The sequence below is a fragment of the Sphaeramia orbicularis genome, chromosome 22 (genome assembly GCF_902148855.1).
Source record: "Sphaeramia orbicularis chromosome 22, fSphaOr1.1, whole genome shotgun sequence".
Classification (NCBI taxonomy): Eukaryota; Metazoa; Chordata; class Actinopteri; order Kurtiformes; family Apogonidae; genus Sphaeramia; species Sphaeramia orbicularis.
In genome coordinates, this window is record NC_043978.1 from 19970018 (window position 1) to 20110112 (window position 140095).

The 140095-nt window shown below is 37.9% G+C and overlaps 8 protein-coding genes across 11 annotated transcripts in view; 4 read left to right on the forward strand and 4 right to left on the reverse strand.

The window, feature by feature from the left end:
• Positions 1-5398, forward strand: part of reep1 (receptor accessory protein 1) — a 14702-nt gene extending 9304 nt beyond the window's left edge. The window contains exons 7-8 of the mRNA XM_030126981.1: positions 844-1145; positions 3838-5398. Coding sequence (XP_029982841.1) covers positions 844-1145; positions 3838-3909 — 374 coding nt within the window. The 3' untranslated portion in view covers positions 3910-5398. The remainder of the gene's footprint in view (positions 1-843; positions 1146-3837) is intronic.
• A 638-nt stretch (positions 5399-6036) lies between these two features.
• Positions 6037-11595, reverse strand: mrpl35 (mitochondrial ribosomal protein L35). Its single transcript, XM_030126980.1, has 4 exons — positions 11502-11595; positions 11156-11321; positions 8661-8805; positions 6037-6300 (listed from the first exon to the last, which is right to left on the reverse strand). The coding sequence occupies exons 1-4, from the start codon at positions 11530-11532 to the stop codon at positions 6112-6114; spliced, it is 531 nt and encodes a 176-aa protein (XP_029982840.1). The 5' UTR covers positions 11533-11595; the 3' UTR covers positions 6037-6111.
• Positions 11596-14252: 2657 nt separating this feature from the next.
• On the reverse strand, positions 14253-25224 carry LOC115414289 (tumor necrosis factor receptor superfamily member 9). The gene is made up of 9 exons (XM_030127576.1): positions 25027-25224; positions 22465-22638; positions 20762-20900; positions 20534-20622; positions 20262-20325; positions 18594-18682; positions 18360-18472; positions 18121-18277; positions 14253-15371 (listed from the first exon to the last, which is right to left on the reverse strand). The coding sequence occupies exons 1-9, from the start codon at positions 25082-25084 to the stop codon at positions 15214-15216; spliced, it is 1041 nt and encodes a 346-aa protein (XP_029983436.1). The 5' UTR covers positions 25085-25224; the 3' UTR covers positions 14253-15213.
• A 4122-nt stretch (positions 25225-29346) lies between these two features.
• cfap99 (cilia and flagella associated protein 99) lies at positions 29347-40982 on the reverse strand. The gene is made up of 15 exons (XM_030126033.1): positions 40476-40982; positions 36816-36960; positions 36633-36727; positions 36435-36541; positions 36180-36357; positions 35073-35153; positions 33187-33255; positions 32979-33068; positions 32798-32883; positions 31380-31584; positions 31050-31191; positions 30828-30979; positions 30541-30746; positions 30252-30435; positions 29347-30107 (listed from the first exon to the last, which is right to left on the reverse strand). Exons 1-15 carry the CDS (start codon positions 40587-40589, stop codon positions 30000-30002), a joined length of 1962 nt encoding a protein of 653 aa, XP_029981893.1. The 5' UTR covers positions 40590-40982; the 3' UTR covers positions 29347-29999.
• Positions 40983-43105: 2123 nt separating this feature from the next.
• Positions 43106-67243, forward strand: zfyve28 (zinc finger, FYVE domain containing 28). Of its 3 annotated transcripts, XM_030127097.1 has the most exons (14): positions 43106-43487; positions 57828-57968; positions 60325-60462; positions 60672-60874; positions 60980-61069; positions 61175-61264; positions 61351-61452; positions 61544-63076; positions 64142-64237; positions 64753-64916; positions 65018-65134; positions 65500-65601; positions 65730-65833; positions 66898-67243. In XM_030127097.1, the coding sequence occupies exons 1-14, from the start codon at positions 43452-43454 to the stop codon at positions 67027-67029; spliced, it is 3048 nt and encodes a 1015-aa protein (XP_029982957.1). In that variant the 5' UTR covers positions 43106-43451; the 3' UTR covers positions 67030-67243. The 3 variants fall into 3 exon arrangements, with proteins under 3 accessions (XP_029982957.1, XP_029982958.1, XP_029982959.1); XM_030127098.1 differs by lacking the exon at positions 64142-64237; XM_030127099.1 differs by lacking the exons at positions 43106-43487; positions 57828-57968 and adding an exon at positions 59683-59976.
• A 5587-nt stretch (positions 67244-72830) lies between these two features.
• On the forward strand, positions 72831-106048 carry LOC115414354 (fibroblast growth factor receptor-like 1). Its single transcript, XM_030127671.1, has 7 exons — positions 72831-73122; positions 74658-74753; positions 93130-93402; positions 100739-100825; positions 100945-101229; positions 101975-102328; positions 104615-106048. Exons 2-7 carry the CDS (start codon positions 74669-74671, stop codon positions 105058-105060), a joined length of 1530 nt encoding a protein of 509 aa, XP_029983531.1. The 5' UTR covers positions 72831-73122; positions 74658-74668; the 3' UTR covers positions 105061-106048.
• Positions 106049-111983: 5935 nt separating this feature from the next.
• On the reverse strand, positions 111984-121349 carry tacc3 (transforming, acidic coiled-coil containing protein 3). The gene is given in 17 exon segments (XM_030127381.1): positions 111984-112187; positions 113162-113282; positions 113370-113476; positions 113565-113725; positions 113817-113860; positions 113959-114005; positions 115187-115324; positions 115471-115558; positions 115668-115798; positions 115879-115937; positions 116723-116843; positions 116940-118106; positions 118108-118439; positions 118529-118575; positions 118655-118782; positions 119022-119187; positions 121182-121349. Coding segments are annotated over 16 exon segments (2922 nt in total). The 5' UTR covers position 119187; positions 121182-121349; the 3' UTR covers positions 111984-112121.
• A 2316-nt stretch (positions 121350-123665) lies between these two features.
• On the forward strand, positions 123666-138055 carry kif15 (kinesin family member 15). Of its 2 annotated transcripts, none has more exons than XM_030127379.1 (35): positions 123666-123793; positions 124121-124151; positions 124941-125127; positions 125252-125328; positions 125458-125495; positions 125581-125678; positions 125791-125970; positions 126154-126363; positions 126450-126575; positions 126813-126935; positions 127051-127198; positions 127394-127485; positions 127571-127780; positions 128083-128260; positions 128348-128480; positions 128865-129006; positions 129194-129361; positions 129449-129577; positions 130490-130595; positions 130812-130977; positions 131065-131215; positions 131295-131380; positions 131483-131561; positions 131684-131770; positions 131854-131958; positions 132056-132178; positions 134911-135057; positions 135141-135221; positions 135311-135475; positions 135744-135847; positions 135943-136009; positions 136106-136143; positions 136237-136369; positions 136864-136995; positions 137089-138055. In XM_030127379.1, exons 1-35 carry the CDS (start codon positions 123775-123777, stop codon positions 137161-137163), a joined length of 4134 nt encoding a protein of 1377 aa, XP_029983239.1. In that variant the 5' UTR covers positions 123666-123774; the 3' UTR covers positions 137164-138055. The 2 variants fall into 2 exon arrangements, with proteins under 2 accessions (XP_029983239.1, XP_029983240.1); XM_030127380.1 differs by having other exon boundaries at positions 124944-125127.
• Positions 138056-140095: the final 2040 nt, after the last annotated feature.

Below are 140095 nucleotides of genomic sequence, written 5' to 3' on the forward strand. Positions count from 1 at the left end.
TATGTTCAGGGTTAGGGTTAGCAGTTATGGATGTGTAAAACAAGGGATCTTGGCGTAAATTGACATGTGATCAAATGGTGTTGAATAACACATGAAAGGATGAAAATGCGTACGTATAGCACGCCAAATGCCATAAGAACTGGCGTGACATACAACGCGATTTCATGAGATCAGTCTGAACACAGAGCTCCACATTAGAAGAAGCTTGTTAAACTTCGTGTTGCAGGAAAGATGTATTATATTGATTTTCTGCCTATTATAACTCCCCATGTGACCTCTGGTTTGTGGTCTGCAAAGTGATAATGCATTATAAACTTTCCTAATCCTTACAACCAGTGAAACAGTTGCAACTCCACAGCAGTTACACATAACATCTTTGGCCTTTAACCCTTTATAGTTCACTCAGTGAAATACTCTGAAATTGAAAATTTCAACCTTAGCGTGTCATTGGAAAACATCATCTACCTCCTCATCGGTTGCCGTGACAACAGTCTCCTTCCTCTTGCCACAAAACATCTGAGCAGCACTTGCTAAAAAGTAAACACATGTAATAAAACAATTGTTATAAGGTCATAAACTGACAAAAATCACTCATATTCACTATTTACAGCTTCAAAATGTCTATCAAATCTGTCTGAATCACTGTATAGTTCTAAAAAAAACAACATGCTTCTTGACCTCACTGAGGCAAGGGATTGGCCCCATATTTAATGTTTGTGGACATGACCAAAAATAGTCACTTGCCCGATGAAGGGTTAAGTCAATAGCCCAGATATTGTTTTTTTTTTTTAAACATACGCGCCTGTTGTTCATCCCTGCCTCCGACTTTTCTCCACGGTGCAGGACCGGACTTTGACATGACAGAGTTTGAGGTGTTGGGGTTGGACCAATGGGACTCCAAGGACTCACTGTCCCAAACCATTTCAGCCTCTGAGTCTCCCCAGTCCTCCCCACCCTCTACACCTTCTCCACCTCCCACTCCTCCTCCTCCTCTTCCTCTTCCTCCCACCTCTCTACCTCTACCTCCACCTCCATCTCCACCTCCCTCCCCTCCTGCCTCGGAGCAACCTGAGGAGGTGGTGAAAGGGGTGCAGGAGTCGTCGGGCTCTCCACAGCTCAGGCTGGTTAAGAGGAAGGCTCCTGAGGTACTGCCTCGGCCACGTGGCTGCTCAGCTGCTGCCTGATCCTAACAGCCCCTCGAGAGTGGACATTTACTCACTGATTCACCGATTTGTACTGCTGTGTGGCTAAATGAATCATCACGGTTCAGTGCATCTGCAACTGTGGAGAGTTTGGCTGCTGATTGGATTTCTGCACTGACAGAATTGAATTATGTAATTTGTTTTATTGTTTAGCGCACATTAATGTGTCATCTTGACTTTGTACATTTGTGACGGGTCATCTGTGGGAAAAGGCCTGAGTCACTCCAGATATTGATGTGTTTTGCATCCCGTTGTCCACTTGTGATCATAACCTTTACTTTTCATGCCATGCTCATGTTCAGACAGGTGGCACCTTAAAGGAAAACCTAATTACTGACCGAATGCATGTTATTATTTTAATATTTGTCATGAGTAAGTGTCATGCACTTTTTAACTTGGGTGACCACATGACAGCTCATGAGTTACAGTTCCTCAAACGCCAAACAAAGTTCCACCAAAACAATGTGAATGTACCTTTTACATATCTGTGAACTCTAATGTTAGTAATGGAAGAATTATTCGAATCCATTACCTCAATAAAAGTACCAATAGCACACTGTTAAAAGAGTCCACTACAAGTAAAAGTACTGCACACAGAAACACGCAAAGTATTTGCATGTGATTTATAGTCGTATTACTGCTGCTTTAATGTGTATGTTGCATTTTAATGGGACAGATGTTTAAAGTAAAGAGAAGCTGAAAGACTCATGAAAATTATCAATAATATTGAGGGTCAAAGTCCAAACATGTAAACAATGGAAAAAAAAAAAAAACAACTTAGTAATAAAAATCTGTGGAAGTGGAAGAAGTTGCAGGAAGAAAAGAAAAGAAAAGAAAAGAAAAGAAAAGAAAAGAAAAGAAAAGAAAAGAAAAGAAAAAGAAAAAAAGAGAAATAGTTATTAAAAAAAAAACGCAATAAGAAAAAATGGAGAGAACAGAAAAAAAATAAAAACTTCAAAACAAAGAGCAATAAAGCAAATGATAACATTAAAATATATTTAAAACATATATGAATGTAATAAGTATAATTACAAGTATATGAAAAATGTAAAAAGAAAACTTGAGAAATGATAATAAACCTCAAACTATCATATTTCTAGCATCACTATCCTGTGAGAAACATGTACCTCTAAAACATTACCTTGTAATATGCTCAGAAAAGTTTTATGGACAACTGCAATAATGTCCAGGAGACAATATTATATTTAGATTTTACCTTTATTTATTAATTTGACATGGACGTAACGGTGGCATTGGAACTGCAACATACAGTATGATATGATAAGTATCAGATGCACTGTATTAAATTCACATCCTATATGTAGATGCAAATATAATACATGTAATAAAAGCACTACAATCTATTAAAAAAATATTGATTTTCACTGGACAAAAAGGGGAAGGAAAATGTGATTTAGGGTTAGGGGTAGGGTTAGGGTTACATTTAGGGGAAGGAAAATGTGATGTAAAAAGCTCTCAGACAAATGAAAGTGGCACAAACATCAGTCTTCCAAAACCTGCACCTACACTGCAAACAAAAAATTAAGGATATTTCTTTTTTTGTCTTTTTTTGGTCATTTTTGCCATTTGTAAATAAAACTATGTCTGGTCATTAAAAAAATGTGTTTCAATTCAATTCACACACAAAAAAGTAAAAAGCGCTGTGCAAAAATCCCAACTGAAAAAAATAGGCCAAAAATTAAAAATATCCTTAACTTTTTGTTTGTAGTTTATTTTCATTTGTACATCAGTCTAGAACACAGGTGTCAAACATGCGGCCCGAGGGCCAAATCCGGCCCGCCAAAGGGTCCAATCTGGCCCCTGAGATGAATTTGTGAAATGCAAAAATTACACTGAAGATATTAACAATCAAGGACATTAAAATCATTTTAGGTCAATTCAATCTAAAGTGGGTCAGACCAGTAAAATACTACCAGAATAACCTATAAATAATGAAAAACGCAAATTTCCCTCGTTGGTTTAGTGTAAAAAAAAAAAAAAAGGAAAATTACACAAAAATGTTTACATTTACAGACTAGCCTTTTACAAAAAATGTGAATAACCTGAATAAATATGAACAACCTGAAATGTCTTAAGACAAGTATGTGGAATTTTACCAATATTCTGTCTGTTATTAAATGTTTTGTGTATTTGTAGATCCTCTGTGATCTGTAAGTTGTGATGCACATCTATAAATGATAAACTGAGGCGTAATATTGTTAAAATTGTCTTTATTTTTCTTAAGAATTTTCAGGTTCATATTTGCTCATGTTACGTTCAAGTACAGTTTGTAGATATAAATCTTTTCATTATGGAATTGTTTTATTTATATATATATATATATATATATATATATATATATATATATATATATATATATATATATATATATATCTCACATCATTTTTCATACTTTCATGTCTATCTGGATTGGGTATTATTATCCTGAATGAGGCTACGCCCATTGTTTTTCCTTTAATTTGTCACCCATCTGTGAGATCAGTCATGGACATGAACCCAACATTTAATATGAGTTTGTTTGGCATGATGCACTGTTTGAGCTCCATGGAAACCAATGGTGACAAGCTTCTGATTAAATTCCATCTTCTCCCTTTATTTTTATCCTCATCTACAGCCTCCTCTTAGAGTCCTGAGGCCTCTCACGAGATCCAGGAGCGCTCTTTCCTCGAACAATGAAGCCATGTGAAACAGTCCTCAAGACTCCTCCAGCTGCCTTCGCTGCAAGAAGTAAAAATACTGAATGGCCAAAAGCTACATGACTGAAGCAGCCTTTGCTTTGGAATAAGGTATTACCAAAGTGACCTACGATGATCCCTCGATATATAATATATAGCTTGTGGCTCATGATCAAAAAATTTAGTGTGAGACACAGAGATAGGACAAATGAGTGAATGGGCTCCATGCTGATAAACATTTTCAGTTTGTGGGTTATTGAATGAATATGTGTATTTATGTACAGTTTGTGTGTATTTCATCCTTCTGAGTTGATTGTTTTTATATATCAGGTTCGGGTTGGCAATCGCATGTGTGTCTTCCCAGTCATTAGTCCATTAAACAGAATGTACTGTCACTGAAAACCACAGCTGGCATTGGGAGTGACACTGTTGCTGTTCCAGAATGTGTTAAAAACGCCAAGGATCCAACGAGGAGGTGCCGCTGTTTTTCCCCTCAGTCTTTCTGTTCTGAAGAAACATTTTTTAGCAGCTGAATTCTGCACTGATGAACTTCCAGTGAGAAGAAACAGCTGACTATCCAATTACCTTAAAATCACTAAAAGTGGAAAACGATATTCTGTTATTTACCTCTTTTATAAAGCCTTAAAAACAAAAACGCAGAGACGTGAAAATATAAAATGTCTCGTGGCGAAAAGTATTTAAAACGACTTTTTTTCTCTTTAAACAATCATTTTTGCACTATGTTTAAACTAATTTACTGCCCTTGCTCTGAAATGACCATAAAGATAAATTTAACAGTGATCATAACACTTTATTTAGAAACAGAGGAATAAATAAAAGTACATAGAAATCCCTCCTGCCAGAGGTTTCCTCAGTGGAGCAGACTGTTTATGACAATCTACTGTTGGGTTTTTCAGCACGTTACGTCATATATTTGACAATTTATTGAGCAAATCAAAGGGTCACTTTCAGCTGTAGCAAAAAAATGGAATAGAATTTAATTAAATGTGCTAAATATATAAACTTGGATGTTTTCCAATGGTTAAAACCACTGTGTAAAATTTAGCAGTTAACTGAGCAACACTAAACACACTATCTTCTACTAGCTTCTTGTTTTTTTTTTTTTTTTAGGAACTCATGCGAGTGACTGTATCGGTTTGGAGGTTTACAACATTTTAATATCATCAGGTGGTGATACACTTGTGTCATTGTATGTTTTCATCCTGTACTTTATTCACTGAGCCTGAGCTGTGAAAAGGTTTTACACAAAGCATCACTGTGGGTGGATTTCCACAGCAGAGTTTTCATCGTCGTACGTTTCTCATTTGGGATGGTTTGAAGTTTGAAACAAATGCTTCTCAGGTACAACCGTTCTGTTTACACGTCACTCACTCTGATGTTGTAGATACACTTGTTATGCACATGAAATGTCCTTTTAATGGATACATGGTTAAAAAAAAAAAGAAAAAAAAAAGTCAAACAGATCAAATCAGATTCTGTGTTTCAGCATTTGTAGTACCAGTGTTAGTGTTGGAGGTGAGTTCCTTCTATTAAAATCCATGCAAAGTAAAACTGACAAAAAAACATGTTGCTAAGTAGCAGATTTGTACACTTGTGCGTAGACTGATTAACTCATCATTGCATGATGTTTGTTAATAATTTGTATGAAAATTGGATTTCTTAAGTGATTGTGTGTGTGAAGCTGTTGACCTCTTCAGGCGATTTGCTGGTAAACACTGAGATATGTTTAGTCATTTTAGTTGCTTTGTTATGATTACCACTTGGCTATACATACATATGAATACCATGTCTTATTTCCTGATAAACTCGCCACTTTGATTTTACTGTTTGAGAAGACACCACTTTAATAAGTTATCTTAAATTTTTCTGGCAGGCCAGAATGTCAAAAATACTTAACCTTCAACATGCGTATGAATTACAAAACTAAAACCAGTGATGTGATGACATGATGGTTTATGGCTATCGACTTATTGTTCCACTAAGTAAACATTTCTGTTAAATCGGTTTCTAGCCATTAAATATGAATATGAAAACCTTGTGTCTTTTTTTTATGTATATATATATATATATATATATATATATATATATATATATACCGTCGTCTCAAAAAGCAACAATTATTTGACATATACAACTTTTATTATGTGTAGTATATCATTACATAAGTATTCACATTTACACAAAATAACAAATTAAACTTTGAGGTTGACTCGGTCATGGTACTTCAGGTATGGATCGTCGACGTACCAGTTCCTCCTTTTCCAAAAAGATGTTGTCATTTTATCCAAAAGCTTGCTCTGTGTTTTGTTACAAAATACATGCTCCCTCAGGCGATTTCGTCTTGCAGGTGTCTTCTTCCACAGCTTCTTCTTGTATCCAGCCTGTTTTCGTGCAAGAAAAGGTCACATGGTCAACACTGAATTCTCAGCAGTAAGACTACAAATTGGCATGACAGTATTTTTAAAGATATTGGCAGTTTCTTGTTGTAAAACCTGACCAGTAGGTAACTTGGGCATCTTCAGAATTTTGTCGGAACATGCACTGTGGGAAGCGGAGCTCCAGCCGTTTCCGTGTCGTGTTTGTTGCAGCCATATGATATCATATGGTTGCACTGCTGCTGCCAGGCAGCAGCGCGAGCCTCCGCTTCCCACAACGCATGTCGCAACAAAATTCTGAAGATACCCGAGTTACCTACCGGCTCTATTTTCAAACAAATGGTTTGTTTATGGTGGAGTACACTTTGAAATTGTTTACCGTGAGGGAAGAGATTCAGGTGAGTAATCACAGAAAGACTAATAAATTCGTGATACTTAGGCTATGACTGGGGTTTTACAGATTTGATGAAAAATTGGTGATGAAAGTCTCCCACAGCTTTAATTTGATATTTACTTTTGTGGTCCATCTGTGACGCTGTCATTTGTCAAAACTCTTGCTATTTAGGTATGATACAATATTTATTTCCTCTAACCAATTAGGTTGTAAAATAGAGGGTTTAAGGTATACACTGAATATATTTTAGGATGGAAATGTCAGAGGAACTTCACTTTTGAGAACTTTGTAATTCTTGCAAAAAATAGACGTTAATTTTTTGTCCATCTGTGACCCAGTAGTTTTTGCTATTTTTCATTTAAAAATATCTGAAAGTAAATTTTGCCCTTTGAGTATGTTTAAGATGGCATTTAGACTTTTCCAATTATGTGTAATATTTGTCTTCAACTGGTCTGGTTCAAAAGTTATGAATCAAAAAGTAGTGGGCTGTCCATCCATGATGCCCTTGACCTCACCCAGAGACAGAATGTGACAACCTCACAAATTCAACTTGTTATTGATTCCTGACAGAACATGCTGGTGGAATACAGGGACATTGGCCCTGTTTTTTCAATACATGAAGAGTAATGGTTAAAAAAACAAACTGATCAGAGTTTCATAGTTAATGTCAAACCACCCAAAGCTAATGTTTTAGGCACTTGTGGCAGCAATTTCAGATCTTTTTACCTCTTTCACTTGCTCTACAACTTGTGCCAATTATTTCTGTGAAACCTCAATAAAGATATGTAAGAGCACCACTAAATTTTCCACATACTGTCTTTTCAACCACAGCATACCGACTAAAAACTCAGTGGTTCTGGTGCTGCAACTCTTTGGTTTGTACACTGGAATCTCAGTGCAGATCTGGGCTAAAGGTTTCTAACAGACGGGTGTGGTTACTTAACTTTGGGGCCACACCAAACAAATCTGCATCCGGAAACAGACAATCCAAGGGTGTGAGAGCCTTTTCCACACTGGGCTTAAATCTGCAATGAGGTTCCAACATTTTTCTTTCCAGTATGTAAGTGTGCCATGTCATAGTGCCAGAAATCTGGATGGAACTTTACTGCAAACTTAGAGTATTTGGTCTGTATGTTTTAGATGAATAGACTGCACAAAGCAAATCATAAAACTCTGGGCACTGTGTGTTTGACGAGACAGAATTAATCTCTAAACTCTGATGGATATTCTCATTTTAGATTCATTTTCGTATGTTGTAAGAAATGGCCTTATTCTGAGATGGTCAGTTTCCACCAGTGGGCTGTCTTATAAATTCATTATTTAGTAAGATAAATTTTTAGTTTTTAAATCTTACTAAGGGATTTATTTTTCACTACTTAAATTCTATTTTTTTACAAAAATTCTTAATTTGCAATACTTTATTTTTTAATGTAAATAACTGTGCCCTTTTACTGATATTTGTTGTTTGTCTTGTAAATTCTTACACTGAACCTGAGAGCTTTACGTCAATTTCATTGTACTTGGTACAATGACAATAAAGAGATTCTGATTTTTCACTACCCATTGTTCATCTGGGAGCTGATGCTGACATTAGGCAAGCACTAAAAGTGAAAGCAAAGAACTTAAATTGCTGAGAACTAAAAGTCAATATATTTCACTGAAAACAGGGTATTTTCCACTGTTATGGGTGGATAGGTTTCTAAAGGTGTTTTCCTCTGTTAATATTAACATTATCTCTTAAACTAGCATTAAGAGGGACCTTAAAGATATTACTTAACACATTCTTACACCTACATAGTAAAACCAGTGGGCTCTAAACAAAAAAACTGCGGTCAACTAAGCCATTACAGCTGTTGTTTCAGCAATGTTTGCTGATATATGAGAAAGTTCCTCTAGTACAATCAATGCTGAATTTTTGGGTGTACAGTAAACAATTTGCTGACATTGGCAATAAACAGTAAAATACCCGTACCTTGCGTCTGAGCCACAGGCCACAATGCAACCTCATGAACCTCTCTGGCACAGACTTCACAGTCTTCCTTTTGCCCTTCTTCACACTGTAGTACGTCAGACTTCTGCCTGGTTGTTGAGTAAAGGTGGGAAGAAGTGGCAACACCCTGTAACAACACAGAAGCAGAGCAGAGAGAATGTACTTTAACAAATACGTATAGAATATTTTACTTTATTGCAACATAGTGCCTCCCTTATCACTAATGAGTACATCTACCTAAAGGGACAGTTCAGCCTTTATTCAGTCAGGGGCCAGACCGAGCAGTGACATGGGGACACATTTCCTGTTCAACAAGCTCTGTGAAAACTAAATAACTTATCTCCATGTTTAATACATGTATGAATAGGTCTAATTAAGTACTTTCACAAGATGCATGTTACAATTTACATAAATAAAATTTTGGGGTAAAAATATTCAAATTACTGCTGCGTGACAGGGAGACTAAAACTTAACACCATTTTTTTTCACTTTACACAAATGTACAAAACATGCTGTTCTCATACGAAATTGATACTAAATGAAACATAGGGCTCAAGCTATGATGTTAAACTACAATTGTGATCAATATTGGATAAAAATGTTTACATGATAAGTTTTTATGAACACAAATATGTTGTGACACAGGGACAGCAGTTTGTCACTTTGTTCAGTATCAGATAAAAGACTTTACTAGAACTAAAACACTACAAATATGCTAATAAACTTTTATTTAACAAACATATTACAGCTGAAGTGATATATACAGCTAACAGCGGAGCATATTTGAAAAATTATTGGATTATACATAACCTTTCTGTATTCTTATACTGTTGAATAATTAGTTCCTACAGATTCAGACTTAAAATATAACTTATACAAGCAAGAAAAAATATTATTAAATGTAATAGTACATTTACATACAGGGTGGGGAAGCAAAATTTACAATGAACATTTAGTTGTTTTTTCTCAGCAGATACAACATCAATTGTTTTGAAACCAAACATATATTGATGTCATAATCATACCTAACACTATTATCCATACCTTTTCAGAAACTTTTGCCCATACGAGTAATCAGGAAAGCAAACGTCAAAGAGTGTGTGATTTGCTGAATGCACTCGTCACACCAAAGGAGATTTCAAAAATAGTCGGAGTGTCCATAAAGACTGTTTATAATGTAAAGGAGAGAATGACTATGAGCAAAACTATTACGAGAAAGTCTGGAAGATACTATTAAAGAAGAATGGGAGAAGTTGTCACCCGAATATTTGAGGAACACTTGTGCAAGTTTCAGGAAGTGTGTGAAGGCAGTTATTGAGAAAGAAGGAGGACACATAGAATAAAAACATTTTCTATTATGTCAGTTTTCTTGTGGCAAATAAATTCTCATGACTTTCAATAAACTAATTGGTCATACACTGTCTTTCAATCCCTGCCTCAAAATATTGTAAATTTTGCTTCCCCACCCTGTATATGTCAGGAATATAACTTTACATAATCAGTTATATCTTTTGTTCTACAAGTGATACGGAAATTTTGTACACAGTTCCATAAAATAGATTACTTGAGCTAAAAAAAAAAAAAGAGCCTATTTGAGAAATGATAGGTGAAACTTCAATTTTTGACACTGATGTTCACTTTCGCTTGATCTGGCCCTCAGGTTTTACAAGCCACCCTCAAGATGTCTGACTCCACCACAAATGCATTTCTGAAGACAAGTCTTTAGTTTGTGGTGAAGCAAACCGCCATTTCTCCTCAACTGTTGAAATCTGAAGAATATTGTTGCGTCTATTTTATCACAATTTTAAAAAATGTAGGTGTTTACATTTTCAGTTGATGGATCATATATAGAAGTGGAAGACCTTTTCTGTCTTTAAAACCTTCATGGAACAAAAATATTCACAATATTATAAGGAAAATATACTTCAGTAAGGAAAAGTTAAAGCAGTCACTGGGGAAAGCAGTGTTTTACAATGACACGTGACGTTTTGTGCTAATATTACAGCTTCATTGATGTGAGTTCTATTTTACCACTGTACACATTTCAGGTCGAGCTCCTTTTTTCATTACATTGCATACTGTTGACAGTTTATTCTAAGGTAATCCACTGTCCTCTAAAAAGACAAAAGCTTAGGAAAAGTTGTTTGTTTTCTGCTTTGGGACACTGCATTTTCAAGTGAATGCAGAAGTGTATTTAGATTAAAGAGGAGTCTTTTGTGAAGGAACATTTTATCACTAACATTCAAACATCCTTCAGGAGATCCATGGTTTTCAAGACAATGAGATAAAAATGAAAACTAAATCCCTCAAAGGTTGAATAAAAACATGTGCTTCTAATATGGGGATGCACTGATAGAATATAAATAGAAAGATGTAACTAAGTACAACACTAGAGGGATACTTGTTTCATTGCAGTACTTCACATATATGTCTGAGTGGGTTATGCATCAGCAGTAGTTGTTCCAAACGGCCTTTACCTTTGTAGGATGTTGTATCGGGGAGTGAGGCTCCCTGCAGCCCGAAGAGGAGCACTAACACCGGCTACAGCAGAGCCGCAGAGTGGGGAAGACTTTATAAAACTGGAGAAATGACAGACTTGTGTTGTCCTGCCATTCACACATGCAGACAGAGGTTTCAGAAGGCCTGTGGAAAACACAAGGACATCATGAAAACACCAGAGAGCAGTCACCGCCAGCGTTTTACGGTTAGCTACAAAACAAACCTGCTAAATAAGCTAACAGCAGAACTACTTACTTCAGGTAAATATAAGTAAATTACCTAAGGACAAAATGAATATATAAGACTGTCAATGTATATACTCACCGCATATTCTCCTCGCTACGGCGGCCGCCATATTTGTCCCTGAATGGCGGAAGTATGGGTCTTCTTCTTTATTTTTTTTAATGGCGGCTGCAAACCTGAATTGTGCATTTCCGCCACCCTCCGGAAATGAATGATTTCTCATGGCTTAAAGGCAATAATAATACATATTAAAATGTTGGGAAAAAAAAACGTATTTACCTTCTTATATTCTATTGCTAATTTTTGTTGTTTTTAAATTTCCTGTTGGGTCAAACGTCACATTGTGACAAATATGACAGCGCGTTACTGCCATCTAGCGGCTAGCACAGTGTTTTATTATTCATACAGTGTACAGTGAATGTGTGAAATTTGTCATTAAATGATGGTAAAAAAAATAATAATAATAAAACTCTACTTGATAAAAGACAGCTACATAAAGACCAAATCTGTGACAATATTGAAAAATCTCTTAATAATTATGACCTCAAGTACATTTCTTCTGTTTTCCTCTTAAATTGAAAATATTAAGGCTGCACCAAACACCAAACTGAGACTATTGTCTGAAAATTGCCCTATTTTAAATGTATTTTTTCTTATGTAGGATTGATAGAATTCAGTGTGTTTTTTTCTTTTCTTTTTCCTGTGTGTTGTTTATTTCTGGGGAGGTATTCACATAAGCCTTTTTTTTTTTTGGCTTCTATCCTCTTCTGCACGATGATGTTACTTGTTTGAATGTTGTTGTTTTCTTTCTCTTGCTGTTTATGATGTGCTAATAAATAAAAAATACTAATAATTTACAAAAAAAAAAAAAAAAAAAAGAAGATCTAGGGTTTTGAATAAAGATACATTGACCATATTACACCTAAAAGAATCATGGGAATTTGTTTGTGCCTTTAGAAATAGGCTGCATATAATTGATAAAGCCCACTCAGAAAGAGTACTCGTGAAGGATCAATTCGCTGATATGTAACTTAATTTTTAACCTGTTTCACAACAGACATTATGACGTGATTAGACAGAAAACACAAGGCTGTGGTTGTTATCATTAAAATAAGCCTGCATTATGTTTAGGATAATCAGTTTCAGGTCTAGGTATTGTGCATTGTGAGCTTTTATCAGTAACACCTGTGCTTCGTCTACTTTTGAAGCCAGGATGTCTGCTGTAAAGAAAGCCCATCTACAGTGTGAAAAAGTAAAGCATGTCTAAGAAAATTAGTGAAAAGGTGAATATAAAGTTGCATACAATCCCATGCAGACCTCTTCGGCCACCTTTAGCTTTGCTGTTTTTTCAGGGTTGAAATGATCATATGTATTTGTCATTCTCTTTTCTTCAAACACAAGAAAAGAGTGGAAAGGAAATATGTGCACAACCTTACAACACACACAAAAAAACTGACCTAAATGGGTTCTAAAGGTTAAAGTCTCTATTTAGTGTGAACCCTGACCCCATGACAAGAAGCAGCACAAATAGTTACAAATATCTGAGTTGTGTTGAATGAAACGTGGTATGAAACAGCAGAAAATGAATGCAATAAATCTTAAAGACATATTAAGCACAAAAGGAGGTCACACTAAATACAACCACTTTGGTTTATAGAAGCAGAAACTTTTTTTTACTGCTGTACATACTTCATATATATCCAGACTGGATCTAAATACAGAGACTGAGAAAGGCATATGTGTAGCCATTTACTATAAACAAACCTAATGCTGGTCTAGGTCAGTGTTTTTCAACCTTGGGGTTGGGACTCCACGTGGGGTCACCTGAAATTTCTAGTCATTGATAAAAAAAAAAATAATAATAATAATACTGATAAAAAAATGTATGGTGAGTTGACAGAGACAATCCCAATCCATAAAAGACATGACAAACTGTGAAGCTGAAACTGAAGCACTGTGGTACTGTTTATCTTTCAAATGTTCACTGTGGTCGGTTTCAGATGCTGCAGCTCTTTCATAATTCATAGTTTGAGTTATTGTTTGTTCAGTATTAATTGTCAGCCTTGTAAATCCAAGCTGGACTGACTGTATATATCCTGACCAAGGAAAATAAAATTCTCACTTTGTGCAGTAATCGACACCTGGCTTTTCTGCCTCTGTCCATAATAATATACATTATATAGACTAAATGTCATCTAAAATTAACGTTTACTTGCAACATATTATAGCAAACTATTACATGATCAAAAACAAATTCTAGCAAGGAAAAAAAAAAAAGTCTCTGTTTGGAATGTCTGGGGTTGCCAGAAATTAGGGTTGTTAAAATGGGGTCACGAGCCAAAAAAGGTTGGGAACCGCTGGTCTATGTCTTTTGCACAGGACTGTATGAGTCATTCACAGACCCACCACGGACTTATGATAGAACATGCCCATAGATTCATGCTGGTGTGGAACAGCCTGAATTACTGAAAGAAGGGCTTCATGTTGTGTTCAGGGGTTCCTCCAGAGGTAGAAATTAAATGAAATCATATCAGACCACTTCACATCAGATAATGGTTGAGTTTTGCTCAGCAGGATCCAGTCCAAGTGGAAATAATCTTAAATGGAAGTGTCAAACTGATCTGCAGGAGAAACTGAAACACTGAGTATGTTTACATGCACACCGATATTCCACTGTTACACTTAGTACGACAATGCTCTGAATTAGACAGGTATTCTGCTTGGATATTGTGAATTATGACTCATTCTGAATGGAACATTTTACAACTAAATACATCAGAATATTCTGATTTCATGAGGATTCTGTGGAAATGTATACATTCAAAATGTGTGGCATTTGCTTGTTTTATCACAGGTTTGCAGGTAATTGGAGCAGACATCTATAGTAGAAACACATTTCTGGTTAAAAGGAGAAACACACCCACTGTTAAACACTATGAAAAAGGATATAAACAGATATTTGGATATGTGTAAATGTTACAGAGCCCACCTTTTTCAGAAAGCATCTAAAGAAAAGAAATGAGAGATGTGTTTACAAACTGGAACATCTGCCACTAGTGAAAAACCTTGAAAATACACTATTTTTATTTAGGGACTAAAGTTGCATGTAAACAGTTGTATTATTGGAATATTTTTCAGGATGAGGGATGAAACTATTACTTCATGCATGTAGACTTAGATGGGGAAATGTGTCTGTTTCCCAAATAAGTAATAAATTCTCTATAACTTAATCCTTTTTTTTTTTTATTATTTTCCTTTAAAACTTTCAAATAAAATCTTTAAAAAAGCAGATGAAAAACATTAAGCAAAAGGTATCTGGAACTACAAACATGATGTACTGCAATCAAGCACACAAAACCACACAAGTACCACTAGTTTACACCTCTTTATAAGTGAGGAACTACAAGAGTTAAAGCACGAACACGAGTCCGACTTAAATCAATTACCTCGGTAAAAAAATGCTTTTCATAAGAGGCAGAGGTTCCCACTGAGTTGACGCTCACATCTTATTATCTCCGTTCCAGCATACCTCTCATAATTCAATAACCAAGACCTTACAAAAGGAAAGGGTTTACCCCTAAGTAGAACAGTGTCAACCTACAAGATTTTTACAAAAGAGTCAGGGTCTCTTTCTTAATAATATATTTAAATACACATGAAAAAGTTGCTGAATTGTAAGGAAGTGTCAAGGCACCACAACACCCAGTGCATGATATCAGCTCTTGTTTTCTTAAGCTGAGAAATGTATGAAGGCTTCAGTTTGTTTTGTCTGTTAAAGCTGAGGTCCATTTTTTCACCATCCGGCGTAAACAGGCTCTGCATCACAAGGAATCCCATAGTATCGGCCCTGAGGTCGCTCTTTACGTAACAGTGGAGCCCGAGCTACAGACAGTTCTCCGTCGGTGTCTCTCCGTCGCCGAAGCACCATTAAAATGACGAAGAGTAGGGCCACTGGAAAAAGAATAAAGACACCAAAGGATGTTACAGGAAATAATCATCACCAGCATGGCTTTTGTTTTGCCCACAATTCTTATATTTTGTTATGTCCTGGTGTTGCATCATGTTGTCACAGCACAAAAGAGAAAAAGAAAATACACAAAATATTCTATATTTTTTCTAACATTAAATAACTGAAAAGAACAGAAAAGTCAGATATGCACATACAGTAGTGGAAAACAAAGTTTTCAGGCAGTCTTTATATTTCACACAATCACATGAAATATTTGCAGAATAATATTTTTTCTGTTTCAAAAGGTGTGGCTGTATCAGACAGACACAAACAAATGCAACTTTTGTATTTATTGCTAACAAGAAAAAATAAAACAAAACTAAATTCTTGACAGTTCCAACATGTCATGTCCTGGATGCGTTACATTATCTTGTTGAAACAGTTTTGACCTCGATGGAACAGAGCACGTGCAGAAGGGAGCATGTGGATTTGGAGAACGGAACAATACTGAGCAGAGTTCAGTGACTTAAGAGTGAGTCTTACTGCAACATATCACAAATGCATGGGGTGTTCAGAAACTTTTTTCCACCACTGCGTCTATATTTCATCTCCTCTCTGTTCATTTCTTTTTACAAGCAAAAAACACAAGTCCTATTAAGTTGCACATGTGCATCTCTAGCCATCTAAATAAAGCTCTGAACTGTAATAATATCAAACCAAAACTATCACATGTAAATATTTAACATGCGATTGAATTATACACTCCCTAGCCTAAAAACAAAACTCGAAGGTGCAATATTTGACTGCACCACCTTTGGTTTTGATTCTAGGAGAAATTCACTGTCACATCTTTTTTTGCCACATAATGCTTATGTAACGTCACAATAAGGTTCATAATATTTTTTCCATCCATAGTTGCATTAATTTTTAATTATTGATGATGGAGTATCACACCACTGCAACAAGTCTTCACGACATCCTAAATTAGCGTGTGGACTTTATGGAGGATAATCCGTGTGTGAAAATGTCGTCTCATTCTCTCTGAACCACTCTGTCACAAGCCTGATGATCCTGATCAAACCTGGCATTGTCCAATCTGTTTGACATTAGAGACATGAGAGGACACTTACTGCAGTTAGAGTTCAATAACCTGTTACAGCTGAAACATTATTAACCCCTGCAATAATTACCAATGGAAAGACCTGAACTATTTGCTTTGTTAAATTCAGTGAATTTCTCCCGTAATCAAAACCAAAGGTGGTGCAGTGAAATACTGCATGTGGGACTTTTTTTTTTTTTTTTGGCTGGGCAGTGTATAAATGAGGGGCATTGTAGCTTCTCAGCTTTGGAAAAAAAGAGCTGTAAAAGAAGGGCCTTTAACATATTAACCCATAAAGACCCAAACAGCCACCATTGACCAAAACCATCTACTGATCTAAACTGTTTAATAACTTCTGATCCACTAATTCTATCAATCCATGTCAATAATTGGTGTAAAATACAGTTACCGTGGAAACACCATCATCTTCTACAACATTGATTCACCGGAATCAATGACAGTGGATGGACACACTGGATTTATGTTAATGAAAGATTGGACTGAAAATGTGGCTCTTTCATCAGTTTTCTCTGTTTCTGATACAATAACACTCAAGTTTAATTTGTGCTTTTATGAACATCTACATGATCAGTGAATTAAAGGAAAATACCTGATTTTCACTGAAAAAAAACGCAGAGGATTGTCATAATAAATTGTTATAAATCACTTAAAGGGGTCATATTTTGCTAAACCCACTTTTATTAGTCTTTGGTATATTTATTTGTGTATTTGGACCCTAATAGTTCATAAAGTTTGAATTTGAACCCACCAGGTGCTGCAAAGCTATCTTTATAGTAATTTTGGCAAAAATCGAGTGAATTTCTACAACCTGTTTTAATTCCTTCTTAATTTGTTACGTTTTATAACTAGTTACTGTATGTCACAGCATTTGCACATATAAGGTCAAGACTTCCAACTAACATTTCTCCGAGTACGACATAATTGTTTGTCAGCAGCAGCAGTTGTAGTAAAAACTAAAAATGTGTCCAAACTTCAAGCTGATTACCTAAAATGGAATCGGGGGGTAGGACTGGATAAGCAGTGGCTTCTTCCTACTCCCTTTCAGGCACAACAGTTGTTCTTTTTTTTCTATTATTTGATTTTTTGTGTATTGTTTATCATTATTATTATTATTTTTCTATTGTTTGATTTTTTATTTGTGTATTGTTTATTATTATTATTATTATTTTTGTTCCATATGTTTTGTATTATGTCTGTGTCTGAAATAAACTAACCCTAAACTCTAATGTTCAGTTGTTGGTTATATTAACGAACACAAGTGGCTGAACAGGACAGAGCAGCACAGTCAACAACCTGGAGGGGGTGGGGTGTGAATTGGCTGATTTATATTTAAAGGGCCTGCGCTCAAAACGACCTTTCTGGTGTCATTACTCAGAAATATTGGAGAAGATGGACCTGTGGAGTCGAATTAATGAAGGATTCAGACCCAAGCATAGCATTTACAGTTTATGTAGACCACAGGGAAATGTTTGAAAACACATAAATCCATTTAAAAAAGCCAAATATCACTCCTTTAAGAAAAGTTAAAAATAGAGAAAAAAAATATTTCGCAACTGCCACAAAAGTAACACTGGGTCTTTATGGGTTAATAAAGACAACACGCTGCAGCTGAGGTGGTATTGTATACTTACCTCCTCCTCCTATGACTAATAGAGCGATAGTGACAGGAGCCAGTTCACATGTGTCTCCTGCTTTTCGGAAAAAGGTTTCCATGCAGTATCCTGGAGCCAAGCTGCCGGCTGGACAAAAGGCATCGCTGGGACACTGAATGGGGTTCACATCTGGACTCTGACAGAACAGCACCACGTCACCGAACATGAGCAGGGTGTCTTTAAAAAGGTGCACAGATCCACGTTTACATCGTACTCACAGGACAGTAGTGATTCTCCGGGCAGATGTCACATTTCTCCTGACCCCAGCGGATTTGGTAGAATCCACTGCCACAGATTTGACACATGGTCTGATGGGCTGGCTTGTGCATGCCTGTTCAGAAACACAAAACTTGAAAGTGTATCTGTGTTTCTCTTTTTACCTAAACTACTTTATCTCATAAAAATAACCACTTACAACCCTGTAGTTTCAAATTTGCATGAATGTGAGTTACCTGGTCGACATGGTGTGCAGTCTTTTGCAGCCGATTCCAGAGCTTCTCTTCCTGCTGGACATGTCTGGCACTGAGTGCAACCAGAGGAACTGAGGGAATAAAGGATAAAGTCCATCTTTGCAAAAGGACTAAGTATTATGCATTTTATAACTGCCTTATTTAGAAGTATTTTGACATTGACAATGTACAGATATTGCTGAAGGTTTGTTTATGGGGCTGCAGTGTCCAAAAATTAGTATAATGTCTATGGTTGAAAATTGTTGACGAAATTCACAAAATGGAGAAATTAATATTTATGATGAGGCTGCAAGATGAACTTTACATGATAAGGTGGGGCAAATGGATTAGTTTTTTTTTTTTTACAGACAATTAATGCGTGGTTTGTCTCATAATCCTGTGAAGTGTTGTGTGAACTGCTGCTCTAAAAATTTGAATGTGTAACTTGATTGCAGTTTCATAACTGTAGCCTGAATTATCCTTGCTTTGGATTAGGATTATTGTCTATTGCTGATTGTTGTTTGTTACGTTCTGTATAACAAAATGATCAATAACTACTAATAACTAAGTGTAAAAAAAAATGAGTATAATGTCTAAAAAAAAATGCATTACAAATAGGCCTGGGCAATAATTGTTTTATTTTTTGTTTTGTGAATGACCCCCAAAAATCACATCACCGTGGTTGAATTTCATTACAAAATTACCATTAATTTTACAGCACCATCTGAAACAAATATATTATTAATCTGCTATGAAGACATCCCCTTCCTGTGGCACAGAACAAGTTTTTCATAATCACCCAAAAGACACCAACATTAATGTATATTTTATATTACTGGGCAGTAAAACAAAAATATTCACTTTCAATTTCACCAAATCACCAAATAGAAAAGAACAGTGGCATCAAATCTGCTCATGTTAATATTCCTGAATGTAAATGTGCATAAGGGCCTAAATTTACTATGCAGAGTGTTCCAGTTATTCTTTATGAAACAGTAAATTCATCATTTTATTTTATACCCTGAATTGACTTTGAATTGACATTTTTTAATACATGAGAAATATATTGCACCTGATTTTCTGATCATTCAATTAAAGTAAGAATTTCAACGCATTACTGCAGGGATGACTGTAAGAAAGTACCCACTTTGCTTCTAGGGCTTAATGTTCACTTGCAGCCTAATATATCCCACACACTGACAGGTCCCATTGTAGAAAGATAATCACAATTAATACCACTTTGCCTGTCAGTGTCAGAATGTTATGGCTGATCGGTGTATCTAATCACTGGAGATTTGTAGCACTTCACTTGCCTAGAGTTACAGTTACTGTTATATAAAAACGGAAGAATTAATAATGGTCATGGCGCTGCTGGATCTACCAGTCGAAGCTTATTAGTCACTGAGGCATGATCAAACAGTACATGCTACTTAAAATATTAGTCATCTGCTGATTAATGAAAGCAGTGACTGTTTGTGGTGTCTATCTGTGGGTGTATCTGCACCAACAAACAGACCCATGAGATGGAAGCATGTGATGCTCCAAACAGTTGTTAGATTTTTTTCCTAAACACAGAGATAGTTATGAAATTTCCACACAGATATCTGAATCCTGGTAACAAAAACAAGTGAAACAAAAATAGAATCCCAGTGACGTCAAAGTCCAACTTACTTGCAGAAACGTCCAACTGAGCATGGTGAGCACGAGGTGGAGCTCTGCATAGATGCAAAAAAACCTGAAAGCAGCATGCACAAAGACACGCAAACCATGTGACACTGAACCCATGTGGTTCAAAAAACTATACATTTACATCACTCATGATTATTTAATGCAGTCTGCTCTGTTTATGTTAATGGAGAGAAGAAATATAAAAATACTCAATGACAACCCATGTTACCTTAATGCTTAGTTATCACTTGCTTTTTATCAACAGTTAAACACACCTGGAGAACAACTTGTGCAACTGCTTTGTCCAGTGTTATTGTTGAAGCTTCCGGGAAGGCACGCATGACATAATGGACTTCCAGTGAAACTTCATATTTGACAAAAAACACACAAACAATAGACAAGTAGAAGAAGAAGTACACTTGAGCAGTGAATAATGAATGATTGTGGACAAGTAAATCTATTAACTAGTATACATTTTTGTCTACAAACAGCTTTGCTCTTACTTTGTGTAAAAGCCTCGGTTGCAGGGCAGACACTGCTGCTGTCCAGCCAGAGGCTGATAAAAGCCGGTTGGACACAGCAGGCATGCTCCAGGAAATAGACACAGCCCAGGCTCAGTGCAGCATGCACACAGCAGCGTGTCTGAGTCGGAATAGACATACATTTCAATTTCATCTTACAGACACACAATCTTCCATTAGGTCCATACTGTTCTAAGCAGCTGTTTGTCATCTATTTACTTACATTCTGTATAAATATGTACACTTGTTAAATGTTTGCTGTGCAGGTGTCATTGGAGGCCTGAGGATTTGCTCCTCCTGCTTTCACTGCCGGCATTTCAAAATTGTTTTTATATTTTGTCCTGATGTGATTGGATAATTTTCGCTGCATTGCCGACTCACATTTTCAAGACAACGGAGTGAACCTAAAGCAGATATTATCCTGTTCCAGGTATCACAGGTAACAATGTTTAGTCTTGTTCATCCTGTTGTATCTGCTTTTGGTGACCATAGACAGTGTATTTTTAGGGGACAGAGGAACCATAGCTGTCACCCATCGGTTTCTGAACTGCTGTTTTCAAGTCAGTAGTTTGTGATTTAGTTGATGTCACATTGGCTCTCTAGAGCTGGAAGTGACCACATTTGGACAAAAGGGCCAGAACTACAGGAGCCCAAGGGGTCAGCGCTATCTGCAAGGGGTCACGGGTAAACTAATGCTAAATGCTAGCTTACTGACTTGGTAATATAGTAATTTCATAGACCTGTTGATGGAACTTATCAATCATAACTAAAGTGGAGATGTCCATCAAGAAAAAATGTGTTTCATTAAATGAACAAAAATTCAGAAAGACCAACTCAACACTTGAGTGAGCTGTCATACAGAGCTGTCAATCAAAGTCCGATATAACACAGCCCTTTAATTTGACTAATATTTTTAGATAAAAAGTTGACTTTAGGTTCGCGTGAATCAGGTTTTTTTTTGTTTTGTTTTGTTCTTTGGAGCCATTACAACTTTAAAATACATCCACATTGGTTTCATTTTGGAGCTGAGGTCCTTGCCCTTTTTACGCCTACCTACAGCACAATGTGTTTCATTAGAGATAATATGGGGCATTACTTGAACAACTGAAATGTTGGAATGATTTGTTACAAAGCATGAGGCACATGAACTGTCCTGTTTTGATTATATTTATTTATCATTTTCTTTTTTCAGACACAGAAAGCACTAACATTGTTGGATTTCGGTCAACTAAAATTAGACGCTTATGTCATCATACACACAAAATCAGCTGACTTTGGTTTTGCAAACAAAACCACCCACGCTTTTGTTAATATTCCATTGCATTCTCCATTATTTAACACAATGCCACTGATCCTAAGCATAGACTGAATATAAAGGTGGATGATGCAACATTGTCTCATGTAGCTGTAAACAACCTGTTTTTATGTCCCCTTCTGCTGGAAAACAGAGCCAGTAGGAGCTGGAGAGTTAATATCCCCCCCAGATGCACATGCTCAAAGCCTAATATGCAGCTTTTTGGCCAGTGACACATGAAAATACTGCCTACAAAAAGATTTACCCACATATTTGCATCTTAAATCTTTACAAGATGCTACTGTTATTGTCTTTTTAGTCAACACAGGCGAGACAAATATCTGCTATTCATGAATATATGGAAAATATCATCACACTTTCAGAGACTCACTGTTGTCATATTGCGATCCGGGTGCACACGGCTCACAAGTAGAGGTGTTGAATGCAGAGCAGCCTGGGGTCGTGCTACTGAGAATCACGGGAGTTACAGTCAGACCGGTCACATTCTCAACAAAAGTAGTGCTCATCACAGCAGGAGTAAGTGTCGTCTGGCTCAATGCAATGCCTGCAACACAACGACACTGGATTATCTCAATGAAATGCTTCATAGCGGACTGCAACAGAGCTGCAGCGCAAACACAATTTGTTTTCACATGAATAAAATGTAATGGTTTAATGATGTGAAGGAAAGCGAGTTACTGAGTCGACCCACGGCTGACCCGCTGACAAAATGGAGGAAGTCTGGGTGTTTCTGGAGTGTTTTCTAATCCCAAATGTTTAATACAAACAGAGCTAGAACAAAGGTTCAATTTTACAAAGGATTATCAGAGCTGGCCTCCTGCTTATGGAGAGGCTAAAGGTGGGTTCATGCTTTAAAAGACTGCCTTTCTAACATGTCTTGAACTTCATAACCAGGGATACAAGTTAAAAAACAAATACCTCAATATAATTTTTTGCCATTTTTTGATCAGTGGCACACATTAAACTGTGCAGTGTGATAAGACATGTTAGAATAACTGGCAAGTTTAGTCTTTCATAGTCTTTTATGAAGCTAATACAATACAAAATAATGAAAAATATACAAATGTTATCATCTAAATATCAACAACAATAAGATTAGTAAAACAGTAGGCCCTCAGCTGGGGCACTGTTTAATCCAATGGGCATTTTAGGCACAGGCACAGGAGTCCGTGCACATGAAATTTCAGTTGGAGACCCAATAAATATCAAAAATTCAACCCAAAAAAAAAATGTTATTTTCATCGTAACAGCATACATACTTGAAATACAGTCCCTGTCATATTTGATGCAATTACCCTCAACAATCCAAGCAGGGAAAACAGGTACCTGTGATCATTTTTAAGCTGTTTTACTGCAGTGTTTTCAATAATTAAATACAATAATCAAACCGATATGCATATATTTTGTTAGCAAGTGTGCATTTTACTTAGTCCCCTTGGCCGGTGGGTCAAAAAGTCCATTCCAGGCATTAATAATAAAGCAATTTAGGAATAAAAAATTTAACACATTTTTAAATTTATTGAAAAGTGTGGCTCCACAAGAGTCTTTTGAGAAAAATGACGTCCTTCAGAAAAATATAACTGCTTATCCTTGCTTTATTTCAAGTCATAACTTAGACTAGAGCTGCACAAATCATACCGCAATTATTATGGGTAATATTGTGATTTATGGGTTTGTTTTGAGTCTGCGTGGTTGTCAAAGAAACGGCACAGATAATGGATTTAGGAATGGCAAGTCAAACCTAGAAACTTAAACAAGCATAAAAAATTACCAAAAAAATGTGTGACTTTACAGTTTTACACGGTTTTATCTGCTCAGAGTCACTAAATCCAAGGTTCTGTTTACTTTCTTGCAGTTCTGCATTTAGAAGACGCTTCATCCTCCTGAATCTTGACCTTTTAAGTGCAGCCTTTTACCAGTGTGTAATTGTACAGGCTGACACTGCAATTCAATTAACTGCACAGCTCTAATTAGAACTATCCAAGTGTGGCCTCTTTGCTATGAATCCAGACCACAAAACCAGGTTGTGATGTGATGATTCAAGCCTGGTCCTCAGTGAATTCACCTACCACAATCCAACTTTAGGAACATACAAAGTTATGAAAATAAATAAATAAATAAATAAATACAAATACTGGTGGTTGGAGCTTGTGTCAAACATAAACCTGTGCAGCCTATTGCTCATTCAACAAAACTCCAACCATTCAACACAATTTACCCATTCAGAGACTGGAAGCCACAGTTATATCACCCAAACAGTGTCCATATTGTGGCCATAATCACATTAGCCATGTGCCCTTGAATGTGAGCCATCCTCCTCATGCAATGCAATTATTCAGAAAAGGGGTCATGAGTTTTGTGTGGGTCAGTCTCTTCTGCAGGACTGGCAAAATTTCTCTCAAACTAAACAGTTAGTTAGACATAAAGATCTGCTGTTAAAATTATCTGATTAAAAAATACTACACTAGATAGGGCGTAAATCTACATATTATTTAGGATATAACTGAGGATTTTTAAATTAATGCATAACGTTAGCCTCATACCATAGTTGCCCATGTCATATTTACTGTGATATCTGCAAAACTTTACTCTTTTAACACTGCTGATTCATTTTGCATCATTGGCTATGACATGAAAAACATATGACTTTTACAAGCAATTATGGCATAAGGTTAATGATTTCCAAATTAAAGTGTAAAGTTAAGAAACTTTTTATCAAAATCTAGATGTAATGTAATTTAATTAAAAATAAAGCCAAAAAAAAAAAAAAAAAGTAGCTTTCTGATTCTGCACAAAAACACCCAATAATGCTATTTTATCCTATTTCTTGGCTGCAAAATTCCCATTAACATTGCCACAAACCCATCCCCATCATAAACCCACCGTCGCTGTTGATATTTTTGCTGATAATAAGAATGTGTGTGGGTCTTACCTAGTAGACAGGCGGCGGCCACAGCAGCCAGAAGTCCCCGACAATCCATCCTCCTCATATTATCGACTACAACCTCCAAACAATGTCAGTCTACAGCATCTCATCCCTGACAAGTGTCCGAGCTGCCTTTGTTTTCACGGAGGACGTCAGTGGAGTTGGCCTGCACAGTGGGATCAGTCCTCTCATCAGTGTCATATGACAAAATACACATCATGTGATTTTGCTTTAGAGGGGAAAAAGTGAGCAAAATAGGCTGGATGAGGGCTGATCTGTTGTAGTTACACAGGTTAGGCACTAGGGGCGCTATTAGCTCTTCTTACAGCAGGGCAAATCACAGAATAGGCTTGTGACAATTATTTATAAGAGAAAAAAAAAAGAAAAAAAAAAGAGGGGAAAAAAGTGTGATATGTAAGTTGTTGTCTTTGTGTGAGCTGTATATGTTCTTTTATGGGCATTTCCAAGCAGATGATGTTGGTACATCACTATGATCCTGTGAGTAATAGGGGTTTTCTGTACAGTAACCATAAACATAGAGTCATTTTGGAGAAGGGAAATTTACTCATGAGTTACAAGCTAAATGTCCAGTTCCCTTTTTCATGATTCAGACAGGTAGTTGGAATCAGTAGTGGACAGAAATGAAACTTTTTTTTTTTTTTTTTTTTATAGATTTGTGGCCTTGATCAGAGATGGGAAAAAAATATTAATAAAGTTGCACGAGTTCTTCATCAGTTAACCCTTTCATGCATGAATTATGAGAACCTTAATTGAGATTTTCTTTCCTGAGTGTTTTTATTCTTCTTTAGGCATGAAAAAAAATAATGCGACTGAAATTGTTTTTTATGAACCTATTTTTCATGGAGTTACAAAAATGTCTACTCAGCTGGACACCATGTGTTTAATTTTTGAAGCAAAGAAACATGTATTTACTGATACACCGTGTGAAAACTATGAAATAATTTCTTAAATGTTGTTAATTTGATGTTTTGTCACATTTTAACATACTCACTTTATGGAGATTATTTGCAAAAAAAAAAATTAATGTTAATGACAGTCTAACAACAATAACAACCGCCTGATTTACACTTTAACATGTTACTGCAGATCAGGTTTATCAAGAACAGCAAAGTTAAAGTAATGGTATGAATTGCAGTGTATGAGATGATGCATAAGCTTCCACTGTGTTGGCTGATATGGAACTAAAACAATAAAATCCTTGAAAATACCATAAGAGAACAGCTGTATGATAGCTGTCCACTGTAGTGACCACTACGCATGAAAGGGTTAAAGTCCTGAATTCAGAATGTAAAAGTGTATAATTCAGTAAAGATTAGACATTATGGCTCCCCAGAGTGTTGTATTAGTTTTTTTGTTTTGTTTTGTTTTGTTTTTGTTTGTTTTTTTTTATCTTATAGAGTATTTTGATGTCATATTGTCAAGTTAGAGCCAATATTAGTTGCTTTGTGTAAATGGGGTAGATGAGAAGTGAAGTACTGCAAATCACATGAGCATATCATAATTTTTTCTTTAAAGATAAATGTGATGGATATTTTCATCCATCAAGATGTAGTAGAATAGAAGTAGAAATATGTTTGATAGAGTTTAAGAACAACTTTGTCATCTGCAACTTGTTCTAAATACAGATAAAACTAAATGTATGCTCTTTACCACTTCAAACAGTGTGAAACCAGCACTGTCTGAGAACATTTCACCCAAAAAATGTTCAACAAATTGAGTTTGAATGTGAAATATCAAGGAGTTTTACGTGATGACCACTTCAGCATGCAAACAATGAAACTCTTCTTAGGATTTTACTGTAGAAATAAAACTTGCTTTTCTTGTTGTGTGCTTTTGGAGATGTGTTGTAATAATTATAATTAAATAAATACATTTTATTTAAAGGTGTCTTTTGAAGCACACAAGGATGCCTTACAGGAAGAAATATCTATCAATACTGATCAATATTAATGTCAATATCAATAAAAAAACAGATAAACATAATACAATGGTAAAATATGTTTAAAAAGTGATATGAAACTAATGTGAAAGTATTTAGGTTTTCAGCACCTATTGTTTGGAAAAAATTACAATCTGAACTTCAACTTCAAACCCTTATTACATTAAATGAGTTTGAAGCTGTGGTAAAGTCATTATAATCTGTGTACAAGTGTTTTATGAGTAAGTATGAATGTTGTTAATTTACTTTGATTTGATTGTTTTTAACCCATAAAGACCCAAACATCCACCATCTACGAAAACCATCTACTGATATAAACTGTTTAATTCCTGTTAATCCACTAAACCAGTTCTCTCTCGACCCAACACGGAGATGCTGATGTATGCTTTTATTTCCAGTAGAATCGACTACTGTAATGCCCTGCTTTCTGAAAGATAAAATTTCACAACTCCAACTTCTTCAGAATTCAGCCACTCAAGTGCTGACGATGACCAGTTTTAAAATGTTTCAGGATTGATTTTAAGGTCCTTTTAATAGTTTTTAAATGTCTTAGTGGTCTTGCTCCTTCCTATCTTTTAGATTTGCTTTTATCATATGAACCCTCGTGGACCCTGAGGTCTTCTGGCACTGGCCTTTTACTTGTTCCAAAAGCTAACACATAAACTCATGGTGAGGCAGCTTTTCAGCATTATGCTCCTCGCCTATGGAACAGCCTGCCAGGGAACCTCAGGGCTGCAGAGAATGTAGAAATTCTTAAAACCAGGCAGAAGACCCACCTCTTTAACCCTTTCATGCATGAATTATAAGAACCTTAGTCAAGATTTTTTTCCTTAGTGTTTTTATTCCTCGTTAGGCATGAAAAAAACAACGCGATTTAAATTTTTTTATTACCCTATTTATCATGGAGTTACAAAAATGTCCACTCAGCTGGACACCATGCATTTAATGTCTGAAGCAAAGAAACATGTATTTAAAACCAATTATCAGAAAGTGATAAACTGTGTGAAAACTATGAAATAAAAACATTTTTCATGCAGTTAATCTGATGTTTTCTCATATTTCATCATACTCGAAAACTGGTTACTACTCACTTCATGGAGATAATGTAAAAAAATAAATAAAAAAATTGACAAAGAAAACTATTAATTACAGTCTAATAATTAGCAATTGATTTACACTAAAACAGATCAGGTTGACCAAGAGCAGCCAAGTTACAGAAATGGTATGAATGTGAGTGTATGGGATGGTGCATAAGTGTCCACTGTGTTGGCTGATATGGAACTAAAACAACAAAACCCATGAATATACAAGAGAACAGCTGTAGAAATGCTGTCTACTGTAGTGACCACTATGCATGAAAGGGTTAATTTGGCTTTTAACTAATGCCTCTGTTTTATCCATTTGATGCTTTGTAGTTATGTCATATTTTTATATATATGTCTTATATTTAGATTCTTTTAACCAATGCCTCTGTTTTATCATTTTAATGTTTAATATTTATATTTTATTTATATATATATGTCTTACATTTAGATTCTTTTAATCAATGCTTTTTTTTTTTTTTTTTAAATCTTTTTAATGTTTTTTATCTATATTCTCTAGTGTTTTATTAGAGGGGGCCTTCTGTGCGGGGGGGCAGCTGTGGACTCCAGTGGTTGTAGCGCCTTCCTTCACTGGGGTCTGCTCCTTTCTGGTGGGTGGGGGTCGCTACCGCCACGATGTGGTGGCAGTGGGCTCTCTCTCAGTGGTCGGGATGCAGCACAGTGTTGCTGGAGCCTGGTTGCCGGGGTCGGTGGCTGCCTCCTGGTGCAGATGGGTCCCTGAGACAATGCCTCTTCTTTTACTTCTGGTCCTCTGGTGCTCAGTCAGTCTTTTTAAGTATATGTGTGCTTGGGGGTGGGTGATGTATGATGTATGAAAATGTATGAAAAGTGCTGTATAAATAAAGACTGATTGATTGATCAATCGATCAGTCGACTGATTAATTGAGTGAGTGAGTGAGTGAAATAATCGGTGTAAAATGTGTCTTTTCGTGGTCATCAGATATGACCCATTTGGACATTCAGAGTCTCCGTAGTTACCGTGGAAACACTGTGGAGTTGGATCAATGACAGTGGATGGAGACACTTGGTTTATGTTCAGTTAATGATAGATTTTGCTAAAAAAAAAAAAAGTCACTTTTTCTTCAGTTTTCTGTATTTTTGATATAATAATCCTCAACTTTACTTTGAGCTGTTGTGAACATCTACATGATTAGTAAATTAAATGTTGGAAAATACCTGATTTCCAATGAAAAAAACAATATGCAGAGGATAATATATAAATGGTGATAAACTACTTAAGGATGGTCAAATATAGAGAAAAAAATCAAGTGACATAAAGGTACCTCAGAATTATTGGTTATATTCAACTTTGGAAATAATTATTAGACCATCTCCAATTGTTTGTTGAAATACTACACAGTATAATATTACTTTAATGTGACATTCTATTAATGGCCCGATAGTTGTTAATAAATTGCTTTTTGATGTCAGATGCTCTAAATTATTCTGTTACTTGTTATTCAGAAAATTGAGTTTTATTGTCATTAAACTGAATAGATTTTATTTCTTTATTAAATTTGTTGAACACATGACTCGTGTGTATTCTGCTAGATGTTTGCCACAAGACAGCCCCGATGGCTTTAACTTAAATTCATGACAAAAATTGACTTCATTTCTTTGTCACAAGAATTTTCTACAAAACAGTCTGTACAGTTCTTGAGTAGATGTTTTAGATACATTACACCAACACAAATCACAACTATGTTTGAGACTTAAGTATAAAATGTTTTACAGCCAATGGAAACACATGCAAATTTAACAGAAAACTCATGAATTTCATGCAAATCAATTCTATTTAAGAATGTAACAGATCTATAAAGAAGACACACAATTTGTTAAAGGTATGTCTGATGTATGATCTAAAATGTTCACAGGCACACTGGGTATGTTGCTCCTTTATTTTTAAAGTAATCTATTTATGTCTTTAGTGTTTCCCTCTGAGAAACCACATATGCAGCATCCTTCTGGATATGACGCTCTAAACTCCGTTCCAGGTCCTTCCAGCTTTCCTCCTCCGAGCTTTTCTGGTAAAATAAAAACATAAAGAGACACACATAGATATTATTTACTGCCGAGAGAACGAGAACTCCTAACAGTAACAAAACCAGACCTTACAAATCGCCTTCTGTGAGAACTCACTCTGTATTTGTTATGCATTCCATACTCACTTTGCTGTGTGTCCTACTTTCAACAGTGTGTGTCTGTTCAGACGTTGTGGCCTTGTTATTTCTGATTTGCTTCAGTCTTTGGCGTTCTTGCTGTTTCTCTTCGAGTTTCTTCTGCAGAGCCAATACTGTCTCATCCTGAGTCACCGTTTGCAGTGAAGCCAGCTTGGCTTTCCTCTCCTCTTTCCTGCAAAATCAGAAAACAATCATGGATCCATGCGTGTGATGTTTGTGTGTTTTTTCAGTGTTTTGCATGTACAAAGTCCAAATGAGTATAAAACATTGTCCTGACCTGCTGGCAGCGGCCTGCGCCAGTGCTTTCCTGTGGAGGTTGATGGTGTCCAGCTGCTGTAAAAGTAGTTGTTCCTTGTTGTGCTTCTCCTCCTGGATGTGCTCCCATTTCTCCTGCTGCTCCATTTGTTGTGCTTCCTTCAAGAGCCCCAGACGCTCTCTCAGCTCAGCCAGCGACATCTCCCCCAGCAGCTCATGGCCTGCAGTCTGAAACATGGACAATAGATTCACAAGGACACAGGGATCCATGAAAATATGTGAAAAACGAGACACGTCTTCTTCATTTACCTCTGTGTCATCAAAATACTTGTGTCTGATGTGAGGAACAGATTCAAGAGCGTGGATTTCACGGATAATTTCAAATCTTCTGCTGAGCTCTGCCTGTGCTTCCTCTAATGCTTGGCGAAGGAGTTCTTGACTTTGCTCTGAGACTTCTTTCACTGAAAAGAATAAAGAAGCATTAGCTCACATAAGACAATTTGGATTTCATCACAAATTAAATACACTTACCTATACTTCGCTTCAATGCTTGTATCTTCTCTTTTGCAAATTTGGAATTCTTATGACCTTCTGCCACTTGTTGTACCAAATCTCTCATCTCTTTTTCTTCTTTCAGCCTCTTCTCAGCATATCGTCGCATTATTTCAGCTGTCTGTAACGGACAGAGAGCAAGCATGAAAATACATTTTTCACACAAACACATAAATTCCATCTTTGAAGGATGTCTGTGGAGAACAGACATGCTTTTGTCACTGCAGGCTTCTGGTTTCATGCTTTGAGATGCTGTGAAATCTTCTGAAAATGCCTTTTCTTATCAGTTGTTAGATGATCTTCACGCACCTCTTCTTTCTTGAGCTTTGCAGCCTTCTGGTTGCATTCCATGATTCGCGTTCGCGCCATAGCTGCCTCCTCGTAGCTGATGCGTCCCTCCAGACGCCTGCGCTCAATCTTCGCCAATTCTTCCAGTTTGTCCTTCTCACGCATTTCCTTTTGCCACTGTAGGAAAGAGGAGGGCTCTTGTGCCCCCTGTACAAGACACTCCACTCTTTGTCACACACAAAACACACTGAAATTACTATTATATTAGTGTATATAGTGTTGCATGCAAAAACTTTGGAACCGCTTGAAAAAGAGCAATAATTTTTCAATCGAAAATATATAACCACAGACTCTGGAGGATAAATTACAATATTTCAACAATGTTAATACATGTTATTTTTGATTTCATTAATTTAACAAAAATGTACAAATTATAAATAAATATATAATTGTGTTGCATGTAACGGTTTAGGCACCGTAAGTGTGGATTAATTTTTTTTAGGTTATTACGAGCTCAGATCTTTACCAGTTCATTATGTGTGTCATCATTGTCATTAAGAAGTGTCAGCTGGTGCCAGTTTCAAAGCTTTTGCAGTTTCCACAGTGTGAAAGAGGTGTCACTGGCATTTGGGGGGGAACTATGGAGGTTAATATGAGATCAGAAAGACCAAGAAAACTCTCAGAAACAGTCTGTGGGAGAAAAATATACTGCATCCTCATCATAAGTATGTAATGGAACATCTGATGAAGCTGAGTAGAAAAGAGAAAAAAAGGAGCAGGGTTTCATGCCATCTTTGGGGTTATACTGCAGCCAGTGGCACAGGAAACACTGCACAGGCAGAGGAAAGACTGGATTCCACTCAATATCTAATATCTCTTAAAAAAAAAAAAAAAAAAAAAAAAAAAAAAAAAAAGTTGAAGCTTGAAAGATGACAGATTCTAAAACAGGATACTGATGTGAAACATATTTTTAAGTCCACCTGAATTTTTTTTATTTTATTTAATTTGTTTGTGCAATTTATGAAATGAAAACTATGTATTAATGTTGATGGTGGTGTTGTGAATATTCCTCATATCCTGAAAGCACTGTATTTGTAATTTTTTCAACTTTTCAGTTGTTATTATTGTTATTTCTTGCATTGTTTCGTTTCTTGTGAACTCTGTCTTGTGTTGTTGTTAGCTGTCAGTTTTGGAAAAACTATGTTTTTTTGGTAACTTGTTAAATTACCTGTTTGAGTTACAATAAATTTTACTTTACACAACCATCCAATTTTCCACCTTGGTTTATTTTTTTGTTACCCCCTCACTCGCTCTAACCCCTAGTGGAGCTGGGACGTAACATTAATTAAAAAGAAATTTTAAAAATTGTATTTTTTTCAAGGGGTGTCCAAAGTTCTGCAGCTGAACAGTGCATAAAGTACATTAATGCTGTCCTGTACCTCTGCAGCTCCTCCTCCACCTGACGGTCAAATATCGCCCCCTGTCGCAGGATGGCTGCACTGTTGAGCTTGACAGGCCATGTGGACTAACAGAATCAGAAACATATGAGAACATATATCATTGACACAAAGTCATACTTGAAACTAATAAGCTGAGGTGGGGGTGATGTGCAGCTCTCACCTTTTTAGTGCTGGAAGGGAGTCTAGAAGAGAGGAAAGAGTTGAACTTGAGCTTCGATTCAAAGTCTTCCTCAATCTGAGAAGTCACTTTCTGTGGGACAGGTTCAGCAGAAATGCAACTGATAAGATGAGATAAGATACTCAAATATGAGGAGAACATTTTGTACAGACATTAGATGGAAGATCATGTTCAGTACAGAAACATATACCTTGAAGTTTTCTGACTTTTGAGAGTTCATACATCTGAACTGCTTCATATTTGCCTCATAAAGAAGTTCCTGCAATGAAAGTAAGGATGCATTACATCAGTGGTTCCAAACCTTTTTTGCCTTGTGACCCCATTTTAACATCATAAATTTCTGGTGACCCCAGACATCCAAAACAGAGACTTTTTTTTTTTTTTTTGCTAAAATTAATTATATTATATCATGTAATAGTTTGCTATACTATGTTGCAAATAAACATTAATTTTAGATGACATTTAGTCTATATAATGTATATTATTATGGACGGAGGCAGAAAAGCCAGGTGTAGATTACTGCACAAAGTGAGAATTTGATTTTCCTTGGTCAGGATATGTACAGTCAGTCCAGCTTGGATTTACAAGGCTGACAATTAATACTGAACAAACAATAACTCAAACTATGAATTATGAAAGAGCTGCAGCATCTTGAACACTTGACAGATAAACAGTACCACAGTGCTTCGGTTTCAGCTTCACAGTTTGTCATGTGTTTTATGTATTGTGATTGTCTCTCTCAACTCACAATATCTTTTTTTCATTAGTAATTGAAAAAAAAGATTTATTAATTACTAGAAATTTCAGATGACCCCATTTGAATTACAGGTGACCCCACGTGGGGTCCCGACCTCAAGGTTGAAAAACACTGGATTAAATATTTACAGTTCTGTGCAAAAGTTCCAGGCCAACATTAGGTTTGAGGTTTAGTAAAGTTCTAATGACCACACATATGCAATTCTCAGTCTCTTTATTAAGATCCAATCTGGATATATGTGAAGTATGAACAGTATTAAAAATAAAAGCTTTAGGGAAAAACCAGCTTCTATAAACCAAAGTGGTCATATTTAGTGTGACTCCCCTTTGCACTTAACATGTCTTTAAACCTTTTATTCAGAAAATATGAGATTTATTACATTCATTTTCTGATGCTTTATACCAGGTTTCATCCAACACGTCAGATGTTTCTAACTGTGCTCTTTCAGGGGGTCAGGGGTCACACTAAATCGAGACTTTAACCTTTACAACACATTTAGTTCAGTTTTTATGTGTCTTTTAAGGCTATGCACATATCTCCTGTAAGGGAATAACAAATAAACATGTATGCTCATTTCAACCCTGCAAAAAACAAAAAAAAAACTAAAGGTGGCCCTAAGGCTTTTGCACAACAGAGTATATTTTTAACCCATAAAGACCCAGCGCTACTTTTCTGTCAGTTCCCAAATGAGTTTTTCCTCTCTATTTAACCTTTCTTACGTTATTCATCACTATCTATTGTAATATTGTCCTCTGTATTTTGCTTTTTTTTCAATGACAGTTAGGTATTTTCCCATATTTAATTCACTGATCATGTAGATGTTCATAAAAGCTCAGATTAAAGTTGATTGTCATATCAGAAACAGAGAAAAAGGAAGAAAACGTGACTTTTTCAACAAAATACATCATTAACTGAGCATAAACTATGTGTCTCCATCCACTGTCATTGATCCAACTCCACGGGTTTTACTGGTGAATCAGTGTTGTAGAAGATGACAGTATTTCCACGGTAACTATGGAGCCTCTGAACATCCAAATGGGTCATATCTGATGACCGTGAAAAGATGACAAAGTGTATTTTTCTGCAAATATTTACTTGTATTGATAGGATTAGTGGATGAACGGGTAATAAATATTTTAGTTCAGGCTCTTTGGGTCTTTATGGGTTAAATATCTTGGCAATTGATTCCCAACTTCTACATAAATCCATTACACTTGTTTTCTTTCTGTACTATTACATGTACTATATTACACATTATATTTAGCTTTTTAGATATAATTTTTCCTGGTGTCAAAGGCAAAAACAAGGCTTTGCAATACCTCGGCCTTGTGATGGTTCTTTTGTTTGTTTTCTGCTATGATCTGCATGTCTTTGGGGTTCTTGTAGGTGCTATTTGGTACCTGTAAAATAAAAGCTTATGAGTAATACCTCAATAATACATGTATTGACCTTATCTCTGCGAGGACATCTGATGAAAAAAAGAAAATATGTTAAAGTATAGTTTTGATAGTGTATACAGGGTGGGGAAGCAAAATTTACAATGAACATTTAGTTGTTTTTTCTCAGCAGGCACTACGTCAATTGTTTTGAAACCAAACATATATTGATGTCATAATCATACCTAACACTATTATCCATACCTTTTCAGAAACTTTTGCCCATATGAGTAATCAGGAAAGCAAACGTCAGAGAGTGTGTGATTTGCTGAATGCACTCGTCACACCAAAGGAGATTTCAAAAATAGTTGGAGTGTCCATAAAGACTGTTTATAATGTAAAGAAGAGAATGACTATGAGCAAAACTATTACGAGAAAGTCTGGAAGTGGAGGAAGCGACAAAAAACGTACCAAAGCTTTTATCAAAGCTCTCAAATCCAAAATCCTAAAGGATCCAACCAAATCCATGAGAAAAATGGCAATTGAACTTGAGGTAGACAACAAGACCATTAGAAATGCAGTAAAATATGATTTGAAGTTAAAATCTTACACAAGAACACCAAAACACTTGTTGACAACAGCAACAAATCCAACTTTAGCAATTTTTGGGAATCATGTTTATGGCCGCCTTCTAGCCCAGATCTAAACCCTCTGGATTATGCTATTTGGGGCGTTTTAGAACATGCTACCAATAGAACATCACACAGCAATGTCGACTTTCTTAAAGATACTATTAAAGAAGAAAGGGAGAAGTTGTCACCCGAATATTTGAGGAACACTTGCGCAAGTTTCAGGAAGCGTGTGAAGGCAGTTATAGAGAAAGAAGGAGGACACATAGAATAAAAACATTTTCTATTATGTCAATTTTCTTGTGGCAAATAAATTCTCATGACTTTCAATAAACTAACTGGTCATACACTGTCTTTCAATCCTTGCCTCAAAATATTGTAAATTTTGCTTCCCCACCCTGTAACTGTAAATAAGACTGACTGGTTTGTGTTTTTCCTGCTGTGGAATGGGTTCAGGCATCGGCAGGGGTCGAGGTTTTGGTTTGGTGAGAGCAAATTCCTGAGGCTCTGTGGTCTTCATGGGCGCTTTCTTCACGTGATGCCTGTGAGATACTTTAGCAGCAAGTTGATCCATGACGAGATCAACCTCAGGGCGCCATCTGAAGGACAAAAAAACTCGCACCTTTATTTCTTTATTTTCGTATACGTCTCCTAAAATGAGATTTTATTTCTTTACCTTAGCAGAGGAATAATCAAGTGTTTCTTTACATAGGCAGCATCATACATAGTATTCCACTTCTCTTGTATATATGTGATGAGATTTGTAAAGAAGAAATTCAGGAACTACAGCCAAACACAAAGCAGACAGTACATATAAATGCAAAATTCTTACTGTTTCACTGCAGATTGTTTCTCTGGAAGTTAAGTTACTTACTGTGTGCACTTTCTTGAGGCCCAGAGATTTGACAATGACGCCAAAACACGTAAGTCCGAGGTCCTCAAGGACAAATGTGATGAGGTAGCAGACGACTGAAAAGACATATTAAAAATGACTGGTCATTTATTTGATCCATATAAAAAATATATATATATATTTTACCAGTAGAAAATCCCTTACCGACATACAGGCTGTGATCACCTCTGGATAGGCCCTTTCCATGGTGCTCATAGAAAAGGTCAATAACAACATCTAGCAGCTTCTTATGCTCAATACACCCAGAAACAACATCAAGAATAAAGTTCTTGTGCTCATCATCTATGCTCTGCAACAAATAAGAGTTCATTTAATGTTATGGCAGCAGCTTCATGTCACTAACAGCAAAGAAATAATTTTCAACGACTCAAACTGTTAAATAATTAGAGGTATTTTATTACTCCACTATATCTCAGAGGTACTACATATTTATCAGCTTCAGTTAAAACCACAATGAACTACTGTCACGAACTATTATTTATTATAAAATTCTCTTCCTTCACAAACTAAATAAACTATTCTAAAACCCTAGATTCACTGGAAAATGCTTAATCACTAAGAGCTGTATGAAAATTTGACTTAGTGTAGTATAGTGTAATAGCCACCAAAAGCGCAATTTGTGTTGTTCTTAAAATAATATCAACTTACAAATATTTTCCTTTATTTTCTCTGAGTGCAACAACAACAAAAGAACTAAGCTGTGAATCCTCTGTTCTCTCTAAAAACACCTAATGTATAAATATTGCAATGATATTGACACAGAAATATGATAAAAATGCAAAGTTTATTGCTGGAAAACAACAAATTTTCTTCAGAGTGGACTCCGACCCAATAACCTGGCCTTCCAGAATCCCTAAAGGAAAATCCTGACATGGCTCAAAAGGCCAGACTTCACAGCCAAAACCAATAACAATAAATAACATTTTGCAAGTGTGAAGGATTTTTCACATTTTTTTCTGTGCGTGTTATGAACTTCAGCTATATGACAATAAGTTATTTGTGTTTTAATGTCATATAGTCACAAAGTTTCAAACCTGATGTGGAGTCAAGCTAAAATAGATGATAATATATATATATATATATATATATATATATATATATATATATATATATATATATATATATATATATATATATATATATATATAAATTGCACTGATAGTGAAAATTATATATACTGCCTGGACAAAAATAAAATTCTACACACAATTCTTTACTGGACCTCCTTTAGCTTTGACTAAAGGAAATATTCACAGTGACATCATTTATTCCATGTGATGCTCAAGCAATGTCACTATAAATATCACAACATATTTCCGTCTAGACTTGTACAGAAGAGGATTAGGGCCACTGGGGAAAAAAATACAATCAAGATCCATTCTTAAAAAAAAAATTGTTATTCTCAAAAAAAAAAAAAAGATCAGAATTCTACAGAAGAGGATTAGGGCCACTGGGAAAAAATAAATAAAAGTCCAATATTTTTAAAAAAATTATTATTATTATGAGAAAAAAGTCAGAATTCTGAGAAAAAAGTTAGAATTCTGAGATTAAAGTCAGAATTCTGACTTTTTCTCATAATTATAATTTGAAAAAAATACATTGGACATTCATTTTTATTTTTATTTTTTTTCCAGTGGCCCTAATCCTCTTCTGTAAGACTTGTAATCATTTAAGCATTGTCCAGTCTTAATGCTTTCTAACAAATGGATGTTTAAGAAATGAAAAGCCACTGACTGCATGAGTTAGTGTTACAGAACTTGTTAGTGCTGATATATATTAATCAGTGTCTTAATTTTCCGAATAAAAGGCCATTTTTTGCTTAGGCGTGGTCTTTTTATACCTTTAATTGACTTTAGATTGAAGCTAAATTTACATTACTCATCGAGAAACACACAGCCCAAGTCACCTCCCTGGCACTGTTACTTTCACTCTTTAAAAAATCACAGTGTGTAATTGTTTCACTGCAGCTCTGCATAAAATGGATATATTTTTGTCTATAATGTGTGACTTTTAAATGAGCAAAATGTGAATATTTTGAAATAGACATAATTAAAACCTAAATTTGAAGCCTGGCAGGAATTTGATGGCTTTAACTTCAGTGCTTGTTGTAATTACGACTTGTTTATTTACATAGATCTTAATTTATTTTCATAATTGTAAGCACAGTTTTATAACTGCAGTAAATGCAGGGGGAAATCTACCTGGAAGAGCATGAAACTGGTCTCAGATTCAGATTCTGATTCAGAAAACTTTATTTATGCCATACGGGCAATTCATTTTCAGCTTACCACAGACATCAGCCCACATCCAAAGTGCAATGTGACAAATATAAATAAATCAGTGTACAAATACAAGATCATTGGAAGGAACTACGAATAAATGCATTTAAATTATCAACAATAAATAATCAATAAATACCAATGCAGAGTAAAAGACTAAAAGACCCTATTGGTTCTGCTGACACAAAAAAAAGAAAAACAAAATCATATAAAATGACTAAAATGGCTGCTGTCAGAGTTTAAAAGTGTGATAGTTGAAGGAATAAAAGATTTTGAATATCTGTTGGTCTGTCTGGCTCCACCTGAGACCTTAAAGAAAATAGATAAAGAGATAGGATGATGTAATTTAGTGACACATGGCACCAATCATATAAATGGTTGGAATGTTCTTTTTGGTGAAAGGCCACATCATCAGGTATTATGATGCTTGTAACAGAACTACGACCACTGATTCTTGGTTTATTTATAGTTCAGAGAATTATTTATAAGCTCAGAATTCTGAAGATGTTGCTGTGTCATTCTCTTCTCATTGTTACTTGATTAAAAAACATATTTACAGCTTTGTAATGATTTCAGTGCATATTAGTTGACTATTAATGCATATCATAACATATATATATATATATATAAATATATATAAATATATATAAATATATATATATATATATGTATATATATATATATATATATATATATATATATATATATATATATATATATATATATATATATATATATATATGTATATCACCTGGTATTCACTCACATTATTAACCCCCAAAGATCTAAACAACTAAAAGCAGCAATTGATTTGATATTCAATAGCTTTTCAACTACTGATCCTATCAATGCATTGAAATAATTCCGGTAAAATGCAGTTTGTCATTTTTTCATGGTCATCACAATTGACCCATTTGGACATTTAGAGTCATAGTGAATGTGGTCTTATTCTGCAACATTGATTCATTGCCAAACCCATGCAGTTTGGCACATGGCAGTGGTTGTAGATGTGTTTTTTGTTCAGTTGACATTGTGAAAAAAGTATATTTTTCTAAGTTTTTGCTCTTTTATATAATGACCTCTGACTTAACTCTGAGCTTTTATGAACATCTACACAATCAATAAATTAAATATAGGAAAATACTGGATTTTCACTGAAAAATGGAAAATGCAGAGAATATATTGTGACAAATTATAAAAGAAAATTTACAAAGGGAAAGTTTATTGTAAATCACCACACAAGCAGTTCTGGATCTTTAAGGGTTAATACACCTCTGCGTGTTCTTTAACCACCTCATTTAAAAAAAAAAAAAAATCTGGAACCGCCACTGTAGCTGCATTGCACGGATAAAACCCTTCAAATAAACCTTAAATATCTAAAGCTATAAAACGCAACGTAGATATTAATGGAGAAGTAAAATGTATTTTAAAAACATCACATTGCTTAACAAATTTTGCTGATAATACGCACTGTTAAATAAAGATGAGTGCTGAATATTTATTGTCATGAACTATTTCCACTTACCTGCAGACTTTTAGAAGCGTCTTCCACCAAGTCATCTAAACACAATCTGCTTGCAGTAAATTTATCGAGCAGAACCATGGCCTCCTTTACCAGTGATCCATAACTTGAAGCCATTTTTATCGATCTATAGGAAGCTTTGGTCGTAGAAAACAATAGTTCTATAGCCTTATGAATACATCTGCATGGATTAGATTAGATTTGATGTGATGCTACACAAAAAAAGCCGTCCATTCATAGAAAAAAGGCTAAATTAAAGTGCAGTAAAGTTCATCTCATGTCATTTTCCTGCTTGTTTACAGCTCGAACCGTTGCCGGGTTCAGTGGTTGCTTAGCAACGCACTGGCGTAAACATGTGTCCCAACCCACGGTCCCAGTCCGCACACCTGACCACTGTGGCAAACAAAATAGAAGAATTAACAATTAAAACGTGCGTGTTTATGTTTTCGACGTTTTTGTTTATCACATGTATTATTCGTGATTTTAATCCGTCGGATGCAGATTAACAGTGACATCCTGATCCTTTGTTGGCTGCCATAACAATAACGACGTCGACTATTGTGACGTAGGGCAATCCTTACGATGCCTTCATGTGCTGTGGGAAATTTTGAGATTTGTTCATGTGGACCCATTAACGTGATCAATCATGCCTGAGGGAAACAGAAGAAGCATGGTCATATTTATAACATGATTAATACCATTAATTAGAAGCAGAATGTTTCAGATGTAACTGCCAAAAGGTGACTAACTTCACTCCAGTGTTCTGAGAGGTTAGCACAGAAAAAGCTGATTACTAACTAAATCACATGCAAACAGGGGTTTTAGTATTCTCACAATGCATCTGATTTTCTGACTTAATCTGATTAATATAATCTGATATTTGTGGGCATGTGAACAAATGCATTGTTTTGCATTGTGCAGCTATAGATTCTGACTGAAAATATTGTTTTCAATAGGAAATACAGATGATTTTAATTATCAAACTTAGAAATCTTCTCTTAAACAATGATCTGTCTACTAGAAATCTTCATGTGAAAGTCTAATAATCTACAATTCCAGGACAAACTTTGTTAACTCTCTGAGGATGAAAAACAAACAGGTTTTGGTTGAAATGGCTTAACTGACAGCAAGACTACTCCACTTTATCCATTTTAGTCATTATAATAAGAGTACAAAATTCTGTTTATTTGTATTGCCCACCCATAGCCTTTCAGCATTTCATTAGTTGAGATTTAAAAAATTCAGCTATTTCACTTTGTCTTCGGATAAATCATCAGACATAATCTTTACATCATTTGTTGTACCTCACACACCTTTTCATTCTTTTCATTTCAGTGGAAGGTGACAGGAGACATCACCCTCAATATTTGTAATATTTATATCCCTCCTAATAAAATTACTAAAAATACAGAAAACAAATGTAATATCAAAATACGACCCAACCATGTTTAAAAGCACTACTGCATGATATTCTATAATATTTTGAATTTTAACATTTTCATTTTCATTTTAAGACATTTTCACCATAGGCAACTGCAGACAATTGCACTAAAGACTGGGCTTATTATCACACTGAGGTAAGAATGGAGCTGACCTGGGAGCAGGTGGGGTGTGTAATCAAGAGTTTGATGCCCAAAATTTCAAAGAAAAAATATGTTAATTGTGATAAGACTTACCCACATTTTCCCCTGAGATTGCTTTTATTGCCATTTTCATATTTTTCCGCAAAATTTAAAATTACATTACATTTTATCAAACTTCTGTAAGGCTGCAATTAGACCACTACCACATGTAGTCTGGCATTGTCTGGTATTTAGAGCTTTTTTGGGTGATATTCAGTATAGAACTGATTTTTTTTTAAAGAATATGGAATTTATTCAACAAGATTGTTTACCAAGGGCTTTTTCTTCCTGTCAAAAGCAGGCTCTATAATAATAATAATGATAATGATAATGATAATGATAATGATAATAATAATAATAATAATAATAATAATAATAATTATTATTATTATTATTATTATTATTATTATTATTATTAATAGTAGTAGTAGTAGTAGTATTAGTATTAGTATTATTATTGCTGTGTGTAATAAGTTGGGGTTTTAGAATTTTAGAAGATAGTTTAATTTAATTAGATGCTTTCTATTGCTGTGATGGACCCCTGTTTTTGTTTGTTTGTTTGTTTGTTTGTTTGTTTTTCAAATGTAACTTATAAAACCTTTACTTTAAAGTGTGGAAACCATTCATGACATTGTTAATGAGACTGTCTATAATCTGTGTGTCTTTAGTTTTGCCGGTATGTCGTATTGACTTATATATTTGTGTCCACTTCTGTATTATTTTGATTGATATTTTGTTCCTCTGATAATCCCCTGTCTATGCGTATATGTGTATGAATTATGTTATGTACTATTTATTGCTATAAACTAACAATAAAATATATTGCAAGTCTCTGTGGGTGGACTATCCGGTTCAAGTGTTACCCAGAATTCTTAAAGTGAGCTGTCTCGCTGCTATTCCCGGTCATGACTGTGGGATGCACGGTATTTGTGAGCAGCCCATGAAGGCATCACTTCCTGGGAAAGTGGGAGGTGAATGTTGTCAACGTGACTGTCATCGAGTAGCGTTAGAGGGGCAGAGAGCAGCAGCAGAGCCGTCACTGCTCCGCTTGTCTGTATCGTCGGGACTTACAAAGTGGCCGGGCGGGGGAGACAGCCAGCGAGCCAGTCAGCCAGCACACCTCGGGATCGGGGGAAGATGGAAATAAGTCGTCGCTGTCGAATACCTCCTTTGTGCGTTATCACACCCGCGTCGTAGCATCCAGGACAACTTAGCGCGCGCTGTGTTTTGTTCGTTTTCCGTTTTGGAAGCCACCGCTGTTAGCTTAGCTTTAGCACCCAGCCGCTGGTACTGTCAGACACACAGGTACGGGCGAGGAGAGGAGGTGTTGGTGACAAAGGAAGGTGGCGAGGTAACGATGAACCGCTTTCGAAAGTGGCTGTACAAGCCCAAGGTAAGTTATATTCAATTCACGCCTTGTGTCAGTGATTTTTAACCACAGCTAGCAGTCTTGGTCGCTAGCTATTACTTCATAGCCTGGCATACATCTGCTAACGTTAGCCTCGTTCCTGATGTTTCACTGTATTAACCAGCATCTGCCCCTTTGTTGTTGTTGATGCTTTTGTTTTCAAGCACTAGTCTGGGATAATAATGTCAGAGCCTGGCAATAAATCCTTATTTTATGGACTAACTTGGAGCTGTCCTCAGTTGACATTGTCATTAAAATTAGTTAGATGGTTTCCTTATTTTTATATGTTATCAGCAACTAATGCTGATACAGCAACAGCAGCAATATCAATGTTTTTAATGAAGTCAGAACGTCTATGGTGATTTAAAAAAAATCATAATAAAAGCACTTAAAGCATTCTAAACAAAATATTGATGTATAGCTTATACTACTAAATGTGCCTTTAATTTAATTTTTTTTTTTAAAGAATGGCGATGGATCTGAACATTTGTTTACATAAAATATTACCACAGACAATACGGGTCTATTAAAAGTAGGTATACACCAATTATATTCTCAGCCACTAGTCACTTCCAGTACTGATATAATTTTCAGTGAGTTTATTTTGGTTTTGTCTCTACTTTTCCCCCATTTTGTATCAGAGCTCAAAGACAACTTCATCGTAAAAATAACAAAACAAACAAAACTGTTGAGTTTTTAAGTCCTTCATCACACCATCATTGAATGAGAATAATGATAGTGTGATGAATCAATCATACAATAAATCATGAACACAGCACGTAAATATCAACCGTTGACATTCGGTGAAGTGATATCTTGTTTCAGTCACCAAGGCTAATATCAGCCAATGTATCTGTGCATTTCTAATTAAAAGGCTGAATTTCATCTGCTTCTTGGCCCAAAACACACTGTTTGTAGGTAAAATCATGACTTTGTAAGTGAGCGGGTAATAGATGTGCTGTGATTCTTAAATCAAGCTCCATGTGGCTGACACAGCAGAGGATATATTGAAAGCTTGGTTGCCTTGTTAAATGAACAGTTTAATATATGCCAACTGCAGCACTTTTCAGGCGAACTGAATGTGAATATTCCTCTGTGGAAGGGGACATTTTTGTTAACCTTTAGGCTATATGTAGAGAAATTATAAACCATCCAATGCAGGTGATTGCATTGTTACAAATCCTTAGTAATCTGAGGCAGTTTACCAATCATGGTGTGTGTTTTATGTACCATGGGTAATCGATATATCTTAAAGTTTCACAAGAGAGCCAGAGATTGTGTGAAGGACCAGTTTGGACTGAGAAAACCCACCTGGTCTGCAGCTGGAGAGTAACTCTAAGGTTTAGATGTTGTAATATTTAACACAGGTTTACTGCCTATACATACTCTTCTGCCTTTATAACTCATAGGCTCTTATTGAAAGTTTTCTATTCATGGTGAAAACTGCTTTTGCACACCACTTGTACTACTACATAGATTCTAATGTGGTGTTGTTTGTCAGCATGGATGCTTAAAAAAGAAATCCATTCTGTGATTAAAAGTCAGACTTTTATTTTAAAAGTGTTGAATTCTTTACTCCAATCCAAATGGTACAAAGTACAGAACAGAGCAGGGCTAAATAACACATTAGTGTGCTTTAATGTAGTGTTTCCTCAGTAATTTGGCTGTGTTGTAACTGCTGTAAATGTTTAATCTTCCTTTTCATGGCAGAAAATAAACAGAAAACATCTTAAACAAGTTATTATTTTGGTGTAGTGCGGTGTTTCTTGTACATTTAAGTTTTGCTTCTAAAAGTGACATCAGACACTTACAAGTCAGGGTTTCAGAGACACTTTATTCTGATTGAAAGTATAAGTTTTATTTTAAAAAAAAAGAACACACATTAGACTGTGTTAATACAGTGTTTTCTTTGAGTTCTTTGGCTGACCTTGTGTTGTAACTGCTGTAAAGGTTTGATCTTTAGAAAGTAGCTTTTTGTTCTCATGGTGGAAAATATACATGTTAAACATATCTTGAAATCTATATATTTTAAACACGCCTTTGCTGTTTCTTTGAACTACGTTTAAGTTTTGCTAATAAATGTAACTGACATTAGACAATGGTGATTCAGAGCTGTTACAGAGGATGTTGAAGATGTTGAATCCAAGAGCTTGGCTGTTCGCAACAGTAATTGGGGTTATTGCAACAGTAATGTCATTCAGAGCCAAAATAAAATACCTCTAATGATATATTATCCTCCTACTCTTCACCACATACACACACCTGCGTCATTCCTCTTTCCTCTGTTGACCACGTTTGCTGTCACAGCATTCTGCGGCCCATTGTTGGGGTTAGGCCTAAGTGTCGGGGTTCACCAGCGTATTGTCACATTCATGAATGAGTACTGCCTCTGAAGTGCTGAGCTATTACATCACGGCTTTTTCTGCTAAATCATGGCCTTGGTAGGAATTAACAGAATTACACATAAGTCTGTGTGTTTCGGATGACGAATTCCGATTTCAAGGAGCAGACAGAAAAGTTAAAACCTGTGGTGATTATGCCAATCGGTATGTTAAGACGACTTTTGTAAAGGAAGTTTTAGATCATTTTATGTTTCTGCGGCTGAACAGCAGCTATGTTGACAAATTCTTTTCTGCTCACAGAGAGAATATTTCTCTGTCCATTAAATCTGTGCCCTCTCTGGCATTTATTGTTGAATACTGTGTAGCATTGTTATTTTGCATCAACAGTAAGCTGTTTATTATTGAACTATGTTCTCCTGGAGATAGAAAAGTGTTGAATCAGCATGTTCCCTTGACTGAAGCAGAGCTATTGATATTTCCAGAGCGGCTCTTTACCTCCCTAGATAAGTCCCGCTGAGGAGGACTTTCTTCTGCCCCTGCTACACAATCCCTTTTCCCGGTGCGTTAGAGAGTGGTGTGCAGCTCTGTGCGGCACATAATGTACCTGTCTATTCTGCCTGACTGTCATCAAAGAGCCGACTTCTGGAGAAAGACGAATGTTTAAGACTGGAGTTTCGCCTGTAAGGGAAAAGTTATAGTAGTTAACTAACCCAAAGTATGGGTGCAGCGCAGTGAGCTGAGAGCTTTTTGCATTCCTTCTAGCCCCTTAAACTGGTCTAGCAGGTTTTGCATGAATGGTTAACTGTTAGTAATGAACATATCCCAGCAGATTCCATACTTCTTTGACTTGCTCATGAGTTGCCTTAGGGCTGGACAGCAGGGATAAAAAATAAATCAATACTTTTTCATTGTCATGAAATTAGTGGATGGTGTAGATTGATTTTTTTTTTTTTTTTGCTTCATTAACACAAGACAAAACATATTTCACATGCCATATTTGTGCAGCACGAATTGTAGGATTTTAATGAATGAAGCCTGACGCTCCATCAACTCCCTCTGAGAATCTCCAAGCTGTGAAAAATAAGAGGAATCCACAACAGTAGAATAATTGCTTTGTGTTTTGTTTACTGAACTCAAATGTCATTCATGAAACATTGAGAAAAAACAAGCAGAGTGACTATAACTAAATAAACAAGCCAAACAAGACAGAGAAAGGTCAAAAACCCTTCTGTGGCTCCATGCTCCTACTTCCCACTCTGCCCGCCTACGTTACTGACTATAGAGCATCCAAAAGAAAATAAACAATATACCATCACCAAGAACATTGTAATAACTCATTCCCAAATACACAAATAAAATGTAAAAATTTACAACATACTCTACACAAATTGTAAATAATTCTGCAATTTATACCAATCAATAAACTATCAATAAACAACAATAACAAAAAAGCAGCACTTGTGATCATATCTGTGTGCATTATTTGCTGCAAAATAAAGTTAATATAAAGTAAAATAAGACACCAGTGGTAGGAAGTGAGAGATATATTGATACAAACACACTGCATTTTGAAATTTGTTGAATAAAAATTGAGATTCTGATCTAGATGTTGAGATATAAGCATTTTTGTAATTTTTTTGGCAGCAAAAGCTTGATTTCATGGAATTAATTTGATGTAAGTTATAGCCCAGTCCTAAGTTGACTTTTGACTCTCGACTGCTGGGGAAAGCTTTTAGCATATATGTATTTATAAAAAAAAAAATAGAGATTGACTGATAGTGGAGTTTTTTTCTGAAATTAAATATCTTTTCCTGTATTAGTCTCTGGATAACCTTTGAGCTGAAACCCCTAAGTCAAAGAAATCCATCTGTAAATTAGTAGCCTACATTTAATCAATAAATCTGAAACATCAGTGTAACCACAAAGAAGTGTACATGGCAGTGATTTTTATCTACTGAACTAATTTTCCCTTGTATACCAGTTTATTGGCCTTATATCAGCTATCAGCCCCTATTGGCACCAACTTCTTAAATTACCAATAGTTATAAAACGCCCCATCAGTGATGATTAATAATTCCTCCATGTTTGTTGACAACCTGCTTGACATCACTAGTCACAGACAAAGCTGAGGCTTGGCTCTGGTTTTTCATATAACACAGTGGTCAGAGTCTCCCTTTACCTCATATTTATCAACAGCAAAATTGGCTCATGATTGATGCTGAGAGAGAGATGTCAGGAGGCTAAAGCAGTGCATTTGGTCGTATCCAATGTTCCTCTGTTCCTGTCTCACTTGTTATTCCATCAGGCATTCAGGAGCTGACCTTCAGCTCTACACAACCTCATCTGTCAGTGTGACGGGCTCACAACTCGCAACAGGCCGGCTGTACTCACCTTCATCTGCTGGATGCTACTAATTTGGCTTTGTTTCCCCTCTTCCTCCATCAGATAGTTTACTGCGTGGGGAGCTGATACTTTCTGTAGTTCCCCTTATCTAAATGTCAAGTAGATATCAGTTTGTAACAGTGTAGCCCATTAGCAAGTATACAGTATGTAACACCAACACTCGATTACTTTGATAAGAGCTTTCAACACCTCATAGTTCACTGATTCCAGATCTGGGACAAATATTGATGAAATACAGTGATGCATAAGGATAAGAAATGGGTTGAACATAAAGTTGTCTGTGTTTTTTATTTCCACATTCTGAGGGAAGGGGTTTATCTTTTGCCTGGAACCCTTTTCTTTTTACATTCAGTGTGTCCACATAAAAACAGGTCATACTGAGTCTGAATTATTAAAATGGCAAAATGTAGCTTTACCTTTATTGTACAGACATAAAAGACCATTAGTGTAACAAACTGCAATAAATGGGTTTTTCCATAGAAGTCCTAATTCAGTTGTATGCATAAGTAATTCTGCAGAAAAAAGCATGTGTAGAGCATTTAATCCACACTGGGAGCTGAACCTGTAAAATATCTAATGCATTAAAGATGTATTCAGACAAGATATACTGTACATAGTCTGCACTATATACAAACCAGCTGCAAATTATTCTTCATATTTTTAATAATTAAAGGTCATAGTGGATTCATTGTGTGTGTCTGTTTGTCATGTGGTACAATGTTGTGAAATCACAAGCGCACAAGTTAATGAAAAATGACATGGCACGTTAAGTATTTACCACAGTTATAAATCATTTTCTGGCCACCATAAAAGATGCTTTAGTGAGGCGTGTGTTCACTGTCAGAAAGATTACCAGACACATTGACAGCTGATGGATTCGACAAAGCAACACATATTTACTTATCATTCACTCAGTATTTTCACTGCTGCCAGCTGTGTGGGCCCTGTTTAAGATGCGTAAGTAGTTGAATTTGATTTCTAAGAGAAGTCTTTGCAGAGGTGGTGATGACATAGTTAAAACATCAGAAATATCTTTGTTATTCTTATAAGTAAGTCTTTGTAGAATGTATGTGGAAATGGGGGATGCAGCATCAAATCCCTTTCTTCTTCATGATTCCCCATCTCTTTCTATTGTTTCTGAACAAAAAAAATGCTAAACATGCAATACGGTATTATATAGAGCACTGGTTTTCACATTTTGAAACTGCAAAAGATCTGATAGATCCAGAGACATATTCTTTTTTGAAGTATGTACCACCCTGTTTGAGTCTGTGTTTTGCTGGATGCTGTTCTTTTGCTGATATTGGCAAACTCCATTTCTCTGAACACAGTATCTAGTGTTACATGATGCAACTGTAGAGGAGCAGAAGAGAGGCATTTAGGTGCTTAGGAGCTAATGTAAGGATTTTCACAGAAAAGCAGCCCTGAACCTACACATTGAAATCTGTGTACAGACTGTTATTACATCTGCCAAGGAGGTTATGTTTTTGCCGACGTTAGTCTGTCTGTCTGTGTGCAAGGTAACTCAAAAACTTATGGATGGATTTGGATGAAAATTTCAGGAAATGTTGATACTAGCACAAAGAACAAATGATTAAATTTTGGTGGTGATCGGGGGGGGGGGGGGGGGACTGATCTGCCTTGGCGGAGGTCTGCGCTCTCAGAGTGCTTTTCTAGTTATTTATGTTGACAAATGAGACAGAGATAGTCAGGTAAAGTGCTCTTTTTTTCTGAAATGGCTGTAAAAGTAATTAATACAAGTAAACTTCTTTACTTGTTACAAATTGCTGGAGGTGTGATATGGCCAAAAAAAATGCAATCTTTTTTTTTTTCTTAATGTAATGGACAATTTTAATGGCTCATTTTCTAACTTTATGAACTGAGGACAAAACATGATTGAAAAATATTGTTTCATAACAAAAACTATATCCTATATATGTCTGCAGAGGCACATTCACAATATGTTAAAAGAAGCAAACAGGTTACATTTGAAAAATTTGTTGAGCATTGAAGGTCTTAAGAGGTGGTTTTGAAATGTAGTCATTCTTCACGATTTTCAGAGAGCAAGAGTTTGATTAATCAAATTAATTGTATATATAATACAGTTCTACGGATTGCACTTTGGGAATCTGAATTTTCTCCCTTCTTTTGTCAGGAGAAAGAGAGGAGAGAGATGACAGGAAACAAAGATAAAATGATGGGGAAGACATGCATCAACGATTCCTGAACTAAGGACATTGCATATCATGATCAGTATACTTATCCACTCTGTTTCTGACCCAAAGTTTGAAAATAAAAATCCCCATTTGACACATAGTATGAAGCTGAATTCTTTAAAATCCAATTTAAAGCTTTATTTTGAGTCGTTAATTCGCCATGTGAAAAATGTTTCACTTAATTCTTAGCCCAGAAATCTATGTGTGAAGCTAAGATTCAGTTTTCCCGAGATTATCCTTCTTTGTTGGAATATTTTGTCATGGATCATGAGAAGCATTGAATCACATAAGAAGCACTGAATCACAGCTGATGCTTTCCTTTGTAAAGATTCATCTTCTTTGGCAGAGTATGACCGTCTCAGCTATAGGCTAGTACTGTCTGCCGCTGTTTACATTTACCTCACCTGCTCTTTCCCTTCATTTGTCATTTATCACCATGCTGTTTGTTTGTGAGTATTGCTAACATGCAAGTGGGAGTACTGAGAACAGGCAAAGCAATTAGGGGCGTTTTTTTTTTTTTTTCCACAGAGTGGGTTCTGCACAGTTGGCATGGAGTCAGTGGAAGAGAGAATGACAACAAACTGCTGAGCAGTGACCAGCCTTGCTTCATATTTAGTCCTGTTTCTGGAGTTCTATGTGGATGTCCCGTTTTGCTTACCCACAAGCCATGTGGTAATTGATTTGATGTCAGCTGCTGGATTTAGAGAGCTGACCCCAGTGCAGATCTCGACAGGCCAAGCGATTGAAGGCCTTTTTTAAATTCATTGCAGGATGAGGGAATCAGGACCCACCGTCGTAGGTGTGGGGAAGCAATGATTGAAGAAAAGTAGCTGTGAAAGAAGACGGAGATTTAAAGGTACCACAGATCGGTTAGTTCTGATATATCGACTGAGAGGTTACGCTCATTTTCTACACAGTTTCCCCTCTCTGACCAAATGTTTTTAAAATTCCACGCTTCATTTGTCACCAATGATAAACATGGAAGTGTGAACTCAAGGTGTCCTTTATCTATATTGTTATGAGTGTGACTGTGCTGGAAAAGCTAGCAAATGCAACGCCACCCCTCCTGCTCTAGGATCTGTCTTACCAGCAGGGGAGAGCGGCAGGGAAATGAAGAGAGGAGGAGAACAGTAGGCTTGTATTTTTGGGATTAGATTTTGGCCTTGCTTACAGTTGGCACGAGATAAGATGAGATGATGTCGCTCTTTAGCAGCTCTCATATGCTAGTGTTTCTTCATAACTGTATCAGAACGTTGGGATGGTAAAAATAATAAATAATTGTCAAAATGGAAAGAAAAAAAAGCAAAACCAAGCTGATGAAGATGAATGGAAATGTGTACTGGAGGTATGATGTAGATAATATGAGTACCTGTTTTCAAACAGAAGTCTTTTACAGAAACTTCAGCTGTGGTCTCTCTATGCTAAATAGAGCCCTGTAGAAAGGACAGATTTGTATGGACACAAACACACAACGCTATGTACACACTGTGGACGTCTCAGTCCATGTCTGTCATTGCATGTACATGAGGACGGCCTGGGCAGCGTCTGTCCTCAGTCACTCTTGAATGGTATGTAGACAGAATTAGACTGAATGAGTCATGCACTTGTTCAACAGTGCAGAGGGGATATGTGGGCCACAGCCAAAGATAGAGATTATGAATGTACACAGGTGGGTTTGTTTGGTAAAATATTTTAGTATACTATAGTTTCTGTTGGCAGCATTGTGTCTTTTGTGTTGCATTAAATGTTCAGATTATTGTCAAGTGAGGTTACATGAGGTAGTTATTCATCATCGGTGTAATAAATAGAGTAGGTCATGGTCAGAAGTCCGTTTTGGAGAAACGCGTAGAAGTACCAGCATAGACGATATGCATAACACTTGTGGCCATGGCAGCAGCTACATTTGTTTTAACCACCTAGTAAAGTCCTTTGGAAAAAATAATATCAATGTAAATGCCATATAATTCAGAATATTTTCACCACATAACCTTGCCACTAGACAGCCCTTTGTGATTGGGACAGCTTTGGACTCCTTTGACTAAAACCTTGAATGGTTTGTGAGATACATTGATTGAGGCACCAACACCAGGTGAAATTACTGTTTTTGTCAAAGGATTCTGATGGAGTTGAATTATGTTTCTAATTTTCAGCTCTTTGTATGAAATGGCTTTCAGATGCCAGGGTGAAAGTTTCTGAATATAGTATAGACTTTAACTGAGATAAATGTATCAGCTGGGCTGTTTTTACATGGCACTGTGCTGAATGCAATTTACTTTAAAAAGCAAAAAATCTGAACAAGACCTTCAAGATGGGTATCTACATAAATCTTTTCAACTTTTTAGGACTCAAAACTTTCATGCTGTTAATTTTGTGAACCTAAAATATACCTCTCTGTAAAGCTACAGTTTAACATCATGTCCATGATTGAATAACCAGATTATTTCTTGCATAAATCATATTGAAGAGTGGAGTCCCTGCATGCCAGCACCACGCTATCATCAGGGGATCCTGGACACACCTGGTGGTCATTTAAATCCTCTGCTCCCCCCTGTGTCACCTCAGCCGGTCCTGTTAAACCATGTGCTCGGCACATGCACAGGTCATCACACAGTCCTGAATGCCAGATTAGGGCAGCCCTTGGAGTAGAGATAGGCACACAGATTATTCCATCAGTCCAGATGGGCAGACCACTCTTAATACACTGAGTCATGAACAGAGTTAAATCTGTAGTCTGCTGTGGTTTCATATCAACTTCCAGCTGGTTAGAATACATTTGATCTGCAGAAATATTTTTGATCCAGGCCATTTATTTCATTGTGCTTTTATTTAATAGAAAATTCTCTTAAAATGTGACCAGAATGATGACAATGGAGTGTACGCTTGGAAGGGCACATCTATAACTCAGCAGCCACAGAAAATAACCCAGAGGTGAGAAAAACAAAGTCCTGATGTAAGCTGAACATGAAAGGAATGACTCGACACAAATGCTTCAGCATAACACAGCATTCTTAGAAGTATTATACTTTTGATGCTGCCAAACAAAATATAAATAATGGTTGAGGAAGTTTTTGTGTTTTGTTTGTTACCAAAACAATGGCTCGCTCTTGCCAGGGCTTTTATGCTGAGTCCTGAATAATAAATAAGGTGATGAACTGTATCCGGCTGCTTTTTTGCCAGTCTGCCAACTGACTGGATGAAGCCGAGTGAACTGGTTTCCCCTCTACAATATATGCCTCTGATCCTTGGAAAGCAGCCAGAAGGCAGCAAATTGAGCCTGGAATAGAGTATGGAGGGCAGAGGCAGGGTTTCTCATAAGTCCCTTAAGTGGGCTCAGTGTGCATGCCCCGATGCTGTGGACGTTCGTGAAGCATTAAGCTGACAGACTCCACCATCCCTGAATGGAAATGAAGCCCAGAATGAGCAGCTCAAGGAGAAAGATAGCTCAGATGATGATAATACTGATCATTCAATGGCAGGTAACTTTCAGTAACATATTTCAATAAGAATCAAATTGTTACCGCCGCTTTTTGGTTTAATATTAAAGGAGACTTGAAATTTATATTGAGTCAGTGTAAAATGATGCTGGTTGAAAGGGATGAACAGTAATTGTCAGTCTGGATGAACTTAAGGACTTTAATAGTCTGAAATGATGGGTTTGTGACCACTATAGATAGAGTCATCTCAAAGGCAGGGCAAGCAGGACAACTGACAGCAGGAGAGTTGAACGCCACAGGGGACAAGAGCTGAATTTGCTGAATCACTTCCTTACTTACGCAAGGTAGAGCTGTCATCGGTCGTGATGACACAACTCGCAAGTTCAGAGTCAGATCCCCAGATGTTCACAAACTTTCTTTCCTAAAACAATTTAGTCACCCTGTTGGGATGGGATATTTCCTCACTGTCTCTCTCCCCAGTTTGTGTTATTTCAGCATTTTCTGTGTTGTATTCATTTCATAATTGGCCAACTTCTCTTTAATGTAACCTCAATGAGCTTTGGTTTGTTAGTTTTTGTACATGTAAAGTAAATAACCACAGCAGTACTTCAGCTCTCTGCCAATCTAGTTATGTAAGGAGATAAAAACAGGCACTCGTTTCAACAGACAGGCTGCCTTTTTTTGGTTTTTAGAGGAAACCAGTGTTATCAATGACTCATTGTCCATGTAACAAGGTAAAAAATAACATTTGAGGTTTTCAATTTGGATCAAACTAAGTCTCTATTTTAAGGCTACAATGATGTCATCACTCAGCTTTATCAGTGGGGGAATTGTGCTTATTTTTAGCTGAATTGAAGTTTTACATTTTGAGCTGGCTTGGCAGAAAGTTGTCAAAAATTACATGGATTCATATCAAAATTGAGATAGAACGTATACATATCAGTGGGAGTAGGTGTCATTTTTTTCTTTATTTTTAATTTGATAAATGATTATAGTCAGTCAAGCAGCGTAACTATTTATGTCTGTCTAGAAGTAGATCAACGTGTTGTGAACATTGCCAGCCTTTGAGTTTTCCCCCATGATGCAGTGCTGCAGGAATGTTCCCTCTTGTGTGAGGAATGCAGCAGGAGGAGGCTATAGGATGGTGTCTGTCTCAAATGCTTCTTTTCTTCCTCTGTCAGCGATGGCCTATATGAAATCTCAAAATGAATGCTACCACTCTGTGGTGCTGGCAAAAGGTCTTTCACTGTCTCCCACTCCTGTTTCCTGTTTGGTCATCTTGACATTTCTATCACCACTACTGTGGTGTAGTTGGGAAAAATTCAGTTGAATTTAACTTTTGACCACAATTTCACGACAATCGCCACCTTTTTCAACAGTGTTTTCAGTGTTTAGATTAAGACAAACATTTCATTGTTTGGTTTTGTGCATGTTTGTCTGCATCCTTGTATGTAATCAGGATTTCCTTTGGATTTTCCTGTTAACCTACACATTCAGAAAACACAGTTTGCAGTCAATTAGAGTAGATTTATTTGAATGTGTTATTAATAAGTGAGAAAACAAAAGAGGTGTATACTTATATGGTCCTATTACCATTTTCTATAATCAAGTATAATTCAAATAATTCACTCACAATTACCCTATTTACACACATATAATCATCATGCACATCCATACTTTTTATTATAACTCCAGATGCAATGATAAATCTTTTTACACTTTCTTTTCCCCTACATCATGTTGGCCTATTCCCATTTTCACTGAATATATTATCAATCATGTATGTAATACACTTGGGAAATTAGCAAAAACTGGCTATATTTGTCTGCTCTAATAGAGACTCAAGAAGAGTAAAGGAGACATGGCAGGTCATCAAAATTCACAAGCATGAACAGAATGTGTTTTAGTAATATTAATGTTTTTTCTGAGGGATTTTCGCTGTGAAGAAAAAGATCATTTGGAGGTACCTGTGAGCAAGTGAAAACCCCCACTTTCCATTTACAACAGTGAATGCAACTTTGACAGAAGAATAGTCAGAATGTAGCCCTTGCATCAGTTTTACATATTTTGGGATTGAGTCTAGTGCTGGGGCATATCTCAGTCCTGCAGAAAACCTTGAGATGTGCAGAATATTTTTTTTCGCCCTTGCTGTACTAATGCGACTAGTATCCTAGCTGTAGGTTATATCTCTGTGTTTTCTCCTTGCTGTTTGTTTCATTATTAATGAGAGAGAGTGAGGGAACAGCACCATGTATCATATTCAGAGAGAAGCAAAGGCCCACAGGGGGAGCATCACGCAACAGGAAACACTGCAAACTTCAGGGGAAAGGTCCTGCGAGAGATTTCGGTAAATACCACTATTCAGTTTGACTCCATGAAAAAACACTTCCAGACAGTTGCCGCATGGCCGGCAAGCAAGGCTGTTTACCAGCGTAGTGATCCCTTCTAGTCTGCACAGTCATGCTGTCCTTTTAACGGCTGAGCTCCTGGTACCGTCATTGGGTCCTTGTGGTTTGTGATGAGGCACGTCGGCATGTGGTCGCTATTTTCAAAACCATTAACCTTTCGATCTACGTGAGCTCTCCCCAGGATGTGCACGTGTGTGTGTCCACATATCACATTTTCCAATGAAAGATTAAAAAAAATAAATAAAATTATCCAGATTGTTATGTGATATTGTAATTGCATAAATTTTCGTTTCATCAATAAGTCACATTGAGGAAATACTAGGTTTACATATGTTTTTGCATCAGGGCTTCTTGCCTTGCATGTGAGTGCGTCAACAGTGGAGTGAGGGGAGCACGGTGGGAGATAATGACACAAATCCTCCACCAGGGCCAAGCACTCTAATTACACCTCCTGTTCTGAGGAGCTTTCACACTATATTAACCTTTGTTAACTCCTCTTGTCAGGATTAATGATATTTTTATCATTTACTTTTGCGCATGTACATGTAGCATGGTTTATTGGTACAATCCACGTCTGCCCAGGCTTTCCTCATAAATCACCGGAACACCTCGGCAAATGGGAGAGCAGTCTGTTGTCACGCTGGCCTATACAATGCCCTACTTACCTGATTTTATTTTTGTCCCTACAGATTGTCAGTATGTTGCTGTGTTATGCAGTCTGTCATGTTCCTGCTCTACTACTTTGCCCTCTACATCTCTCTGTGTAGTCCTCTCTCTCTTTTATTGGCTTTCCTACCGTACTAGATTTCCATGGGTTTAGTGTTCACATCCTTCAAGCAGAAAATGACAGAGTTACTTCTTAGTGCTTATGAGTAGAGGTCAATCAATGTTGGGTTTTTAAAGGCTGTTATAATAACGATGGTTTAGGACAGGGAAAATCTTATGGCCATTTAATCAGCTGATATTCTCTAATGTAAACCCTTTTGTGTTTACTGAAAACGTAATACACATATGTGCACTTTAACTGGATAACTGTAGAGTTGAACATCTAAGTCAAAGTAGTAACGTCAATGAATGTAGACCTTGCTGTACAATCCCAGATGAGCAATTTTTAAAAAAAAAAAATCTTTTGAGCTATTATTTTAGTGTGTGGGGAAATGGCGACATCTCGAAGTAACAAAGTGTTATGAAAGTCATATGAGATCACTGATAACAGAGATAAGTCTTATGCTGTCTTCATAATGATCTTAAAAAGTCTTTAATTTAACATGTTGAAACCTGCAGAAACCACAAACTAGAAAACGTACTATTGCATGCATTGACCTGCTCAAAACAATTAGAAAGTCACCAAGCACCGACTGTGTATTTTGCTCTTCAGAATAGTCACAAGTCAAACCCAATAAAGTTTTGATTTAGCCTACATTTTTTGCATTGCTTTGTATGTATTGTTTCCCATCAGCAGCTGGATTATACCACCCTGTTAACAGAAAATGAATTTCTTGTTTCTTGTGTTTCTGTGCAGCGGACGGACCCCCAGCTCCTGGCCCAGTTCTACTATGCCGATGAAGAACTGAACCAGGTGGCCACTGAGCTGGACAGCCTCGATGGCAGGAAGGACCCACAGAGATGTACTCTGCTGGTCAACCAGTTCCGCTCCTGTCAGGTCAGCCAGGAAAAGCCAAAACACTCATACAGAAGGGTTTAACGTTAACTTCTCCATCCTTTTCATGTCGTTATTAATGTGAATTGGTGTTAAAAATGATAAAAGAGTAAAATGGAGTTAAATAAATCCCTGGCTTGGATTGGATTCACATAGTCATCCAGTTGGACTTTAGTTAGACCTAGAAAGTAAAAATAGATTGCCATTATCACCGTTTCCAAATACAAGCATGGTGATATGACTATTGCCTTACCAAACATTCTCTGACTGTTTTCTTGTATCAGGCACATTGGCTGATAAGGTGAGATAGGTCTACTTTGTTTGGAAGTAACCAGTAGAAACACTCATCTTACTTTGATGATACACAGTGTGTCATGTGGGTTAGTTAATGATTACAAATGAATCATCTGTTCAAAGGGTTTTTATATCTACACTTTCTACAGACGTTGTATTTGGAACAAGAAGTGGGTTTTGAAATCAGTGCTGATGATTTGCATAATAATTAGGTGAAAGTCAAGCTGCACCCTTAAAGGAGTGATTGTGCAAAACCACTGGTCTGTTCAGTCAGTAGTAGTATCGAGTAAATCCTTTTGTTGAATGAAACAAAGTCAGAATCTTCATATAGAAGTGCACAGGTAAAATAATTGCGCGTGGTGAATGATGCAGTGTTTTTGTGGCCAGAGCTGAGAGGAGCTTAGGGGCTGTGATGCTGTGTATGAGTGATGGCTGCCACGCTACATCATGCTGAGAAAGCTGGAGGTGGTGGAAGGTCGTCATGTGGCCTGTGGTGCCTTAGCCTCCCCTCGCCACCAAGGCACAAGGGAGAATAATAAGGCTTAATAAGGTCATCACTTGATCCCCAACTGTTCAGTCTTTCCTTCCATCCATCCCTCTCAAGCTGTCACCTTGTCTCTTATGTGTTTCTTCATCTTTTGTCTTTTCTCTACATTATTTTTCACTGGCTGGTTTACTGTTTCTGTTTACTGTTGCTGAAAAACACTCAATTTTAGTAAAATCAACAGGTTTTGGATATGAGCAAATATTGCAATGCAGACCTTTTTAAGTAGGGGTTGAAAAAATGAAAGAAAGATTCAGGGTTCACAATTAAGTTATTTAAAGGGCATAACCATAGGCCACATGTAATTGTGGTATTTCACATCAGTCAGAGTATGAGCTACTGCTTGTAATTGCAAATATTAGTGAAACATTTATTCTTATTGGCCATGTAAACAGCTTATTATGAATATTCTCTTTTTCAGATAAAAACTGGAATATTTTATTCATGTAGAAATTGTAAATTAGTCTGGTTTTCTCATCCTGAAAGTTGTAGAGAAAATGTTTAATGTTCAGAGAGGATTCTTTTCAGTGGTTTGCCTCCTTAAAGGTTTCAGAGAATGAATGAAACAGTGTGATACCCCAAAGCCCTGCGGCCCCAAGAATAGAAGGCAAGTGCACTCAAGCCAAAATTTTGCACTTGGACCTACTACTGCTGCTATCAGCTCTTATTTGTGGGCCTCTGTGGGGGTTACTGGCATGCTGCTCATTTAATGTTGGCACAACTGTTCTTACAGTGTGGCCTGCTGGAACAGGCAAGGAAGAGTGTGTGAGATGATGTTTAAGATTGAGTTAGATGGCATACACAGGCGGAGAAGGATCAAAAGAGATAAAAGTAAGAGATAAACTGAAGAAAAGACCGCTGGCCAGTCTTTTGTTGGATATTTTTGCCAGAAACAGGTATCACACTGGAGTCAAAACTCCTGGATGAGATGAACTAACAGTAATGATGGTTATCACTGGTGTCCCCTGCTGAGAGAAGCCCACAGACAGTGTGGCGGTACTTGGCCTGGGCCAAGACACACTCGCAGCACACAACCATAAAAGAATCAGTGGTTAAGCTCTCTCTCTCAAAGCTTTTTAATCTTTTTCCTCAGGGCGAGCAGAGAAAGACGCAATGCTGTGCCTGACAAGATTACAGTGCACAGTGCAGCTGCGGTTGAGTGAAAGGCTCATTGTAAGTCATTGTTATGGCTGTTGTACATGCCAGCGGCACATAAGCTCTTGATTAGCTCTTGCTGTGTGTGACACTGCATTTTCGCTGCTGGAATTATGGGCTTTAGTTTAGTGTTTTTATTGAGGGAGAATGTAGCCGTGAGGGCCATAATGGTTTCATGTACTTGTCAAATTGTTTTCATTCACTTCCTAATCAATGGTCTTTAAACAAAGTAATATAAAAGACCTTCTTGAAGAGGTGACACAATTTTATCATAGATTATTAACCACCATTAGTTTGTTTGGCAAACACACAGAGGATATAAGTTCCTTTTAATTTGCTTATTCTTGTTTTCTGTCTCATCTGCAGGACAATGTGTTGAACATTATCAACCAGATCATGGATGAATGTATCCCTAACGACCGGGCCAACAGAGACTTCTGCGTCAAGTTCCCAGAGGAGATTCGTCATGACAACTTGGCAGGGCAGCTGTGGTTTGGGGCTGAGGTAGTGTATTCCCTCCAGCATATACATACAGTACATTGTAGGAAAACAACCTTTCACATGGCTTGAACACCTGCATTTGGTCATAAATAGATGTGCTCTGAATGAAATTACTGCAACTATACTTTCTCTTTTGATCACATTTTTGCTTCATTCCTCTACAAAAGGCAGGTTAATTTATAATGTGCTTGTACTGTGATGTTCCTCTGCAGTGTTTGGCAGCTGGCTCCATCATCATGAACAGGGAGATAGAGAGTATAGCTATGAGGCCCCTGGCTAAGGACCTTACTCGCAGCCTGGAGGAGGTACGCAACATCACTAGAGACCAGGCCCTGAGAGACCTCAACTTTTACACAGACCGCATGAAGGACGCATTGCGACATTTTGACAGCCTTTTTGCTGAGTTTGAGCTCAGGTAAGCTAGGACAAGATAGCTCAATTGTAGTCACAAGATTAATCCATATTTAGCATCTTCACACTTGGCCCTGACTATCACCATTTCGCTTTCTTTCACTGCCAGTTATGTGTCAGCCATGGTGCCTGTGAAGTCTCCCAAAGAATACTATGTACAACAGGAGGTGATTGTGCTCTTCTGTGAAACTGTAGAGCGGTAAGTTTCCACAGGGACTAACAATCTAAAAAATAACAAAAAAAATGCATAGATAATGTGGTGAAGGTTTTGTGGTTTGTTTTTCCTTCTGTGCTGTTGTTTTAGCGCCCTGAAGCTGGGCTATCTCACACAAGACATGATCGATGACTATGAACCCGCACTGATGTTTACAATTCCCAGACTAGCCATTGTGTGGTAAGTGTTGCCTGTCCACTCCATTCTTCCGCTCACATCTTCCCTACTCCTTCGCTGCCTCATACAGAATTTTAAACATTTTTTAGTGGGCTGGTTGTGTATTCAGACGGACCTCTAGACTTAGACCGAAAATCAGAAGACATGTCTGAGCTGTTCCGGCCCTTTCGCACTTTATTAAAGAAAATAAGGTACCGTCTATGAATCTCAAACACTGCAAATTTTCTTCCTGTGATGCTTTAGAAATCCCATATGTATGACAGTCTTCTGATCATTTTCCAGAGATTTGCTGCAAACCCTGACTGAGGAGGAATTAATGACACTGGAGAGGAACCTCTGCATATCCCAGGATGGGGAGATGTCCACAGGCCAAGGGCTGGCAACCAGCACCACACCAGCACAGGTCCAAGAGAATCACTCATCCTGCAGCACCGCTAATGACACTTCCAAAGGGGAGAGCGAGAGGGAGCAGGAAGATCTGGCTCTGTTTGTCTGTCCCAGCCAGGAGGAGGAATTGGCAGAAGTGGAGAAGGGCTGGGAGGAGGTGGAAACTGAGCGATGGGAGGAGGAGCAGGAGCAGGGACTGCTGTGTGAGGAGGCAGAGGAGGCGGAGCTAGCCTGCTCTATGCAGTATGACGAGGAGGAATTGGAGCAGCTGAACATGATGGTGTATCGCGTTGGAGACGAGATGTCCACTCTGCTCTCACCTCCTAGCCAAGGTCAGTCACCCGCCCACAACCCCCAAAGAAGAGAGGCAGGGAGCTCCAGTGGGGCTTCCAGCACTGAAGCCTCTCCCCGCAGGCTACTGGTGGGTCGGGGAAGGACTGGTATTTACGTAGAAGAAGAGGATAGAGTCTTCTTTATGGAGGACCTGGATGCAGCAGGAGAAAGCAACACCAGCATCTCAAAAGAGGCCTGTATTTGTGTGGCCTCACCCTCCAAAGCACCCGAGTCTGCTGGTCCTGTACAGCAGAAATCAGGCCCACGGTCAGACTCTGTTAAAAATGGGTGGTACTCTGAGACTCATTCAGAGCAGCCATACCCACAGCCAAGCAGCCAGAACACACATGGTCCTATTGCAAAGCGGCCTCCTTGCACCTCCGTGCCCGGCTCTGAACCTCTGCCTTACACCAACGGGTGGGAGATGGGTTTAGAAGGAACCGCATCTGAAACAGCGGAGGTCATTGCCCACCGTATGGGTGGGATGAAGCTGTCTGCCACAGTCATCTTCAACCCTCGCTCCCCTAGCTTAACAGAACTGACTGTGGACAAGCTCCTGCTTCCGCAGCCCACTCCATCTGATGTTGAGCCCTGTGGCCCCCTGGTGGCCACCCACTGCCTTCTCAACTCCTGTGTTTGCTGTGGGAGCTGTGAGGATGGCCACGAGGAGGCTATCACCACTGAGAACGCTGGACTTGGGTTAGGACTCAATCTAGGATTGGACAAACACTGTAAGACCGCCGCCCCCAGCTCTGTTATCCAGTCTTCTGCTTGCCGGCTGCCGCCTCAAGGTCATGAGCCTAAGGGTGAGCTCTCTCAACTGACTCCACTGTCGTCTCGCTCCTCAGCTGAGCCTCTGGAAGATGAAGGAAACGCGCAGTTCTGTCAGAAGTGCCTGTTGGTGTCTCCAGGTCCTGATCTGCATTCTCAGGACTGTAGAGGAGGGGATATCCCCCTGTGCAACCACCAACAGAGGACTGAAAAGACACATCAGGCCAGTGGAGGCAAACAGAGGGACAAAGAGGAGGATAAGGACAAACCAGGAACTAAAGACTCAAAAAGAGATGCCAAAGAGGACAGCAGGAAGAGCACCAGGTGCGCTGTCATTACTAATGATCATTTGGGCTGGGCTGATGTCAAATAATCACTTGGTTATTTGCCTAGATTTCAGTTTACTGGTGTCAGAAAACAGTGAAAAATACCGATCAGTGTTTTCCCAAAGCCTGACGTGACCCAAGGAATTCAAGAAACGGGAAAATGTAAAAATAATAATCATAATCATAATAATAATTATTAAGACATTTGAGTTAGAAAAATTTTGGTTCTAAAATAATATTGAAAAAGAAAGCATAAAATTGAAAGAAAAATGTAATTTATTCATTATAAATAATAGTGTGTGTGTCTATATATATATATATATATATATATATATATATATATATATATATATATATATATATATATATATATATATATATATATACACACACACACACACAGGTCTGGCTCAGTCAAAATCTGAAGGTATACAGTCTGTTGTCTTGTACAGTATTGGTTTTAGTTTCCTCTAGCATCTCACCATGAACAATTTATTATCTCCATTTTATAATTTCATTAATTGCTTCGTTCCATTTACTTAAATGAGATGCTGTGGGTTTTGGCCCATTTTTTGTTATCTTCCTAAGTGGCACTACTCTTAACATTTTAAAACATACTTATCAGTTTGCTGAGATAGCAGCCTCAGTGTTTGACCAAGTACTAATTACTCAGGTCCTAAAATGAGTGTGCACTGAAATATGGGATGCATAACATCACATATCCCATAACACTGCAAAACTGGACAAGAAAAGAATATATGTGTGAGGTTGGCTTTTACTTCTCCACATCTCCGCCAGCAACTGGGTGTTACTTCCTTATAGCACTTTGCTTGCATAGAAGATGTTATACATTCTTTTGGGTTGAATTCTGAATAGTAACTTTCTTTAAGAGGTTTACGAGCTTCACATCAATATCTTTTAGTATTTTATTTCGCCATATTTCATCCTCCTCTGTTGCTTTCATCAAATTCTTTTCAATTTGCCATAACTGTACTCCTGCATGCTTTTTGTTATGTAATTCTTCTTTTTTCTACTTCTTTTTTTTTTTTTTGCTTATTTTTAGTTTTCAGAACTCCCCCCACAGCTCTGTGTCAGGTAGTGACTGTGAGAGTGTGTCGGTCACCACATGTAGTCTGTCAAGCAGTGCTTACACTCCCAGGTAACAAATCACTCATGAATGTGTACATCATATGTGCATTATTGTATGTTTCATCTTTCACTTGCTCGTTGAAACCGAAATGTATTCCTTGTGTGGCAGATAAAATGATATCCTGTGTCATTATCTGTCCTCTGTTCGCATTCAGCAGCTGATTGATGCATCAGTCACTCCTCCCCTTATGGGCAACAGATGAAATCATTAATATGCCTCCCAGATTAGACTGTAAATTGAATTACACAGATGTTGTGGAGTATTAATGTCCATCTATTCAATAATGACAGCAATTTGTAAAGTGCTTAGTGGTATTTATATTTTATTTACTTTAATGAAATGCAGTCTCTCTTGTTCAGGAGCATTGATGTATCAGTTATTATCTAATCTGAAGGAACTATCTAGAAAAAGGGTTGCTTTTTTTTCTTTTTTTTTTCGTTTGACCTTAATTGCAGATGGATTAGTTTGTACAGCTGCATAAAAATAAGACAGTCATTCCTTGTTTGTCCCTCTACTCCCTCCAGCCCTGTCAGCAGTCTGACCCCTAGCTCAGGGATGTCAGAAGACCCAGACCATCAGGAGATCCAGCAGGCTCTGCAAGACGCCAAGTTGGCGGCCAGGAACAAGATCCGATCACGCTTCCACAGCAGCAGTGACCTCATTCACCGTCTCTTTGTTTGTATATCAGGTAAAATCTGTCTGACTTACTCCATCACCTTCCCCTCCATCGCTGTTTTTCCCCCTCCCCTCTCCTCGCCTGATATCGGTTTTGTACTTTGTGTGATGCAGGCGTCGCTGATCAGCTGCAGACCAACTATGCTAGTGACCTTCGCAGCATCCTTAAGACTCTCTTTGAAGTCATGGCAACCAAGTGTGAGCAGGGAGACAATGAAAAGCAAAAGAAAGGTTAGAATCATGTTTTATGCATGCAATCATGTCATGTTGTCTTGTCCTTGGTCCTGTATTACACAACTTCCTGAAAGAATAAATATCTCTGGAAATACAAACCCTTACACAAAATTACACAGGCTTCTTTGCTATATTTGGCGTTATTAAATCTGTTTAAAAATATCTGTTTAATACAAAATCAATCTATGTTTTTCATTGAAGACACAGATAAAAATCACACAACCTTTTTTAAAAGTCATTCATGTTTTGATTTCTGAGAAGCTGAGGATCACACTGCCTGACTGGAGTAGTGTTTTTACCCCAAACAAGACCATCATGCCCAGTACACCAGCTTCAGTTCTTCCGTCTGTGGTTTCCCTCAGGTCCTGTTCTACGTAGTGCAGTGCTGGAGGACTGTGCTCTCTGTCAGGAAACTATTTCTTCTTCGGAATTGGCAGCCAAGGCAAGGGAAGGCCAGTTCGAAGGTCAGCAAATCCTCAGACAGAAGCACAATTAGTCTGTTCCTTTTTATCACCTGTCTCTGCAGCAAACACGCATGGTGCTAGGCTCACCTTGTGTTCCACTAAATGATATTTTTATTTTAACTGTGCAGACCCTCCTGACTGGGTCCCAGATGAAGCGTGTAACTCTTGCATAGCCTGCAAAGCTCCCTTCACCGTCATTCGCAGGAAGCATCACTGTAGGAGCTGTGGAAAGGTACAATTACTCAGTTAAAGTCAAAAGGAGGTCAAGTGGCAGAATTTTTCCATGATGCAGTTGAATGTATCTGAAAGTATCACACTTTTTTTTTTTTTTTTTTTTTTTTTTGCATGGCTGGGGCTTTAGACCACTGTGACATGGTGTTGAATTGCTTTTTCTTCCTCTTTGTGCATCTTAGTGGAGTTGAACTGCAGTTTCTTCTGGAGTTTGTTATAAAGTGTCTTAGGTCTCTCAGCTTTGACTGTCCTTTCCATCTCATCCTCAACACGTAATTCTTTTCTGTTGCTTGAGATGTACATAACTTTGGATTGTCTTAATCTCACATGTAGCAGATTCACATGATAAGTTGGCCAAATAGTTTTTGTCATGTCTGTTATAAATTGCTTCAATTATTTAACAACTCTGATGAATTTCACACAAAATTATCAGCAGTGAAGAGGTTTTACATTGAATTTCAGCAGAAACATCACAGGTGGTCTAATAATTATATCCAAAATTGCAGCTTTGTTACCTATTCTACTGTGAGGAGCATGTTGATGTACTCCTGGCATCACATACAATGAAAGCTTCAATAAAAACTGTAATTATTATTTGCATGTTCCACAATATAATACAGTAAATAAGCGAATCAGTTTGTATGAAATAACTGCAGAACATAAACAATTTTTATACTGCAGACTAACAAATTTAACAGTGTTTTCTTTTGAAAACAAAATATTTGTTATATTAATCTCTATATTGTAAAATTTTAAGCAGGTACAACTTTAGAACACAAGGGTATGTTTCTTGTCAATACACTGCTCAGTCCTCTATGTCATCTGTATTGATGAACAACATTAACATCCATGTGCCACCCACTGAAACACTCATCTTTGGTTTTCCATCTCTGCTAAAGTATGGTAGTACATGAAAGCTTCTAATCTTAGAGTATTTTAAAACTGTTGTAACATCCAGCACTAAATGAATGTGATTTTGATTAAACAGATGACATGTTGTTATTGTCTGTATAGTGTCTTATATGCTGTATACTGTTTAATGTCTGTGTTATTGTATCGTTTCAGATCTTCTGCTCTCGCTGCTCCTCTCATTCTGCTCCTTTGCCCCGATATGGCCAAGTGAAGCCCGTCAGAGTATGCACACACTGCTACATGTTTCATGTCACGCCCTTCTACAGTGACAAGGCTGGCATCTGAACTCGGATTATCACCAAAAGCCCACAGTCTGCCACAACAGGAACATATGCAACAGACCAAGGCTGTGTATAAAGCAAATGCCACACTGCTCTGGTAAATCTTAATGGCCGTCATCATCCCCGCTAAGCAAGGCTTGGAAAATAGGCTATTATAGATGACAGAGCAGCAAGACAACAGAAACAGCCACCGAGATGATTAGACGGGTTTTTGATGCCTCCAAGATCTTGGTGCCTAAATGAGAACCAAAGGGTGAGATTTCTGTGTCCACCAACACACCCGAATGGTTCACAAAAGCCTGTTTGATTTTAGAAGTCCAAAAGAGGGAGGGAAGGAACAGGCAATAACAGATTTGGAACTGGCATTGTGCAACAGTCTTCTGTAGCAGTTTGGAGCACAAACTGTTTTGTTGCTTTACATGTATATGAAAGGACTTGTGACATATTTTCTTATGCTTTAGCGAGCTTCCTACATTTGTGCCAGAGCTCCCATGGGACTCGGATTACTGAAAAGAATGTAAGTCATGATAACCATGTAAATAAGGATAATTCTGGAAATAACTACACTAAAATGTCTTCATTTAATGGTTGCTATATACGGGAATTGGTGTGTGGTATTCACCAGGCTGCCACTCCCAGTAAAGCAAAAATGAAAGACAGCTTTCATATTGAGATTTCATGCTTTTAATGGCAATGAATGTGTAATTCTGTATCACTTTATAAAATGGCATCTAGATTCCAACAACAATGAACATGGGCCTCTAAAAGATGATTAATGGGCTGTGCCCATCGCTTTTACAGATGCACCATGGCATGTTTAGTTCTCTCTGGATACTCTGCTGCACACTGGGATGAATAAAAGGGATTCCTTAGTCATCATTGTCAGGTTTTGAAGGCCCCCTAGTGGAGAGTTGACCTCTCTTCGCTCAGTGCCCTCATTAGCACAATGATGTGTATATACTGTATTTGTTCTGAACCAGAGGCCTTCTCAGGTGCTGGCCTACTGACTACAGGCCGATTATTACTCGTTGGTTTTCTCTTCCTCACTGGCTTTAGTGCAATACTGGGAATACTTACAGTGATGGGCCTGTGCTTTCAAATGAGACAGGTCTTTGCTATTTAAATTGTAGTTATAGGAAATTTCTCAAGAGCAATGCTGGGCTGATTTGTGTTTACACTGAATTATTGGCTCTGGTGGTACTGTTGGACTGGAAAAGACTGACATCATTTACACCTGACTTCCTTTCTGCTTGCAGTTTTGCTTCCATTGCAACAACTTACAAAGTATCTTCCATGCTCTGTTACATTTGTACATCTACATGGGCTGAAATTTCCATTCTACCATTATGGACCTTTAACCATCAGCATAATATTATTAATATTATTATTATTTCCATTTTGATCTGACTAAAGCGGTTTCTCAGGCATTACATAATCACATTCTCACACTACTGCTGACTGAGTCTTATTTTCATTACAGAACATATAAACTCACTTTGAAAAGGTACGCTTTTTTATTTTATAAAGAACTAAAATAACATATGAAGCTAAAATTACTTTTATGTGAAAAAACCAAACAGAAGAATCATGCCGTAATTAAAGGGCAGGATATCCTATTATTTCAGAGCTTGGTCTTATTTTGTAAAATTCCAATACATTTCCATGATAAAAGCTGTGTAACATATTCAACAGACAAATAATGTTATATAGTTTTAAATGTGATGTATATTGAAATAAATTACTTTTTCCTGTTTAAAAGTGTTGAGTGATCACTTTTTTCAAAGTATCATAGAAGTTTCTCAGTGTGACCTGAACAGTTAGACTTTAGAAACTGAACAAAAGTCTTGTTACTGAACACAGACAACAGAAAGACAACAATACTCTTCTACACATCCACTGATTGGTTGGCTTGTACCATGCTATACCACTTACAAAATACCCTACAGATTACAGCCGTATCTTTGGCCACTTTTACCTCTGATCTGAATTATTGTGACCCAAAAAAGTGGTAAAGGATGCATTTAATATTCACTTTGTAACTTTAAGACATAAACTGTATTTAAATTGGCTTTTCTTTTTTAATAACATGACATGGTCATGCTGAAAATGAATCTAGAGACATAAGAACAGAATATCAATAGACTGTTATATTGAAGTTCTACACATGCAGTATATCAGAGAGTATTCACATTCAACCTTAATATTTAAATGCAGGTTATAAAGGCCGTAGTGCAGTTACTTGGAAAATTAGAACTTCTCACAAGTGTGTGTTGACAGCACGTTGGCTAATTGTTTTTTATTTTAAGTTCTTGGCCCTCGATCTTATTCAAAAGATGGAGACAATTCATCTTCTAATGTTTTAAGTGTTGTACTCAGCAATCGGCGGTACATATCCCCACCCCCCCGCCCCGTTTTAGGAATTAACTGACATCATTGAAGGCACCAGCAGGTGGCAGCACTTGTTCATGGTACTTTATTGTTTACTATTATCAGGGCCGAGCTGAGTAACGCCGGCGCAGGGCCAATTGAGTCCGCAGTGGAGGCATGGGGACCAAAATGCCCATGACTCGGTCGCCTTTGACGACTGTCGTCACTCTCACTCATATTCACATTTACGGCAGGGAGCCCTTTCCGAACATGTATACAAACAGTGGCGGTTCTAGCTTGAATGACACTCTGGGCGATATCCCCCCCCCCCCCCCCCCCCCAAGAAAAAAAAAAAAAAAAGACACAACAAGGTTGAGTAAACTGTGATGTTTTGTTATATGTCCACAAGGACATCTAAGAATATGGGAAAAGTAACAGGGTCTGTGTGGAAAAAAATAATATAATTTAAATGAAATAGACAATAACCCTAACCCTGACAAGAGTCTACTGTCATGTGATGTGAGTAAAGGGCTCCCATGTTTCCAATTTACCATTCCTGAACTTGTTAAATGAATAATCCTCTTTAAAAACAATTTGCAGCAGAAGCAAAAAAGGCTGTTGTTCTTCTCTAAATATATCAGTCAACTTCTAAGTATTTTTTCACCACTAACTAATGTCGTCTGAAAATATTGATGGTGGTAACTTCTCCCATCACTCTCAATCCTACAGAAAACAAAGTCAGGTGGTACCTTACTTGGTCCTCCGCGAAGGGCCAATGAGGGCCAATTGGCAGGGTCAGCTGACAGAGTCCTGCTCAGCAGTGGGACTCAGTGGGGGTTCAGCTGCAGGGATTTCTATTGGACAGCATATCAGTACATTACTACAAAGCACATAACAGTGGAACATAACACATAAGCCTTCTCAGACATCAGAAATATTAAAATCACATAAAATAACGATTGTCTGGTCAAAATGTTCGCAGGAAAACAGTCACACACACACACATGCACAAACACTTGCAAAAAAACCAACTGAGAGGCCTCAGGGGCCAAAAAATGCGTGTGAATGTAGGGTTTTTTTGGGCCCCTGTGGCCAAACAGCCCCGAGTTGGGGGGTGGAGGTTATCAGCTTGTGATGGCCCAATGTATGGGATCACAGGAAATAATAGTGAAAAAAGGTAGCAAAAAACATCCTGAGGGGTGGACCAGGCTCCCAACCTATAACCTTAGCCCTGTTTTCATGACATGCATAGTTATATGGAGAGAACATGTGCATACCTTTATCTTTTGCCAATTTCTCCTCTTCTTCTTTTTCTAAATTGGACACCTGAGAGAACCAGAGGTGAACTGCCCCCCCCCGCCCCCCCGCCCCCCATTGCTTCTTCATGAGTTGCATTATGACTGTAAGATCAGGTTGTTTAGCTGTGAGCATTTTGGTACCAAAGAGAAGCAGTTTTTTTTTTCTTTTCAGGATGCGTGACTTGTCTGCGTCTGAGAAACAGGAACATGTGAAGCTGCAGAAGCAGATGGAGAAGAAGAACACAGAACTGGAGACTTTGAGGATGGGAAGGAAAAAACTACAGGAGGAAGGCAAGCAGGCAGAGGCCACTACTGATGAGCTCAAAGAACAGGTACACTTAAAAAGGCTGAAATTATTACTAATGTTACTAGACTCTTGCCCTTTACAAAACACCACCACTGTGTTTTTAACACGAAAGATGTTTTTTTTTTATCTCAAAGGTGGTGGTTATAATACAATGAATTTTTGCTTTTTTTGTTACTAGGTGGACGCTGCTCTGGGATCAGAGGAAATGGTGGAGACACTGACCGAGAAGAACCTTGATCTAGAATCAGCCAGCAGCTCTGGCATCACGGTTTGACTTAAAGATTAAATTTGCAGGGACAAAAGCCCACGCCAAGGTAGGAAATGATCAACTGTCCTATTGCCACCAATCATATTACACTTAAAAATTAGTGATGTATGTTGGCACATTAATTACAATGCACTATATTTCAATATATTGTGATACTGCACTGCATGTTTCTCAGACACAGGTAAAGCCTCAGATTCAAGTCTTTTTTCATTTAAGACCTTCATAGACTTTTCCCTTCAATCTTGGAAGAGGTTTAATCCATGTCTGGGAAACTGTCTAAATATCTTGATATTTAAAATCCATTCATATTGTCTTACACCCCTATTTAAGACCAATCTTTCATTTATTGTGGTAAAACCATGTGACTCTATCCAGGCTATTGAGATGGATTTTAGGAAAATGGAAGTGGCTCAGATGAATAGACAGGTATCACTCCTCACCTCCGTCATGGTGGAGACCATGATTGTATTCTGGTTCTCCTGCTTATTCCTCGGCTCATCTGCAAGGTATGAGGTTGTGTGTTTATTTTTTAGGTAAAGAGTAAGAAATCTGGGTCTTTTCCAGTAAATAATCTGTGTATTTTCTCTACTTGGTAGGTTGACCTGATCAGTAAGCAGGCCCAGGAAAAGTTTGACCTTAATGGGAACATGGCCCAGCGAACAGGATTCAGAAGGCCTCCAGGAAAACAGTGGAGGTTTGCATCAGGACTAGTTAATATTACTATTATGTTGTTCATCAGATATTGCACAAAGACATGAGGTTATGCGTATGAAGCACAAAAATGCTGCAAATTTTAGTGTAAAATTACAATGTACTGAAACAAAAATATGGACAAGTGTTCTCTAACAAAGTTTTCTCGGAAATGGTAAATGGTTAGGAACTTGAAATTTGAGGAATCCCCTCCAAGAAAATACTGGACAAATGAACTTCTGTTTTACTGCACTCTTGAGAAAACACAGTATTTATTAGGGGAAAACCTCTAAACTTTGAGCGGATTTCAGCATCCTTCTGGAGCTTCTTACCATTAATAGGCTGCAATGATAACCCAATGCTCAACTTTGGACATTATTATTATTATTATTATTATTATTATTATTATTATTATTATTATTTTCAAGTGCACCCATTTTGATTTAATTGTATTTGTTGTCATTTGTTATTGTACAATGGTCCTGGTGGGGTATAGTGGTAGGGTTATTCATTTATTTATTTATTTATTCATGAAAAATGGAATGTGCCTGTTTCGTGCATATTATGTTTGCATATTGTGTATACACATTCCTAATAAACATATCTTTTAAATAATAAAAAATACATAAATAAATGGTTAGTTCAATTAAGAGCTGTAAAATAATTCAACTAATGAGAATAAACGCTTCATTTGGTTATAATTGGTATCCATTTTTAGTTTGTTACCTGTTCTTCATACTTTGAAGCTGACAGCAGTGATGAAGAGGATGGTGCGGGTGAGAGATGAAGAGTTAAACGTGTCCGGCCTCCGCGGGCTGTGATTGGCCGGCGGCTGCGGCTCGTGGGACGGACACCGAGTCTGTGCTGCGTGCGCTCCGAGTCTGGAAAAGTCAGTTGGTGGACAAAGCGGAGTACACAGAGCGACCTGCCCCGCGTTTACACGAATCATAACGGGACTTTAGCTGAGATTTTCCCGTCGAGGTTTGTCAGTTTTGACCCCGTCTCTGAGTCTGTGTTTTGGTGTCGGGAGGCAGACTTGCGCTGATCTGGGGTCGGTGAAAAGTCGGCCACTGTCACTTTTGATTCATGGACTCGACACGGACTTTAGCTAAAAGCATTTCTGTCAAGAGGCTGACACAGGGTTGACTTCATTCATTGATTATTAAGGTACGTTTTAGACACGTTTATGCTGTCATTATCACTTTTTCAGAACTCCTAAAAGTTTATTTTCCAGGTGAAAGTGGTGCAGTATTAGCAGTATTTTTTTATTTTATTTTTTACTGTGAGGATAAACTAGCAAAAACAGACGTTTTAAAGCACAGTTAGCTAATTATGTCCATGGTCAGCTGTTTAGACATTTAGTTTGAATACTTTAACCTCTTTACTGTAATAATACGTGAACAAGGACTTGGTAAGTTCCTTAAAGACTCCAGTATAATATGTCCTTGATAGTCCCAATACCAGGACTATACTTAAAATAAGCAGGATAAGCATACATCCTGCCATATTACACACATATATATATACATATATATATATATATATATATATATATATATATATATATATATATATATATATATTAGCACGTAATTGTATCGTGCATTTGAGGTTTCACACTCTTTTATGATCATTAGTTCGATTTGAATGCCACCAGACTTGAAAAAGGTCTAACAATACCCAAATAATGTCATTACATGTTACTGGTTTAACTGTATTCTCCCTTTATTACATACCAAGTATGTTAAAGTAGCCCCTTTTCCTCTCTGTTTCCTCAAATATACCTTAATTAATCCTCTGAACCTATTCATCATTTCATCATTTGTATCAGAGCTTTAGGCAACATTTAAAGTCTGTAGATCTTCTGTAATGACCCTTAGTTGAGTTTGTATACCGCCAGATTAGAAAAAGTAAAAGTCTAATAATGCCAAATAAAATTACATTACTTTTTACTGGTGTAACTGTATTGTCCTTCTAATACATGGTAAGGGTGTATAAGTAGCCCATTTTCCCTCAAAGCTTTCCATAAATCTACCACTAACGTTATTTATATGACTTATTCATCCTCTGAATGCCATCACCACATCATGTACCTATGGCCATTTGTCTTTTAGCTTTAATGAACATTTATTTTACACTCTTAAGATGACTATTAGTTTACTTTGGATACCACAAGGGAAGAAAAAGTAAAAAAAAAAAAAAAAAAAAAAAAAAAAAAAGTCTGTATAAAATTAGTATTTAATAGTCCTTTTTTGACAATTTTAGTACTAGTGTAACAGTATTCTTCCTCTATTACATAGCAAGTCTGTTAAAGTAACATTTTTCCTTTTTTCCCACAAATCTGCCTGTAACTTTTTTATATGACTTATTCATTCTCTAAACTTATACACCATGTCACTATGGCCATTTGTCTTTCAGGTTTAGGGAACATTCATTTTAGAGTCTTTAAGCCTTCTTCAATGACCACCAGACTAGTAAAAGTTAAAAACATCTAATAGTGGCATAAAAATTGGTTGTTAATGGTACTTTTTTGAAATTACTTGTTACTAGTGTAACTGTATTCTCCTTGTATTACATGGCAAGTATGTTCAAGTGGCCCTTTTTCCCCTCTTTTTCCACAAATCTTCCAGTAACCTTTTTTAATATGACTTCTTCATCCTCTGAACTTATAGACCGTGTCACTATGGCCATTTGTCTTTCAGCTTTAGGGAACATGAAGTTGTCTTTGGTCGGTATGGAAGTCCTGAAGATTGCGCTGTTCATCTTTCAGACGGTTTTGCTGACTGATTGTGCCAGAGGTGAGAACTTCGTAAACAATCTTTCTTTATGTTTTACACCGCATATTAAAAATCCGGAAGGTGACACCAGATTCACGGTCTGTTATTAGTGACTGGCTGTTTTCATCTGAGCATGAAGAAAGTCTTGGTTGGCTCTTGATGTTTTCGCACCAAGAAGTAAGAGACGGAAAAGTAAAAAAAAAAAGAAAAACTAAACAGAGCCCAAAATCAACAGAGGGCAGAGGAATGAGAGAGGGCCAGCCAACCCCTACCCCCAGTTTGTGCTTTTTGCAGTCATGGTTGTGTGTGTGCGCATTCACTGTAGCTAAACCAAACAAACATCATCCATCAGCTTCCCAGGGTGAAAGAACATAAGTCAGTGTCCACAAGTCCAGTTCTTCTGTGGCCGGCCAAGACACTGTCTGGCATCAGTCTGTGTGTGTTTGTGACCATAAGTTTGAGTGGAGAGTGCAAGCCCTCAGTCTGACCACAATTCACTACCCCGTTTATTATGCCAATATCAATACTTTGCTTTATAAAGACAACTCACAGTGAGGTTGTCAACAGATCATGAATAACTGTCAAGGCAATTCCTATGATTTCATCCACCATCACTGACTACTGGACCGTGTCTGATGCAATCCAGTGCCCTGAGTCAAAGACCAAGGCAAAACTTGAAACTACGCTCTGGGCTTAATGAGAGAAATCTGAAAGCCAGACACTTTTCCCCGGAAGACCATGCACTGGCAAAACAAACCAGGCTCTATAGCGCTCTCTTTATTCTCCCGCTCAGTATGGAAGTGGATTCGAGAGGCGTCTGATAGGTACAATACCTGCATGTGGCTATCAAGGGCTGGAGGTAGAGAGACAGGAGGGGGTTGGCGGCAGGTTTAGAGAGGGAGATTAGATCTGTGGGTCTGCAGACAATGCCTCATTCACAGCGTGGCAGCCGTGCCTTCACTGCACGAATAAACCAAAAGTAAACAAGACGTGAAGGCTAAATAAGATTAGACAGGCAATTTTGTATGTTTACAGATTAACAGATGTCAGAAATGGTGAAACACAAATGGGAATCCAGTGACGGGATGGTGGAGAGGAAAAAGATCCAGCTGATCAGATAGATGGTGTATCAATTTGATCTGAGAGGAAAAGAAGGGTTTATAGCCTGTTTTTCATCATTTGTCTCTGCAAAATTGTTGCAGATACACAGAATCATCAGTAAATATGCAGCTGGCAGAGAGTCTAAGAGAGATTTTCACCGATGTTGACAATTTGCAAAATGTGAAAATCCCAGTAGAAGCAGAGTTACACTTAGCTTTGTGTTACAGTCCAAACGCTGACACACATTTGAAGGGTTTTGACTCAAAACTTGTGCTTTTACAGTGAAGCGAAGGCCAGGAAAGCTGTAAAACTGCCCTTGTAAACTTTAACAATGTATGATGACATCTTTGACAAATGTAAATGAAATTATAGAGGACAGGCCCCCTTTGACTTATGTGTGAAACACATTGGAGGTGTTACTTCGCAGCCGTTGTCTAAACATTTGAGACAAAGCACCTGAGAAGAGTTTGTTTGAACGATTTAAAGCCTGTTGCTGTCAGTCATCAGGCAACATCTGACCCCAGACCCCCTACCCTTGTACCCCCCTTTTCCCCACACACACTTAAGGACCCTTTCTCTCCACATTGCTAAGACTTTGCAACTGACCAAGCAAGCATTATTCCTTAAGACCCCCCTAGGAACCCCCTTACTTCCTCTGCCCCAGCGCTTTACCCCTTACCTCCTCCTCTGGTTCCCTGACGCCCTCAGCAGCTGGAGGAGGTGCTCAGTGATGTGTCCCAGCAGAGCCTCTAATGTGGTGACATACACAGGGACCACTGGGCTCCACTAACTGGAATGCAGCAGCGAGGACATATGGATATGTTGTTGTTCTCTGTGCTCTGCAGAAATGCACCCTAGAAGAAAAAGAGAGGCACCAGGTGTCTCTACTATGTACCAGGATGTGTTAACAAAGAATACACACAAAACATTGTCGTGTTTTGATGCATTTTAATTTGAAACAAACTTTCTGCTGCATCCCATGTAGTATTTATCAGTATTTGCTTACCTCTGGAGCCATCTGGAGAAATTTAGAGCATGCAAATCACTCTGCAGCCCCTTCGGAAAATATACATTTTATAGCAGAGTTACATCACAGTTTCATAACAAGAAGGTACTATGAGATAAATTGTATGCCAAGGGCTTTTAAAATCACAGGGCCATTTGGCTTCCAGACAGTTTTCCATTTCCTTTAAACATAATGAGTCAAGTTTCTCAGTAACCAAATGCCCCAAAGTCCTCTTATTTTTTTTTTTTACATAGCTCCTGAATAGTAAGAAGGTATAAGAACAGGGGTGTTTTGGTTTTGAGTCAAACCAGTGAGACTCTGAGAAGAAGAAAAGGGAGGAAAAGCTGAAAAAGCTTCACTGCTGCTGTGTAAAGCATTTTTATAATCCTTACACAACTCACACGTTAACGCTCCATTTTTGTATTAGAAATAAAACTAGTTTCAGGTTACCTTTTGTTTTTCCTGCCAAGATCAAATAATGGAGCTCAGCAAAGTCAAGCATCCCTCCACATCCTACTTCAGCTGTTCAGTGAGACTCTTCATAACATCACCTCTGATCTTCTGTGTTTGCCAAACCAGTCAATAACCAGAATACCAGCGCTGCCTGCCATCCTTCTGACACATGTCTCCTTTCTTTTCCCCCTGCCTCTCTCTGCATTTCCTCCCATTTATTACCAGTGTAAAGTTGAAGGAAGTGAGTTAAGTTAATGTGCTGTCGTTAAAACAAGGCATGAGCTGACCTTTACCCCCACCCAGCTCTGCATAGCCCCTATTTACCGAGTCTGGGTCCATTTGCAGAGAACAATGGATGGATTATTACATGCGGAGGTCCCCCTGGTTGGACAGGGCAGTAGTAATTAATTTTAAACACTCCTCATCCCTGTTGACTGGACTTATTTGCCTTGTGTTAGAGCTCACAGCAGACAAGGGACTCACTTTACTGAGGCGCTGCCATTTAGGGGTGCGTGAGAAAAAGTTACGAGAGTGAGCGAGCACTGGTTTTGTACGTCTGAATATACGTGTGTGTTTTATTAAGCAAAATTGCCCTGAGAAAAGTCATGATAATGAGACATCCAAGTAGCACAGGGCAATTTGGAAACCTCAGAGGTATACCAACAACTATTCCCGCTCCAGTTACTTCTCCTCTAAACCAGGTGGGAATAATATTCTTTTCCTATTGTAGAAATAAAGTTACCACGGCTATAACAATCCATGTTCCCCATCTTTCAGCAAACGCTGCTGACCCTGCCACTTCAGCGAGAGTTAGAGGAAACATTCGGAAAGAGGAATGTGTCGGACTTCACCCCTCAGAGGGGAAAGAAAGGAAGGGGCTGTAGTAGGGAAGGAGGGAAGCTGTGATAAGTAGCCATAATGGAGGTCAGTTGGTGTTTACTTTAGCAGGGTCATATAATCCCTGCGAGCAACACTCCCTCATTGACTGACTTTAATGGCCACTTCAATTAGCATTCATGTGGAATTTCAACAAGGCATTGTCCACTTCCAGCGTTTGTCACTTTCAGCTATATGCAAATGCTCAGATGAACATGAGAAGAATTTTCATTTTAAGGGAAAATCCTATTGAATCATACGAAGGTCTCTCTCTGTGTGTGTGTGTGTGTGTGTGTGTGTGTGTGTGTGTGTACAATACTCATCAGTTTGTTTGGCCAGTTGGCTCGGGGTGTGTTTTCAGACCACACACACTCTTCCTGCTAGCTGAATGGATTTGGGTTGAGTTAAATAGAATTCCTTTTGCTCCTGTTAACCTTCGCAAAACCCATGAAGCAGCTCACAAAGTGAACACAGAGGTGTCGGACAGTCTCCATTCAGATGATAATCAACTTTTCACTCTTTTCTTTTTCTTAACTGGACATTGAACCAGACATATGAATTACTAATTTTTGTTAATTAACAGCTGTTTGGTGTTAAATAGGCATCTGATGATACTGGACACTGTTTGGACTCACAGTTCAGGCTGCTGTGTTACACCCTTGGCTTGAGAGAGTGGACTTAGTGACTGGAAGCGAGCCTGTAGGTGGGGGTGAGGGTCCGCCTCACTGGAACCTTACAAGTGACCTTACAATAACATTTCAGCTCCACAGTGGGAAGTGTTTGTCTTGCGCAACCCCGCTTTCTAAGCCTCCTTCATTTCTCCAGTCCCGCTATGTTTTCTCTTTTTCTTTTGAGGAGCCAAGTCATGGAGAGACCCCCCACCCCACCCCTTCCAAACATATACACCTCTTCTTCCCCTTCTCGCAACAGTCTCCCCTTCCCTCCCTTCTTGCAGTTTTGTGCTCCACAGCTGTTCGCTCAGTCTTACTAAAGTGAAATGATGAGATTCCAATTGCTCTCGTCTTTCACCCCTCAACAGGGGAAGCCGGTTTTGTTTTCCTGTAGATTTTAACATGTAGATTTATGGTTCAGACACAGGGTCTGCTTACAGCTGTGAGCAGGAGGGGTGCAGCAAATCGAAACTCCTGTTGCTCTTTAACTCTTTTCTTCCTTTTCCCTGCCTCATTCACAAGGTTTTCTACCAGCACTGGCCTCTTGCTGCATCCCATTCTGTCCTTCTGCAAAACTAGAAATTACACATCATTATTACAGGCTTTTGTTCCTCCACGGGAAAAAAAATTACCTATATACCGTGTTTACTGTACATGAGGATCAGGATGTTGCTTTGGACTGAGCAGGTTTGGACAAATCCAAGAGTTGTCATTGTGATGTTAGTGAATAAAAGACTGATTTAACTGCAGAAATATTATCTGCTCCATCTTACACTATGTGCTTGTTTGCTGTGCTTGCCACAGCCTGCTTGAATCTGTGCTGTGATAGTCTGACTTATCAGAATACCAAATCAGACATTCAGGAGGTACATGTTGCACATAATTTGAAGATGAGCTTCCTCTCTTAGGTTTTTTTTTTAAACTTACCATCAAGCATTTCATTGTTTTCCTTGTAGAGTATTATATTTGTTGCAATTGTGTGGTAAGTTATCTTTATAATGTGATATCATAATGTGTGCACATGTATCAGTCCCTAGTATAAAAGTTTTTCTGTCTTTGTTTGTCTGCTAATTTCCCCCCACTCCTTCTCTCTCTCCAGGGGTTTCATTAGAAAACATTTGCTGTCCGCACAAACCCTCGCACACACATTCACACCCACCCCACAGTTCTGCAGTTAAAAGGTTGATTGAAAGTTATGGTGGCAACAGAAATGGCTGGCTGGGCCCAAAGAAAGCCGAGCCAGGGGGATGGCTGGGATAACGAGCTCTGAATGAGGCCTCAGCTGCCTCTGACACACACCCCAGGACTCTCCTTCCACTTTCCATCCTCCCTTCAGTCCCCCTTTTTCAGTTCACCTCCAATGAGCTTCAATGAGACCCCACACGGCTTTCTGCCTTTTTCACTTCCACTTTGTTTTTCATTAGCGATTCTTTTGAGCATCCTCAAAATTCTTTATGCTTTGTCCCCATTGATTGAGGTTATAAAGAGTCTGGTCTAGGCAATTGCCTGTCACAGTACGTCAAAATAGAAGAGTTTTCATCGCAGGCGTATAGCCTGTCAGGATGGAATTTGTTTGCACCCTTTTCCAGCAGCCATCTCTCTCAACACTGAAGCTGAGGCAAGGCCCTGAAAATTCATTCAGACGACTCACTGCATCTGTAATGAATGGAAAAATATGTCCCTGCTTTGACTTGAGGAGTGGAACGGGACAAGGGAGGAAAAATCATTTCAGGAGTAAAGCGTCTAATCTGTCATATTTTATAGCAGAGCTACTGCTACCCCAGACTGGAATTCTGCACCATGCAGTGAAACTGATTTGATTTCCTCATGCAGGGATGTGAGTTTGGGCCTTGGATCAGCCCCAGACTGGATGTGCTTGGAGTTAGAAGCTTTGGCAGATGGAGTCACTTGTCCATTCATACGCTTTTTCAATGTCTGTATTGAGTATTAGCTGAACTTTTCTTTAACTTTCCTCATAATTTGACCAAGGAGTCGACATAGTCACTGTGACATCATCCATTGGTTTGTCATTTTGAAGCCTTGAGACTGAATTTTGGCCGTTGCAGTCTAGGTTTTCTGGAGCAACGATTGGCCCATATTTAGACAGATCTGGGGAAAAGTAGGGGTGACACCATAGACTGTATAGAAAGATGGATGTTTCCCACGGCCCCACAGTGTTGTGACCTGTCATGTTGCTTACATGACGCAATTTGGAACTGAAGTTGACACAGTAGACACATGTCAACCCACCAATAACCATCTGATTGTTATTCTTTGTTGCATGTCTAATCGATTCTGGACTATCCATCACTCCTTTTGTAACTTTAAATTACTACAACACACTTCAACCAAACTGATCAGAAAGAATATGTTGTAAATAAAAATCAACTTGAAAAATGCTACCTAAACAAACAAAATCACCCTTGGGGAAAAAATTGTTGGACATACAGAATTAGGGCTAAATTTAGCTGATGTAGCTGCACTCTTCGGCCACAAAAAGTCCCGCCTAGATTTAGCTAAGCAAATGGGTAAGAGCATTCTGTTGGATAATTACTGAAGTGATTAATGTGTTTGCAGTGAGTAGCTTCTCATGTCTTTAAAAAAAAGTCATCAGTTTGTAGAGAGCATGATGATTGAACTTTGTTTCAATGGAAAAAGGTCATGTAGTTTGATCAGACTGACTCTGTTGCAAAGTGATAGACACATCAGGATGAGAAGAGAGGTAGATGAAATGATTATCCATAATGCCTACTGCCTACAGTACAAGCCTTGGGGGCAGTGTTATGATCTGAGGTTGCTTCAGTTGGACATGTCTAGGCTCAGTAACATAATTTGCCCAAATAATGATGGAAATAATTGTTGAATATTGAAATACTGCCATGGTGAATGCATGTTTTAATTGTAGCTAAATGCAGTCCAAAGAAATATTAGAGATATTGGAGTGTACAACTTTTTGTTTTTTGGCCAGGTTGTGTACATTAAGTTATGCTCTCAGGCCAGGTTTTATTTAAGAACCAGCAGATTTCATGAAACATTAGGTTAACAGACTCCATTGTGTTTTTAGTCTAACTTTTTAACCACTGCTATAGTAGAATACAAGTCTTTTTAATTTGATAAACAGGAACTCCAAAAGTTCAGCTCGGCAGACAGTGAAGTCAGTCAGATCTACCGATCCACAATATTGATAGAGGAATGTTTTACAAAAGGAGCCACAGTGCACTTATTAGATTGCTCAAATAAATGAGACCAGAATGACTTCTGTAAAAAAAAAAAAAAAAGAAAAAAAAAAGACTTTGACAGAGAAGTTTTCCTTTTAGTCAATTGGTGCCAGGATTTTTTGGAACATGCATCTAGTTTTCAGTTTACTACTACTAATTCTTCCACATTACTCTCAATGTCAAGCCACAGAATCCACCAAAGCCACCAATTTGACACTTATTTTATAGCTTGCAGTAGAGAGTATCAGAATTAGATGACAAAAATAACAAACTGCCTGTTTGTGTGCTGTGTTGTGTGTGGTCAGTTGATTAACAAAGACCAAAACAGCCAGACAGAGATGGATATAGGGCAGTGACCTTTGTACAGCTGAGTAGTAAGGTGAACTGGGAAAGCACTGAACAAATTGTCACTGTGAAAGGGCGAGTACCACATCGTAATGACAGCCTCAACAGCTCCACGATGACAGATTGATTTCAGACAATATTCCTAGATTGTCAAGAGGCCCCATTGCTGTCAGTGAGAGCTTTTCCAGTTCCTCCACCCCCTTTGTTTGTCTCGCCTTCCTTTTCTCCCCCTTCTCCCTGCTCTGTCTCGTCTCTGTCTCACTGCCTCTCTCTGTCCCTCACCCACTCCTCTCCTAGCCTCTAGCCTCTAGCCTCCTTCCCTCCCTCCCTCTTGCTCCTGTCTGAATCGCTCCTTTCTGCCCAAACACTCCAGCTACAACACATTCTGTCATTGGCCGTCTCCTGAAAAGGCTTGTTGACAAAGGCGCTGGTGTAAAGCGCTTCCCAGTGTCATGGAGATTGGCCGATCCTCAGATGGTACACTGGTGTAGGGTTCCTTGGGACAGAGAAATGAAGAGCGCTCAGCACCAGGCCCGGTCATCATCATCATCATCATCAAACTCATCACACTGATGTGACCACAACACACAACCAGACACACACTGGCCTGCCGGTGACAGCATGTCTGGCTCAAAACGGCCTTGTTTACGGCCTCTGTGCTCCTATGCCAGTCAGAAGAAGCATAAGAGCCAAGCGCTGAGAGATGGTGACTTTACTTAATAACACATCTGCATCTCATTCTGCACCTCCGCACTGGACTCCAACTGTGTCAGCCGTACACAATGAGCCAAACACAGGTTGGATACTAAGTTTTTTCCCTAGTGTGGAATGCAGGAAAGTTGGAGGAAGGAGGTGGAGGAGGAGGCATACTGGGAGTGACAGGATGCACCTTGTTGTTGACTGATGAAGCTCTTGTTGTTAAGTGATAGAGTCAGTGTAACACACAGTTGAAATTCTATGCCCACCAAGGCATTAAATGTTTCAGAGACCTCTATAAAGATGGTATCTTTTCTACATATTCTGATCTGATGTTAGATTTCAATTTACCAGCTAACCATTTGTTTCGATATTTCCAACTACGACACTGTGCCTCCACTCTTTTTACAGGTTTCCCTTCTCTTCCAGCCAAACAACCATGGGACGATCTTCTAACTTTGAAACCCAAAGAGAAATCTCTTATATCAAAAATTTACACACAGTTAATTTCATTTGATGATGATTTGATGACTAAAGCTCGAATTTCTTGGGAAGGTGAATTAGGCTTAAACCTCACAGCCCAGCTATGGGATAAAGCTATCCTTAGTATACGGTCCAGCACACCATGTGCTAGATTACAACTTATTCAGTTTAAAGTGTTGCATAGAATCCATTTATCAAAATCTCGACTCTCTGCAATCTATCCAAATATTGTGGACCAATGTGATAAGTGTCAAGGATCTCCCTGCAACTTAACCCATATGTTCTTTTCCTGTCCCAAATTACTGAAATTTTGGGGTGATTACTTTATGATCATGACTAATATTCTTAGGAAAAATATCAATATTCACCCTTTTATAGCGATATTTGGGCTCCCTGTTGACTCCTGTCTTAACCAAATAGAGTCTGATATAATAGCTTTTACATCCCTCCTTGCAAGACGACGTATCTTATTTTTGTGGAAGTCTCCTAAACCCCCGTCTATTTCATGTTGGCTTAGAGATGTTATGTTTTTTCTTAAATTAGAAAAGATTAGACTCTCACTACAAGGCTCCTCAACTAAATTCTTTAATAAATGGCAATCTTTTTTAGATTACTTTCAGTCTTTACAAACGTTGCCTTCAGATTGATCTTTCACACCTCCACCCTACTCTGTTTTATTATTGTTTAGGTATTGTTTTTTTTTGTTGTAATTTGTTCTGTCTACTAATTATTGTCACATTTGATACATCTACATAGGTAATGTCTAATATTTAAAAGTAAACACAGGTATCTACAAGCTATGATTTTTTTTTTTTTTTTAAATTTCCATTAGCTCAATTAATATTCTTGTACACCACAGATTTGATACTGCTTGTACTTATTTGATTTTCTACTGCTCAGAGACTGTTGTGATGTTCTTGTTTCTGCTGTTGCCCCTTCTCGGAGGGCCTTGGGGTTGGATTGGGAATGGGGAAAAATGATATAAAAAGGCAATGTATAATGAATGCATTATATTTATGATCCTTTGTATGCTCTGTTACATTGCTCATAAAAAGATAAATAAAAAAAAAAAAAAAAAGAAATTCTATGCCCAACTTGCATTTGCATTCTGGAACACCATTTTCTAAAATTTTTGACTTGTAATGATTATTTGTACAATACTAATATTTTGTCTATTTTTCAATCTATTATTCAAGACAGAAAGAAGCAGAGAATTCATTAAGTACTAAAATAGACGACTATGGATATTTAAAGGCTGATGTAATAGTGATTATTCACGCCCCTTCTCAAGGAGTAACTAACTAATTTGCCCCTTCCTCTAATCTCATGAATGAAAATGCATTATGCATATCTCGAATTAAATAGTTTTTCTTTAACAGCAACTGGGTAACTCTGAGCTAAAGTGTTAACTAACTACCATTAATAAATCACTCAACGTTATTAAAGTTATTAATCCAAAATGTGGACCTGAACATCAAACTAACCTTTAAAATTTATATGGGAACAATTTTAAAAAAATCTTTCCAGCTTTTCCCTCAGTCACTTATCTCAGTTTAGAAGACTAACATTAACTACCTTGATCAACTTCTGCCAATACACTTCGTAAGGATGAACTGATTTATCCATCAACATTTTGGCTGATATTTGATGATATCGGCCAAAATTAAGTTTCAGATATTGTTGTTGGTATTGGCCAAGTATATTGCAATCAGTGCATGTTGAACAGATAGCGTGGAAAACATAATCAAATCAATTTATTAGTCTATTGCTAACAATACATTTGTGCTTTATATTCTGTTTACTATCTAACAATCTTCAACAGTCTGTTGCTGAGGGTGGCCCTGACCCTGATCCGGGCAGCCACTACTTTGAAGGAAAGCCTGAACGCTTTCTGTACAATCGTAAGAAAAAAGACAATGCACAGGTGGTTGGTGCAGTCTGTGAGTGTTCAGACAATGTCCCATTCAGTGCCAAGTGGTCAGTCCGTCTCCAAACAGACAGTAATAAACAGGTGGTTGTTTATGCCCTGCTCTGTACTGGAGAGAGAGCAAGGGCTGAGTGTGTCATGTGGCTGAGGCTGAGCCCAGCCAGGGAGTGGGGTGTGAGATTGTTGGGATTCCAGGTTACTGCCGCCTGGGCCCATCTAATCCCCCTTCACTCCCCTATGCAGCCCTCCTCTCCTGTGTTAAAGGAGGCCTCTTTGCCATCTTAGCCTCTGCTCTCCACCACTCTCTAAATCAACGCTCCTTTTTAACCCTCGCCCCGCTGCTCCTCTCCTCAGTTTCATTTTCTTTCTTTCTCCGCTCCTCTGACCCCTCTTTTCTCTTCCTCCTTGTCTCTGTCTGTCACTCTATCTGGCCTTTCTCTCCCTTCCCAGCCTCCCCCCTGTTGCCTCTTCCCCTGATAAGTGGCCCTAAGCACACACTCAGCCCCTGTGTGTGCATCAGGCCTTAGCCTAATGGACTGAGATAAAGTGGCTAGAGTGCCACTCACTGTGCACTCTTTATGACAGGGCAGACACACATTTGCATGAAAAATATGACACTGGATGAGACTGTAGATGTCATTTTATATTTGTTAATCTTACTTTTTTGTTGTTATTGATACTTTTAGATCAAAATAACTTCTTGGTTGTTTTAGCATCGAGTAACCCTCCCCTATTGGCAGGATAGGAGGTACAAACACTATGTTACTGTTTTATATATCTTCAGTATTTATCTTTTCTCAAAAATTGTTTTTTTTATGGCAGTTAATCTATTTTGGGTTTTTTTGAAACATTTTCCTAACATGACAACAGATTTCACCCCACATGTATGGAACATATAGAAACATATAGAGCAGTGAATATCATTGCAGATATGTAGAATATGTAACAAGACAAACACAAAGTTGATGCTAGTGAAAAAGTCTTGTCTATTTATGGAGATATCAGAGATGAAATAATACCAACATGAATGATTTCAGGTTCAGCAGCTTTACACAGCCTGTAGGAATGTCGAAATACTGTACTTTTAACTTCTGAGTGCATTTCAGAGTTTGTACAGAACTGGGCCAAAATCTATAGCAATCTTGTTTTTCAAGATTGTGATGAACATTCATACTTATTTCTCAGACTTTTTATTAAGTTGCAACAACAAAATCCAGGAAATATGTGCACAGTATTAAAAACATATGTGAAAACCACAACTAAATGGCTCATACAGGTGAGATTCAGCATGTACTACATACCTAAAATTTTGGTTTGTAGGAACTGGGCTTTTTTCATAATTTGTCTCTTTGTTACTATTTATATATTTCCTGCTCATTCCACCTGTGTCTTGATACAGATACTGAGAAATACATGTGTATGGTTATTATAACATTACTAAAACAACAAAGAGGTACCTAAAGTACCTAAAAGTGATACTTTTAGCGTAGAGTAATTTAGCTGTTTCAGTACCTCTACCCTTACCAATATCTGCACTTTAGTAAAGAAGGAGAGTGTAAACTCCAAAGTACAGTAACAACTGTGACCATTTTTTAAAAAGTAACTTACTGTTTAGTAGTAGAACATGTTAAATCCTGGAAAAGCAGGATATAAACCTTTCCACTGCAACTTGTTTGTGCCATCCAGCACTAAAACAAACTATAAGTCTACTTCAAAAATCATGTGAGAGGCCTCTGTTAAGTCAAGTTAAGGTCTTTTCCATAAGAGCTCTTTCCATACTTCCAAACATGTGGAAAAGTACAGAGTCCTTATGGAATCCTTAACCTTAACCTGGATTAAAAGAGGCTTTTCATGAAGTAAGTGTTTGTACATTTAATGTGTTAGTTTCCCCTGGCCATTAATTAATCAGGCATGATAGGCCTCCTGGATCCGGACACCTTCAGCCTCAACAATGACCTCTAGTATTTGTCTTTGTATTCAGGCCGTGCTATCGACCCTTTGCTATAAATCTTGCTGTTAATGACATTCGTTCAGAAAATAAACATTACCTACACATGTTTTATTGACAACAGACTAGGTTTTTGTTGCACTGTAGCAGTATGGGTATTATAAACACTTATTCTCTTACACACATGCTCCTGTCCTCCAACGAAGGCAGCTGGGGCTGGGAGAAGGCAGTCAATTTTAATGAAATATAGCAGCTTAGAGTTCAAAGGCTCCACAGTAGGGCCTGTTAAGGGGTAGCCCGCGTGATGGAGATGTTTCCAGAAGCTTTATGACGCTGGAGTAATTTCTCTCTGTTTCTTTCTTGTGCTTCTGGTGGAGCAAGCAGCAGTATGTTGTTCTGGAGCTGCAGAATCACTGATGTTCCTCAAAACCAGTAGTGATATGAATCAGATATATCGACTGGAGCATCTCATTCTTTTCAGGTCTTTGTTTTTATTCCACCCCCTGCTGTTTCTCTAGTCTCTCGTGTCACCCAATAGCTCCTCCTGTACCATTCCCACCACCAAAGCAGTTGCTATTCAGCCCACATCAGATGGTGCCGAAGAAAGAGCCATTGTCCCGACTGGTTTTACCCCACTCTTATCTATTGATTGGAAAGCTGAGAGGGGAAAATAACAGGTATTGATTACCACACTGGGTGAAGTCGCTGGGCAGGACGTCTGGAGGGGTAAGAAAAGACGGCATTCTTCACCCTCCGCTGCCCCGCTGCTGTCAGAACAGCCTCTACTGCCACTCCACATATCCCCTTCGCCTTTCACCCTGTCACTCCCACCCCCCTCCTCCCTCCCCTCACCTCGCCTCCTTTCTTGGATTGCCAAGGTGGCTCTCCCCTTCTCTTACTCTCACTGTTTTATGCTGATTTTTATCTCCGCTTGTGAAATGTATAGCTGAGCGCAGCAGCAGGCTCTGAACAGAAGCTCTGGCCTTTCACACACTCCCCGGGCTGCAGTGTCTGCCTCACCTTTCGCCTTCACCCAACCTTTCCAGTCTCAAGTGAAGTCACTGACTCTGGGTTTGGTTTCTAGCTTTCATGCGTTTATTTATTTTTTTTTCTTGCCTCTCAAGTTGCTTTCCTTGAACTGCACTCACTTTTTTCCACATCCATTTTGTTGATTTGTATTATAAGTGCTCCTGAGGTTTTAAGAGATGCATGATAGAATATTTCCCTGGAAGCACAAGCTCCATTAAAGTCCTTCCTTCCTTTCACTGCTGTTACAGTTCTATATGGTCTGCTGAACTAACACAGTGCTGCTAAGGAGGAGGAGGAGGAGGAGGTAGAAGCATTCTTCAGCTTCTATCTGTCTTTTTGCCTTTTATCCTTAATGTAAATATTGCATTTTGAAGACACTTTCACTCAGATCAGTGTTTATCTTAATGAATCACTGCAGTTTGGCAGTGAGCGAAAGCCCTTTGATGCACAAGGAAATCTTGCAGTTGGCTGGAGATTAAGGACTAAATCCTTTTTATTGGTAGATGTTTACAGTGTTGTTTGAACAGCCATCTCCTGTGTTGGGCAGACAGTGTTGCGTGCATTATCAAGTTGTTCTTATTGCGGTTCCAGGTGTTCTCTATTGGTGTGCCTGTCAGCAACTCTTTATTGACGTGTTTGCAGTGACTAGAAAGACCAAAGCACTTTGTATAGACAGAAATATGCATGTACACATCATTACAAATCCACAGGTGTTTTTTTAAAGGAGAAAATAAATGAGGAGAAGGAGGTGCCAGAACATCTGAACATAGCTCATGTCTGGCAGCCTTTGTAGTCTTAAACTTTTTTTTCAATTCCTCTTTCTCTTTCATTTGCATTCTGAGTTTTCCTAAAATATTTCCTACCATGGATGCCTGCACATCAGATCAACAGTTCATTAACCCGCTCACAAGGTTTTGTAAAATGGCTATATTTAGTCTGAATAACAAGAATGCCTCTTATTGAATGTGCCCCTTTCTCTTAAAATAATCCATCACCAAATTGAGCAAAGAAAAACAGAGCTAATTCTGTGAGTCGCCAGGCCTCCTCCTCCTCTTCCTGCACTATGAAAGATTCCATTCACACATGGACCCCAGCTATAATAAGGAACGTCATACCAGCGCTGCAATATGGGAAAGCCCATATGGTTATGGTGTGTATCAATTTTCATTTACAGAGCGGCAAACACGTTGAACAATTGAAGTAAACACTCAGCAGTTTTCTTAAATCTGGCAGATTTCCATTCCTTATAACCTCCTTAGAGAACGATAATGTTTAGTGCAGCAAGCAAAAGTGATTCACAGAAAACTGAAGCTAAACAGCTGGGAAAAGTGCAGCTTTGGTAGATTTTTTTCTCTCCCGTGGTATGATTAGCTACATGTTGTATTTCATGAATTCAGTATCTGACAATCAAACAGATAAAGCAATAACTGCCCTCTTAAGACTGAGCTTTCCACAGAGGGCCTCTGTGTGGTTTCTGAGCTTTCAAGTCCAAGGTTAAGAGAACCTGTCCTTGAGAGGTAGGAGGCGGGGGAGAGTCCCTTTGGAAGAAAGGATGGAGGTCATGCACACAGCACAAACACTTATTAAGTTATTCAGACGATGTCCTTGATTTCAGCACCTCTTCATGCCTTGTTTTTGAGAAAGACTTCAAAAGGTTTTTTTAAGAGAGTAGATGGAAGGAAGAAATCATTTGTTGCGCATTCCTTGCACTTGGAGCACCAACTAAAGCCCTTCAGTTTATTAAAGCCAAAAGCTCAGGAGCTGTAGTGGCACAAGTTAAAGTTGTATCTGAAATAGCCTTTTTCTGAAATAGACAACTTATAAATAAAATTAAAATAATGTACCATCAAATTAAAGCTAGTTGACCATACATAATAAAATAATGAAAAAGAGAAATTTAGTAGGAAAAACCTTTGGAAGGAGTTTGGTAGGTGGGTTTGATCGTTTAGACAAGTGCTGTCCAAACCCTGCAGAGGTCACAGGTTTTTGCAGTGCTTCCTCATATATTTTTTATGGAAAAGTGTATTCAGACATTCCCCAGCCTGTTTTTATTTTCTCAAGAACTCCCAAGAAATGTTCACCGATTTCAGGAAGCTTTGTTTGACAGAATCTGTACCTACAAATGTAGGATCAATGTGTTTTGACACTTGGCTTAAACTGAACCTTTGACATGAATCGGGCCTTGTTTTTGTATGTCAGTCCCCTCCATTAATCCAGAAGGAACACATGGTTGAGTGGCTGTAAAGTTGTAAGAGATAACTGAAGCCTATTTGTTCAACATTTGGCAGAAATGCATTTTGGTTTTTCCAAGGCACTTTAGTCTTTTTAGGGTCAACTCGGTCCATATGAGCCCAGCAGTACCGAGCCAACACTGTGACCTGTTTGTGGTCCTAAAGCACAGTCTGCAGGGTAAAAACTGAACAGTGAGCGCCTCTGTTCTGCTTTCCTGGTAGCAGAGGAGTGAGATATGGGCCAGCTGACAACAGCCAAAAAGACTGCGGTTGCATTTTCTCCACAGACATAAACAATGACACTTCCAATTTCCAGAGCATGCTGCGGACTGGGAAAGGCCATCTACTGAGAGGAAGCAGAACTCAGAGTATGTGTGTTTAGGGTGTAGAAAAGGTAGAAACAAGGATTTTGGCCTTTATCCACTGTGTTTTATAGCGTGCCACAGGGTTTTAGTCATGATTTTTTTTACGTCACATCGAATGTATAAGTTAGTCCAAGATTTTTAGCATCAGAGGTTACTGGCCCTGCAGTCCAGATGTTTTACCTGCAGCTGATACATCTGTTGGCAATGTGATTAATAAAACCGCCAGATGGAGTTACCTGTGTCAACCTCCCCCTCTGTAGCCCCATCAGTATAATGAAGTTCTTGTTTACCATATGTGTGAAATGCACCAAAGGAATGTGACTGTGTGTGTGTGTGTGTTTGAGCGTGTGTGTATGTGTTGGGAGAGGCCATGTGTATTTACCCTCACCATTGTTTTTACTGCTACCAGACCGGCCATTTGTTCAGAGGCACAGACTGAGCTCTGTGTACTTTTGAGGGCTGTTGCAGCTATAGGGTTTGGTTGCATTTCCTCCCCCCTGTCCTTACCCTCCGAATCCCCCTGTTTCTCGAGCCTGCTCAGTAATTCGGGATTTGTTTAGATTTTAGCTGGGAGGGTTAGTTCATGCCCAGTGCTGTGCGAGCAGCAGTGCAGGCCTCCTAACACCATCACAGGGTGTTTCGGCCCGCTCCACTTCACCAGATCTGAGGAAGCAGACCTGAGCCAATTAAGACCAGGCAGAACAGGCTGCTGTCCGTCTCCCTGCGACCCGCCCCCCTCATCGCTTTGATCTCTTGCACGCTACGCAAAACCAGAACCTTACCCTCTCTGTGCATAGGATGACAGATCTTGTCCAATTATTACAATCTGGTTTAACGTTTCTGGATAATCAGACAAAAAGATGACAAATTACTTCTATCTTATTCCATCTGCCCATAACTGAGCTGTTTATAGAGCTGTTTGCACTCATAAAACTCTGTTTTTTAATTTCATTTGCTGATTCTCATAGACTTTGCTTTGCTTCCCACTTGTAAATTCACTGATAGTAAACAGTCTAGTGTGTAAAATATAGAGGGATCTAATTGTAGAAATGGAATATAATATTCATAAATATGAACTGTTGCATTCTTCTTACCTCTAAATGAGTTGTTTATATCTACAGAGTGCAGAGTGGGTGAGTGAGCCATATTTCGACAGAAGGACCGTATACAATACAATATACTTTATTCTCCCCTTGCGGAAATTTTCTTTGGACATAGTGTATGTTGCAACCAACAATGAACAAATTAAACACAGAATAACAGATACATAACATCTCTCCAGAACACAGTTCTGTATGTGGAGAATAAGTGTACAAGTACACAAATACTCTTCTTATTATTGTTTTCTTGTTTTATAGAAGGTGACATCCATTGTTAATTTACATTGCCATCATTTACTATGTTTGAGTGTGGGCCACAGTTAAAACTCAAGTGTTTTTTAGTGTCCGTATAGGTGAAAGTAAGGGGGGATTCATTTGGTAGAAATGTACAACTACACCACTACATAATCACTAAATGTCACACACTGAACCTTTCAAGTAAAAGTGGCAATTAAGTGGATTTTATTTTATTTATTTATTTTTTTTACATTTTTGTATTTGTGATGATGGTGATAAGTGAGCTTTCATCATGAGGAAATGTATGAATTGTAGAATTTGAATGGTTTTGGGCTCAAGATCATGAATCTTTTGTTTTTCCAAATAAATAATAGAACAGATGTTGTATGTTTTGGCCAAATATCCTCTAATGATATCATTTTGTTGTGAATTATACTTAATGTTAGTCCACAAAAAGCAGAAAGTAGAAATCTTTGTTCAATGTTGATATAAATTAAATTAGGGTGAAATCCTGGATAAATGAATACTTAAACTTAAAATGCGATATGCCATGTAAGAATATTGGTATCAGCCTCCGAAACATATTTTCCATGTTATCATGGGCTCCAAATACAACCTCATGTTGGTTTTCCTTTTTCTAAATCAAATTGTGGTTTTGCAAAAACTGATGTCAGAGAGGTCACTGATGTGTTTCTTTTTGTGCTTCTTCAGGACCTCCACGAGTGTCTAACAAGGTTGTCCACAGACAGATGGCCCGGCTGGGGAGTGCCATCAAGCTGCCTTGTCCAGTGGAAGGAGACCCTCCACCTCTCATCATGTGGACTAAAGATGGCCGCAACATCCACAGCGGTTGGATCCGTTTCCGTATCCTCCGTATGGGCCTGAAGATCAAGGAGGTGGAAGCAGATGACACGGGGACATACATCTGCAAAGCCACCAATGGCTTTGGTAGCGTCAACATTAACTACACTCTGATCGTCATTGGTGAGTGCAGATGGAGTTGTTTGCATCACATCACATGGTTTATACTACATACTCAGCTTCTCTGCAGGCTTCCCTTATGAGATCACTGAGGCTTATAAAATGTGTCACTCTTGTTAAAACAGTTATTTCCAATTCAGCATCTATAAAGCATGAAGTCACCTGTTTGATAACTGTATCCACAGTGGTGAGTCAGTCCAGATTTGTACGGTCAGACCACATCATCCTCCAAAGAGTTGGTTAAAAGCCATTTTTGCAATACTTCCCTGTAGTCACAAGTCTCACAGTCGTTCCACTGTTAAAACACAGCATCAGTCTCAGAGGTCGAGGTCTAAAACAAGTGGATTTATGGAGGTTTAGTGCTTGATCCTGTCATCTATTGTATGTGTTACAGCCCCTACCTCTGTCTGCCCAAAGTCAACAACGGCATGGGATATTGTTTCATACTACTTCATCCTCTGTGACTCAATTGGATCTCAAGCTCTTCCTTTTCCTTAGGCTACACTCTGTGGAGGCAGGAGGTCTGTAGCTCCGCAATAAGAAACACATTCAGTTTAATAGCGCCGGTTTGTCTTCAGACTCTCACAGGCTCTTGAATGGGGTCTAGAGGATTAGTCTGACCAAGCTGTTTGAGTGTGTTGCTGTGTGTATTTTGTGCATACGCGTACAGTGCATTTCCTCTGTGCTAGAGCAAAGCATGATGAATGAGCGGAGTGGAGCGTGAAGGCTGTGTTTAGTCTAATTATTCTAAGATGCCTAATTAGGGCCAGAGTCTGTGTGTGCTCTCCTGCAGGAGGAGTTGCAGCCTGGTCTTGTGACAGCCATGCTTCAGGAGAAGAGCCATAATCAAGCAGATGTGGAAAACACAGAGCACTTCAGAAAATGGTGCTTGTTGTAGTACTGTATGCTTATGAGATGGGAGCAGTCTGGACCAGCGTTTATTTTAGGGTCTGCCTCAATATGAAGTTGCCAGTGAGTTCAAAGAGAGGGTGTCTGCTGATTGTGCTAAAATGAAAGGTTGGAGATCGAGGCAGCCAGCCAGCTATAATGTCAAGGTTCACAGTACAGTTGTGCTCTATAGTATCAAAGTTAGACGTGGCCGTGTCTGTGTCTGCACTGCACTTAAACAGCATTTTCATTTGATTTACATTCACCAAACTATTCTTAGCCACACATTCAAAATCAATCATGTGATGGATAACCAGCACCGTGTCATTTGGATGTAATTGGATGGAGCACTTCATTATTGTCTGTTCATAAAGTAAATGTAAATCCTTTCAAGTAGTGAACATCAGAAGTTCATCCATGGAGATATGAATAGAGGAGAGACAGAGAGGCAAGACATGTTCTATTCATAACAGAAGAAGATGAGTGATTACATCAAGTTAGCGCTACCAGAGTTGGCATTATTGTAGATCATAGTTTAGTGAAGGAAAATGAAAATTAGCAGGAGGTTTTTGGTCATGAATTAACTCACAGATTATGTATCTCAATTTTTATGTAGATCCAATTAGATCCCAGAACATCTTTCACAAGCTGTCTGTTAAAATTCTGGAGCCTGTAATTAACTAAAAATGCAGTTTTTGATAGGTTTGGTGGAATAAATGCCATATTTAATAAAATGCTTTACATACTGTTTAGAAATCTTCATTTTCATTCTGCACTTTTAACATGAAGTACTGTATAAAAGTCCCAGGCCTCCTTTAGGTTTGTTGTTTTAGTAAAGTTCTAAAGAGCACACATATGCATTTCTCAGTCTCTGTATTAAGATCCAGTCTAGATATATGGCAAAAAACAGTATGTACAGCAATAAAAACATGCAAAACCAACCCTGCAAAAACAACAGAGATAAAGGTGGATAAAGACTTTTTTATAGTACTCTAAATTATCCTGGTTCAGTCTTATTGTTTAATGATAATATCTATGTGATCTAATACAATTTTGCAAGTTCCACTGTTGCTTTCTGTTGGTAGATTTAAAATGAAGCCACATTAACTATGCAGATACAAAATGTAACTGGCAGTATTGGAATTTCTTATTTCATGTAAACCCCTGTAAACAAAATTTAATCCAGAGTTTGAGCAGTGACGATCTTAGACGTCTTTATAAGATGAAAAGCTCTTGCACAAACATGAGCAAAGGCAAATAAGGAAAAGTGGGGCCCAAAGGTTTCCCTGACCAATGCGTTCTTTAAACATTTTAGAAGGGTTATTTTTTTAACAAAATATTTATCTCTGTTGTTGAGCCAAATACTGTACATACATGAAATTTATCTTTCGGATTTAACATATTGGTTTGAAGTTGGCGGACAGAGGATGATGACACAACCTACACACATACAGACAGCAGACACATACAATTAGTCAATTAATCTTCATGATAGATAACAGTATTCTCCCTGTGGTGTGTTTGTGTGACGGATAATTTGTCTGGTTTGGCTTCTGCTGCAGTGTGACTGAGTGAGAATGAAGACTTCAATAAAAACAGTTTAAGACCGCTGTGATGAAGCTGGCAGCGATCGCCGGGAGATCAGTTCAACCTGACTGCATCCACTCCCACTCTGTGATTACGTTAAGAAAAAAATACCTTTGGAAGTTCAATCGTAAGTCGTTCTTGGAAGCATATTTCCATGAGATTTTTATCAGGACTGTTTTTGCCCTTTATGGAGTTACGTAGAAACTTTCTGGCCACGCTCTTAATCCTGATCTGGTTTGTTCCGTACTTGTCCTCTGGTCGAGTTCAATGCATGACAAGCTGACTCTCGCAGACCCTCAGTGGCCAGTCAGCGTTTGTGTTTTAGAGCAACATTACCTCCCTCTTTCTTCCCTCTTGTCCATCATCCCATTAGAGACTTTCAGGTCGTCTCCACATCATTTGTTTTTATAGATAATTATTCCATTGGGGGGTGCTGCATTCTAAATGCCTTTTCTACCACATAGATTAGGGGGCCTCATTGTCAAAATATTTTCAGGGTTGAACTCATCTTAATACAGCCAAATTGTCTGCAATTATTGTGAGCAACACTTTCCATTAATGTGAATTGGTTAATTGTTAGCCATTTTGATCTAGTTGCTGTACTGACCTGCTATGTTGCTCTAAAAGATCAGAAGAGAGTGCAATGTGAAATACAGCAAATAAGGGGTAGCTTCCAGAAACTCCACATACAGTATCCATCATGTCAGTTTATTATTTTTACTGGATTGCAGAGAGAATAAGTAAGAGGGAAGCAACTGTAGGCTGTAACAGTGCCGGTCAGAGGAGAGGGGTCGAAGAAATCCTGGCAGCTGTTCAAGTTCATGGCCCAATGCGGAGAGTATAACTTTAAAAGATCGCCTGGGACCCAGTGGGGAGGGGCCCGAGAAGCCCAGCAGAAGAAAGACAGTAAGATAAAGAGACAGGGAAGACTTGAAGTGAGAGATCGAGGGGGTTTGCAGAGTGATGTAAGGAGGGGGGGTTCCTCTGTGACTGTAGAGATATCCCTCTTCCCATCTGCCAGCGGACAGCCTGTCCTCCCCTGAGCTATCTGAAGAATCTGGTCAGTCAGTGCAACATGGCGCCTCCTCAATCCTTCCGGCTGGCTGTTTGGGCCCTGTTTGGGGTGGTCTCTTGACAACTGGGCCCATCACCTCCCAGCACTCCTGCCTGTTAGACCCATACACGCAAAGCCACTCTGTTCCCAGCTGCTCAGGCTGCAATAGGCTACATATTAGCATTAACATGGGATTGTCCTATTAACATTTACAGGATTGGATTTGAATGTTTATGTCTGCACAGATAATATATTACGGGCCTCATGCAGGGCTGGCAGCATGTATTATTTCTACATGGATGTATTGGCGTTCACTGCACATTTTTCATGTTGCTCCTCTCTGGAGACATTTTGTCAGGCCAACTGTTGGATAAACTGCCCTGTGTGTGAACGATAGCATGTGGTAGCTGTTTGGAGATTTCCAGAGTGTGATGCAAGGCCACTGCGCATAACTTTCCCTGGACATTACAATGTCCCCAGCAACATCTGGAGCTCATTGTGACCCCAAATCATCAGGCCTTTTCCTGTGATTCAGCTGGTACAAGAGGCCAATGGAGGGAGTGTATAGTGACCTGTTTCCTGTGGCTGGATTTGTGAATGAAATGGGAGCGGATGGCGTCAGACACCAAAACACTGTATTGAGACTGTGAATGTTTTCATGGTGTGTGGCAGAAGCTTCATTATCTGATACTTTCATTTGTAGTAAATATGCATATGCACCATACATTATAGGCTTTCACTACTATTCATATATAATTCAATGTAAAATCATTGCAAGGAACATCAAAGGTATTCTTACCAAATGACTTTTCTCAGATATAATGGTCGTAATTGTAGGTCACTAGAGGATTTTTAGCCAGTTTTATTTTTAAAGCATGTGGGTATTTTTGTAAATTTTGTGCAATCAGCTCACTGTAATGACAGCCCATAAGCCCCCCAGAAATCAAGGTTGTGACCTTGTGATTGTTCATTTTGATGTGATACATTATATAAAGTTGAAAGATATTTGCCTTTATTTACTGACAGTCTCAAGGCCTCTCACTCATTCCTCATTTTTTGATTATTTAATGTCTTTAGTTGTCCAAAAATAACAATCATGTAGCAGCCATGAGGTAGCAGCCTACCTCACCTCTGTCTGCAGTTTAGTGAGCCAACATTGTGTAAAGACAATAGTGGCAAGGGATAGCTGCAAGAGGACAGACGTATAAAGGGCGCCATTGTTCCCTAGAATCGCCAAAAAGTAGAGAGGAAATAGATTCAGGAGGAAAAAAAAGTCAAAAAGAAAACCCCGGCAGTGTGGGACCATGTTCTGTTTGGATTGGGAGGTTCAGGAACCAGGAGGAATGTGGAGAGCCCAAGTGAGCAACAGAGAAATATTTCTTCCAGTGGAGGCTGTTTTTTAAAGGAATGGGTTATTATAGTTGGCCAGTTAAACCCCTTCAAATAGCCATGACATCATGGCTGGGCTTGGTGCTGCAGGGGACAAACAAAGGAGGGTTTGTACCCAGAGGACCCTAGAGCTTTCAGGGTTTCGGGGGGACTTGGAGGGAGGTAGAACTAGGGGGTTAGAAGTCACATCTGGTCTCTTTACCTGACCCAATCAAACCCTGAGAGGGAATCAAGTGTGCCAAACTGCATGTAGACAAACTCAGCGTGAGGTTGCATTGAACTCTGAATAAGAGAGGTACAGAGCAGGTATTAATGCACATTTACACTTACACTTACCTCCCTGGATAGGTTGGTTAGACATGTTTTGAATGACTGCTAATGTGAAGTGACATCTCAGTATTATCTTATTTAATCATTTAACAGCATTCTTCGTTTGGTAATCATCTGCTTAATGTCTGTTCCAGCACAGAGTGGCAGATATTGGCAAGCAATCCGATATGCGCTGTTAATTCATCAATGCTTAACTCGAAAAGTCGATACGCATCACAAACTGTCGATTAGGTTTCACTCATTATATTTTCTCTAAGCCCTGTCTTAGCTCCACTGCATGATGTCAGCCAGTGACATAAACTCCACAGCTGTCTCCTGGAACTGGGCTTATGAAAACTGATCATATTACATCCAAATGCTACAGAGTATGACCTTAGTATGCACCCTGCTCAGAGGAGCCTATCTATAAATGCTACATTTACTCAGATAGTGCAGTTTGCTGAACCTCTGATGGTAACACTTGGAGGATTGAGGACTTAACTGTAATGGAAAGACTTGAGAAGTGTAAATTCTCTTGCACTGAAGGCTTTCAGTATAAACTGAGAAATATATTTGCAATTTAGAGTTTTATTGGATAAGATTTAGGAGAATTTTAAGGAGATCTATTCACAAAAATGGAATGTAATATTCACAATTATGTTTTCATTAGTGTGTAATCTCCTAGAAATGAGAATTGTATTTTTTTCACCTTAAAATACGCTGTTTATATGCAGAGAGGGAGAGACACAATGTTTCAAACTCAGTATGAAGTTAATCTTTATTTTTTCCATTTTGAAGTGTTGTGTTAAAGCTGCAGTTCTAAATAGTCTTTAACTTCATTGGTCAAAAATTCCATAATTACCTTTCAGCATGTTGAAAGTTCAGTGGCCTGAGAGGACATAAGACTTGTGCATCTACTGTTTGCCCGGTTTTTAAGTCTGTAGGAATGTGCTGCCCAGATTTGAGCTAATTAAGTGTTTTCAGACAGGGAGGAGGGTTAAATAGGTAGAGTGGGTCGTCCAGTAACCGAAGCGTTGGTGGTTCAAATCCCGCTCTTTCCTAGTCATGTGCCGTTGTGTCCTTGGGCAAGACACTTCACCCACCTTGCCTCCAGTTCTGCCTGCGTGTGAATGTTTGGTGGTAGTCGGAGGGCTGTTGGCAGCCACGCTTCTGTCAGCCTGCCCCAGGGCGGCTGTGGCTACAAACGTAGTTTACCACCACCAGAGTGTGAATGTGAGAGTGAATGAATAATGGATCCATTGTGCGTGGTTCAAGTATGCGTTAATAGAAAAGCACTAAATAAACACACATATAATAAATAAATCTAATCCATTATTATTATTACATGATTGACAGCTGCAATTACTGATTGCTAATCAGACTCCATCAGATGCAACCTGGATGTGACTCTACTGCTCTTTCAGCGGCTAAATACAGAATTTTAGAAAAAAGTCTTCACTTTTCTATAATGGCATGAACAAGGTCAGGTCATCTGTATTCAGATTTAGTATTTTGAGTGAAGGGAATTGCAGAAGGAAGGTGTGTATTTTCAGATTCTGGCTGTTTTTCCCCATTTTTAGCTCTTCAGGTTAAAGAAGTTATAACCTTTACCTACTATGTCTGGGTAAATGACTCTTAGGGGCAAAGTCTAGAATGGACAGGTAAAATACAAAATTTTCATGTTTTCAGTGGCCATTGTAGGGAAAGGTGAGACAAGAGCTATAAAAGCAACATGCTGAACCTTTTAGGAGCATGTGAATAGTGAATTGTTTTTGTTAATAGCTTACAATGTATAAATCACACAAATACTCAAAAAACATAGAAGTTGAGTCTATTCTTGTTGTCCAGACTTTACTTTTTCAGAGCTTTCTGCATGTTTCATAACTGTGGCATCATCCGTGTAAAATGATAGCCTCAAATCTGTCTGCACATACAATTATAATCTGATCGCCTTTTTCCATTTAGTTGTCAATGTTCACATCCAACCATCCTGTCATTTTCATACTAGTCTGAAAAGTTTGTTATGACATTTCTGTCATTATAGTTTTTCAGCATGCTGTTTGGTTCATGTCAGACTGCTCACTCACTCTTGTTTTGCTGTGAACTCAACAGATGACTCAGGTTCTGATAAGACTGGACCTGGAGCAGCCGATGGTGCCGACTGTGAGACAGGCACCGATGGCTTGTCAGAAAAACTTGGTAAGAGTTCTGTCAGTAAAGTAGTAAATAAAGCCAATATTCACAAACATTTTGATAGTTTTACACTTGGCTTAGATCATCAAACTTCTTTATGTCTCATCATGTTTGTCTGTCCACAGTACGTCCCCGTTTCACCCAGCCCACTAAGATGAGGAAGAGGGTGATAGCTCGTCCAGTGGGCAGCTCTGTGCGGCTCAAATGCACAGCCAGTGGAAACCCTCGACCGGACATCATATGGCTGAAGGACGACAGGCCGTTAACGGAGCAGGAGGTTGGCGAGGGACGTCAGAAAAAATGGACCCTGAGTCTGAGGAACTTGATGCCAGAGCACAGCGGTAGATACACCTGCAGAGTCTCTAATCGGGCTGGAGAAATCAACGCCACATACAAAGTTGAGGTCATACGTGAGTATCCCACAGAGAGGCTGAGCTGTACACATACCAAACATGTTCACCTGGAAATATTACAGCTAACGGATGAGGTAAAGCAAATTTAAGTGATTACTGCTGCTTGTGTGAATCATTTCTGTGATTGTTTGGACATTGTAGCAGGAAATTAAAATAGTCGGCATTAAAACAGTGTGAGTGTAATCACAGTAATAGCGGATCTGGTTTTGACCGTAGAAGAACTGTAACCTTTAAAAAATCTTCCCTCTGATCTACCTAGTCCTGACTCCTGATTGCGATCAGCAGGTCTTATTCATATCCCGGCTGCATGGATGAATGTGCTTGTGTAATCATGTATATGAGAAGCACATTGAGGAAGTGGGCTTCAGAGTGAGGGCTTGTGCCCTGGTGTTTGCACAGAGAGAGAGAGAGAGAGAGAGAGAGAGAGAGAGAGGCAGTTCAACTCAGAGACCCTCCACCCAATCTGGAGCTGATTAAAGCCCAGCTGTCTGCCAGACCCCCTGCTCCCCCTCTTCCCATGAGAAATGTGTGCTGTACAACCAGGAGCAAAGACGGAGAGGAAACTAATCACACATACTTCTTGTGTTACATGTGGTATTCTTCCCTCTCTGTCAATTATAAGTTCTAAGCCTGAGGCTAATAATGCTAAGGACAAGTAAGACCTCTTCTATCTGCAGCCGGGCTGTCATATCAAAAGATGCCTGTTTGCGCTTTGACAGGGTTTGTCTTTGTGTCTATGCAGAGAGGACAAACTCCAAGCCGATTTTGACAGGCACTCACCCAGTCAACACAACAGTGGACTATGGGGGCACCACATCGTTCCAGTGCAAAGTGAGGAGTGACGTTAAACCGGTCATTCAGTGGCTCAAACGTGTGGAGTCTCACGAGGAAAGCCGCTACAACTCCACCATCGAGGTCGGAGACCATCGATTTGTGGTGCTGCCCACAGGGGAGGTGTGGTCGCGGCCTGATGGCTCATACCTCAACAAGCTGCTCATTACCCGTGCCAAGGAGGAGGACGCTGGCATGTACATATGCTTAGGCGCCAACACCATGGGCTACAGCTTCCGCAGTGCATTTCTCACTGTGCTGCCAGGTGAGGCTGTGTGGAATGTCATCTGCTTACAGTGTAGTACACAGCAGTAGGCCAAGTTGTAAACATTCTGCAGAGCAATGAAGGAGCAGCTTGGATGAGGATCTGTGATATCAGTTTGTATACAGAGTGCACGTAAACTCAGAAACACGAGAGGGAAATCAGACTAAAAATGAAATGCTGAAATATACAGTGTTTGAAAGTGGTTAAGTGCATTTATTCAAGTACTATACTTCACTTGTTAGTGTGTCCATTTTATCCTGCTTTATATTCCAGTCAACTGCATTCATGAAGAAATATTGTAAGGGTAGTTAGTTAGCTTTTTACTACATTTAACTAAGGTGTGAAGTTTCCATGTTAATAAAAGTTGTAACTAGTATTAGCAAATGGTTGATAAACGTTACTTCTGAACACAGATGGCCAAAAAACCCACATACTGTACTTGTTATGTCTCTGCTGTACACTAATGGGTCGTCTTTTCTATGTGTTTTTGTCCAATCCATGTAGTTTGTTAGCGGTGTTCATGTTGGCGTTGCGAGGGCCTGCAATTATCCAAAATAAAAATAAAAAAATCTATAATCCTCCTCCAATGTAATAAACACAAGCTATCAAGCCTGAAAATACAAAGAATATAAATTACTGATGTACAGTATGTGTTAAAATGTAGGGACTAAAAGTAAAATAAAAAACGTTAGAAAATACATAATAAAATACTCAATTATTTAATTTTATTACAGGGCTTAATGTGTATTAGTCATAAATAACCCTTTATTAGTCTTTGTGACTTTTATTCTAAAATTGAAGCACTGTTTTTAACAACACTTTCAGAATGTACTGAAAAAAAAAAGTTTGTGCTCAGTATTGCTCGTTCATTACTTATTTACTGAAGTCAGAGAAGCAGGTGCTCAACTCAGATGTTCATACTCTGTTCATCTTTAACTTGAAAACAAACTTGGAACAGGATCAGAGATGTGATAAGTAATGCTTATACAATAGAACAGGGATCTTAAACATGCGGCCCAGGGGCCAAAACCGGCCTGCCAAGAGGTCCAATCTGGGCCGTGGGATAAATTTGCGAAGTGCAAAAATTACGCTGAAGATATTAACAGTCAATGATGTCAGACTCATTTTAGTTCTGGTTCCACATACAGGCCAATATGATCTAAAGTAACATAATAGCATCATAACCTATAAATAGTGACAACTCCATTTTCTAGGTTCTAGGTTCAACTGGACTAGTTTTGGTCTTTTGAAACAAAAGTAGTCCAATTGAACCTCGACGAACTACAAAGAAGAACAATGACCTGGGCAAATGAGAAATTGAGTGGGAAATTGTTCTTATTTTAGTTTCAAACTCCAAATTTTGAACAATATTATGCTTTTTAGCAAATATTTGTGTAACACTGTGCATAATGCATATGTATAAATGATAAGTTGAGACGTAATATTGTTAAAACTGCACTTATTTTTCTTACAAATTTAAGTTTTTGCAGGTTATTAACATGTTTTATGTGAAAGGATAGTTTGTAAATGTAAATATTTTCATGATTTAATGGTTTTATTGCACTAATACAAAGAGAAAAAGTTGTCATTATTTATAGGTTATGATGCTGTTACTTTACTGGTCCAGCCCACTTGAGATCCAATGGGGCCGAATGTGGCCCCTGGAAGAAATGGGTTTGATACCCCTGCAATAGAACATACACAAAGGCTATGTGTTAAGGAACGTCTACATAAACATACTTCTACAATATCTTTGCAAAGCTGGTTTCTCTGTGAATTCTGTAATTCTTAAAAATAAGTGGAAATATTAGTAAAAAAAAAAAAATGTACAGAAACTACAGCAAGAATGATAGATGTTTTCTTCTCCTGTTGTACATTGATATGATTTGGACTAAATGTAATTATTTTCAGTGAGTCTTTATGTTTTCCATCCATAAACTAAAGGACATTACTGGTAATAAACCTGTCAGTGTTTAGACCTGAATGATTGGTTGATTGATTAAATAGTTTAAATCATCAACAATAGTTTGATCATTTGTTTGCAGTAGCAGATTTGTTTCTTTACTGTTTTGTATGAACATAAATGTAACATTGTGGGGTTTTTGGACCAAACACACAACCCTGTTGTTATGTGCAGCTTTTACAGATTTGTTCAGTATTTTCTACTCTTTTAATGACTGGATGGTTTGTTGATAAATAAAAAAAAAAAAAATCAAAGTACTTGTTAAATGTTAAATTTTAAGAGCTTGTTCTGATCTTTTTCTCTTTCTGGTCTCTCTTTTGCAGACACGAAGCCTCCCATGACGACAGTTTTCTCCCCATCTTCCAGTTCCCTCCCCTGGCCTGTCATCATTGGCATCCCCGCTGGAATAGTGTTCATCTTTGGTACGGTGCTGCTGTGGTTCTGCCAGAGTCGAAAGCACTGTCCTCCCCCCAGTGCTGCTCCAGCAGCTGCGCAGGTGCTGCACAGCTCCCACCGGCTGCCGTATCGAGAGCGGGAGAGGCCAGGCTGCGCCGCTCCGTCCTCCAACTCCTCGAGCCCGGAGAAAGACTGCATGAGCTCCATGAACTATGAGGAGTATCTGGCACAGCAGCAGCTCCTCCTCAGCCAGGGAGGACCCACACTGCCTCCGAAAATCTACCCCAAAATCTACACTGACATTCACACGCACACTCACTCTCACGTGGACGGGAAAGTACATCAGCATCAACATATTCATTTTCAGTGTTAGCCTTAGTGCCAGTTTATTCCCACACTAACTTCTCCAGTATCTCAGAGGGACGATGAGCTGTGGACTGAACAGGCAGCTCCTCAGTGACACTCGCTAAAACTGTCTCCACGTAGCTGGATGCGAGTATGCACAAAAGTGACAAAAAGTGACAAAAACAGTGGCCAGTGATACACACCTCATATTGTTACATCCAGTTTTCCAATTTTACCTGGTGCTTCTATGAAATATTTTACCTTTTACATTCTCACACCACTAAAATCCATTCATCCTTGATGTGCACTTAAGACAAAAAGGACGAGGAACTCTGCAGCGTGTGAGAGTAATCGCAGCTATTCAGGCCAAACGAAAGGTTTTCCTCAGCAATATTTGTAAGTTTTGCATTTTTTCCTACTTGAGGTGTAGCTGAATGTGGAGTTTCGGTTTTCACTCAAACAGCTCAAAACACGTCGGCTGGAAATGAAGATGGTACTCAATATTTACAAAAGGGCTGGTTTTCAGCTCCTACTCAGGTAGTCCTTTTGTGTTTTTTTTTTAATATGCATACTGTTTTTGGAATGCACATGCATTTAATGCTGACCACTATCCTTTATATATTACCCCTCTCCATCCCTCAACTCTATTCTGTTATTAGTAATAGAGTGGTGAGTTTCACAACACCTTTTATGGTGTACAAACCTTGCCGAAGACTGCAAGGGATGGACGAATTGTGTTGATCTTCAGTATCATTTAAGCTTCTTCTTTTAGGTAGGTTCCCTTCACTAGTCATTAGCACGTCAACATTAATGTATTCCATCAATACCAGTGACCAGCAACAGAGTCGTTTAGACCACCAACCACAGTTCATGAAGCTGTAGTCATTTATAATCAAATTGAGTCATGAATATTTAATTTATTTTGCTAAAAAATGTATCAAAAGTTTATTTTTCAGAGTAAGGCGTTTTACATATCTATGTAATGTTATTAAAGTATACTGTTGTTGTGTATAGTACATGTTGAGTACTTATTCACCAGTTTAATCACATTTAGTTCTTTGCCAGTATTTAGATGTTTGTGTATGTAATTTGGTTATAATTTGACAATCTTGTATGATATATTCTGTTCAAGGCTCAAAAACTGAATCATCTACAGTTTGATGGTTTGGTACTTTGATTAAATGACCTGAAACTGACGCTTCATACACATGTATTACTGTATCACATACTCCTGATTCATCATCAAGTACAAAGAGGTGTAAAGTAACTAAGTACTTTTACTCAAGTGCTGTAGACATCTGGGGTACTTGTACTTTACTTAGATTTAATCTCAGAGGGAAATATTGTCCTTTGAAGATGAAGATTTTATGCAATGGGTAATCTTTTAAGATACACTGACAGGCCACTTCATTAGGTACATCTGTTCAACTCCACATTAATACAAATTTCTCAGACACTCAGTACGTTTAGGCCATATGACATAGTAAAGATGATCTGCTGAAGTCCAAACCGAGCATCAGAGTGAAGAAGAGAGGTGATTTAAGATACTTTGAATGTGCTTTTGTTAAATGTATTATGAGTATTTCACAAACTGTTAATCTACTGTTTTTTTCACATGGAATGCATCTACAGGGTTTACAGAGAATGGTCTGGAAAAAGAGAAAATGTCCAGTGAGTGGCAGTTCTTTGGGTAGAAATGTCTTGTGTCAGAGGAGAATGACCAGACTGGTTTGAGCTGAGAAAAAGGTGACAGTAACTCAAATAACCACTAGTTTACAACTGAGGTATGTTGAAGAGCATCTCTGAACACACAACATGTTGAACCTTGAAGCAGAAAATACACTCAATGGCCACTTTATTAGGTACACCGTGAAAGCATGGGGTCTACTTAATAATAAAATGGCCAATGAGTGCACAATACATAGTTAAAGGGTTTGGATTTTAGCTTCTGACAGATCCACCATATACTCTAAATTTGTCACAGGGGTTTATTTATTTATTTATTTATTTTTTAAAAGTGCAAATAATACAATGTTTCTGTAGAGGTTAGAGATTGGAGAAAAAGCTCAGAAACAGATTTTTGTGTCCAAAACCTGTCCTATTAATAATGCATTAAACTAGATGTAAATTAGATCAACTCAGCTCCAACAGTAACACATACTGATGCTTTTCTATCAGTAATATAATGATATTATATCAGAGCACACATGAGTCAATCCAACCTCAAGACCATCACAATCCAGCCATCAGCATCTTCATAGGAAAATAATTAGGCAGAATTATCTTTTTTTCTCACCAGTGTCAGTTTGATATGTAAAGAGATGAAGAATGTGAACTCTGTCACAAACTACTAGACAAAAAGGTTCTGAAATAATCTTCTAATTTCATTTTCAGGTAGAAAATAAATACACAGCCGTCGATCATCATTGCATTTTTCAGTGGAAAACTGGTATTTTCCTACATGTAATTTACTGATTATGCAGGTTTTCATAAAAGCTCAGAGTACCTTCAAAGGTTATTATATGAGCTTGGCCAAGCAAGTAACAGAGTGAGGAAGCACTGTGAAGCAATATTAATAATTCCAAATCTGTTTTTAAAAAATAATTTAGCAGCAATCACAATAGCTGAAATTGTAGGTCTAAGCAAGTACTTTAACACGCCATTAAGGAATAATAACCAAATATTTTTAAAAAAACATGAATTTATCATCATTGACAAAGTAACGGAGTGAGGAAAAATATACAGCAGTTATTCAAGGTTTGGAAAAAATACCAAAAAGTTCTGTTCCTCAAGGAAAGTGCAAATATTTAGCATACCACACTTTTCTTAATATCTGAGAGTACATTATATCAAAAAATGAAACTGATATCATTTTTACACTGAACAAAAATATAAATGCCACACTTCTGTTTTTGCTCCCATTTTTCATGAACTGAACTCAACAATCTAAAACTTTTTCTACGAACACAAAAGGCCTATTTCTCTCAAATATTGTTCATAAATTTGTCTAAATCTGTGTTAGTGAACACTTCTCCTTTGTCCTTTGCTGAGATAATCCATCCACCTCACAGGTATGGCATATCAAGATGCTGATTAGACTGCATGATATTTGCACAGGTGTGACTTAGGCTGGCCACAGTAAAAGGCCACTCTAAAATGTGCAGTTTTACTGTATTGGGTGGTCCAGGGGGGTCAGAAAACCAGTCAGTATTTGGTGTGACCACCATTTTCCTCATGCAGTCTTCTTCATGAATTCTCTGAAACACATTTGGAGATGGCTTATGGTAGAGAAATGAACATTCAATTCACAGGCAAAAGCTCTGCTGGACATTCCTGAAGTCAGCATGCCGATTTCATATTCCCTCAAAACTTGTGACACCTGTGCAATAATCCTGCTGTCTAATCAGCATCTTGATATGCCACACCTGTGAGGTGGATGGATTATCTCAGCAAAGGAGAAGTGTTCCCTAACACAAATTTAAACAGATCTGTGAACAATATTTTAGAGAAATAAACCTTATGTGCATACAGAAAAGGTTTTAGATCTTTGAGTTCAGCTCATGAAAAATGGGAGCAAAAACAAAAGTGTGGCATTTATATTTTTGTTCAGTGTATTTTAGTTTTACAAGACATTAATTCATGGTAACAGAGTGAGTTTCCAAAAACATAACGGAGTGAGGTGTTTGTTCAGTGTGATGCACCATAATAATAATAATAATAATAATAATAATAATAATAATAATAATCAAACATTTTATTAAGATACGGATAAAATTATCAGTCTTTGGCAATATATGCTTTGTTATTATATTTAATACACATCTTTCTGCTTTTTTTAAATATAATTAATAACATTCAAAATCATTATAGTATTTGATTATTATGAAATATAAGATTGGACAGGCAAATATGTTGAACATATTTATTTACACTGCTATTTACATTCTGAATTTATGCTGTATACATTCATTTACAACCTTTACTGTTCTTAATTTACACTGTATTCTCTTATATTTTCTTATATATCCAGTTGTAAATCAGGTACGAATTAAATAAACACAGTTTTAGAAACTAGAGATATATGTCTTTCATGCTGAGTAATCAAAAATATTGTTTTAGAGAAAAAAGAAATTGACCCTGATGTTCACTTTTGCTTGGCCAGGCCCATATCAAAATAGAAAGAAATGGAAGAAAAAGAGAGTGTTTGTTGTTGATGTTTTTTTTTACTGTATGTGTTTTATGGTTCAGTTGTCCCAATGAGTGGCCTTTCTATTACTTCATCTCAGTCAGTGTAGTCCATCCCTGTGTCAGAGTGACCAAAGTGGAGTATTTTGGATTTTTCATGCAGGACTTTTACTTGTAGTGGAGTATTTTTCATTGTGTCCATTGTCTGTGTATGTACAGGTGAGTATCCTGTGAAAAGAGATGTTAAACGCTGGATTTGCGGGTACGGACAGGTCAGCTTTGTTCCTTTTGAGCTGGTTAAGTGTCTACCGAGGGTGACGCAGAGGGCAGCCAGCAGAGGGACAGAAGTCGGTGCGATGAATGACTAAACAGATACGGTACAGACACAAGAGCAGTCTCACAGTCCTTTTTAGATGAGTGATGGCCCCTGCAAGACTACACCAAGTGACCAGCATCTTTTCCCATTTAAGTGACTCGACCCCCCTCCTCCCTCCAGGTCTGCACCACCACCTCATTCAACTCCAATCTAGGTAGGATTTCCTTTCAGCGTTTAGGAAGTGCATTGTCCTGCTCTGGGAGTGATGTGACAGGACCCTGTGATTGCTCAGGAAAGAAGGGGAGCATTGTATCAGAGCAGCTCTTGTTTTGTTGTAAGCATTCGAGGATGGGGATGAGCTCCAGATGGGTAAGAGGTGAGCCCACTCTGGATCTTCTGTGCTTTACTGAGGCTTCCTACGTTGAACAAAAACACTGCAGGCTTCAAAATCATGGTCACCTTCATTCACATAAAGAACACTTGAAGTCCAGAGGCCACTTGACAATTATTCACAATGTCAGCACTGCCCCCTTGTGGCGGTGATTGTAATGAAAGTAAAAGATGCATTCCAGAGTTAGACCAAAAGAGAACAAACTCATCTGGATGACCTTCTACCTCATCCACATCCCTCATGTTGATTACACTGGTCAACAACAAATTTATTGTTGAAGTTTTTTTAGCTGATTTAGAATAATTTTGGTGTGCTGAATCCAAAAATCACATTAATTTTGCTCAATCAGGTCAACTTTCTGAACTATGCTACATATTGGCTTTTTAACATTTTTGTTTACATTTATGGGCATTTTCACATCATATGATACAAAATTCTTTCATATTTCTTGCAATAAACGAGTTCTGAAGATTTTACTTTTGCCAATTTATGATTAATGTTTTTTTTTAATATTACAGGTGAATGAAATGGCTTCAACTAGAAGATCTTGCAAAAATAAGCCTGACGTATTCTGCTACATCTGCGGTGAATACACCATTGTACCTAACAGGAATCAAGTGATCAAATGATTTTTTTTCTCTTAAAACCTATTTTGGGTGAGAACTATATAAAAAATCAACTGATAAAGTCACAAAAATGTAATCAATTTTGTGAGAAGATCAAATTTTTCAAAATCAAATTAGCAAAAAAACCTGACCTGATTGGGAAAAACAGATGCCATTTTTGGATTTAGCGGTGCAAAATGGTCCTAATTCAGTTGAAAAAACCTAGACAACTTGCAAAAAACATTTTTTTGTAACCCAGTGTTATTTAAACACAAAAGGATTGATAATGTCTTCAACACAGGCTTTCCCAGTCATTTTTAACAGCTAAAATTTCACGACTTGTCCAACTTTATGGACAGATGATGTCATTTCCAGGTGTGTTTAAGAACATTAACAGAAATAGACTTCAGCTACTGACGTCAAACTCAGAAAAAACACCATTTTGCTTCAGTCTTCTTTATCTACAGTCACAGAAAAAATGATCAGACATTCAAAAGTCATCAAAAACAATAGTTATGCAATCAAGACCTAACTCCTGTGAGTATTGAGAGACTAAAGCAGACAGAAAAGAAAACATGGAATGCCTAAAAGCACTGTTTTAGGCAGTACAATGCCATAGATGTTGATGTAAGAACTTAAGTGATTTTTGTTATCAAGAAAACATGGAAAATTGCTAGATATCAGCTCTTAAAATAAACTCTTTATGAGCCATTTTTGTGGTTATTATATTTGTCCAAACAAATGCACCTTTAGTTGTACCAGGCATTAAAATGAACAAGAAATGGAAGAAAACAAGGATGGTCTAACAATTTTTTCCATGACTAAATTTAACAGGTTTACTCTGATTCTGTGAATTTCATTAGACAAAATGCACAAATTAAAATATCACTGATTTTTGCATCAGAATAAACTGCAATACTCACTCTAGAATCAATGTTACTGCTACTAAAAATATAGCTTGTCTTTGACTTCAGAGCCACTTTTCTACTGGGTAACGTCTGATTTATTCTGCAGTCTATCAGATTCATATCCACTGATGATTATGAGCTTTTCTTTTAAGATTTGGAATTTACTTGCTCATTTTTTGTCCTACTTCATGATCCTATAGTTGTCGAGAGGTTTTACCTCAAAACAGCTTTTCCCAAAAGTTCTGATATTAAATTCCATGACTCTTCTGCATTTCCATAACTGTAGGAACCCTGTAAAACCATCTTTCATCAAATTTTCACATCGTTCTATAAGAGTTACTTATTTGATTCCCACCAATACCAAACGATTTGTGATGTCACGAGTCACAAGATCCACCTGTTAACATCAGATTTTGGTCAAGTACAAAGAAATGTTTCACCCTCAGCAGCTGAACATTAAACAATCTGGACACAGTGTCTGCATGGTGAGGCTCAAAGGTTACAGATATGTGACATGGAGGAAAAAAAAAAACAGTTTTTGATTTTAGGAGGACTGGTAAATCATCTTTATTACATAACTTTTTTTTTTTACAGTATTAAAAAACACAGAAAAGCACAAACAACTACACAAATAAAGAAGCTCAACAATAAAAGAAGAACATGAAAAAATATTTACAGTTGAACTCAACCCTTTTGGACGTTGGAGATAAGCTCATCACAAAGCTTGGTCAGCTCTTCAGCCTCTTTTACCTGTTGGGGAAAAAAAAAAATAGCAGGTAGTTGCATTAAAATACATGTGTATAATCCATGTCAATCAAAAAAATCTACACAGATCAGTAGAATATAGAGGGCTATTCTTAACAGATGTAAAAATAATAATATTGAAGACTTTATCTAGTCTAGTTCTGACCAATAGTTGCAATGAGTAAAGCCACAAACATTGCAATTACTCGCCAGCCACTGGTCTGCAGTGCCCTAAAACCTGTTACAATTCCCTTAGATGGTGTTGTCACATCGAACAAGTGAAAATACAGGGAAGTACACACAGACATTTTTTTTCTGTTTAGTTTTAATAACACTGCACTTACACTGATACAGCCCATAAATAGTGGGGAAAAGACACTCCTTTAATATGGCATTACTTTCTAAAACCCAACGCTGGTAATTTGACAAAATGGAAACGACATGAGCTGGGTACACACCACCATGATCTCCACCTTAGATGTTTAAAAATAGTTGTTACTGCCAGTCTTCTTCTGATCAGTGCTTTATGTGATATGAGAGCTTTTTTTTTGCTTTGTAAAAAATGCATCATTACAAATTTAGATAAAAAAATAAATAAATAAAACAATCAACTTCTGGATGAAAGTAAAACTAAAATTTAATGATGGACAATCCCCTGTTTTTAAAAGGCTTATTTCCAGAAAAACGTAAAAAGTGACTGATCTTGCCATGTTATTTTTTCTTTCCAGAATGGTGGAGAAATCTCAGTTTTTCTCTATTTCACTTTTGGCAGTGCACACAAGTCCAACCTACAGTTTTTGCCAAGTTGACTTCTGTAGTAAATAGCGCTGTAATGTATGGGGTAATTTCCAGTCGGTCATGATTGGGGGATAAATCCCTCTGCTTTACACTGGGATCCTACATCATCAAGGGTTCATTTTGCTGTAATAACCAACTCACTGAACATTATCCCTTACATACAGGAACAATCATTGTCTCACCTTTTGGTCCAGACTCTTCTCCAGCGACTGCACCTTCAGCTGCTCCCGCCTCAGCTGGGCCTGAAGCGCGGATATCTCAGCCCTGTTCTTGGACCGCACCTCTGCAATTTCTTCATTTGCACTGAGGAGAAGCAAAGAGCTCCAGTCAGGCACCATCAGTCTTACCGGGGATTATCTACAGCTAACACAGAAGTTTGGCATTTCTTACTGGCCAATTTTCTCCTCAGCGTGGACTTTAAGCATCTGGTAGCGCTGCTCCTCCTTTTTGATTCTTGCCAGGTAATCCTGAGCACAAGCTTTCAGTGTCTCTTCATTCTAAGGAGACGGAACAGGGACACTCAGTTCTAAAGCTTACCTGAAAATACACCAAGTATATAATGTTTAAGCTTTTGTAAATTCTGACCTTTTTGTAACCCTCAACAACCCCTTTGTACTTCTCCAGCCTCTTAAAGAGTTCAGAGCAAGATCTTTCCATGGAGTTGAGGTCATTGGCTACTTGCTCCTTCTCCTGCAGCGCTGCGTTGAGCTTTTTCTGGGCCTCCTCCCTCTCCTTCTCCTGATCAACTGAGTAATGCCAGAAAAATGTTCACATGACATCAACAATCCTTGAGATTATGAAATGTGACAAATACTTGCATAGTTTACTTTCACTCACCCATCATTTTTGCAATGAGCAGCTCAAACTCAGCAATTATTTTCCTGTAAGAGGGAAAAAAAGAAGTCAAACACTGTAAAATACTGGTATTAATCAGTCTGTAACTCATTACTGAGAAACAAAATTAATCAATGCAACTCACCTCATTTCATGACTGTCCTCAAGTAGCTTGTCATGCTTTTTCTGTGCCTGATAAAGAAAATACATTTGAGTATCATGTAGAAATCACCATTGCATGTCTACGTTTAAAATGTATACCTTGTTCCAAATGAGGCAAACTTTCTACATTCTGAATTTAACTTTTTCACTGTCAGTTTGTTACAAATTAAGGATCATGACATATTAAGGATTTATCTGTACTTAAAATATTCCAAAATTATCTTTAGAATCTTTAGAATAAGGGTCCTGATGTTATGTCAAAAATGTCGGTGTATTGGATTGCAGAAATATGATCTAAATGTATTTACAGCCACAGGCCGACATGTCACTGTAAATGTATGTGACCACTAGAGGGAGTAGTGAGTCGCACTTTCAGTCTTCAGTGGTGAGGAAAACAAATGTTAAGCAGCATGCTTTCAGAGCCAAAGAAAGCAAAAAAAATGATAAAGGCTAGAAGTACTGTTGTTTTCTCCACTGGACACAGCTCTAAATGAAAAGAATGGGGTCCGATGCTGAAATGGCAGCGTTTCTTCTTCGTGGGTGAGTTTGATTATGAGGCTGATGGAGGTATAAAGTTATGTGATATTATCATCTTTGCCAAGTTGCCATTGTTGATCCATGGTTCAGACTAAACTTTGACATTTCTAACCTTTTTTAAATGATTCCTAAAAGGTCTTTAGTGTGGATACTGACAACACAAACCGTACAGAAAACAGAGGTGATTTGTGGTTTTACTGTGGTTGTTTTCTGTCTAAAATCAGAGCTAAGTTAACAGAGCTAACGCAGCACATGAAGATTATGAGACAGTGGTATTTTGAGCGACTGTCAAAAGAAGCGCAAAAGACTTTTAGTTTGAAGACAAAAAACTTGATACCATAAAACAGATGTGTGTAAACAATGACATTTATACTTCATTCAGTGGATGCAGCGTTGATTAATTGGTTGTTTGGTAGTTCTATGTGTATTCTGTCTCAAAGCTGTCTGGTAGCTTCCCCTAAAGGATCAAAAACTTAATTTAAGAGAGGACTTAGAAATATAAATAATGGGAATTTTGAAAACTGGAAAGTAGTAACAGTAGTAACTGTAGTAAATGATGGAGGAAAACTACTTTTCCTTACAGAAAAGAAAATCACAGATGTATCTATAGCTAGCTCTATATTAGTCTGAACTGGTCTAGGTGGTCAAATCCCTGGAGCTTGAGAGGGACATACCTCTGCCTGGACTTTATCGATGGCTGCATCCATATCTTTCTGACTGTACTTCAGCACCTCTATGATAGCGTCCTCTGCGCTTGTTGGCTGGGGGATGAGAGGGGCATGTGTGACCAGGCTCTCAAGTATCGGAGCAGTCTAGAAAACAGTCACAATGTCAAGAGATCGAGTTAGATGGTGTCAGAAAGAATAAAAAAATTAAAAAAAAAAAAACTACTACAGATGTTTAAGTGGAACCATTGTGTAGAAATATAGTGAATGGTTCCAATTCAGGACCAACGTACTGGTTCTGTAGAAACATCAAGCAGTTTGAAATCATCCTTCTGTGGCCCGCTTGTTGCCTCTTTCATTGTCACCTGTGAGGTCTCAAGACTGAAATGGAATGGGAAAAAGGGTAGTCTTATTTTTCTACAACATGCCCAAACCAAAACTAATTTATCTTCCAACAACCATAGTGATCGCTATCAGCAGAATCTCTTACCGTGAGGTGAAGGCAGCTGGGCGTGGGACCTGGGTCTGAAGAACCGGGCCTGCCGATTTCTTTGGGCTCTCTCTCAGGAGGGGGTCAAATTTAAGGTACAAGGACTGTTTCCTCAATGCAGACTCCTTAAACTGATCACCAAACATTAAGCAGATTTAGACGACGCATTGACAAACTATAATTCAGCAAAAATAAACCTTTAGGTACTCACACTGCTGGAGCCAAACTGTTCCAGGTAGTCAATTTGTCCGTCAAAGTCACCGGCCATGACTAGAGATAAATAATAAATAAATAAATAAAACCAGCTTGTTTCAACAAGTTTTGCACGTACATATTAATTCATCTTCAATTAGATTCTTGTATTTTGTAGGATTAACCTATGTATGAACCACCTTTCACAGCTCTGCAATCATGCCTGTATCTTGTTTCACTCATCTAAGGATCGTAACTGATGATTTTCTCTTTTCAAAACAGCTTTTATTTTAGAATGAAGACTTTCCTATCTTCTCCTTTGTGGCCAAGAAGAGACAGACACCCACCAACTCTACATCAGTGCTGCAATACGACACTGTGCCCTGACTCACACTTGCACGCTGTGTACTCAGGGCTGAAAAAGGGGCATGCCGCAGAAAGTGATGTTAAATTACTTGAAGGTAGGGGCATCTAGCTGTAGAGTTTTGTTCATTTGTGACATCCATTCAATTACTTTCACTCTGTGATTACATTTTATTTTACTTTTTCATGTAAACTGTTAAGTATGCTTATGTATCTGCAACTGTGTCCTAAATATTGTTCGTTTTTCTGCTGCTTGCCTTGAACATAATGCTCTTGTAAGAGATTTTTAACCATAATGAATCTTTCCTGGTCAATTTTTTAAATAGAATTCATTTGGTAGATTGACTTTAAGTCTTAGTAAACCTTCAGTGCATGATAGTTTTTTGGTAGTACGCTGGGAAAACATTCTCAAATTATCTCCCACTGAAGCTGAGCAACCCCATGTTTTCTAGTTCTTTCGACTACTTGTGTAGTTCTCATCTAGACCAATCTTTACTTACATGTAGTTCCAGGAACAAACTCCTCACTGAACTCTGACATGCTGGTCTGAGACTTCTGCATTGGTTGAGCTTCAAGTTCCAAAGTCTTGTTATGGTCATTGGAAGCTTTTTGACTGTCATTCTATCATTTTCATAAGAAAAAACAATTATGGTTAGAAATGCACCCATATTTAAGTTAGTTAGTAAACAGTGAATGAAAATAGATAAGTTCTCTTACAGCTCCAGTGGGGTGGGGTTCCATTTCCATTTCCATGCGCACAGGGCTGGACTTCCCACTGCACTTTGGAGAATTAGTCATGGCTGACTTTGTGCCAAAAGGATTGAAGTTTGGGTCGTCAAACTTGTCAAGGTCAAATGAATACAAGCCTTTGGGGACAGGAATTTCCACATCATTACTGGTAACAGGCTGTGAAGAGGTGTCTTTTGGTGGCTTTACATCAGGTGCTGGCTTTTCCACCTTAGCTTTTGGACCAGGTGGCCTTTTGCCAAACTTTTTAGGGGGCGGTTTCTGTTTAACTTCATCATCATCAAAATTGAACTCCAGTTTGGTGGGACCTTGCTTAACTGGGCCAACACTCGGCTGAGTTTCAGCAGCTACAGGTTCCACTTGAGGTTGAACAGACACTTCAGGTGCAGTGACAACATCTGCAGGATTTGTTTCTCTTACAACAGGTGTATCATTTTGTGGCATGGCTTTCTTGACCAAGGGGGAATTCTGGATTTTCGAACCACCCATTTGAAAAGGGTTAATCGAGTCGAGGTTGTCAAAATCCAGATTGTAGGCACCTTTAGGTGGCAGTGGAGCGTCTTCCTCAAAACTCCCTGGTGCTTTATCTTGAATACAAACCTCAAATGAAGACAAGCCTTTGGGGACAGGAATTTCCACATCATTACTGGTAACAGGCTGTGGAGAGGTGTCTTTAGGTGGCTTTACATCAGGTGCTGGCTTTTCCACCTTAGCTTTTGGACCAGGTGGCCTTTTGCCAAACTTCTTAGGTGGCGGTTTCTGTTTAACTTCATCATCATCATCAAAATTGAACTCCAGTTTGGTGGGACCTTGCTTAACTGGGTCAACACTCAGCTGAGTTTCAGCAGCTGCAGGTTCCACTTCAGATTGAACAGACACTTCAGGTGCAGTGACAACATCTGCAGGATTTGTTTCTGTTACAACAGGTGTATCATTTTGTGGCACGGCTTTCTTGACCAAGGGTGAATTCTGGATTTTCGAACCGCCTGTTTGAAAAGGGTTAATCGAGTCGAGATTGTCAAAATCCAGATTGTAGGCACCTTTAGGTGGCAGTGGAGCGTCTTCCTCAAAACTCGCTGGTGCTTTATCTTGAACATCATTTGAGGACGTTTTAGGAGGTTGTTTCTCATCAGGTGTAGGTGGTGCATGAATTCTGTTCCTCAACTGCTGGGACTTTCACTATGACCACACTGCTATCTGAGGAGCTGATGTCAGCCAGAGAGTTTTCCACCGAGGGATTGAAAGGCAGCGTATCATCGAGTGCTGATTCTACTTTAACAGGCTCTTCTGTTGAATTCTCTTGTTTCCCAGGCTGGGGCTTGTTTTGAGCTGTTGGTGGAGGCCTTGCTGGAGAGAGCATCACCTTATTAGAGCCCCCAAAGGGATTGATGGCATCAAGGTTTTCAAAATCTAACTGATAGCCTCCTTTGCTTTGAATCGGCATGTCATCGTCTGGATAAGATGACACTTCTGCGGAAAGTAATGAGATAGTTATTATTCAGCAGAGATAAAAAGACCGTTAATCTAAAGTCACTTTGTAATGATGATGGATGAACTACCTTGGTGGGGTCCATCAGGGTTCTTGGTGGCATCTTGAGATGAAGCACTATTTAAAAAAAATAATAAAACTTGGTTACTTAAATTGATGTTCTCTTCTTTTTTCCCTCTGGGTATCTTTTACTTACTTTATTTTATCCAACTTCAAGGACTCCAAGGCTTTTGCACATTCATCGACAGATGTCATTTTGGAGGACTTGCTTGGAGAAAGAATTCTTTTAGTCACTGGGTCTCTTCTTGGAGTCTGAAAACAGACCTACACACCAACAATTTGGTCAGTATCTTAAATGTACAATCATCTAGAGAGAAGAAAAAAAAAAATGAATGGAGGAATATCCACAAGGTAACAACCTAGTGCTGCACTGTGGTGTGGCTAAGCTTGATGATATTGTGTGAATTTACAGCATTTTCAGATCAGACTGGTCTCATGAGGATGTTTACAAACCATCAAGATGAGCCAGTGTTGAACAATTAAAAAAGACATTTGTTCTGTACCTTCATTCCCTTTGGCTCAGACTTGCTGGGCAGATTTTCTGACTGACGCAGGATTGAGGGTCTCCCAGTCGGTTGAGCTAGGGCAAAAATGTCATCACTAGAGGTGCAACGGTTTCCTCCAGGGTAGACCCCGCGATTCTCATCATTCACGTCAGCCAAGCTCATCCTGCATAAACAAAGTGAAACGCTGTAACTGCAGAGACAGGGCCAATGGGAGGGGTCATTCAAAAAGCTGTATGCAGCTGATAAGACACTTCTAGTCACAGGGTCTTCTTGTGTGTTTAAATGCATGCGAGTTTGCAGCAAAGATGAGTATCAAAACGCTGGCTACTCTTGATTCTTGCTCAGTATCTAGATTTAACTCTTGAAAACCGAACCATAGTCATTTAACACAACAATACTGAAGAGAACTGTCAAAGGAAGCCCAGAAGTGTGTACTCATACTAATAATTAATTGGTTGAAAATAAAATCTAAAGCTCAGTGTCTGTTCTATAATTTCTAACTGTTAAAACATTAACCTTCATCCTGCCATGACAGTTTACATACAAAACTTACCAAGTGGGGTCTTTTATGACCCCAGTCTTATTTTGGATGCAATTCAGTATGAATTGAAAAAAATTGTCATGATATGTCACTTAGTCAAATAGTTAGTATGCAGCAATGTAACCAAAGTATAAAAATACATTTTGTAGAGATGTTTATTGTGAAATGGTCAATGGAACAATCAACAAACAACTAATCTGACAAATGCTTGTGCAGCAGTATATCGAGCAGGTCTACCTCTCAAAGCCATATTTCACTGTAAAGGAAAAGAATATCATGTTACAGATAGATTATTACAGGTAAGTATGTTAGAAAACATGTGTCATCAGACACATACTGCCAATTTGGGAAAAAAAATGTTGGGGTCATCCATGACCCCAGACACTCAGTCCATCATAACAAGTTCAGTTGATGTGATGATCCAAAACTTTTTACAATACAAACACCGGATGACACCAAGGAACAAACTCCTGAAACCATGAATAAATGTTTCAGTTTAACACACAATGACACACATGAAACAACGTCTGGGGTCATAAATGACCCTGCTTGGTAGGATGAAGGTTAAATGGCACTCATCCATAATTTCCAAATCTTTTTTTTTCTTTTTTTTTTTTTAATTATTATTAAATTTGACCCTATTTTCCCATAGGTGTTCCAAGACTGATCGCAATTATCACAATAACTCATTTTAGTTTCATTTATAGCCTGAGGCATATGAAATTTATGCCAATATCAGACCTCATTAACAACGGACGAGAACAGAAAGATGAATCCCCTGATCCTTCTCATTTCCACGCACAATTTTTATGCAGATGCCACTGTCAATGAGAGTTTTGTCTTTTTGATGTCATGCAGATGTTTTGTTCAGCTGATCACTCCAGTTGAACTTTTGCATGGACGTTGTCTAGAGTTAATAACAAACACCTAACTTTCCCACAATGTCTACATGTATTAAACACAATCATTTATTAGTTTTAAAAACCAACTGAGGCCATTTTCAGCTAAATTTGTCTAACTTTATGTAAAAATAGGATTAGTACAGTTACTTGGTTTAATCTACATTTTCCCAACAAGCCCGAGTATTAAGATAAAAAAAAAATGTTTTAGGTTCAGTGATCAGTTAAGATTCGCAACTGCTGAAAGAGTTAGACTCACAAATTTTAAAAAGTTAAGAGATGGACAATTAAAGTTAAGTTGAAAAACTACATGACAATTAAACTCCCAAAGATGAGTGTGGCACTATTTAAGGACTTCTAAAACCTTATGAACAAGACTGATTTTAAGAGATTTTACGACTTCTTAATGACCTCGATTAACCCTGCACTAGTTTCGTGCGAATCACCGTTAGCTTAGCATCAAAGTTAGCCATCTTCAATGCGTCCAACAAATGTTTTTAGCTGTAACTTACTGTGCTCGCTAACAACCCATGCTCACACAACGTTAACTATAACAATGCTTAAAACAAGTTGTTTAGTAAATACAATAACAAGTTAGCTAATGTTAATGTAACTGACGTTAACAAGACTTTTCTAACTTTAACGAAAACAAACGGTTTGTGTTAATGACATAAACACATAATACCAACATTACAAAGATTCTTTTTAATCACATACCTCAAAATAACAGTTGCAATCGGCGAAAAATACTCGTCTTTCTTTACAGAAACTTACGACGTGGATAAGGAATAGACCTGCGTGGTTTTGAAAACCCCTCGTCTTGTTGTGTATGGATGACAACCGTTTGTATTTTAAAAGTCTTGAAACGCACCAATTAAATAACACATAGCGTTCACAGGAAATGCACTTCCGGTTCAGCAGCCAATCACCTTAAAACCGGATATGAGCCAATCAACAAACGCGCACAAGTCAAAGAGTGTAGAAGCCAAGAGGCTAAAAACGATCCATTTTCGATCAACATGGCGGCGGTTTAGCTATTTTTCTAAAGAGAAAATAAACAACGCGCTCTCATATATTGGCATTATAAATTGTCTGACAGAAGCAAAGCGTATAGACAGAGGTATTAGAAAAAACGCACAAAACTGTGGTCTTGCGTGAAAACACAAAACTATTTGCTCATAGAGAAGGGGGCTATAACTTGAGGGGATGTGGGAATTTCAAAGTCTCAGCAGTCAGGACCACTAGGAAGAGTTTGTGTGTACCAGTGTGTGGGGTCAAGCTGTGGAATGGGTTGGGGGTAGACCTCAAGCAGTGTCCAAACATTCAAAAATTAAAAAAAAAAAAAAAAAAATGTACAAAGAAATGTTTTTTCACAATATCTGGCTCAAGGAAGGGTGTGATCATTACTTGGATTGTCAGGTTGTTCTGTTGTATGGTGCCTGTGTGTATAAACATGGGGGTGCAGACGTGTGTTGGTGTACAGCTGTAGAGATAAACTGGTGTGTATGTATATGTGTATGTGACTGTATGTGTATATGTGTACAGGTTTGTAGGGGTGTGTTTATGGATAATCACAATCTTATGTTATATATCAAGTGATTAAGCACTAGCAGTCTGAGGACTGGAATCGAGGGGTAGAACTGGATAAGCAGTGGCTTCTTCCTTCTCCCTTTCAGGCACAACAGTTCTCTTTATCTATTATTTGATTTTTTATTTGTGTGTTGTTGTTTTTTTTTCTTCCATATGTTTGGTATTATGTCTGTGTCTGAAATAAACTAAACTAAACTAAACTAAAACGTTTTCAATCAGTAATGTTGGAAAAGTTGCTCTGCAGCTGCGCCATAGGTGTCAAACTCCGGTCCTCAAGGGCTGCTATCCTGCATGTTTTACATATGTCCCTCTTCCAGCACACCTAGTTCAATTAATGATCAGCTCATCATCCAGCTCTGCAGAAGCCTGATAATGATGGAATGGCTTCCAGGTGTGCTGGAAGAGGGACATATCTTAAACATGCAGGATAGCAGCCCTTGAGGACTGGAGTTTGACACCCCTGAGCTATGCGATGTGTCTCAGTGGAAATGATTCACCCACTGCAAAGATTATTTTGATAGAAAGATAGTGTTTTATCAGCATCAGTTGCAAAAATACTTCTGTTAATATCTGACTAATTATTCACTCTTTGTTTTAACAAAATGTTTCTTAAAAGTACATCCCCACAGTATAACCAACATTTCACTTATATTAATGGGGAGATAAAATGATTTTTTTTTTTTTTTTACTAGACACTTACAAAAGTGGCATTCGAGTCAGCCATGACAAATTGGCTTGTATGGAGATTCGGACTGTGAAGTGATTGTCCAGTTTTCTTCTCAAAACAGCAGTGTATATAAATACACAATAAATCCACTTGTTTGTTTTGAAAGAAAAAAAAATCAGTCCTCAATAAATCAAACTTTACTTTTAAAGGATCTCTTATTCTGATTAGTGCAGTTTGAAATGCTTTATTATATCCAGATAATAAGACAGAACAAAGTGTAATAGACTCTAAATATATTAAAATGATACATTTATTTTTTAAAAACCCAACACATTTTAAATAGTATAAAACATTAAAGAGGACCAAAAACATCTTGAAACAGAATAAAACAATATCAAACCGATGAAATAAGATAAGATAATCTTTTATTAGTCCCACAAAGAGAGGAATTGCAGTGTTACAGCAACACAGAGAAGGCAATCTAAAAAAGTAAGGACTAACATAAGAGATAGAAAAAGTATGAACATAATAATAACTTATTGTGTAAAAAAAATTGTAAAAAAAAAAAAGAAAAAAAAATGTTATTCTAATATGATGGGGTTTTTTTTAATATGTAATTTTAATAATCATATTTATCTTTTATGCCACTCTGCACTTCTATTGTAAAACACTTTGAGATTTTATCTGTGAAAAGTGCTGATGAAATAAAGTTGACTTACTAAAGTGTTTTTAAAGACACCAGTTAATGTGTGACTCATGGCTTAAAGTCAGTTTGTCATTTTATTTTTTTCTCTTTTACACATCCAGGTCATCAAGATGTAAAGCATATATATAGTATGGACATTTACACCACATTACACTAGGGGGCAGTATGTAGCTCTCAGTTTCCTGCTAAAAACCGTAGAAGAAGAAGCGGAGCCTTTGCTGCCCGCCAATTTCGAAGGATGTAAACAGTTCGTCCTTCGTCTGACTGACTGCTAATTAATCCTTCTGGACCTGCTATGAAGAAAAACACATTTACCACATAACGACGGATTTTAGACGTGCACAAAAATGATTCCAGGTGGAAAAGGTATAAATGTTGATTTGGTTAGCAAACTAATGCATTGTCAACTCTTAACTTGTAGAAGGTAGCCTAACCAAAAACGTAACATACTTGCGGTTGTTTGGTAACGTTAGCTTTAGCATGCTAGTTAAAATACACGTTGGAAGCAAGAAACGCTAACTTCACTTTTTCTTTGCATAAATGTAGGCATGTTTCCTTTACACATTTACTGACTTTATCTCTCATAGCTCCTTAGGTAGTAATATCCTCTCTCTGAGTTAGCATCTTAAGCGGGCCTAGATTTACAACACTTAAACAAATCAAGCTTTTAATATCTTGTGAATTCGTTTACAGGATCTCTGGATTCAACGCACCATGCTGCCAGGTAATGTGTGTTTAAGACGTGCCTTAAACGCAAACACACTTAACTGTATGCTGTTCACGTTGACTGTGCAGATGGGCGCTTTGTAAACCTTGTAGGAAATGTGTGTATGAATTAAAATGATTCAGATAAGACTAGAGTGGGTGATATAGTTAAAGTGGTTGCAGCGAGATGCTCGTATCCGTTAGCTATCACCTTAAATGTCAAATGATTATTAAAGTTTAATGGCTGATTTTTGGTCCTGAGTTAAAGTTGGAGAAATTACATGATTAGTTGTGGTTTTATTTTATGAGAAGAAACAATAGGGTGAACAAAGTAAAAAATGTATTGACAAGTGTGCAGTAGACGCGACAAGAAAGAAACTCACCAACAGTGCCTGATTTTGATGTAAAGAAAATGAGAGCAATTTAAGCTGTAAAAAGCTTAAGCTAAGTGTGCATTATAATATGTATAACTGAGAAAAATCATGAAAAATGCCCTTTATTTGACAGTGTAAAGAGAATAAACCAATAAAAAACTTAAAAGTAGCCTAACAATATTAGAATTGATCATGATAAACATAGCCACTAATCTTCAAGGAAAGTTGTCATGATAGGTATTATTTTATTTTCCGGCCCAATAACAGACAATGCCAATGTATGGTTTGAGTGACTACCATAAAACAGCTACATGGAAGGTGTTTTCCTTTTCTCTGGGGGTATGCTGGTTGTAGTTGGATTCATGGTTATTTTGGAAGGCTTGACTAGAGGTTTCCTTTCTTACAAATTTAAATGTTATTTTCCGGTCTTTTAGCAGTGACAGTGATTCCATTAAAGTTTTTGTGCGAGTGCGACCTCTGACTCAGGGCACCGGACTGACCACAGATGGAGATCAGAGTCTATGTCTCATGGTTACTTCACCCAACACAATTCGACTGCTCTCAAAGCCTGAACCACGAACCTTCACCTATGATCATGTTGCTGATATGGACACATCCCAGGTGAGGTATCATGGTTGTTTCATTAATAACACAAACAAGCTTTAGTTACTAATTAAAACTTGATTTGCTGTGTTGGATCCAGGTTTTTTCAGTGAATGTGAACTTACTTGTCACTCTCCAATAGGACTCTGTATTTTCCAGTGTGGCCAAGAATATTGTTGAATCTTGCATGAATGGATATAATGGTACAATTTTTGCATAGTAAGTAGTCTTAATGCCTTTATACAAAATATAATAATTTTAAGGGCTTACTATTGCTCAAACACCCTGCACTATAAAGGGGTTGTGTAAAGAATTTTAGAACTTAATAAGCTCTTGTTGCTTTTGCAGTGGACAGACTGGTTCAGGGAAGACATTCACCATGCTTGGTGAGAATGTAATTCATTTATTTTCACTAATTAACTGTCAAGTTCAAATAATAGAATCATCACTGACACTTTTTTCTCTCTTCAGGACCATCTGAGTTGGATAACTTCACAGATGAACTACGAGGGGTTATTCCTCGAAGTTTTGAGTACCTGTTTTTTCTCATAAACAGAGAGGTGGAAAAGGTATGCTGTAACATGTTGTCTCTCTAAATATGCCATAAATTAAGACAACCAACAATAGTTTTTAGTATGTTATCTAATGACTTTATCACTTTGTGTGTTCTTTCCACATCAGTCTGCCCAGGCCAAGAGTTTCCTTTGCAAGTGTTCATTTATTGAGATTTACAATGAACAAATTTATGACCTCCTGGATACTGCCTCGGCCAGCCTTTTCGTCAGGGAGAACATCAAGAAGGGTGTGTTTGTTGAGGGAGCCGTGGAGAAGTTTGTCAACTCCGCTGCTGAAGCCTACCAGGTAAAATAAATGGCTTGTACCTATAGACTGTTTTCTTGTATGTAGTTCCATCATAAAATCTTTGTTAAAATCAATTAGTTTTGGTAAGAATTACTTTATTAGGCTGCCATTTTTCCCCAATGGCTATAACTTCCTGAAATGTTTGGCCTCGTACTTGATGTTTGTATTTTAATTACCATTTAGGTGCTGTCTATGGGATGGCGTAATCGACGAGTGGCCTCCACCTCCATGAATCGTGAGTCGTCAAGATCTCATGCTGTGTTCACCATGACTTTGGAGTCTAAAGAGTCCATCAATGATGTGGTGAACATCCGAATGTCTCAGCTGAACCTGGTGGACCTGGCAGGGTCTGAGAGGCAAAAAGATACACACACAGAGGGCTCCAGACTCAAGGTGAAGATGCATCTCTGAAAGTTGCTGATTAGGTATTACTGTATTTCTGTTTTTACTCATTGCTGTTTGCCTTATTTGTTGTTCAGGAGGCCAGCAGTATCAATCGCTCCCTCATGTGCCTCGGTCAGGTGATCATGGCACTGGTTGATGTGTCCAATGGGAAGAATCGCCACATCTGCTACAGAGATTCAAAACTTACATTCTTGTTAAGGGTGAGTGGCTGTACATACTATATATCTTTCGTTCAGAAGCAGATTGTGTGTTGTTCACAGTCTTTGAAATTTGTTCTTTGATATTTATTTGCTTTGTAGAGGAACAGTTTAATTTATTTTATAGAGTCTTGTTTTCAAAAGTGAAATATATAAGAGTAGTAGTATAAGAGTGTCAGTATTTCATAATGATGAAGTACTCAGATGGATTTGCCTATTGAAATATTATTGTCATTTCAGGACTCTCTTGGAGGAAATGCAAAGACTTACATCATAGCTAATGTTCATCCTGGTTCAAAGTGTTTTGGGGAAACATTGTCCACCTTGCACTTTGCCCAGAGAGCAAAGCTGATCAAGAATAAGGTATCTGTAAAGATCTGCACAATGTAATACAATAGACCAAGTTGAATCACATTTTGACTATTTAAAAGATTAGAAGATACTTATTCTCATTTCTGTTTTTCTATGCATTTTTCAGGCCATTATCAATGAAGACACACAAGGAAATGTGAGGCAGTTACAGGCTGAGGTGAAGAAGCTGAAGGAGCAGCTTGCACAGGCACTTGCTTCTCAAACGCTGGACAGTGGAAGAGATGCAGCACCAGGAGGGCCTGAGCTGCCTATGGGTAATTACAGTATACTGAGATCCAAAATATGTTAACCTTTAAAAATACCTTTTAATCAATTTCTTTTAATATTTTCTAACGAATTTGCTCATATCAAACTTTTAAGTTCCTGTGTTCAATGCCAAGTTCAATATTTAAATTCAAGTGTAGTTTTACTTGGTTTGTTGCAAATTGTAACACATTTTTCCTTACTAGGTCAGTCCATTGAAATTCAACATAATGCCTCATATAAAGCAAAGTTTATGGCTGCTGTTCGTTTGTGGAAGAGGCGAGAAGAAGAGAAGAGGGTATGTGCTTCCAAGTAGACTTAAATTGTGTTGAAGACATAAAGTATCTCCAGAAAGCCTTACAGTGATGTTTGACTACATTTAGGTGCTACATGAGAAGGTGGCGCAGCTCGAGGAGGCTTGGACCCAAAAAGACAAGTTCATCCACTCCAGCCGTATGATTGTCAGGTTCCGAGAGGACCACATCTCTCGGCTTGAGAAAAAACTGAAAGCAGGACAGATTTCACTGACTGACTCAGAGTTTCAGGCCCATATCAACCAACTGAAAGAAGAAATTAAGATTTTAAGAGATCAGGTACAAAATACACGTGTATAAAATCTGCAGCCAAAGGGTACAGGGAAATGCATACATTTCAAAGATGCCATATTCTTAGCTGTTTATAGTCACTTTGCACATTTCTAACCTAAATAGTTAATACACCTCTTTCCTCCAACATTGAATTAAATTTAAGTTTTCTGTTATAGGAATCAAGTTAAAACTGAAATATTAGGTTACTTTGTTTTTTGCTATATTTTTCTTGTAATGCATGTAAAGCTCAAAACATTTTGCTCAAATCGTAGCTTCCAGTATTTTTTATTCCCTTCTGCTTTTTCCAGGTTGACCACCACCCAAAGATGACTCGGTATGCAGCAGAGAATTACAGCCTCAGACAGGAGAACCGTCTGCTGCGCTCCCTTGAATCAATAACAAACTCTCAAGAGGCTGTAGCTCAAATAGCTGCTGAACTGGAAGAAGCCTTTCAGAAGGCCTTGGAATCAGAAAAGCCCACAGAGAGTAAGTTAAATACCACCACGATCATCATTAGAGAAACAGAAATATTAAGTCCATTTTTAATTATTTTGTGTTCCTCATCTCCTACAGCCTCCACTACCCAAGTGGCTGTAGATGCTGCCTCTGCCACTACAATTGAGAAGCTAAAGGCCCAGTTTCTTCAGAAACAGTCTGACCTCACAGCTGCCCTTCACGCCTTTGAGGAGTACAAAGATGTCACAAAGTAAGCAGAGCACTTAAGAGTTTTGTACGAGAAATGTTTTATTCCTCAAGCAATATGCATAACAGATGTTGTATTTAATTGAGGACTTTTGGTCATCATGAAATTTCAAAAATAGCTACAAGTCCAGAAAATGCAAATGATCACCTTTTGAGAATGTACCAAACCCAGCTGTTTTTATAGAATCATTTTCTCAGTACCTACTGTGTGGTGCATTAGAACCCAGTACACTGAGGTGGTGATAAAGCTCATAATCAAAAGAAAAGGGAGCAGTGTCTTAAGCTGACCTCAGACCAAACATTTGTGACAAAATAAGACAGTTTTAGGACATTGCAGGTAAAGGTTGCAGTGGTGACAACTGTTTTTCTGTGTTACTTTACTTTCTAGAAAACAGATGTCTCAGCTGGAGTCAGAAAAAAGATACCTTGACAAGTCCAACAAGCATTTGGAGAAGATTTTGGAAGCAACAAAGGCTTATAAAAACAAGGAGGTCTCTGAGCTCAACAGAATTCATGTTGAAACTATAAAGGTGAGGTTGTTTTTTCCATCTTCTTGCCTTGCAGTTTTTTTTTAAAATGCCGTGCCAGTAGAGATCGCAAATATCATGTGAAGAAGAAGAAATCAGCATCTTTACTTCCACCTGAAATAAATATTTATTCATGGGTGATTATTAGTGGAGCAATGTGTCATTATTTTTCATTTTTCTGTCATACCAGATTCTCACTACACCCACCAAAGCATACAATTTGCGGTCTCGGTTGGTGCCTCTGTCCAGTCCAGAACATTTGAATGGCACAGAAAATAAAGAGAATGATATTTGGTCTGAGCTCCCTCCTTCAAGCATGACAGAGATGGCCTTAACCGAAGAGCTGTGTCAAGTGCAGGTACAGAAACGTGGCTTATCCTTTGTGTGTCCTAAAAGCCACACAGTGTTGTCCTTACCCTACATTGTTTTGTATTTTTGGAAACAGGAGCAAGCTGGTAATGTCCAGACACAACTGGATGAGGTAGAGCTAAAGAACAGCAAGCTGCTACAGGAAATTGCAAAACTCGAAGAACAGATCAGCGTGATGTCACAGGAGTCCAAAGAAAAGGATGAGGTAGACCCTCACCTTCGCATTTCACACAATATTAAATTTAAAGGAACTGAAAGTTGGAAGGTTTAACATAACCGTCATGTTTTCTTGTAGTCCATCCAAATACTTTCATTTGTGGGTCAAATTTGACAGTCACGTTTTAAAAAGTATAAAGTAAAAATAGTCTCCCATATCTGTCAAGCACTGATATTCAAGTTTGTTGTAACGAGGAACACACAGATATATCATCCAATACTAGTTTTGTTGATTGACTCTGGCTATTGACAGTATGAATCTATTTTGTTGTATTCATGGTGGTTTCATTTAATTCATTCGACAATATTGTGCAGAAGGCCTTAAAGACCTAAACACAGTTCATTTATTTTTTTAGAATGAAGATTTTTGTGTCACTGGTACAAAGGTGTAAAAAAAAAAAAAAAAAAAAAAAAAAAATGGATTACATTTCTATAGTGCTTTTCAAGACACCCAAAGCGCTTTACATTATTGATCCATTATTCATTCGCTGACACATTCATACACTGGTGGTGGTAAACTACGTTTGTAGCCACAGCCGCCCTGGGGAAGGCTGATGGAAGCTTGGCTGCCAATTCGCGCCAAACAGCCCCACCGACCATCACCGAATATCAACCACAACTTTTTCTCTTCACTGTGGAATTTACGCCCAGTAGATTTCATTTACATTAAACAATACCACTCAACTTTGAGAGAAATGGTAGAAACAATTATATTTTGGAAAACTTGTAAAAACTGTGTTAAAGTTTAGTCAAGATATTGTTTTGAAACTTTTTTCAATGGCAGCATAGAATCCGGTTTTACTGTTAAAAACTTTTTAGAGTTTTGTTGCTAGGAATGTAAATTCTGATTCTTCTTTGTGTAAATTTCATAACACATACCTTTTTTTTTTCCATAATGCAGCAACTTTCTACTGAACGAGCAAACAGGAATAAAGAACAGCTTGACCTCCAAGAAATTATCAGCAACCTGCAACAGGGTGTTCAGACCGAACAACAAACTGCAGAAGGTATGACTTTTAATAAGGACAGCTACAAAGCGGTTTTAAACCCTTGGTGCTATTTCTAATCTATTTTTCACAGTCAGATTGAGGGTTTTTGGATGTAAGCCAGTAATAAATCATTGAAAGTATAGAGATTTTTTTAGTGTGTTTCTATTTATCTGTTTGTCTTTCAGTGTGGACCATGAGTCTGTAATAAAGCTTATCTATTTATCCTCTTTTCAGTTCTGAGGAATGAGATCCGTGATCTACGTCTGTTGCTGCAGTCGTCGGATAAGGAGCTGGCAGCAGTAAAGGATGAACTCAGGGACAGTCAGAGTGAGAAGCAGAAAGAAACGAGCCAGCTCTCCAACAGCCTGATCAGCACTCAGCTCCAACTCGATGAAGTCCGGTAAGCCTGGTCTCACCTCGCTTCTTGTGTTTGTGAATCTGTTTGCCCTGATGTGTCTATGTGTCTTCAACCATATCCTGATTCCAGGTTGGAGTGGGAGCAGCTTCTGGAGCAGCATCGGACACTTCAGGATTCTTTTGACCAGCTGCAAGCCGAAGCGAAGTTTGAGACTGATCAGGCCAGACAGCAGCTACAGGACAAACAGCAGGAAACTGATGAAATGAAGGCACAGATCACAGTGAGTAATCCCAACGTCTATATGTCCCTCAAATACAGGCTGATATTTTATTATTTTAATGAATTTTTTTCACCTGCAGGAATTGAACAATGCTTTACAAACTGAGCAAGAGCATACAAACACCCTGAGCTCCCAGTTAAGAGAAAACAAAGAAAGTGCATCAAAGTGAGTCTTAACCTGTTTGTCTGTTTTAATCTCAATTAATTGCATAAAACATGTAATATTAATTCTTACATTAACTTGACTGACCTTCATTTTCTCCATCAGGGAACTTGTTGAAACAGTGGAGCAGAATACACAGCTTAAGAAACAAATCTCTGAGCTGACAGCACAAAATCAACAACAGGTCAGTCCTGAGAATGGTTCAGTATATCAAGATTTGGCTTATCACAGTGTCAAGCCTGGTAGTTAACTTGCTTTTTTTTTTTTGTTTGATTTTTTTTTTTTTTTTGCATTTTTATATTGAAGGCATTAAAACTTGTCGATCTTGAGCGAAGCCTAACCTCTGCCAATGAAATCACAAAAGGTCTGGAGCAGAAGATCGAACAAGACAAAGTAAGCCCAATAGAACAGTTCTTCCTGATTCGTAATTTCTGCAGATTATGTCTTGTCATCTGAACATCTGTGTTGTTTGACAGGATGTTGTTTTAGATCTGATAAACCAAACCAGAGACCTGCGCAGTGAGCTGAGCCAGAAGGGCCAGACCATCACTCACCTGACTGGAGATGTCAAGGACGTCACTGTAATGAATGCTTCCATCTGTTCTACTGCTTTACTGGATATACACTTAATGTTTAATCTGTCATGGCATAGTCATTATGACAAAATGTCTCTTCCAGGCTAAGTACAATGCTGCCTGTCTCGAAAAGGAAGAAATCAGGGAGCAAAACTCTAAGATGCGAGCAGAAATTGTGGACATCAAAGAAGCTATAGATAGAAGAGTAGCCTCCAATAAAATCGAGGTAAGACTAGTCTGTTTATTTACCATGCAAATCTCATTATCCTCATGTAAAGACTAAAGCCTCGTATACACTCAGTGATTTTGGCCTGTCTCAGACAAAAGATGCCACAACATAACAATACCTTTGGTGATGGCTAAAATTAACATGATCCTCCTCTGCAGTGAGACCGATTCACTGACGGTCATTGTCCTACCTGGTCTTACAAAAGACAATGTGAGAAATTTAGGACAACCATCTCAGTGTCTGACTGCTGCTATGACCCATTTAACAACCAATAGGAATTTAGCAGTCAACCACACACTGATCGACGTGACACATACATTTATACAGCAAAAAATGTGGCTTCTTTTTTTTTTTTTTAAATTATGTATTTATTGCTTTTTATAATTTCCATTGATAAATACAGCTTAGGAACATACAGATATTCACATACTCATTGTACATTCTTTTACATTTACATGTGTACCGTAGGCTCATTTTCTCAAGACTATCTCTAATATATCCTTTTCTCAACCATCAATGGAAGGAACAGTTGAAATAAAGTAATAGAAAGAACCTAAAAACAAAAAGTCTTGAACAATAAACATTTGGGAGTGCCCATGTAGCTTTGATTGTTCATTTATATAAAATAAAATCAGGGCTGATTTTTTTTTTTTTTTCTCTCATTTTATTTTTCTTCTATGCACTTTGTACAGGTATCTATATTGATATGCAAGTCAAAGCATTGGCCTCTTTTTTTTGTTTGTTGAAAAACCAATAAAAGTTTCAGTAAAATAAATAAATAAATAAATGAGGTCTCTGGATTATCATGTACTGAACCCATTTTTCCCAACATGAAGCAAAAAATTCTAGTCTATGATGTACCAGTGCAGTTATTTTCTCCATTTTGTAAATGTCTATTGTTATGTCCATCCATGCTGAGGGATGGCTTTTTGTGAGTTAATAATTTCCTAGTCACTGTTTTTTTTTTTTTTTTTTTTTTTTTTTTAAGCTTACCGGCTGAGAGGCCATAAGCTATTGTCGTCATGTGGCGTCCAGCATCGTCGTCTATCATTTGTTACAAAGCTTTCAATAGTCTTCTTCTCTGAAACTACAATTCCAGGTGACTTCAAACTTGGTATACAGTTTCTTTATGATGTCAACAAAAGTTAGTGAAATTATTTGGATCCGGATCTGATTGTGGATTTGGTGCGACTTTGCAAAATTTCCCCATTATAAGACAAAGGAAGTGGATCGATGCACTGACTCAGTAAATATAAATGATTTCAAGTGTAAATTTCTACAGTCCAGCCCTGATGGGGAGATGACCAAAACATAATGGCCACATGCTGATCAGGATCTTCTTCTGGATCCGGGAACTTACGGAAAATTTAACATGGGCTCTTATGGGGAAAACATTTCAATTGTCTTTTTCTCCGAAACTACAATTCTGATTGACTTCAAACTTGGTATACAGCTTCTTTATGATCATGTCAACACAAGAGATTGAAATTATTTTGATCTGGATCTGATTCTGGATTTGGTGCGACTTTGAAAAATTTTCCATTCTAAGAGATAGGAAGTGGATTGATACAATAAATCAGCAAGTACCAATGATATCAAGTTGGAATTTGAATTTTTTTACAGATCTGATTGGAATATGACCAAAACATGGGCTATTTCTGTAATATAATAAATATACATAACTGGGTGATAATAAATGGCATCTGGATACATTTCCCAAAGCTTTTAATTTGGCCGATAAGCTACAGGGCCATTGGTCCTATTTTTTGGGGGGGTTTTTTTGTACTGGCCATCAGCAACAAAGATGTGGCCTCTTTACCCCATTCCTCACCTCAAATTTAGATATTTTCTCTGGACACATAAATACCACTTTTGTACCAGCGTGATTATTATCTTATCTTCATGGTTTACAAACATAATGGTATAGATAAATGACATGCTGATGATGTTTGAAGCAGCTGGAGATAAAATCATTGGAAAAAAAACAGCAGAATTTGAAAATAGCTCCTGCAGCTATCTCCTCTCAGACTATGTAGAAATAATTATAACTGGAAAAGCACTCGGAGAGCGCAGACCTCTGCCAAGGTACATCAGTCCCCCCCCGATCACCACCAAAATTTAATCATTTGTTCCTTGTGCCAGTATCAAAATTTCCTGAAAATTTCATCCAAATCCGTCCATAACTTTTTGAGTTATCTTGCATATGGACAGACTGACAGACACACAAACAGACAGACAAACCAACGCCGGCAAAAACATAATGTCCTTGGCGGAGGTAAATAGATAGGACCTGACATTGTTCCATGCTTTTCCGGAAAAGTGAAACCACAGAGTAGAGCAGTAGAATCACATCCAGGCTGTATCTGACATAATCTGATCAGTGAAAGGTAATAACAGCTGTCAGTCACATATTTAACCCCCCCACCTGTCTGAAAACTCCTGTAATTGGCCCATTACCTGTGTCACAGACTAGATTTACCACTGTCTGAAAACACATGGGAGGAGTAAATACAGAAGGAGCACATGTTTTCAGATCATTTGAATTACCTACTGAATCTCGAGCTACAACACCAGTCAAACTAACTCTCAGTATATTGTGTGTTATCATCGCAGTCTGTATATCTTGCACAAGTTTCGTAAGATCTGTGTCACTCAGTGGGGTTGGGAATAAACTGATAAGACTGCTGAAATCCTGTAGGAGCTTTAACATAATTTGTGTCTCTGCTCAGGTCGAAGTGTTGCAGGAGGAGCTGGCCTATGCCACTGACGAGGTTGAGAGGCTCACTAAGGTATTAGATGAGCAGAACAACCTCCTTCAGGCATCTCAAGAGCAGGTAGCCCAGAAGGACCGTGTGATCCAGAACTTACAGCAGAAGGTAATGTTCTCAAGACCACATCATTTCAACAAATGATTAATAATGGAGAACTTTAAAGTTAACAAATCTCCTGTTTGTACCAGGTGCAACAACAGCAAGAAGCTGTTGAGAAAAGCATCAAGAGTTTTAAACCAGTCACTGTCACACCAAAATCTTTACCTCGGGTAAATCTCTCTCTTTTTTCTCTTCCAAGAGATTTGTTCAAAATAGGCATTTTTTAATACTAATGCATTTTTTCCCTCTGGATTTCTAGACACCTTGTACTCCAGGAAGCTTCAACAGGGACCTGAGTCAGGTACTGGAGAACCAAGAGAGAGAGCTTGAGAATCGACGCTCATCTATGATGACTATGGAGATTCTTTTGGCAGAGCTGAACGCAGAGAGGGCTGCAAAGAATGATGAAATACAACGACTTAAGGTCTGAGTTTATGTTCTGGCAAATTTAAAGACATCTATACTTATTATTATTAAACTGAAGTACATTCAACTTTTTTTGTTTTTTGCCAAGATTAATTTTCTCTTTGTTTTTTAATTGTTACTTAGTTACATTAAATTAAGTTTAAATTAATGTCACAGTATTTAAATAAATAATATAATCAAAACTAACATAAATAATGCATAAATCAGTCTTACAGTCTTTACTTTAGAGTCCATTAATTTTGACAAACTGTTTTCCTTGTTTTCAGACACAGTTAACTGAGAAGGAGATGGTCCGACTGGAGATTCAGGCTTTACTGGACCAGTTTTATACCAAGCAGAGCCAGATGACACAGAATGGAAATTCAAATGGGTTGAGTTTTTTTTTTATTCTGATATTCAACTATTAAGTATGTTTGGAAAATAATAAATAAGCCATATAATAATCAAATGATTTTTTTTTTTCAGTGAGGAGTTGAATGAGGCCATTAAACAGTCCATACTAAAAGAGCTACAGGAAGAGAGAACAGATAAGGTTTGTGTCTTCTAAGATGGTTTAGATAGCTTTAAGTTTAATTTAATAATGTATTTTTTGATAAGTAATTATTCGTTTGCTGTCATTTATTTGTAGAGCAAAATAATGCAGCAGCTGTCTGAGACTCAGAGAAGGTAGGCACTGAATTAATATGTATTTTGTTTAGATTGTATTGTATAAAGCCTGAGGTTTTAAAAGGCACATGTTCTTTAATTCCTGTGGTTTAGATTGAAGGCCCAGGAGTCGATGCTGGCCCAGTCTCAGACCTGCGTTCAAGAACTCACCACTGAGCTGAGGAACCGCTGTTTAGAACTGAGAGACGTCAGTCAGAGGGTTCAAGACGAGGAGAAGTTGCTTCAGGTGAAACACAGAGTAGATAGTGTGTGTTTTCCAGGAATAGAAGTGACCAGGGGCTATGAAGCCTTTCAAGTGTTCAGTTTAGTTTATTTATTTGTTCCTTTCATCAAAGTGGACGACAGAATTTATGCATAAATGCACACAACCATGACAGGAAAGAAGCAGCAAGAAAAAAACATTTCTTTATATTTGTCTGTCCCTTAATTGAACAACTAAAAGAAAAAAGTTGCAGTTGAATACATAACGCTAAAATCCTTTATGCTTTTGCCTCTTGCTGTGGAGAATGTGTACTGCATTGCACTGCCATTCATAATTACCTGTTAATCATCTCACGTTATCTTAGGTCACTTGTACATCTACCTTTTTTTTTGGTGTGTACTTGTATTTTTGTGTGAAATTTAGCACAGACCACATTGTAGAATAAGAGCTGGCATTTGGTCTGGCAAAAAAAAAAAAAAACTGAGCTGTACTGATGCATGGTATTTTCTTTTTATCAGGAGAATGAAGTTCTCCGTAAGCAGAATGTTCAGCTTTCTGAGGAGAATGGAAAACTTGTGGGCCATAAGAATCACAAACAGAGGATTGAATATCTGGTGAAGTTAAAAAAGGACAACACCAAACTTCAAGAGGTATAACATTATTTTTTGTCATTAAAACACATTTGAATACTGTTAATGCAAAAAAAAAATTAAAAATCACCTTTTTTGCTTTTTCTCCCAAAGGAAAATGAAAAGCTGCGGTCAGAGGTTAGCATTCTGCGAGACAACACGGGAAGTCTACCTTTGGATATGATATAAAGTTGTTTTTTCTAAACACATCAAACAGAAGGGACTTTTTGTTTAAACTTTTTCCCTTTTTATTCAATTGGTAATTTTTTAGATGGCTTCAAATTCAAAGACATTGTAGTTTATGATTTGTTCACTTTTTGCATTAAGAAAATACGCAAGATGTTATTATATTTTAATGGTATTGCCCTATGTGATATGACCCTATATATAACACTCAAATTTTTGTCCTGAAATCTTTTACAACTTTCCAGCGATTACCTGTTGCAGCAGAAATGCACATGCAGTGACAAGCTCCGTATTTCTTGGTCTAGTAGTCCTTGATCTAACTAGTTATTTTTACACTGCATGTTGGGACTACAATGTTGTATGACATGTCAATGTGAAAACTGTGAACAAAACTTGTTTGTTTTTTCCTGTTGCTGTAGTTATCATCTGTGTTGTGTTTTTATCCATGAAATAGTGGTCAGTGACTTTTATATATATATATATATACATACGCTTTTTATACTGTAATTAAACATTTTTTCCCAAATGTCAGTCAAACACTTTTCATACTGTATTTTATCTTTCTCTCCCACAGTCATGGGAACTTTAAAAGGTATGGAGTTTATTATTGCGCTCGATTTTATTTTCTTAATTTTTTGCCAGGCCTCTGGAAAAGTAAAAAAAGAAATTAATCTTTGAACATTCAGGGGAAGTCCTCCAGTATATTTTTTATTATGTTAACTTGACAAAAGTAGTTTATTACCTTAATAGTTTTGAGTTCTGAATATTTTAAGTGAATGTGAAAATAACAGTTGGAGAATGAAAAAGGTTGATTAGTTGTGATACAATAATTAATATATACAGGGGTTGGACAAAATAATGGAGACACCTTCACCTCAAGATGATAATGCCCCAATCCATACAGCTAGAATTGTTAAAGAATGGCATGAGGAACATTCTAATGAAGTTGAGCATCTCGTATGGCCGGCACAGTCCCCAGACCTCAACATTATTGAGCATTTATGGTCAGTTTTAGAGATTCAAGTAAGACGTCGATTTCCACCGCCATCGTCTCTAAAAGAGTTGGAGGGTATTCTAACTGAAGAATGGCTTAAAATTCCTTTGGAAACAATTCACAAGTTGTATGAATCAATACCTCTGAGAATTGAGGCTGTAATTGTCGCAAAAGGCAGACCTACACCATATTAAATTATATTTTGTTGATTTTTTTAAGGTGTTTCCATTATTTTGTCCAACCCCTGTACACTTCTGTTCATGTACAGGGTGGGGAAGCAAAATTTACAATGAACATTTAGTTGTTTTTTCTCAGCAGGCACTACGTCAGTTGTTTTGAAACCAAACATATATTGATGTCATAATCATACCTAACACTATTATCCATACCTTTTCAGAAACTTTTGCCCATATGAGTAATCAGGAAAGCAAACGTCAAAGAGTGTGTGATTTGCTGAATGCACTCGTCACACCAAAGGAGATTTCAAAAATAGTTGGAGTGTCCATAAAGACTGTTTATAATGGAAAGAAGAGAATGACTATGAGCAAAACTATTACGAGAAAGTCTGGAAGATACTATTAAAGAAGAATGGGAGAAGTTGCCACCCGAATATTTGAGGAACACTTGCACAAGTTTCAGGAAGCGTGTGAAGGCAGTTATTGAGAAAGGAGGACACATAGAATTAAAAACATTTTCTATGATGTAAATTTTCTTGTGGCAAATAAATTCTCATGACTTTCAATAAACTAATTGGTCATACACTGTCTTTCAATTCCTGCCTCAAAATATTGTAAATTTTGCTTCCCCACCCTGTACATCGGGGTTCTGAATGATTAGGGGAATTATAAACCTGGAAATATGTGGGAACCCTGTATGGAGCTTCATATGAACAGCATTATTCCATTGTAATTCCAAATAGTGTTCTGAATGTGACTGGTGTAAACATGCCATTTGTATATTCTGAATTAAACCATTAAAGCATTTCCAAATAACACAAAAGATACAGATATTATTCCAGGTTAGGGTTAGGATTCTTTGTGCGTGTGGGCGTGTCTTCTGCAGGTTGATATGACGTATGAAAGACAAAGATCCTCTCTTGTACAATATGATGCTCCAAAGAAAAATCCACATCTCGGATCGGAAGGAGAAAGGCTGCTAATATTAAATAACATCAAAGAGAATATTATCAAGTTTTTTGATCTGAGCAAATATAAAAAAAACCTAACTTATTCTGAAAGTATTAGAAGAGCAAGAGATGACATGAGATGACATGGTGAGACATCTTCCACCAATTAAAACCTTAATTTAAAACATAATTTTTGATAGCACGACACTTGTACAGAAATGTGAGCGGTATTTTCATTTTGTTTGACAATAATACAGCTAATTCCAAATTTGGTGTTTTTCGAACTAAGGGTTTTAACTTTTTTTTTTTTTTTAAATAACTTTATTAACAGCATTTGAGTATACAGTACAAAATTTTAAACAAACATCAAGATGTCAAAAGAGAAAAAGCATTTGAACATATAAGTTTAAGAAAATAATACATAGATTTAAAAATACAAAGCATAAAATACAAATAATAATAAAAAAAAGTAAATAATAAATCTGACAAATATAAATAAATGCAACAGAGAGTTCAGTCAGTATTGAAAAATTGTTTATAAATAGCCAGTGCTTTTTTTTTTTTTTTTTTTTTTAAATAAATGAATTCTAAAGATTTAATCTAATTTTCAAATTCTAATAGGAAGATTTTAAAATTTGGGTGTGTTTTAGTGTATTTGTTTTTATGTATATGAAATTTTCCAAATAATATGAATAAATTTACAATAAATTCTAGATCGTTAGTATCATGTTTAGAATAAGTAATTACATTTTGGGATGTTATATTTATTTTATTGTTACTTTTAGATATGATATAATTTTCACTAAGGGCTTTAA

What these genes read in the sequence shown, in the direction of transcription:
- mrpl35 (XM_030126980.1), bottom strand. Translation starts at nt 11,532, where the DNA reads ATGGCGGCCGCCGTAGCGAGGAGAATATGCG. An exon ending in CGTAGCGAGGAGAATATGCG is followed by an intron (nt 11,322 to 11,501) that starts GTGAGTATATAC and finishes TGTTTTCCACAG; the next exon opens with GCCTTCTGAAACCTCTGTCT. An exon ending in GCCTGTGGCTCAGACGCAAG is followed by an intron (nt 6,301 to 8,660) that starts GTACGGGTATTT and finishes GCACGAAAACAG; the next exon opens with GCTGGATACAAGAAGAAGCT.
- LOC115414289 (XM_030127576.1), bottom strand. Translation starts at nt 25,084, where the DNA reads ATGAGGAGGATGGATTGTCGGGGACTTCTGGCTGCTGTGGCCGCCGCC. An exon ending in GGCCGCCGCCTGTCTACTAG is followed by an intron (nt 22,639 to 25,026) that starts GTAAGACCCACA and finishes GTTGTGTTGCAG; the next exon opens with GCATTGCATTGAGCCAGACG. An exon ending in CTGCACACCATGTCGACCAG is followed by an intron (nt 18,473 to 18,593) that starts GTAACTCACATT and finishes GTTTCTGAACAG; the next exon opens with GCATGCACAAGCCAGCCCAT.
- cfap99 (XM_030126033.1), bottom strand. Translation starts at nt 40,589, where the DNA reads ATGGCTTCAAGTTATGGATCACTGGTAAAGGAGGCCATGGTTCTGCTC. An exon ending in GCCTCAAGAAAGTGCACACA is followed by an intron (nt 36,542 to 36,632) that starts GTAAGTAACTTA and finishes GTTTGGCTGTAG; the next exon opens with TTCCTGAATTTCTTCTTTAC. An exon ending in AGCATTGAAGCGAAGTATAG is followed by an intron (nt 30,980 to 31,049) that starts GTAAGTGTATTT and finishes TATTCTTTTCAG; the next exon opens with TGAAAGAAGTCTCAGAGCAA.
- zfyve28 (XM_030127097.1), top strand. Translation starts at nt 43,452, where the DNA reads ATGAACCGCTTTCGAAAGTGGCTGTACAAGCCCAAG. An exon ending in AGCTGTGGTTTGGGGCTGAG is followed by an intron (nt 60,463 to 60,671) that starts GTAGTGTATTCC and finishes GTTCCTCTGCAG; the next exon opens with TGTTTGGCAGCTGGCTCCAT. An exon ending in TTCTGTGAAACTGTAGAGCG is followed by an intron (nt 61,070 to 61,174) that starts GTAAGTTTCCAC and finishes CTGTTGTTTTAG; the next exon opens with CGCCCTGAAGCTGGGCTATC.
- LOC115414354 (XM_030127671.1), top strand. Translation starts at nt 74,669, where the DNA reads ATGAAGTTGTCTTTGGTCGGTATGGAAGTCCTGAAGATTGCGCTGTTC. An exon ending in CTACACTCTGATCGTCATTG is followed by an intron (nt 93,403 to 100,738) that starts GTGAGTGCAGAT and finishes TGAACTCAACAG; the next exon opens with ATGACTCAGGTTCTGATAAG. An exon ending in ATTTCTCACTGTGCTGCCAG is followed by an intron (nt 102,329 to 104,614) that starts GTGAGGCTGTGT and finishes TCTCTTTTGCAG; the next exon opens with ACACGAAGCCTCCCATGACG.
- kif15 (XM_030127379.1), top strand. An exon ending in CTGATATGGACACATCCCAG is followed by an intron (nt 125,128 to 125,251) that starts GTGAGGTATCAT and finishes ACTCTCCAATAG; the next exon opens with GACTCTGTATTTTCCAGTGT. An exon ending in GAGATGTCAAGGACGTCACT is followed by an intron (nt 131,959 to 132,055) that starts GTAATGAATGCT and finishes TGTCTCTTCCAG; the next exon opens with GCTAAGTACAATGCTGCCTG.